The sequence below is a fragment of the Pleurodeles waltl genome, chromosome 4_2 (genome assembly GCF_031143425.1).
Source record: "Pleurodeles waltl isolate 20211129_DDA chromosome 4_2, aPleWal1.hap1.20221129, whole genome shotgun sequence".
Taxonomy (NCBI): Eukaryota; Metazoa; Chordata; class Amphibia; order Caudata; family Salamandridae; genus Pleurodeles; species Pleurodeles waltl.
Window position 1 is genome coordinate 780,378,344 of NC_090443.1, and position 144,179 is coordinate 780,522,522.

The following is a 144,179-nucleotide window of genomic DNA, read 5'->3' on the forward strand; positions in this document are numbered from 1 at the left end:
CCACAAAGAAATCTCCTGTGGGTCGACGGAATCTTCCCCCTGCTCCCGAAAGGACCAAATTTCAGCTTTGCTGGTACTCTGGGACCCCTCTCATCCTGATGAGCGTAGCCCCTGGAACACAGGTGGTGGACCCAAGTGACCCAGTCTGTCCAGTGGTCCAACTGTCCATATTTGGAGGAGGTAGGTCCTTGCTTCCCCTCCCCAGACAGTAATCCTGTGCACCTCGTGATCGGCAGCTACAAGGGATTCTGTGCACATTTTCAAGAAATCCTGCATGCACAGCTGAGCCTAGGTGCCCAACACTCTGTCCTGTGATGCTCAGCTCCATGAGTTGATCTCCGGTGTCATGGGACCTCCTTTTGCAGTGTTGAGATGACCACCATGTTTAATCTTCTTGATCCCATGTTCAAGGACTTCTGTGGGTGCTTCCTTCTTGTGCATGGGCTCCCTACATTGCTGAGGGCCCCCTCTGTCTCCTCTCCCAAGTGGCAACATCCCGGTCCTTTCTGGGCCGGGACAGCACCCTTTTTCTCCATCCATGACTCTTGCAGCTAGCAAGGCTTGTTTGTGGTATTTTGCCAAGGAAAAAACTTTGCATCCTCCAGAATGCTGTGTCACATCTTCTGCATGAAGAAGAACTTCCTACCTCCTTTAGTTGTTGCAAATCTTGCAGCTTCTTCCAACCTGAGGCAGCCATTTTGCACCTTCATCCGGGGTTTAGTGGGCTCCTGCCCCCCTGGACACTTTAACGACTCTTGGACTTGGTCCCCTTCCTTTGCAGGTCTTCAGGTCCAGGAATCCATCTTCAGTGCTTTGCAGTCTGTTGTGGTCCTTGCAAAATCCTTTATCACAAGTTTAGTGTGTTTCTGGGGAAATAGTAGTACTTTGCTGCTACTTTCCAGAGTGTTAGGGTGGGGTATCCTTTACACCCTTAGTTTTTTCATAAACTCCCAGTGACCCTCTACACACTACACTAGCCTAGGGGTCCATTCGTGGTTCGCATTCCACTTTCTTAGTATATGGTTTGTGTTGCCCCTAGGCCTATTGCATCCTATTGTGTTTTACAGTGTTTGCACTACCTTCTGACTGTTTTACTTAGCTGATTTAGTTAGTTGTGTATATTTTGTGTATGTTACTTACATCCTAAGGGAGTATATCCTCTGAGATATTTTTGGCTCATTTTCACTAAAATAAAGTACCTTTATCTTTAGTAACTATGAGTAATGTCTTTCTTATGATATAGTACCTGTATGATATAAGTGTTATTGCATGAGCGTTGAATGCCTCCTAGTTCAGTCATGGCTGCTCTGCTATAGCTACCTCTATCAGCCTAAGCTGCTAGAACACTACTACACTTTACTAATAAGGGATAACTGGACCTGGCACAAGGTGTAAGTACTACTGGTACCCACTACAAGCCAGGCCAACCTCCTACAACTGTGACAAGTGGGTTTCTTGTAATACGCTTCTGAGACTAGAGACTGTGTTCTCCCTTTTAAAAACAATGGGAAAAGTGTGTGAAATGGCCTAGAAACCTTACCCATTTGCCCCTACCCATATACCTCAGTGATATGCAACATCTTCCTCCCTTTTCCAGGATGGACAGCTTACTAAAAGGCCCTCCGAGCACATTCCCCTCTGTCTTTGGAGATGTGTTCTTGATGCAGAGGAATATGATCACATCTGCATCAAACAAAGAAGCACTTACTTCTAAGTACAAGTGTGTTTCCAACTTGAGTTATTTGATGAAGCCGCTTGAGGAACAATCACATTAGCAAAGTTACAGACACACAAAGTTACCAGAGATATTACCTCAGTGATCTTACGCAGCTGTAGTGTAGGAGATGAACTATACATTTAACCAATGAGGCAGAACTTAGTAATTAGCCAGTAGAAAGTATTCTTGTTGAGTAGACATTCTGCAGAAAACAGGGGCCTCTTGTTGGTTAAATATGCAGGACAGGGTTCATTTTGGTACAATGCTTATTTCACACAAACTAATCCTCAACGGGAAGCATTTACAGATATAACCAAAGCAGGTGCCCATATTGACACTTCTCTTCTGTAAAGTACTAATCATCCTAATTTCTTGTGCATGGTTAAGGCAAACCAAGTTTTTCTACTCTGCATTTCCACCTTACAAAGTTATATGTAAACCTTGATGGAGATGTTTGCATCCGTGCTTTTTTGAGCTCAATATCTTGTGTAGTGACTGTGAAAAGTGAGTTCTCTCATCATCTGCTGCTGAGACCAGAGATTGTGTTCTCATTTTTAAAGCCACAAGTATGTAAAATGGCATAGAAGCCATGCTCTTTTGGCCCTCCAAATACAGATTAGTGGTATGAAATGTCTACCCGCCGTTTTCCAAGGATGAAGGACAGCTAACTAAAAGGACCCCCAAGTACATTTCCCCCGAATTTGGAGACGCGTTCTTGATGATCATATGTGGAACTTCATGAGTGGTAAGATGTTGAGTGGTTATAGGGGGTCAGCTGCAGGGCCAGGACTATGGCTGGGTCCTGTCGTTAACCCCCACTGTGCATGGCCAAAAGCCATGCATGGCATGGGGTTGGGTAGTTATAGGGGATAAGCAGCAGAGTCTGGCCATAGGCCACACCCTGCAGTCAATCCCTGCCACATAGGGCCAAAGACCGTGTGTGGTAGGGGGTTGGGTTGTTTTAGTGGATTAGCTGCAGGGTCTGGCTGCAGGCCTTTGCCCATGCGCAACAGAAATTGGATTAATGTAAAATTAAAAAAACATTGACATTCACTGAAAGAATCAATGGTTACATGGACATTATAGTTAGGAAATAGAATTAAGAAAAAACATAGAAATTAACTTAAAAAAACACAGATTACAGTGGCTTTATAGTTAGGTTCACATTTCAAACTTACAAAACCATTGAAATTCAGCAGTTATAATTGCAGGTATTTCAAGTAACTATAACTTGTGCCCTAAGTTAACTATAACCCTCTCCCTCACCATGTACTGCTAACTACCCAATAGGTTACACCACTCATACCATCAGCTATGACATCATTGATAATATCTCTGCAATATTTATAGTAAATGTATTGATGAGAAAACAGTGCATGGCAAAGGCGTGATACCAGCCGGGTCAATTAGGTCTGCTTATGGATAAATCTGAATTTGGTTTTTATATTTGAAAATATCAAATGATAATGCTCCATGTTGGTCACAGAGTGATCCTACATAAATGTCTTCTTATTTTTCAATGTCACAACACTAAATTAAAAGAATCAATTTATAGTTATTGTATGTATTTAAGGTTCTTCTTACACGTTTTATTATACACACAATTAAAACTGGTGTAATGTATTGATTATATTAATGTTTAAAGCTCCTTCTCTGTAATCAGATCTAAAGTAACTGTCTGTAAAATGTCTATTCAACGTGTCTTTTGTTGTTGTGACATACTTTCAAAGTTGACCCCTTATCTATTGTTCTTAATATTTTAGATACCAATGGAGGCAACGTACTTCAGACAGCGTCTGAGTATCCATTCCTAAAGCGATTTACTGTTGGTTATCTGGGATGTTGTGTTTTTAATGAACATGCAAGTCCTTTATGTCTCTCTTTAAGTGGTGTTTTAGTGGATCCAATAATTATTAGATTTTTCATATAAATGTAATTTGAAATGTATTTCTCTTCAAGGGTTCAATAGTCATTTTGCTTTCATGTGTAAACGTTGAAACATTTGGGTAACAATAACTACAAATATTTACAGCATCTTGAAAAAGCAGGAACATAGTATGGAGAGCTACCTAAAAACGAGTTATTATTTTTGCTAATTCACATATAATTAATTTACACCATAAATCAGAGATATTGTTCAAGGAGGAGGAGCATGGAAATTAAATTGTTATAGGACGTTTAAAAGTAACAATTGTTATAGGAAATTAAGTAACAGTAACATTTTTGGGGACATTAAGTAACGTTTGAATATTTTTCCTCTAGCGTCTCACCTTGCAATTCCAAAGACAATTTGACATTCAAAATAGGCTTAGACCCTCATTGTGAGTTTGCCAGAATATGGCGGGGTATTTGCCACAGATCGTAAATACTATTACCCCAGGATCAAGTATTTTCTACACATGGTAAATACCTCATTTTGTGAGTTTGTAAAAGAAATATGGGACATAATATGAGGAATCGTTTAGTGTCCTCCAAATTGCGTATGATTTATTTTAGTTTTAGGGTCCTTTCACCCCATCAAATGGCGGCAGGTTGCTTTGAAACTGCTTAAAGAGCTAAAGGCAAAGCTGGAAGACACAAACAATAAAGACAAACATTGTTGCACTTGACCTTGCCTCATTGACACTGTCAGCTCCTAAACCTAAGTACACAAGCATCTCGCAATATTCACGGTAATAAACAGCGACTGAACCACATCACCCAACTAAAGAGCTAAAAAAAAACGATTGATGACTATACTTTATGAAATGAAATCTTGCAATGTCCATATTCAATTACCGTTCAACTGTTCAAAACCTACTGGGCTTTTGCTCAGACAGTGTTTTTTTTAGAACAATACGTTATTGCCTTAGCGAGATTCGATATTGGAATTTCTAGGGTAATGTTGAATTATCTGCCATGTGAAATGTCTGTTGTTTTTGTAAAATACTTTATTTTCTATATATTAACAACAGAACCAACTATCTAGTTAATTATGTCGCATTAATCTGCAGATCAATAGTCAATGTTTTGACTTGCTGAATTGTACAAAGAATGCAATTTCACACAAATCTTTAGAAGTCATCGAAACATTATTTGGAGAAAAAATATTTTTTGTTCTGCTATAGCCACTGCTCCTCTGCTCAGAGTGCAGAGAACACCACGCTAGCCAGACACAAAGTACAGCATGTTTCCGTAAAAGACAAAGGAACCACATGTGCTCTTGCTTGGATGATACCTATTTCAGGCTGACACTTTTTTGGCTGCTAGATTCTTGTCCACCTACGGCTCGTCCTCTGAAACAGCACAGCTCTAGGCCAGACAGTAGATAAACACACTATTTTGATTGACCCTTGAGATCGGATGCTTCGCTTTCAAGCAGATAGATGTGATGTGGGAATTGTCTGTGCTGTAGGACTGCATGGAGCGCTGCCACTTTACGAATCGAACGCAGCTGCAGCTTGATGTTTGAAACCTGATTCTTGATCAGGCTGAGCGACATGCAATTGAAAATTGCAAATTACCTATCTCACTATTTTATACCATACAGTAAAGGTGTAAACTTTGACTAATTTAGTCGTTCGACTTGCAGTCAAACCCTATGTGAGATGTTTGGAAAGTATATCAATTTTATAACAAGTTTTAACATACACCAAATACACCACTGTATTTTAAGGAGTGTGTGGTGTGCGGGGGGGGGGGGGGCGTAAAACACTTTCTGCAAAGGTAGAGGTGTACCATTGGTTCGAGATATATATTTTTTAAATGCAGCTTTTATGCATCACGAGTTTGCCTAAAGGCCATTACAGTGCTATGATGAGTACCAGATGACATTACATATTTAGGGACAGATTAAACAAAAGTGGCGCCGCATCCAGTGCAGCGCCTCTTTTCTTGCACCCCCTAACGCTGTAGATCCATGATACGCACACACATGGCGGTAGTTAGGGAACTCACGTCAACATTTTTGACACTAGTTCAGAGCATTGCAGGATTAGTGTCAAAATGGTGAAGCCCATTCAGGCCCATTGTAAACTATGTTGTGCCTCCTTTTAACGCCTGCTTTGAGCAGACATTAAAAGTGCCAAAAAAATTGCACAAAGAAATCTCTTAGATTTTTTTGAGCCATTATTTTGGCCCCCCTAATGGGGAACCGCCCCTTTGAATACATTATTCCTGGCACAGGATTAATGTAGCGCAAAGGGTTGCTAAGGGTTACAAAGTGGTGGAATGCATGCATTGTGCCATTTTGTAAATTTGGCATGGACATTTTGGCCTCATTGGGCCACATTAGAGTAAAAAAACAATTACGCTAATGTGGTGCAGGGAGGCGCTAGGGGCTCGTAAATCTGCCCCACATTCTGTTCTAACACATGGAAATTAAACAACTTTGCCAGAATCACACGATGCTGAGGCGAGGCCCATGGTTGCAACATACCAATAACTGCATCTAGGGTTGCCAGGGTTAGGCCACATTTGCTCCAATTTTGAATTATGCGAAAGCAAATTATTGGGATCCGAACTCCTCCTGCTATGCATAAATACTTGCTGAAAGTTGATCATTTACCACTTGGTGGACATTTATACTCAGGGGTAGGTGGATATCTATTAATGTGAAGATTTCAGCCTTGTAAACAGTGATATTTTAGAAATAGGCAGATATACGTAATAATTTTAAAAACAGTATTTACAAAAATATGCAATATGTACATAAGACGGTACATTGTCCATTCAAAATGTCTGTGGGCCACTGGGCCAAAAATCATGGGCCAAGCCCACACTTGAATCCTGCCTCAATACGGAGAGAACACTGCAGGGGCATAAGGTTGAAAACAAACAGGCATCTCAGGGATTTGGGGAAGGGGGGGGCACCTCAGACGGAAGATGGAATAACGCCACTCCTCGAGGGGGCTCCATGCCCACTGCTTGGTCCTGGGGAGTGCAAAGCCACAGCCTCACAAGTCTCTCAAGTGGGTGGTTTGCCCACTTCTTGGTCCTGGGGAGTGCAAAGCCACAGTCTCACAAGTCTCTAAAGTGGGTGGTTTGCCCACTGCTTGGTCCTGGGGAATACAAAGCCACAGTCTCACAAGTCTCTCAAGTGGTTGGTTTGCCCATCGCTTGGTCCTGGGGAGTGTAAAGCCACAGCTTTCCAAGTGGATGCCTTCTTCCACTGGTCCTGCAGTGGGTTTTGTGCCCAGTGTGCTTCATCCTGCCAAGGACTGGGGGTGAGTGGATGCCTATCTCCACTAGTTCTGGAGGGGGCTTTGTGCCCAGTGTGCTTCATCCTGCCAAGGATAGGGTGAGTGGATGCATATCTCCACTGGTTCTGGAGGGGGCGTTGTGCCCAGTGTACTTCTTCCTGCCAAGGAAAGGGTGAGTGGATGCCTTCTTCCACTGGTTCTGAAGGGGGCGTTGTGCCCAGTGTACTTCTTCCTGCCAAGGATAGGGTGAGTTGATGCATATCGCCACTGGTTCTGGAGGGGGCTTTGTGCCCAGTCTGCTTCATCCTGCCAAGGATAGGGTGAGTGGATGCATATCTCCACTGGTTCTGGAAGGGGCTTTGTGCCCAGTCTGCTTCATCCTGCCAAGGAGGGGGTGAGTGGATGCCTTCTTCCACTGGTTCTGGAGGGGGCTTTGTGCCAAGTCTGCTTCATCCTGGATGGTGCAAGGTCACAGTCTCTCACCTGGGTGTCTGAGGCACGAGATTTGCAGGGAACAGGTTGCATGATAGTCCATGGAGGCAGGACTAGACTCCATCCTGCGGTGGCTAAGGCTGCAAACTGGTGGTAGTGCCGGTGCTGGTGGGGGTGCTCCCAGTGGTGGTGGGAGGCTCCAGCCCATCTCCTGCAGCCTCTGACGTCTGCTCACTGGGGCTGCTGCTGCCGCCAGTGGTCCTACCGTCAGCGGTACAGGTAGCGGTGCTTGCGGCGGGGCCTGCGGCAATGCTAGCGGCAGTGCAGGTGGTGGTGCTGGCCGTCGTGCAGGTGCTGGTGCTGCCAGTGGTGGAGGGAGGGTCCAGCTCTTCTCCTGCAGCCTCGGACGGCTGCCCACTGGGGCTCAGGCCAGTAGTGGTGCTAGTGGCAGTGCAGGTGATGGTGCTAGCGGCATGGCTGCTCGCGGTGCAGGTGGCGGGGCTGGCAGTTGTGCTGGTAGCCACCAGTCTTTCACCTGCAGCCTCCGACCGCTGAAGTGCCTTGCCTGGTGTTTTCTGCCCCTTCCTCACCTTGGCAGCTGGTGATGTGACCTTGGGTCTGGCAGCTGGAATTTTTGAGGAGACCTTGCTGGGTGGTTCGTGCTCCTTGCCCTTGCTGCATGCTGTGCCCCTCTTCACCTTGGCAGGTGGCGGAGTAGTTTTGTCCTTTGCAGGGGTTGGTGGCACACTGGCTGGGCTGACGGCTGCTCCCTTTGAGCCTCTGTGAGTTACAGGTACCACAGCGGAAGTCGACTTGGTGGCTGAGGTGCTGGCCTGGGTTCTGGACACCCTGGCCTGAGGGGAAGGATGGGGGTTAGGGAAGAGGTCAATGTTTGCCAGGATAAGTTTCTTGGAGACACTTTGGCGGGTAGAGGGAGAGGGTTTGGGAGTGGAGGAAGAGGGAGTGGTTGTAGGAAGTGTCTGTCTGCTGGGTTTGGGTGCAGGTGCATGGGCTGGATGCTGTTGTGAGGGGAATGGCTGTTGGGTGGGTGGGTGCTTGCGTTTCTGTACTTTGGGAGGAGGGGTCACAGACACACTGGGAGAGGACACCGGGGACATGTGCATGGATGTGGGGGTAGTGACCACCGTGAGGGGTGTGTTGTGATGGGCGTGCTGGTGATGGAGGTAGTGGATGATGATGTAGTGCATGCAGGTGTGAGTGGAGACGATACTGGGAGGGAGGTGGACGATGAGGAGGAGGGGGACACAGTGGAGGCAGTGGATGTTGGCGTGTCTGCATGGGGATGGTGCTTGCGTGAGTGCCTGTGAGATGAAGTGTGGTGCTTGTGTTTGCCTGAGCAACTGCTGGGTGTTGATTTGGGCGAATGCTGGTCTGAAGGTGTGCTTGGGATAGGCTGGAGTTGAGGTGATTGGGTCTGGGTAGAGAAAGTTGGAGGGGGGAGGCTAGAGACAGGTACAAGGCTGAGGCAAGAGCCTGAAATGCTCTCTGTTGGGCCGCCACGCCAGAGTGAATGCCCTCCAGGTATGCATTTGTTTGTTGCAAATGCCTCTCGACACCCTGGATGGCATTCAGTATGGTTGACTGCCCAACAGTAAGGGATCTCAGAAGGTCAATAACCTCCTCATTGAGGGCAGCAGGGCTGACTGGGGCAGGGCCTGAGGTTTCCTGGGGCAAAGGAGATGACCACCCTCCTGAGTGAGCGGGCACGGGAAATACGCTGAGGTGATGCTGGGAGGGCGGTGCTGGAAGGGGAGGTGGTTGTTGGGGTGGGCACAGAGGTGTCCGCCACAGCCAGGGAGCTTCCATCGGAGGAGGAGTCGCTGTCTGTGGTCTCCCCTCCTGTCCCCGTCATGGTGCTCCCCTCGCCCTCCGTCCCACTGGTGCCCTCACCCTCGGTGGATTCGGCCTCCAGGCCCATGTGGGAAGCAGCTCCCTCCGTCACGGGGCCTCTGCTCCTCCGCAAGATGATGCTAATGCACACAAGGACAGGGTGACAAAATTAAAAGGGAGGGAGACACAGAGGATACTCTTGGTCAATGCCAGCAACACCACTACCGTTGGCGCACACAACACACAGGTAGCAGTCCTATGCACTAGGCCATGCACTACCAGTTACTAAGATAGTCACCAGCCGATGGGGTACAATGCCTACCGCCATAAGCTGCACACCTGAAACCCACGGGACCCTGCCCAGTAGTAGATGCCCACTAACACTATTGGGGTAGGAGTGCTTCATAGCCTGCCCAACAAAAGAGCTACCCTGCCATCTTTGCCCTGGCCTAGGGGCACGCACAGCCCGCACCCAGGTAACTCTTAACGCGTGCAAAGTCATGATTCAGAATCTGTACTCACCCCCTTGTGGCTGCTGTGATGCCTTCAAGTGCCCATCCAAATCCGGATAGGCCACCGCCAAGATGCAGTACATCAGGGGGTTCACACCTTCCTTCCTCATTGGAAGGCCAGCCACAGCTGGGCCACTGCAGTCTTCTTTTCCCAGCGGCGCAGGTCCTCCCACCTTTTGCGGCAGTGGGTGCTCCGCCTGTCAAAGACCCCGAGGGTCCGCACCTCACTGGCGATGGCACACCAAATACCCTTTTTCTGATGGGCACTGACCTGCAGGGAAAAGACCATAAATATAAGTGGTACAATATTAGCGATAAATTGACAAATTAAGTTACTCACAATGAACTTCTAAATTGATCATTGGTAATGTATTTTAATTACGGCAAAATTGTTCAAATGACGTTTCTGGGCATAAAACCCCAAATTGCGCACATACAACATATGCAAAAAAACTTACCTTATACTTATTTACAAACAATATATACAAACATGTACAAACACAGTCTTCATCAATCTCCACAACTAATTAGAGAGAAGTAGTTGTCAAGATATATTGAGACTTTCATCCACATGACAGAGATGGTTGCAGCAGCTGTCAAATCTTATATACCCACTTTCCTCAGACTTTGATTCAAGAAATGATGTGAGCCAAAATCATAGTCTATCAGCTAACTATTTTTTGCAACCTCCTTAACAAAAAGGTCGATGCGTTTCGGCCCCTATACCTAAGGGCCTCTTCAGGACTACTGGAGCGATAAAAACCTATAAACAATATACAAGAAAAGGTTCACTTTCTCTGTAAATATTTAAATATTTAAAAGTTGTTCAAGGAGTACCTTCACCGTGACAGATAATCACACACCCTAAATGTGATATGCTAAAATCCTATGCCAACATTGTGTATTCGTTTTGTTTGAGTAATCTAGAGTCACCATGGCTGATGTGATTAAACATGCCTGAAAATTGAGAATTCTATTTGTGCCAATACCATCCACAAGAGATAATCTGGCCATTATTACGAAGAAATGCAAAAGAAAGTATATGTGAGGGTTCAAATGCCCAACTACCCCACATGCTAAGTGAAGAGTAGTAGCCATCTTACATTGTAAGTCTGAAGCAATGCAAACTACCAGCCTCACTATGTCTAGAACTGAATGAAAATGGAAAAAGTGAAATGTGGAAACACTATTCAAAATTACAATGTAAAATAAAGAAGACACAGGAACAACTGATCTCATTAGTCACTTACTAGTGATTTGAACAATGTACGCACTCAGCCTGGTGCACCGGTCATTCTATTGCGTTCCAGACGATGGAAAAACGTGAAACAGCCTCCGCCATCTTTAAATAGGGATGACACTCTGTGGCGGCCATCTTAACTTCTAGCGCCAATCTCGAAAAATCCCCAGTGTACTTTATCTACGGCGGACAAAACCACCCGCCTGGATCTCTACTCATCTGTTTGCACTCCCATCAAAATTATAATCCAAAGGTGAAAGGAGGTCAGCATACCTCTCGAAAACGATGGCGCATATGACGGCGGCCATCTTGAAACAGGGGGGTACCTTGTTTTATGCTCCACAAAGGCCATCTTGTATGATGGTACTATATAAATATCTATTGCACCCTGCTGGATACAAAGGGGTGCTGTGTTCTATGGCTGCATACTCCCAGAGGTCATATTGACTACAGAGGAACGAACTGTGAAAATCGGTGGCCCTACAAAGATATAGAAATATAAAGGCAGCTTGGTGCCAGCTATTTTCTAATATTCTTTTGACTTCGATAATCAGAAAACAATAATCGAGGATTCAAAGATACTAAACAGCTATACTTGTCCTCTAAGAATTCATTCCGTTCATTTTCTAAGAGAGCTAAATTCTCTGAATTATCTAATATGAAGCAATATATGTGTTGCAAATCACAAAGTATCAATATGAAATGTACCTATAACAAATCTCTGGATTTCTAACCCTTACTATACACATAAACTTAACATCTTATGTCTTTATAGATACAACGGGCATGGATGGCAAACATCACAGAAATCCACAGTAAATGTTAATGTGTACAAATGTCCAAGTCAAATATACATCCGTATCTGTCATAAACAACAGTTAACTTAAAGACCATAGTTCATCCTGGTCATTCAGGCCATATCTTGCCTTGCCAAATTTTTCAATCAGCCTTGCCTCCGTCATGCTCAAATCTCCGTGGAGTCCAAAGCCATCCTTTTCCGGGAGTATCACTTGTAAGACTGACCACCAGATTTCGTCAGGTTTAAGTTTAAATTCTTCTTAATGTCCCACCAACGATGCACCTCGAATGCCGCACTTGATTCTAGACCTGTGTTGAAGAATTCTCATCTTGACTGGTTGCGATGTTTGTCCTGTTAACACTAATTCACATGGGCACTTGATGCAATATATCACATTTTTGGTATTACAATTGGAGAAACCTCTCTGTCGATGAACCTGACCATTTATTTTTACTTCATTGGTGTCATTCGTGAACTGACAGGCTACACAGTTCTGACATCTATAATGTCCCTTTACCGGGGGCAATTGTAACATCATTCTCAAATCCTTATTATTTTTCTCTTAGGAAAATAATGCTGTTACCAACAGATTTTGAGCTTTTTTAAAAAGCAACCAGCGTTCTCTCAATTCCTAATCTATTCAGTATTCGCCAGTTTCTCTCAATGATTGATCTTATTTTGTTTGCTCTAGGACTGTAAGTCATCATACAGGTTAGCGGGGTGTCTTCTTTCTTTTGTTTAGGTGTTAGCAGCGATTCTCTTGGTGTATACATGGAAAAGAGAGCAGAAAAAGAATCAGTCATACCATCCGGAATGTCATCCTTATGGCCCACCATATCCCTCCCATCCCCTTACGCACATACATTGACCACAATACATGCATCACTCTGTCCAGGACCCCTCAGCCCCCACCACATGTGGCTTACACACACAGCACTCCATCCATTCATGGCCCACGCATCATGCTCACAGTGTACTCACCTGTTTGTCTGGAGGACCGTAGAGTAATGTGTACTGGGGTAGGACCCCATCCACCAGTTTCTCCAACTCCTCCGCAGTGAAGGCAGGGGCCCTTTCCCCAGACACATGAGCCATTGTCGCTTCCAGACACAGGTCACAGCAGCACTTGCAGTGTAGGTCCTCTCCTGTTGAAAGTCAGGTAGCAAGTGAGTGAACAGATAGAAAACGGCGGTGACGTCCGCGGCGGTGCATACAGTCACCACCGGCGTACATCGCCATTGGCTCCTGGAACCTATAGGGCCCAATGATAACCAATGCGAAGTTGCGCAGCGGTCTTTGACCGCCTACCATGACGGCGCACAACGGCAGCGGAATGACCTCATTTCCACTTGTCCATCTTCACAGGTCAGGCAGCAGCCATTTCAGGGGGCACAAGGCATGGCACCTAACTGCGTCACAGCAGACACTGGAACAGCAACTGACTGTCGGATTCACATACTGGTTCTGTAAAGGAAAAAAAACATCATTAGTGCAATAGATGTGTGAATATGATCCTCTGCTCACCGTTTTCTTCCATAAGCTTCAACCGCTCAGGCTGAATATGAGATGGCTAAATCCTCTGGTGTACAGACCCCTGGTGGACCTTGCGACAATGGAGGACAGACAATGGATGACCTTAACATGCATACTTGATCGGGCCACAACCCAAGAACTGTGTGCCCAATTGGGGCCAGACCTGATGTCAGTTATCTGCCAGCCCACAGGTATCCCCCCTCTAGTGCAGGTCCTGTCAGTGCTCCATTTCCTGGCAAATGGTTCCTTCCAAACAACAGTGGCCATGGCATCAGGGATGTCTCAGTCAATGTTCTCCAACGTGTTGACCAGAGTGTTGTCAGCCCTGCTGAAACACATGCGCAGCTACATCCTATTCCCCCAGGTGGATGGTTTGGCCACAGTGAAAGCTGACTTTTATGCCCTGGGACATATCCCCAACATCATTGATGCCATTGATGGTACACATGTGGCATTTGTTACCCCCCAGAGAAATGAACACGTTTATAGGAATAGAAAAAACTATCACTCCATAAATGTGCAGATGGTTGTGTTTGGCGGACCAGTACGTCTCCTATGTGAATGCCAAATATCCTGGCTCTGTGCATGACATCTTTATCTTGAGGAATAGCAGCATCCCATATGTGATGGCCAACTCCAGGGGCACCGGTTGTGGCTTATAGGTGAGCCCAAGGTCCCCACACAATATAAGTAGGTGTCTGGGTTTGTCCCTAAGGGTTATTGTGTGTCCAACAGGTATCCCTCGATATTTGCAGGGGACTCTAGTTACCCCAACCTCTCATGGCTACTGACCCCAGTGAGGAATGCCAGGACAAGGGCAGAGGAACATTACAATGAGGCACATGGGTGTACAAGGAGGATTATTGAAAGGACCTTCGCCCTTCTGAAGGTCAGGTTCCGGTGCCTCCAGCTGACAGGTGAATCCCTGTACTACTCACCCAAGAAGGTGTGCCAGATCATCGTTGCATGTTGCACAACCTGGCCTTGAGATGCCAGGTGACTTTTCTGCAGGAAGGTGAGCCTGGAGATGGTCTTGTGGCAGCGGTGGAGCCTGTGGACAGTGAGGAAGAGGAGGCCGAGGAAGAAAATGTTGACAACAGAAGTAATATTATACAGCAGTACTTCCAGTGACACACAGGTAAGACACTGTAACTTCACTTAACTTTTCAGTTTTCTGTTGGACAGTGTACTTGGCAGCCTGATTTCCCTATGTCTATGGCCACTTACTGTACCCTTTGGAATCTCTATTTTCAAATCTCTGTGTCCCACTCTGGCTCCTGCTATGTATATTGCTGCCCACCAAAGGTCATTCCAAAGTATATTTAACTGTACATATGACTTGCAGTGCTTTGATAATGTTGAACTAATACATATTTCAATCATTTGACAGACTCAAGATTTGTATTTGTTCCAAGGGTGTTTATTTAAGTGCTCATAAGTAGAGGAGGATGTGCAATGGGCTGTGGTGATGCTGGAGGAAAGTCCAGGTCAGAGTCCAGTCTCTTGGTATCCTAGGTGCATTGTCCAGTGGGGCTTAGGAAGGGGAGTAATGGCAGTTCAAGGTGGACAGGGTGACAGTGTGGGGCAGAAGGGTGACAATCAGGAGAGTCTTATTTCCTGGTGGGGGTCTTGGCAATGCTCTCTGGCTTCTGCCTGGATCACAGGGGCCATTTGCGGGGTGGTTCTCCTTCTGCAGGGGGAGGGGTGCTGGTGGGCTGTTGTTCCTGTGGCGGGGCCTCCTGTCCACTAGCACTGGGGGAGGTGGAGGGCTGTTCTTCGGTGCGGCTAGTCTCAGGGGCCCGTTGGTGTGCCACTGCCTCCCTCATGGTCTTGCCCATGTCTGCCAACATCCCTGCAATGGTGACCAGGATGGTGTAGATGTTTTTAAGGTCCTCCCTGATCCCTTGGTACTGTCCCTCCTGCAGCCGCTGGGTCTCCTGCATCTTGTACAGTATCTGGGCAATGGTCTCCTGGGAATGGTGGTACGCTCCCAGGATCTTGGAGAGTGCCTCCTAGAGAGTGGGTTCCCTGGGCCTGTCCTCCCCCTGTCGCACAGCAGTCCTCCCAGCTTCCCTGTTGTCCTGTGCCTCTGTCCCCTGAACCGTGTGCCCACTGCCACTGACCCCAGGTCCCTGATCATCCTGGGTTTGCGGGGTTGCCTGGAGTCCCTATAGTGGTGGACACACTGCTGATTGACGTGTCCTGGGGACAGTGGCATGGGCCCGCTGGGTGGGTGCTGCGGTGGTGTTTCCAGAGGGGGAAGGCTCTGTGGTGGTTTGGGACTGAGGCAGGGTAACCGACTGTCCAGGGGTCCCCGATGGGTCAGGTTGGTCATCCTGACCCAGGCGTGCAGGGCTATTGTCGTCACTGTGGGCCTCTTCTGGGGGGGGGCTGGATGTGGCTGGCACCTCCTCCCCAGTGACATTGAGTAGGGGTCCTGTGGGGATGCAAAAGCGGTGTTATTGTATCTGCGTGTGCCATCTTGTGCATGGGTATGTTTCCCTGTATGTTTGTGATTTCCCTGTCAGCTTTGTCCTGTGTGCGTGGTGATTTTGTGGGCTGGATGAGTCTCTCTACTGGGCATGCTGTGGGGATGGGTGTCCATGCAGGTCTGTGATGGAGGTCCATGAATTGATGTTACATACAGGGCTTGGGATTGGGATGGGTGGGTTGTAATAGTGGGGTATGTGTGAGGTGGTGGAGTGATGGGGTGAGGGTGGGGGTAGGAGTTTGTGATGGCATGCAGGTAGGGTGGGGAGGATAAAGTAGTAAAAGTTTGACTTACCAGAGCCCAGTCCTCCTACTACTCCTGCGAGGCCCTCAGGATGCATTATTGCTAAGACTTGCTCCTCCCATGTTGTTAGTTGTGGGGGAGGAGGTGGGGTCCACCGCCAGTCCTCTGTACGGCTACCTGGTGTCTTGCAACCACAGAACGTACCTTCCCCGTAGGTTGTTCCACCTCTTCCTGATGTCATCCCTAGTTCTAGGGTGCTGTCCCACGGCGTTGACCCTGTCCACGATCCTCCGCCATAGCTCCACCTTTCTTGCAAAGGACGTCTGCTGCACCTGTGATCCGAATAACTGTGGCTCTACCTGGATGATTTCCTCCACCATGACCCTTAGCTCCTCCTCTGAAAAACTGTGTTGTCTTTGGGGTGCCATGGATGTCGTGTGAGTGGTATGTATGAGGATGTGTTGGGTGTTGTGTTGTGAGGTGTGTGGATGGTGTATGGGTGATGTGCCTCTGATTGAGTGGGTGCTCCTGGCTTGTCTCTCTCTGCTTGCTGGCTTTTTTTTTGCTGTTAGGAGTTGTGGGTAATGTGGGTGTGTGTTTTATAGTGGTGTGGGTGTGTGGGTGTGGTGTGTGTATGGGTGTCAGGTGTGTGTATTTTGAAATGTCCAATGTGGTGTAGTTTTGTTAGTGTGTGTGTATTTTGAGTGTGGCGGTGTGTACCGCCAATTGTTTACCGCGGGTGAAAGACTGCCGCAGTGATTCATGGGTCGTGACACTGTCGGTGTATTCCTGTTGGCGTAACAGCGTGGGTTTAGATACCACCAGTTTATCACTGACCTTTGGTCTGGCGGACTTGTGTGGGTGTCTGTGTAGTGGCAGATTTCTTAGTGTGGGTCATAATACCCGCAGCAGATTACTGCCGCGGTCACGGTATGTTGGCGGCCGTCAGCACGGCGGTAGGCAGCATTTACCGCCAAGGTTGTATGAGGACCTTTGTGTCTTCAAACAAACTGAAGTTTTAGTACACTCAATATAAAGTGCTTTCAATGTTATGAGTGATGGGTTACCTAGGCTAGAAATGGGGTCTCTGGCTGGCGGTGAGTTTGCACTCTGTCCAAGCAGGGACCCTTGCAATGGAGATGCACACTTAGGTAACCCCTGGTCAACCCCTTGGAAGCTTTCCACAAAAGGTCAGGCTTATCTCAAAGGCAATGTGTAAAGTATTTATACCAATACACACAGTACTACAGTGAAAAAACAACAAAATGGACACCCCAACAGTTTAGAAAAATAGGCAATATTTATCTAACTCAAACGAAACAACTAAAATTCAACATACACAAGTAAATTTATAAATTTTCAAAGTAAAAACAATCTTACTCCATAGAAAACAATGGGAATGTTGTTTTGAAACAAAGCACCTGGTTTGCCTAAAAAAAAATACCGTACAGGCGAGCGTGCGTTGGAAAAGTCAACAATGAGTCAATTCCTTAATTGCAAGTGAGGCTATACATCATTTCTTCTCCGGTCGAATAGGTAATGCGTAATTTTTCCCTCCCGCAAGAGAGCGATGCGTCGATTTCTGGATGGGGCACCTCAGATCCACGTAAGTTCACGATGACTTTGACACCCAGCGATGATGCATGTGAAATCCAGCCGCACAGTGATGGAAAACTGCACTGCGAGGGGTGTGCATCATTTTCAGCAGCTGCAAGCAGGTGTTGCGTTGTTTCTCCAGCTGCAATGAAGGTGATTTATCGATTTCCCAGCCGTGATGCAGGTGTTTCGCCAATTTCAACCACAAGGTGGGTGATGTGTCATGTTTACAGCATTGTTGCAGGTGGTGGGACAAACATTTCCCCGCATGGCTTCCTGTGCGTGGATATCAGTCCTTATTCGACCAGCTTCACCTTTCAAGGGCCCAGGGACTGGATAGGGCACCACCTGGCAGGGCAGGAGTCCCAGCAGAGAGTCTAAGTGCTGGCAGAGGAAGTCTTTGATGGCCCTGAGACTTCAAAACATGAGGCAAGCTCCGTCCAAGCACTTGGAGATTCTTCACAAGCACGAATGTACCACAAAGTCCAGTCTTTGTCCTCTTTCAGGCAGAAGCAGCAACTGCAGGCCAACCCAGTAAAGCACAGTCACAGGCAAAGGGACAGTACCCCTCCTTCTGCTCTTCAGCTATTCTCCTTGACAGATGTTCCTCTTGTTCCCAGAAGTAATCTGAAAATCTGGGGTTTTGGATCCACTACTTATACCCCTTTCTGCCTTTGAAGTAGGCAAACATCAAAGGAAAGTCTCTTGTTCACAAGATCCTGCTTTGCTCAATGTTGGCACCATGAGGTTGGAGACTGCATTGTGTGAGGTTAGGCACAGCCCATTCAGATGTAAATGACCACTCCCCCCTTTACTCTAGCCCAGATGGCCAATCAGAATATGCAGACTACACCCCAGCTTCCTTTGGGTTACTGTCTAGAGGGAATTCACAAACAGCCCAACTGTCAGTCTGACTCAGACAGGGAATGCACAAGCAGGTAGAGTCACAGAATGGTTAAAGCAAGACAATACCTAATTTCTAAAAGTACAAAGAACAGATGATAGACGGAATGCTGAACAATGCAGACATTCACCCTCAGTCACAAATATTTGGGTTTAATCCATCATTTTTTTTGCTCATTATGCCACCCCAGTTTGGACCCAGCCACATGCAAACCATTCTTGATCCTGTTCCCCATGGTAATGGTCCAGCCCGAACTGCCAAACCAGGTCCTCCCTCGACCAAAAACAAGCATCCTAGGACCGGTTTCAGGGTATCACCCTTTATCAGCCAGGCTAGCGTGAATCCAGTGGCACAGTGAGCATGGGACCCATGTTTGGCATACCGTTCCCACTTGGGGCAACAAATGTAAAAAGAGCAGATGATGGCCGGAATGCTAAACAATGCAGACATTCATCCCCAGTCACAAAGATCTGGTTTTAATCCATTGTTTCTTTGCTCACCACGCAATCCCAGTTTGGACCCAGCCATATGCAAATCAGTCTTGACGCTGTTCACCATGGGAATAGCCCAGCTTGAACTGCCAAGCCAGGTCTTCCCTGGACCGAAAACAAGCATCCTAGGATTGGCTTCAGGGTATCACCCTTCATCAGACAGGCTAGCTTGAATCTGTTGGCATGGCAAGCACAGGAACCAGGTCTGGGAATACCCAGGTCAAGTTGGCAGCTTAAATCTGCACACACAGATACTTCAGTGGCAGCTCTGAGCAATGTTTAAGGGGCTACTCATGTGGGTGGCACAATCTGTGCCACAGGCCCACTAGTAGCATTTGATTTACAGTCCCTGGGCAGTGTAGGGGCCTTTACTAGGGACTTACTAGTAAATCAAATATGCCAATCAGGGATAAACCAATCACCAATACAATTTAAACAAATCAATTGCTGAAGGTGCACCACCCTGTACATTACTCAAAAAGCCCCATTCATTAGTATCAGTCTATTTCAAATCTTCTCTTTATTCTTCTTATCTTTTTACAATAGGCCAAACATCACAAGAAAAACAGCCAACGCGGTTCATCCATACAACAGGACTTCTTCAGGGCTGTAATTCAATACTTACTTACAAACATAAATATATATATAACAACATAAATATATGTACATAAACACTTAGAACAACACACACAAAAATATATGCACAATCCCTATTAAGAGTTCGATAAAAACAGAGGAGAAGACAAAGAGAAAGAACCCAAGTGTAGAAATATACATAAAAACAATATACACAGAGCCAATCTTCAACATAGACAAAAATATTAATATTAAATACATCTACATAAATTATTTTAGTTACCCACACCAAATAGTGAGGTATACTAACATGAAAAATATACCTAAAAGATGTGCACACAAACATATTACCACATTAGGTGCAAAATAAAACATATCCATAAATTCATCTCGTATTAATCAATCATATTCATATTCGTATTGCGAGTATCCAATACACTCATTATCAAAACCTAATTGGGGATAGAAGATTATTTCATGTCTCAAAACAACCTATGTTAACAATAATGATAATATAATTTGAAACAAGAGTAACAGTTATCAACAATGCTTTCAATTATCTGAAATATTTATTCCATTTCACAGTATTTGTATTTACCTCAACCCACTAGAGACATAGCTGGTCCAATGCTGTCAACAAAAAAGATAAACATCCCTAAACTGATGCGGTGGTCATCTTGAACAAGAGTCCTACAGGTATAAGATATATATCACTCCTCAAAGAGGACTGCAAGACTTTATTATACTGGTAACTAAGCCCTAATAACCACACCATAGCATTTCCTTACACTTATATGAACCTATGAGCTGTACCAAAATTGCGCACTTCCACACAGCTCTAAAACAAAACTATTCACGACCAACCAAACTTCAGGGAAATGGAATCTCATGCCACAAAACCTAACAAGAGGGAAGGTAAAGATATGCCATTGACTGGCCTTTAGATAAGTGGCCATATCCGTTTAGACCCTCATAAAAAGAACGTATTATTCAGTTTGCAGACAATTTCTTAACCCGAAATATTCATGGTGACCGTCTTAAAAGGGACTCTATTAAATAAATACTTCATTGCTTCAGCATTAGATACTAAAAATATCTCATACACCACTATCGCAAAGAGAATTAAACAATGGCTCGTATTGTGTCAAATCATAATTACGGCCATTTGTGCTTCTAAGCAGTCGATTTTTTACTACCTTATGTCATGCCGACCGCAGCATCGCAGCCGATCTGCGCTGCGCTCATGCGTGAGAAATGAAAAAAAACAGAATTCATGATCAGACCTGAATTTAACGCTCCTGCCTCACCAATTAAGCACAATCCACAGAGCGAGCGGGTGACGTCTGTCACGCACAACGTGGCATTGCAAAAGTGGCAGTCATCTTTCAATAAACTAATATGTTTGGTGACAACTGTTCGAGAGTAGTAAACCAACCCATCACCCCTACTAATAATACTGAAGACCACACTGCTATCTCACGCTGGACCAAATTCAATATCAATAGAACTACAGAGGTCATATTTGACTGTAAAAGGAACCAATCAATGGAAAATATTTTATATCAACTTGTTATTATTACTCAGCAGCCATCTTGAAATGGCTCCTTGCAGAGGCAAACCAACTATATTACAGCCTGGTAAGACACTGAGTTGTATATTAGTTGCTCAAAGTAATAACGACCATCATTAAATAAGCAACTACAAATAATTTTTTCAAATCCTCTTAACAGTCAAAACAATATATTACCAAATAATAGAACACAAAGAACACTACAAAAGCTTCCACATCCATATATGATACATAACCCACTATTAGTAGTATCATACATCAATTCAGTGATCCATGGAACTTTAATATGGTCCTTATTAAAATTATCTAGCAAACATCTAAGAGTGATCTGTTCCCTTTTACCTAACAACCTATAGTGGGACAATATATTGCCACATAATGAGAAACACAAACAACACTACAAGGGCATCCACATATATATAGGATTTATAAGCCACCAACAATAACATCATCCATGAATTTAGTAATCCAAGGAATTTTAATATCGCCCTCATTGAAATTATCTGGCAACCATTTAAGAGTGATCTATTTCACCTACCTAACAACTTATAATAAATAATCATTGCAGTTTCAATATTGTACACTCTATCAATGCCCACAACCTACAAAGAATAATAAAATTCCTATCAGTATTGTGCCCATTTCCACGGACTGTGAACTAATGCCTCCAAGAAATAATGAAATTCCTCATCAGTGTTATCCCCTATTTCCACAGACTGTAAACAGCATATCCATGCAGGTTCCTTACGACGTAGAGACAATTCTCTATTTCCTCCCCTTGGATCAAGCGGCACATGGTCAATTCCATGGAACCATATGTCACCACTAGAGGAATGATGTTCCAACATGTGAAATGTCATTGGGTACTTCATATCCCCATTTCTTATTGCTCGGACATGTTCTTGTATCTGAGATTTCAAAGATCTTATTGTACTGCCCACATAACTCTTTTTACATGATCAACCCATCACATAGACCACATATGTGGTCTTGCAATGTATAACATGCCTAATTTCATATTTTCTTGTAGTATTGTAAGAGAAGCTACGCATTTTATCTAATCCTAATCTACAAATAATACATTCATGACAGATAAAAAATCCCTTCAATTCTGTCAACAACCATGTTTGCTTTTTAGTGATGGTAATATAACTGAGACATAAGCTGTACCTCAAGGTCCTGCCCCTATGGTAAGTAACCTTGGGTACATTAGACACTTCATGCTTGATCCCAGGCACCTCCATAAGCAAATGCCAATGCCGTTTGAGGATTTTATAGACATCATTCCTCAACACCGAATACTGAGTCACAAAGGTCAAATGGGCAGGACTTTTTTCTTTTCTAACAGATCTTTTTTCTTTACTAGCAGATTTTGGATGCTGTGTTTCACTTCTTAACATTTGTTCAATCCGTTTTTCTGATCTCATCAAGACATCTTCCGTGTAACCACGATTCCTAAATCGATGCTTAGCATTATTAATATGGGTGACAAATGCATCCCTAGTGCTACAATTCCTCCCTATACGTACCATTTCACTAAATAAATATTGTCAATAACCATCTTGGGGTGAGCACTAGTTGCATGTAGAATGCCATTACATGCTATCGTTTTTCTAAACATCGTGCTTTGTATTTTGTTGTTTTCTACATAAAACAGTATGTTCAAAAAATCTGCCTCTTGTTAGATGAAATCACCAATACAATTTACACAGGGAGCATATGCACTTTTGCACTGGTTTAGCAGTGGTAGAGTGCCCAGAGTCCTAAAGCCAACACAAACAGTTCAGAAGAAACAGGAGGAAGTAGGCAAAACGTTTAGGGGTGACCCTGAAAAAGGGCCAGGTCCAACATCGGCAAAGAAGCTATGGGCTTGATATAGGGTCACATTTACAATGAAGTGGTGCAGCGCAGTGCCAAAATTGGCAGCGCTGCACCACTTTAGAAATGCAGGGATGTGCTGTATTAACAAGAATATGCCACATCCCTGTGTTTCCCCATGCAACGACGCTAAACATGTTGCCGAGCACCAATGCATCCACCCTTGTGCCATGGTGCAAGGATGGCTCAGTTGCGAGGGAGATTGTTTTTTTTTGCGGGTAAGGTCACTTTCCTGCACAAAAACAACCTTCAATGGCAATTTGCTCTTTCTATTTGTGCTGCAGAATGTAGCATCAATAGAAAGAGCCACAAATTAGGAGAAATAAAAGCATTTCTCCTGGTTGCACCATGCTATCGCCACCTCTGGGGTGGTGTTAGATTCTGTTGCTTGCTAAGGTTTATGAAAACTCGTAAATCTGAGGCAGCTTCAAAATGCAATGGGTGTTGCTGTGGCACAGCAAAACCTATTGCATGCCCCTTTCATGCAAAGTGGTGTGTGTAAAGGGACCTGAAAGAAAAGATGACGTAATACGGCCTTGTAAATAGGGCGCATTGCACAGCACCACCAGAGGTTCACAGAAAGTGATGCTCCGGTGGTGCTAGAGACTTGTATATATGCCCCTTAGTGGTTGGTGGCGGGGTTACTCTGTTACAAATGTAACGGATATCCTGACCCCCAAATTACAAGTTCCATTGGCTATATTGGAATTGTAATACAGCGGACTGGAAACTCTAAATCAGGCTCTATGTCAAGATCTGCTCCCATTCTTCTCTGTGTTATGCCACAGTCAATTACATGACTCGTAAGACAGTCAGAATGAGGACTGGGTTTCTGATCCACCATCCCTCTCCCTCATTATGGCCCTCATTATGACTTTGGCAGGTGGCGAAGTCTGCCCACTAAAGTTCTACGTCGGGATGACTGCATATACGGCTGTTCCTCCATGGTACCTACTGTGAGTTTCCTTGTGAGTCATTGCCACACTTGAGATTGCAGATTGTAGGAAAAGATTACATTCAGAAAGTTTGGAAAAGGTTTAAGCAGCTACTCTGATATTTTGTTTAAGTGAGAGTTTGGTATGGGGGATGAGAGCATGAAAGGCATACTCATTAAGTACAATGTGCTTCAACCGAGTTGATAATTTTTTTAAGACTTCATACTTCTTAACATCACCACAGTGGAAAAAGGGCAGATAGTTTATTCTCCACTGTTGATTTTGTGATCCATCAATAAAGTAGGAGAGATGTTTAATAGTATCATACTCACCAATGTGAGAATGTATTTAAAAGATCTACACCTTCAACAGGATGGATTACTTAGTGTTCCCCTTTTAACCCACTCCCCCAATATGTTGTTTACCTTTTGATTTTATCTAAGGATGCTACAGCAAGGTATTTATGGTGACTAGTTGTATTCTTCTCCCGCATGATTATGCACAGGCTCTGACATGCTATGACAGAGTGGGTTGGATTGGCTATTTTCATTGTCACATGCTTAATTGAACTGTTATAAAGCAAAGATACTCAAATAATTACTTTCTGTTAGAAATCAGGTCTCCAGTTGACAGAGGTATGCACCCTGTCCAAGTAGGGACCACAATTCTAGTGAGGGCAAGTCACAACACCACCTAAATTATCTTTTGCTTATCCTAATGTAGCTTGGCACAGTGTAGGCAGGCTTAACTTAAAAGGCAATGTGTAAAATATTTGTGCAATAACTCATACAGTAACACAGTCAAAACACCACAAAAAGTACTCTGCACCAGTTTAGAAAAATAGATAATATATATCTGAATAAAATACATCCAAAACGACCAAAATCTAATATCTATTCAGATGTCACTTTTTAGAGGTTTAAGTAAGTCTAAATCCATAGGGCTCAATGGATGTATCTCTTGAGCACGAAGTACCTGGGATGCGTCAAAACAAAAGAAGCTGTGGGCCACAGAGGAGATAAGGCACTGTAAAGCAAAGCGATAAATCGATCTTTCCAACGCGGTGGAGCTGATGTGTCGATTCTTTCCTTGCAGAAAAGGTGATGCATCTATTTCCAGGCACTCAGTCTTGGTTCTTTCTGTGGTGCAGGGTTTGATGACAATAGACGCCTAGGGACAATGATTGTAAAACCTAAACGTGCTGTGAAAATGAAACAGGCACTGCATTGATTCTGCAGGCACTGTGTCGGCTTGTCAGCCGCGAAATAGGCGCTGCATAGATTCTGCAAGCATTGCATTGCTTTTTCCAGCATGATGTAGTTTCTCTCTTAGGTGAGATCTTTTATGGCCCTGAGACTTATTAACAGGGGGCCGGCTGACAAGCCTTGGAGATCACTTGTGGGAGGAAGGCAAGTCCTTCCAGCAGGGTCAGGGAGCAGCAGGCAGCAGGGCAACAAGCAAGAGAGCAGCCCTTCCTGAAAGCACTCCAGATGAGTCCTTTGGGCAGCACTACAGTCCTTCTGACAAAGTCCAGTTGTAGGTCTAGAAGAGTCTGATTTTCGGGGGTCACAGAACCAGTATATATACCTAAAAGTGTCTTTGAAGTGGAGGGAACTTCAAGGAGTGATTTTGAACTGCACCAGTTCCCTTTCCAACCCAGTCCTGTCTGCCAGGAGATCTGGGGGGGTTATCAGTCATTTGTGTGGAGTCAGGCCAGTAGCCTTCAAAGTTAAGTTAGAGTTCCTCTACCTTTTCTGCCAAGGAAGACCCATCAGTATGCCGATGAATGCAGATGCAGCATAGTGTCCTGTGTTTATGGCTGTCTAGAAGGAATGCACAAGGGGAGTTGTTAGCCAGCACAGGTCAGACATAGATTGGAGACAGGCTGTAAGACACAGAGAGCAGTAAATGCAGAGAAATGCCTACTTTCTAAAAGAGGTATTCCTAAAAAAGGAATGTTAAATCCAACTTTACCAGTAAGCAGGATTTTCACTTCCGTTCTATCCATACCAAAGATGGCAATGCTACTCCTTCCAGGTCAGACATTACCACTTAAAGTACATGAGGGAATTTTCAATGCTGGCTTATTAGAGGAACATACTTCACAATAAAAAACTTTGGAAGTTTTTCACTACCAGAACATGTAGAACTCACCAGTACATGTTCTGCCTTTTACTTACGTTGCAGCTTGTCCTTATGGGATGCCTAGGGCCTACTTTAGGGGTGACTTATCTGTAATAAAAGGGGAGTTTAAGGCTTGGCAAGTAATTTTAAATGCCAAGTTGAAGTGGTAGTGATACTGCACAGACAGAACAAAATGTACTAGCGGAGCACAACAATTCTTTCTTACTTTCTTATTTCTAAAGTATTGATAATCTAAAAGTCAAAGAGTCAAATATGACTATGGGGGTCATTACAACATTGGCGGTAAAAGCCGCTTACCGCCGTGCAAAAGACCGCCAATACACTGCGTCGGCGGCGGGAGACCGCCACAGCTATTATGACACACATCACGGAATCCGCCGAAATTCAGACACCCACACAAGTCCGCCACACCAAAGGTCAGCGATAAATATGCGGAAACAAATCCTCCACCTCCACGCCAACAGAAACACGCCCATGTTATTACGACCCACGAATCCACGCGGCGGTCTTTCAACCGCGGTATTCCATTGGCGGTACACACCGCCGCACTCAAAATACACACACCTCTCCAAAACACCGCCACATAGGACAATTCAAAATTCACACACCTGATACACATACAAACACCACTCCCACACATCCAATACAATATAAAACACACACTCACATCACCCACAAACCCCTATGACCACAAATTAGAGACGAAGGCCAGAGAGAGACAGCACAGAATAGATAACACCATCACACAGAGGCACACTACACCATCACCCACACAACATCCACGCACAAAACACCACATACCACTACACCCACCACACTCATCAACACATACACCACCCCACACATCACACACACCACCCCATGTCACGCCAAAGACACCCCCGCTTCTCCGAGGAGGAGCTCAGGGTCATGGTGGAGGAAATCATCAGGGTAGAGCCACAGCTATTTGGCGCACAGGTACAGTACACATCCATAGCAAGGAAGATGGAGCTATGGCAAAGAATAGTCGACAGGGTCAACACTGTGGGACAGCACCCAAGAAATAGGGAGGACATCAGGAAGAGGTGGAACGACCTACAGGGGAAGGTGCGTTCAACGGTATCCAGGCACCACATCGTGGTACAGCGGACTGCGGCGGACCCCCACCACCTCCCCCACAACTAACAACATGGGAGGAGCAAGTCTTGTCCATCTTGCATCCTGAGGGCCTCGGAGGAGTCGTCGGAGGAACGGACACTGGTAAGTCTAATCTTCACTATCATATCCCCCACCCTACCTGCATGCTATCACACACCCCCACCCTCACACCCTCCCCTATCACCCTAACTCCTCACTAATCTACCCATAACACCAACCACCCATCCCAACCCCAAGACCTGCATGACACAACTAAGCATGGACACCCATCACTAAAGCATGCCCACTGGACAGACCCACAACACCCCCCAACCATCACCACACAAGCCCCCACACAGGAATGCCTGCACGGGGGTTCACGCACACCCATCCATTGCACACCATGAAACACACACATGCAATAATCATGTTCTCATACCCCTGCAGGAACCCGAAGGACCGTCACCACACCAGAGGGTCCAGACAACACCACTCCACCCACAGAAGAGGCCCACAGTGATGACAGCAGCTCTACCCTACTGGATCTTGATGACCAGCCCGGACCATCGTGGGCCTCAGGACAGTCGGTTCCCCTTGCCCAGCCACAGCCCAACACCGAACTGCCACCCTCTGGGAACACCAGCACAGCACCCACCCAGCGGACCCATACCTCCCTACCCAGGACAGGTCAATCAGCGGTGTGTCCACCACTACAGGGCCCCCAGGCTAACCCACCACCCCAAAAACAACAGGGACCTGGGGGCAGTGGTAGTGGGCACACGGTCCAGGGGACAGAGGCACAGGAACACAGGGGAAGTGGGAGGGCTGCTGTGAGACAGGGGGAGGACAGGCCAAGGGAACCCACTCTCCACGAGGCCCTATCCTCCATCATGGGAGCATACCACCACTCCCAAGAGACGATGGCAACGGTCCAGGACAAGTTGCAGGAGACCCTGCGCCTGCAGGAGGAGCAGTATTTGGGGTTCAGGGAGGAGCTCAGGACCATCGGCTCCACCCTGGGCACCATCGTAGGGGTGCTGACGGACATTCAAAAGACCTTGAGGGACACTGTGGCACTCCAAGGGGCCCCTGACACTAGCCAGGAGGACAAACTGCCCACCACCTCCGCCGGCGCTAGTGGACAGGACACCCCGCCACAGGACCACCACACCAGCACCCCACCCCCTGCAGACAGACAACCACCACGCAAGCGGGCCCTGAGATCCAGGAACAGGACATAGCAAGATGGCAAGACCCCCACCAGGAAATAAGACTACCTTGATTGTGCCCCCACTGTCCCACTTTGTTACCCTGTCCAGATTGGAACTGCCCCAGCTCCACTTCCAATGGCCAGATGTGCAATGTACCTGTGAGACTAATAGACTGGACTCTGCCATGGAAATTATTCCACCATGACCTCTCCCCATTTCACAACCCCTCTACATTTTTATGCACTTCAATAAACACCCTTGAAACCTCAATAATATTGGAGTCAGTCAATGATTGTGAACTTTGTATTGTCAATTACAGTGTTAAAAAAGGTTAGCAATTGTAAGGTCAACCTACCAATGTCACACATCACAAGCCTTTCAAGGGTGCAAGCTGTTGACACGTAGGTCAACACATTAGTGAAACCGAAATGGAAGGGGACAACTCAGTTAACAAATAGGGAGAGAAAAGTAGGTACAGGATAGAGGTAGACGTGTGAAATGTAATATATTGTGAAACATGAAATTGTACTCACCTGTGTCTCATTGAAAATATAGCTGTATGACTGACTCCCTGTTGTCGTTTTCATCTTCATCAGCTTCCTCCTCTCACTGTCCACAGGCTCCCCAGGCTCCCCCGCTGCAACAACACCGTCATCTGGATCATCCTCCTGCAGAAAAGGCACCTGGCGTCGCAATGCCAAGTTATGGAGCATGGAGCAGGCGATGATGATGTCGCACACCTTCTTCGGTGAGTAGAATAGGGACCCACCTGTCATATGGAGGCACCTGAACCTGGCCTTCAGGAGGCCGAAGGTCCGCTCGATTACCCTCCTAGTCCGCCCATGGGCCTCATTGTAGCGTTCCTCTGCCCTGGTCCTGGGATTCCTCACTGGGGTCAGTAGCCAGGACAGGTTGGGGTAACCAGAGTCCCCCAATAGCCATACACGGTGCCTCTGGAGTTCACCCATCATATCAGGGATGCTGCTATTCTGCAGGATGTAGGCGTCATGCACTGAGCCAGGGAACATTGCATTTACCTTCAAGATGTACTGGTCTGCCAAACAGACCATCTGGACATTCATTGAATGATAACTCTTCTGGTTCCTGTACACCTGTTCATTCCTGCGGGGGGGACCAGAGCTACATGGGTGCCATCAATGGCACCTATGACGTTGGGGATATGTCCGAGGGCATAGAAGTCACCTTTCACTGTAAGCAAATCCGCCACCTCCGGGAAAATGAGGTATCTCCTTACGTGTTTCAGCAGGGCAGCCAACACTCTGGACAAGACGTTGGAAAACATAGGCTGGGACATCCCTGATGCCATGGCCACTGTTGTCTGAAAAGACCCACTTGCTAAGAAATGGAGCACTGACAGCACCTGCACGTCAGGGGGTATTCCAGTCGGATGGCGGATTGGTGACATCAGGTCAGGCTCCAACTGGGTACATAGTTCCCGGATTGTGGCACGGTCAATCCGGTAGGTCACGATGACATGTCGCTCTTCCATTGTCAACAGGTCCACCAGCGGTCGGTACACCAGCGGATTCCGCCATCTTCCAATATGTCCCAACTGACGGTTCCTAAGAAGGACAACAGCGAAAAAACTGTCAGCATTCCTCCAGGTATGTACCCACAGTCATACACAAGACTACACCAGACAATTAACCCATCCGGGAAAGGTTTTGAGTGTAGGCCTCGGTATGTGTGACGCAGTAGTAAATGAAGCCATGTGGGCCCCTGAAATGGCGGCTGCCTGACCTCTAAAATGGGACAATGGAATTGTGGGGTAACTGCGCTGGCGTTGCACACCGTCGCGGTAGGCGGTCGTAGAGCGCGGCGCAATGCTGCATTGGTTAACATTGGACCCTATGGGTCCCAGGAGCCAATGAACAGGTGCGCTGGCAGTGATGATGCGCACCACCGCAGACGTCACCGCCACGGACGTCACCACCATTTTCTATCTGTTCAATCACTAGATACCTGACCTTCGACAGGAGAGGACCTACACTGCTAGTGCTGCTGTGACCTCGGTCTGGAAGCGACGATGGCTGCTGCGTCATGAAAAAGGGCCCCTGCCTTCACTGCACAGGAGTTGGAGAAACTTGTGGATGGGGTCCTCCCCCAGTATAAGCTACTCTACGGTCCTCCAGAATAACAGGTTAGTACACAGGGAGCACGTTGGATGGGCTAGGCCTGGGTGGAGAGGGCTGGGTGGATGAGGGAAGGGGGCAGAGTACATAGAACAGTCATGCATGGGGATGAATGGGCCATAGGGATAGAGTTGGGAGGGGGCCAATTACAACGACGGTGCAGTAGGTAATGACTGTTCTTCTTTCCTTGTGCATGTCATGTAGGTCAGCGCCCACCAGAAGAGGGACATTTGACGTGCCATCGCCAAGGAGGTCCAGACCCTGGGGGCCCACCATAGACGGGGCACCCACTGCCGGAAGAGATGGGAGGACATTCTCTGCTGCAGCAAGAAGACGGCGGAGGCTCAGCTGGGGATGGCCTCCCAACGTGGGAGGGGTGCCCGTCGCACCATGACCCCCCTGATGTTCCGGATCCTGGCGGAGGCCTACCCGGAGTTGGATGGGCGCTTAAGGACATCACAGCAGACACAAGGGGGTGAGTTCAACCTCATGCAATGGACTTTGCGTGCTGTGGAGCTGTCTGGGTGGGTGTGGTGGGCTGTGGGTGTCCCTAGGCCAGGGCGAGTTAGGTAGGCAAGGCACCTCCGTTATGAGGCCATGTGGCACTCTACCCCAGCTAAAAAAAAAGGCAAATTGATGTATAGTTTCCCCTTTGCCATCCATGTGGGCAGATGTCTACCATTGCCATGTAGGCCATTTCCCAGGAATTGCATGTGCAGAGGGCAGGAGCACGGCGTAATGCAGGGGGCTGCTGCGTTTGTCTTGTCCGCCAACGATAGCGGTATGCCATGCACTAAAACTCTCTTTCTTCTGTCTCCACCCTTTTTCTGCTCTCCCTGTCCTTCTGTACATCAGCATCATCAGGCGGAGGTACAGTGGCACCGGAGCACGAGGGAGCTGCATCCCACATGGCCATGGAGGGTCACACCACAGACTCTGATTTCACCAGTGGGACGGAGGGCGAGGGGAGCTTCACGTCGGCCACAGGATCACTAAACAGCGACACAGACTCGTCCGCCGATGGGAGCTCCCCTGTGGTGGTGGCACCATCTGTGCGCCCCACTTCTACAGGTACAGCCGCCACCTCCCCTACCAGCACCGCCCTCCCAGCAGCCCCTCAGCGTTCGCCCGTGCCCGCTCACCCAGGAGGGTGGGCATCACCTTCGCCCCAGGCACCTCAGGCCCTGCCCCTGTCACCCCTGCTGCCCTCAGTGAGGAGGCCATTGACCTCCTCAGGTCACTCACTGTTGGGCAGTCTACCATTGTGAATGCCATCCAGGGTGTAGAACGAGAGTTGAAACACAGTAATGCATTCCTGGAAGGCATCATTCTGGTCAGGCTGTCCTTCAGCAAACCCTGCAATCTCTCACCTCAGCACTGATGGCAGCCATTGTCCCTGTGTCCAGCCTCCCCCCTCCAACTTCCTCTACCCAGACCCAATCCCCTGTACCCCAGCCCATCCCAAGCACACCTACAGACCAGCATGCACACAAGTCAACATCCAAAAGTAGCTCAAGCAAACATAGGCACCACACTCACCACAAGCACTCACACAAGCATCAGACCCATACAGACACAGCAACATCCACTGTCTCCACTGTGTCCCCCTCCTCCTCTTCTCCCTTCTCCCTCCCAGTCTCGTCTACACACACACCTGCATGCACCACATCTACAGGCACTAGGACTCGCACCAGGACACCCAGCACCACAAGCCGCTCAACTGCACTCACCACCTCCACTGCCATATACACGTCCCCTGTGTCCTCTCCCAGTGTGTCTGTGACACCCCCTCCCAAAGTACACAAACGCCGGCAATCACTCACCCAACATCCATCCACCTCACGACAGCCTCCAGTACCTGCACCTGCACCCAAAACACCTAAAGTGACACCTCCTACAACCACCTCCCCTTCCTCCACTCCCAGAGCCCCTCCAACTACCCATCCCAGTGTACGTCAGAAACTGTCCCTATGTCAAATTGACCTTTTTGCTCCCACCCCCCCCTCCAATTCATCAGTCCCGTCGTAGCGCCTCAGCCAAAATGCCTCCAGTACCAGTGGTGCGTGTTCCAGGTTTTTGGAGTGCCCCGTCCACCAGGGCAGGCAGTAGGACCCGGAGCCAAGGCACAGTCAGCCCACCCCCTGTGAAGGCTCCGAAATTAGAGATTGGACGACGGGACCGTGTCAAGACTCCTGGTGGTACAAAAAGTGAAATGGGATCCAAGGCGATTGGTGAGTCATCTGTAACTCAAAAGAAGGTGGGGAAGGTCCTGAGGAAGTCTCCCCAACCTGTTGTGAGTGTCACAGCGGAGAAGTGCGCCATCATTTCCGGCGGTCCAGACACAACCGCCAGCACCCTCGTTACTGGTTAGGAGACCACCGCCAGAGTCATAGCGCAGGAGGGCTCAAGTATCGTTACTGGTCAGGAGACCACCGCCAGAGTCATAGCCCAGGAGGGCTCAAGTATCATGACTGGTCCGGAGACCACCGCCAGAGTCATAGCCCAGGAGGGCTCAAGTATCGTTACTGGTCCGGAGACCACCGCCAGAGTCATAGCCCAGGAGGGCTCAAGTATCGTTACTGGTCCGGAGACCACCGCCAGAGTCATAGCCCAGGAGGGCTCAAGTACCGTTACTGGTCAGGGGACCACCGCAACCGCCGGAGTCATAGCCCAGGAGGGCTCAAATATCGTTACTGGTCAGGAGACCACCGCAACCGCCGGAGTCACAGCCCAGGAGGGTCCAGAATCTCACAGCCCCGCTGGGCAATGATGGAATGTCATGCCACACACCAATGTCCAGTGTAGAGATCGTCATGCCACACACCAATGTCAGTATCTGAACCGCCATCTTAGGCTACCGCTGAACAGTCCATAGGCAGCCATGGCAAAGCACCACTGAACAAGGCCAAGACCGCCATGGTGAAGACCGCTGAACAGGGCAAAGACCGCCATGGCAAAGCACCGCTGAACAGTCCATAGGCAGCAATGGCAAAGCACAGCTGAACAAGGCCAAGACCGCCATGGTGAAGACCGCTGAACAGGGCAAAGACCGCCATGGCAAAACACCGCTGAACAGTCCATAGGCAGCCATGGCAAAGCACCACTGAACAAGGCCAAGACCGCCATGGTGAAGACCGCTGAACAGGGCAAAGACCGCCATGGCAAAGCACCGCTGAACAGTCCATAGGCAGCCATGGCAAAGCACCGCTGAACAAGGCCAAGACCGCCATGTTGAAGACCGCTGAACAGTGCAAAGACTGTGTGGGTATGAATAGTCCAGCACATCAGGCATCTTTCTCCCATGTGCAGCTGGGACAGTGACAGGACGGGTACTTTCATGGGGAGACTCATCCAGTCTGGGCACCAGTCCCCCTCCAGAACCAGTGGAGACCTGCATCTACCTGAGAGACTGTGGCTTTGCACTCCCCAGGATATGGCAGTGGGCAATCCACCCACTGTAGAGACTTGAGAGACTGTGGCTTTGCACTCCCCAGGATATGGCAGTGGGCAATCCACCCACTGTAGAGACTTGAGAGACTGTGGCTTTGCACTCCCCAGGATTGCACAGTGGGCAACCCTCCCACTGTAGAGACTTGAGAGACTGTGGCTTTGCACTCCCCAGGATGGCACAGTGGGCAAACCACCCACTGTAGTGACTTGAGAGACTGTGGCTTTGCATTCCCCAGAATACATCAATGGGCATGGAGCCCCGTCGTGGATCTGGCTTCGTATTCATGTGGCTGAGGTGCCCCCCCTTCCCTTCCCCCTGAGGTGCCTGTAGTGTTTCTATCTGATGCCCCAGCAGTGTTCTCTCGGATTTTGGTCAGGTATCTATTGTGGGCGTCGCCCATGCATTTTTGGACTGTTGGTGCACGGACATTGTTGTGTACATATCTGCACTACTTTTCATTTTGTACATTTATTTTTGACAGATTTCGTGATATATATCCCTATATTTTTTAATGAGTAGTATATTGGCAAAATACAAAGTTTGGCCGCTATTCGCTTTGTCATTGCATTCTTCCGGGGGGGTTGTGGGTTGTTACTGTGATTTTTGTGACTGCATTGGTGTGTATGTTGTAATATGCGAGGGTGGGGGTGTTTGGTGGGTGTCCCCGTAACTTTTGCCTCCCTCCTCCCCCGTGTCGTAGGTGCAGTACTCACCGGTATGTTCTGCGCCTACGTCGCTGTTGGTCGTAGATGAGCAGGAATGCAAGGGCAGGTAAGATTTGTAGTTCCGGGTCCATGGAGTCCTTGTTCCTCGTGGGATGTGTTGAGGTGAGCGTTTTCCCATAGCAAAAGCTGTTTCCGCCGTGTTTTTATCCACGGGGAATCCGCCCCGGAAAAGGTGGCGGATTGGTGTGTTGTGATAGTGTGGGCGGTACATTGTCTTTCGCCTGTCTGTTGGCGGTGACCGCCGCGCTGTTTGTCGGTACCGCCCTTTTCCATTTTTTTGTCCGCCGGCCTGTTTGTGGTATTACCGCAGCTTTAACACCGTCCGCCAGGGTTGTAATGACCACCTATATAATTAATAAATTGTGATAAACTGTCAGCAATCCATATACATTCATATATTATTGACCTCAAGCAATGTAGGTTCTCATAATTTTATATAATTAAAATATTTATTTCAAAAGTTGGTGACAATGATAAATAACATACAACACTAGACCCCTACAGTAGACAACCAATCAACATAAAGGACATAATGTAAATAGATACAATAAAAGTCCATAATCTAACACAGAAATAAACTATGAGTCAAGGACCGGATGATATTTTGTTGAATCCACATGTAACATCAGCCGACACGTGTTTCGTCCACACATTGGACTTCTTCAAGGCTGATAAATCATAATTCAAAAATATTACATTAATAATTTAAAAATACAAAATCTGAAAAACAATTCCAGAGACTAAAGAAAGGATCACAGTTAGTCAACCTGCACCAAAAGTGTGTTGGAAATAGAAAAAGTGCCATGGAGAACCTACATCCTAAATTAGTCCTTGAGATCAATAAAAAGATTTTAGTAAGTATGAGTGATAGGGATGAGATTTGATATGAATGTGAAGGTGAGTCATTATTTTTAAGTATGAATGTGAAGGTAAGTCACTATTTTTAAGTATGAAAGAGAGACCTATGTAACCCCCAAAAAAAGAGTTTTGAAGGGAAAGTACCTTAATCTTTCCATTTACCACTTGTATCTCCAAATGATATTCAAATCTCTAAATGACAGAGAGACAGGGGAAGAGATTCAATCATCAACTGTCAAAATGTAGACCATATGTGTTACCCATATTCCAAATCTGGTACCCCACTAACCTTGGTATTGTCCGCACTAAGCTTGTTCAATGTACAAAAAAAACGCAACTGATTTTTATTTTTTTGATAATATAATTTTAGTTCATCAGCTTGAAGTTGGTCCTACAAGTAAATGAAAAGAACATGTATGCGCATATTAGTAGCTGATAAAGGCCATGTTATGGCCTTAATTTATCATATCCTTTTTATCAAAGGAACCGTAATCCAATCTAAGCAAAATATCTAAACCGTCACAATAACATAAAACCTAGTTCCCTACAAAGTGCAATTAAACTCCACATAGATACATCACGTCACAAATGAAACTAACCTCTATATGTTGTTCAGAGTGCTTGGCCATAGCAATGTCAGGCCACAAATAGAAAGTCACATAAGAAAATATATCGCCGATATTAAATAAAGTCATGATGTGAGAGAGAATATTCAAACCTGAATCAATATCAAAGGTATAATAAAGTCAGAAAACATATCCAAAAGAATATGTCTTGTCCATGGTAGTATAAAACAGGAATGTCCCACATAACTCTGTGACCAATGAATAATAAAAATCAATGGGGCACCCCCAAGACAAGCTAGCAGTAACACCTTCAAAACTAACCTGTATCCTCATAACGTCGACATAATAGCAATCCGCGTCCCGTGTTACTTCGTTGCAATATCAACGAAGGTGTGTGCATTGAAGAGAGCACGGATGTCTTCTTAAATCTGGTTGGTGTCGGCAATTTAGCCAATGCCGACCCTGAGTTTCAAACCCACAATTAGAATATTGTTATAGTAGAAAGAGAAAAGGGCCCACTACAAACATTGCAAACATGGCGGCCATCTTAGAATAGTTTGTTTTCATATTACTCAGACCTGTTGTCCTATTGTTAGAGAACCTAATTGATACATACTAATCATCATGGTGTGTTTGGCAGACCAGTACATCTCCCATGTTAATGCCAAGTTCCCTGGCTCAGTGCATGACGCGGACATCATGCAGAATAGCAGCATCCCTTACGTGATGGGTCAACTCCAGAGGCACCGTGTGTGGCTAATTGGTGACTCTGGTTACCCCAACCTGTCATGGCTACTGACCCCAGTGAGGAATCCCAGGACAAGGGCAGAGGAACGGTACAATGAGGCCCATGGGCGAACTAGGAGGGTGATCGAGCGGACCTTCGGCCTCCTGAAGGCCAGGTTCAGGTGCCTCCATATGACAGGGGGATCCCTATTCTACTCACCAAAGAAGGTGTGCCAGATCATCGTGGCCTGCTGTATGCTTCACAACCTGGCTTTGCGACGACAGGTGCCTTTTCTGCAGGAGGATGGTCCAGATAGTGGTGTTGTAGCAGCTGTGGAGCCTGTGGAGCCTGTGGAGAGTGAAGACGAGGAAGCCGAAGAAGACGACATAGACAACAGGAACACAGTAATACAGCAGTATTTTTAATGACACACAGGTAAGAATACACACCGGCATATTACATATACTTAAACACTACTACCTCTCTACTGTCTGTCCTTTTCCCCCAGTGTATGGTAACTGAGTTGTGACTTTCCCTTCCGATTTCAGAGATGTGGGCCCCACTGCGTGACATCTGCTTTGTTTCCCCATGGACTACAGCTGTGTGGCATCACAATGTAAATAAGCATTTTGGCACGGTAATGTCTAATGCATTTGTACAAAATCACAGCCAGACTCCTGATTGTTTTGTGCAATAACTGTGTTTATTACAGTGCTCTTTATTGGTGGGTGGTTGCAAATCGGTGAGGGGTGATGGTGGAGGATTGTCCATGGCAGAGTCCAGAATATTTGTATCACAGTTGCATTGTCCAAATGGCTGTGGGAAGTGGAGCAGGGGCAGTTTAAGGATGGACAGGGTGACAATGTGGGACAGTGGGATGACAATCAGGGAGGTATCCTTTCCTGGCGGGGGTCTTGGCATCTTACTCTGTCTTCTTCCTGGATCTCAGGGCCCGCTTGCTGGGTGGTTCTCCTTCTGCAGGGGGTGGGGTGCTGGTGGCCTGTTGGTCCTGTGGCGGGGCCTCCTGTCCACTAGCGCCGGCAGAGGTGGTAGGCAGTTCTTGGTCCATGCTAGTGTCAGGGGCCCTTTGTGGTGCCACAGTGTCCCGCAATGTGGTGACTACCTGATTCAGAGCCCCTACAATGGTGCCCAGGGCGGAACTGATGGTTCGTAGTTCCTCCCTGAACCCCAAATTCTGTTCCTCCTGCAGGAGCTGGATCTCCTGAAACCTGTCCAGGACCGTCGCCATCGTCTCCTGGGAATGATGGTAGGCTCCCATGATGGAGGAGAGGGCCTCGTGGAGAGTGGGTTCCCTTGGCCTGTCCCCCCACCTGTCGCACTGCAGCCCTCCCAGTTCCCCTGTTTCCCTGGGCCTCTGTCCCCTGGACCGTGTGCCCACTACCACTGCCCCCAGGTCCCTGTTGTTGTTGGGGTGGTGGGTTAACCTGGGTGCCCTGTAGTGGTGGACACACCGCTGATTGACGTGTCCTGGGGACAGAGGGATGGGTCCGCTGGGTGGGTGCTGTGCTGGTGTTCCCAGAGGGGGGAAGGTCTGCTGTGGCATGTGGCTGTCCGAGGGGAACCGACTGTCCCGAGGTCCCCGATGGGCCGGGCTGGTCATCTAAATCCAGGTCGACAGAGGTGCTGTCATCACTGTGGGCCTCTTCTGGGGGTGGAGTGGACATTTGTGGATCCTCCTGCGCGGTGACGTGGCGTTCGGGTCCTGCAGGGGTATAAATGGATGGTTATTGCATCTGTGTGTGCCATAGCGTGCAATGGGTGGGTGCCCGTGTACCCCAGTGCTGGCATTCCTGTGTGGGGGCTTTTGTGACAGTGGTTTGGAGGGGATGGGGATGTGCAGTGGGCATGCTTTGGTGATGGGTGTCCATGCTTTGTGGTCGCATGCAGGGCTTGGGGTTGGGATGGGTGGGTTGTGATGGTGAGACATTTACAAGGAGTAAGTGTGATGGGGTGAGGGTGAGGGTATGAGTTGGCATGCTGGTGGGGTGGGGGGATGAAGTAGTGAAGATGAGACTTACCAGAGTCCATTCCTCCAGATACTCCTGGGAGGCCCTCAGGATGCAGGATCGCCAAGACCTGCTCCTCCAATGTTGTAAATTCTGGGGGAGGAGGTGGGGGTCCGCCGCCAGTCCGCTGCACCACGATGTTGTGCCTGGATACCATTGAACGCACCTTCCCCTGTAGGTCGTTCCACTGCTTCCTGATGTCGTCCCTATTTCTTGGGTGCTGTCCCACAGCGTTGACCCTGTCGACTATTCTGCTCCATAGCTCCATCTTCCAGCAATGGTGGTGTGCTGCACCTGTGTCCCGAAGAGCTGTGGCTCTACCCGTACAATTTCCTCCACCATGACCCTGAGTTCATCCTCAGAAAACCTGGGGTGTCTTTGCGGTGCCATGGGGTGGTGTGGGTGATGTGTGGGGTGGATTGTGTGGTGCTAAGTGTGGTGATGTGTATTGGTGTGTTGTGTGAAGTGCGTGGTAATATTGCTGGGTGTATGTAATATGCGCGTCTGGGTGCTCGGTTCTCTATTTCTCTGTGAGTGGTCCCGATTCTCTAGGAGTGGAGGTTTGTGGGTGATGTGGGTGGGTGTTTTATATTTAATTGGGTGTGTGGGAGTGGTGTGTGTATGTGTATCAGGTGTGTGTGTTTCGAATTGTCCAATGTGGGTGTGTTTTGTAAGTGTGTGTGTATTATGAGCGCGTCGGTGTGTACCGCCAATAGAATACCGCGGTTGAAAGACCGCCGCTGGATTCGTGTGTCATGATAGTGTGGGCGTATTTCTGTTGGCGTGGCGGTGGAGGTTTGGTCATCGCCAGTTTCTCGCTGGCCTTTGGTGTGGCGGACTTTTGTGGATGTCTGTATTTTGCCAGATTGCCTGTTGTGGGTCAGAATGACCGTGGCGGTTTACCGCGGCTGCGGAGGTATGTTGGCGGTCTTCTGACAGCGGTAAGCGGCTTTTAACGCCAGGGTTGGAATGACCCCCTATGTCTTTTATGTTGATTGGTTGCCTACTGTAGGGGTCTAGTGTTGTATGTTATTTATCATTGTCACCAACTTTTGAAATAAATATTTTCATTATATAAAATTATGAGAACCTACATTGCTTGAGGTCAATAATATATGAATGTATATGGATTGTGGACAGTTTATCACAATTTATTAATTGTATAGTCATATTTGACTCTTTGACTTTTAGATTATCAATATTTTAGAAATAAGATAGTAAGAAAAAATTGTTGTGCTCCACTAGTACATTTTGTTTGGTTCTATTATTATGGTCTTTTCTATGAAAAACCGGAAAGCACATCAGGGCAATGATGTGCATTAGTGTATGAGCACTACCTAACAGCATTTACATTTGGGTAAATTAGGAAATGTGCATTGATACTGTTGCTTAGTGTTGCCAAATTTGTTTTTCTCTTAATACTGCACAGACAGGCCTGGGACATGATTAAGGGGCTACTTATGTGGGTGGCACAATCAGTGCTGTAGGACCACTTGTAGCATTTAATTTACAGGCCCTGGGCACACTTATGGCACTTTACTAGGGCCTTATACGTAAATTAAATATGTCAATTTGGTTGGAGCAAGTGTTACCATGTTTAGGGGAGAGAGCACAAGCACTTTAGTCCTAAAATTAGCAAATAGAAGATCGGAAAAATTGAGAGAGGCAGGCAAAAAGTTGGGGACACCCTTTGGCTGTCAGAACTAACAAGTGTCCCCCAGGGGAAAGTGGGGAGGGATACCAAACCCCTTGGGAGCTCTCTTCACTAAGGAAGAAGAACCTAGAGAGAACATCAGCATTAGTGTGGTCAGTCCCTGAGTGATGGTACACCGTAAAGTCCATTCCCAGTAGGGAGAAGGACCATCTCAAAAGTCCATAATTTTCACCCCTCATTTGCATGAGTCATCTGAGGGGCCTGTGGTCTGTCTAAACCCAGAAGTGAGGCCCAAACAGGTTTGGTCTCAGCATTTTTAGTGCCCAGACCACAGCAAATGCTTCTTATTCAATGGCACTCCACCTCTGTTCCCATGGAATTAACCTCCTGCTTATGAAGGCTTTGGTTGGTCTAGACACTCCTCATTCAGCTGTGCTAAGACTGTCCCTATGCCATGCTCTGAAGCATTGTCTGCACAATGAATTTCATTAGAGAAATAAGGGGCCCTGAGCATAGGTGCTGTGCACATGGCTTCCTTTTGAAAATCAAAGGCTTTCTGACAAGCCTCTGTCCAAATCACCAACCTGGGCTGCATCTTAGAATTCAGATCAGTTATTGGAGTAGAAATGGTGCCATAGCCCTTAATGAATGTTCTGTAGTAGCCCGTGAGGCCTAGGAAGGCTCTCACTTCATTTTGGGTTTTAGGTGGTTTTAGGTGGTTGCCAGTCCATGATGGTTTCAATCTTGGCCTGGAGGGGCTGCACCTTACCACCACTTACGAGGTATCCTAAATACATCACTGAACGCTGCCCAATTTAGCACTTGCTGGCCTTGTCAGGCCTGACGCACCTCTTTAGGAAGAAGCATGGGTTCCTACCACCTGGCACTATAGATGGCAATGCCATCTAAGTAGCCAGCACAGAACGCCTCCTTTCCAACACCAACAACCCTGTTACTCAACCGTTGGAGGGTAGCAGGGGAATTCTTCAAGCCAAAGTTCAGCACCCTGAATTGGTAATCTTCCTCAGGGGTTGACAATGCTGACCTCTCTTTTGCTTCTTCAGTCAAGGTGATATGCCAGTACGTATCAAATGTACTAAGAAATTTGGCACCGCCAAGCCTGTCAATGAGCTCATTAGCTCTTAGGATGGGGTGTGCATCTGTCCATACAGAACCAAAGTTCTGACTTGGTGCCCAGTGGAGAAGCCTTTGGTACCAGGGACTGGTAGAGAGTTCCATCATCCTTAAAGCTAGCATCTTGGAGACTTCCACCTAGATGCAGGCTCTCACCGTGTCTCATAACTTGTACATTTTGTTCTTTACAGGGGGACTCTCTCCCCTGTCAATGTCATGGATGGACAGATGTATGAGTCCAAGTGAGATTGAAAACAGTGAGGCAAACTTTCTCAGCAACTGATAAAAGATACCTTGCTGCTCTGTGGTCAGGGTGGCAGGCAGGTTGAAATCCTTCACATCCCCATCATGTTCATGTGCAGAGAGGAGGTCAGGGAGAAGTTCACTCTCCTCTTCCACACCCTTATCTTTCACTAGGAGCATACTCACATCTGACCTCTTGAAGAGGCTTGAGTCTGCTGACATGGAACACCCTTAGGGGGGTCCTAGGGGTCCGGAGATGCACTAAGTAAGTGGCCTCTTCCTTACTCTCCTTGATTTGTCAGGGCCAGTCCAGTGATCCTGGAGATCTCTGGGCTCTACTGGCTCTCTTAACCATACTTTCAGGCTAGGCTGAAACTCTACCAGAAGGATCTTCTGGTTATACCAGCACTTCATTACCTCCTTGCCGGCCTCAAAGTTGCTCTTGGCCTTTTTCCAGAAGCGCTGCGTTTGGTTCCAGAGGGCCAACATGCAATTGACCACATCCTGGGGGGGTTTCCTTGGAGCTTTCTCCCATCCCTCCTTGACAATGCTCAGAGGTCCTGAGACAGGGTCACCATACAGGGGTTTGAAGGGAGTTTCCCTATAGGCAAACAGAAGGGATGTCAAGAGGGTGTCCCACTTATGCCTCATGAGCTCTAGTAGGCCTGCAATCATATCCTTCTAGGTATTGTTGAACATCTCAACTAGACCATTGGTTTGGGGGTGATAGGATGTGATGAACTTCAGCTACATCACATATGGACACGTGTGCATCCAAAACAGACTTCATGTATGAAGACATGAAGTTAGTGCCTAAGTCAGACACTATCTTTTTGGGTAACCCCACACAGAAAAAAAAGATCCCCCTCAGAGTTCTGGTCACCACAGGTTCAGTCACTGTCCTCAAATGGATTGCCTCTAGGTAGTGTGTGGCATGGTCCACTAAAACCAGAATGAATATGTTGCCGAGGGCTGTCTTTCAAATGGACCAATTACGTTGATGCACACCCTTTCAAAGGAGGTGCCAACAATGGGGAGTTGGATCAGGGGAACTTTCACCTTTTTGCCTTACTTCCTATTGGCCTGGCATGTGAGACAGGACCTGCAGAATGTATCTGAGGCTGTCTTCATTCTGGACTAATCAAAGTGGGTGGGAAGCCTGGTGAAGGTCTTTTCTTGCCTCAAATGTCCTGCTTGGGGTATGTCATGAGCCAAACCCAGTAGGAAGGCCTGGTAACACTCGGAGACCACCAGCACATGGTCTGCCCCAGTACCCGGAGCCTTACGCTCGATGTAGAGGAGATCATTTTACCAGAAGATCAGGTGATCCCCAGAGGCTTCACATGCTGCCTGGGCGGAAGCCTGCTGCCTTAAGCCCTCAAGAGTGGGACACTCTCAATACACTTTTCAGATTTCCTCTCTTGTGGGTCCACCCTCAACTTGCCAGCCAGCAAGCTCAAGTAGATCACCTAGGGCGGCAATGTCTGCCTAGTTGGCTCAAGGGGCATTCTCCTCAGGGACCCTGTCAATCTCCACTGTGGAACCATCAGAGAGTGACCTCCTGTGCCCTTTGCCCCTCTCTTTGGCAGATGTCTGGGCCTTCGTTCCAGACTCCAGATGCACTTGACTACCCTCCCAGGCAGCATTGGACCGTGTGGTCATGCAGACTCCAAGTGAGATCTGAGCTCTACCTCCCTCCAGGTAGTTTGCTCCAGGTCATTGCCCAACAAACAACCTACAGGCATGGCATGGCTCACAGCAACTTTAAGAGTACCAGAGACCCCCCCAATCAAAGGGAACCAAAGCCACCAGAAGATGGCTCTCATGATTGTCACAACTATGATTTGGGGGAATGTGATCTGCTGACACCAGCTGATACTTGACAGTTGTCATGTTGGTTCTGTGTCACACAGAACCTCCATGCTTTGCCCATTAATGGTAACCCACTGTCTATACTTGGAAGTATCGGCAGGTATGTGGTCTTTTGGTACCATATCTTTATCCCACAGGGACACTAGGGTTACCTGTGTCTGTTTTCCAAAAGTAGATGGGACTATATTTCCCTTAGCGCTGCACTGGCAAACCCTGGTGTCTGTCCACCATTGGTGGGCTGTGCTCTCTCAGAACATTTGGAGTCGCCCTTTAAGTGATCATATTTGGAGCAGTCTGTACATTGGGGTACAAACCTCCCTGTCTTCTGGTCAAAGAACCTTTTCTTTTTAGGATCAGACTGGGATTGGTTATCACTACTCGTTTGGAAATCATTTTGGGTGCCTTTTGAGAAATTCGTATTTTTACGTTTTTCTTCCCCTTTTTCTTCTGGTGGAACCCTGAACACCCTTGTGGGTGAATCCTAAATGACTTTTTTAACACTCTGGTGCTAGCCCGGAGGTCCACCTCCTCAGCAAGTTTCCTGGGATCAGTCAGTTTACTGTCCACTAGATGCTGGTGCAACTCTGTATAACAGATACAGAGCATGTGCTCTATCAAGATTAAATTGTACAACCCAACATAATCATTGACTTTGTTGTTCTTCACCCAGCCATTCAGTGCCATACTGGAGTAGTCAAGAAATCTACCCAGGAGTGGTTGGGGAATTTCGGACTGTCACTGAATCTTTGGCAATACTTCTCATGCGTCAGTTCAAATTCGACAATCAAAATGGGACTCACAGGAGTGTACTTGGTATGGTCCCAAACCTCTAATGTTAGAAGTGTGTCCCTCCCACGTGTTGGCATGTGTGTCCACAAACCCACCCCCTCAGTGCGCTTCAGGAATCCTGTGTACCCTCATTACAACTTCATAAGCAGAAAACCGCTTATCAATGTGATCTCTCACCACATAACTGGGTACCAAATCCTTGGGTATATCTTGACTCTATTAGGCACTGTATGTATGCTGCCACCATCACTGCTGGACTTGAGTGGCTAGCCTTGAGACCCAGCTCTTTTAGTCCAGTTCATGAGCCAGAAGTAGTGTCTTTTCTGCTGAGGGGTTTTCAGCTACAGCGTGCTTGGCTTCCATTTCAGCTTTCCTGTCCTCTGACTCCATTTTCAATTATGCCAAGTGCGGGTGAAATTCTCTCTCCTCTCTCCTTTCCTCTGCAATCAGGCCATGACCAGAGAGACTACTTCCTGCCCTCACAGGTAGCACAAATCCAGGGATATCCCCCTCAACTGCTGCAAGTAGCTCAATGGAAGAGCCATTCACATGCTACCCCAACCCATTATCCTCTTGGGAATGAGACTTTGCATAGGCCCATTTGAAACTCCACCTTTTTGGTGGCTCCTTGGGCATATACCCCATCTCCTTGCAGAGGCTTTTCAACTGGTTAAGTGTGTACACCTCCAGCTTATTCAGATCAGCATTCATGGCACCACTTGTAGAACTAACCAGAGGCATGATGTATAGGATGGATTAAAAATGCAAAGCAGGGAAACTTGCAGAAGAAGATAACAATTTAGATGGTCTTTAAATGTGGGTAAATAGTATACACATACCTGTTGTATGGCACTGCACAAACACAAGTCCTATTCTCACTTCTGTTCAACAATGTTAGTATTTGGGCCTCTAATTGTCAGAGGTATGCACCCTGTACATGAAGGGACCACAATCCTAGTTAGGGCAAGTCAAACCACAACCTAAATTATCCCATGCTCAGCCTCTGGTAGCTTGATGCAAAGCAGGCAGACTTGACTTAGAAGACAATGGGCCTGATTCTAACTTTGGAGGACGGTGTTAACCCGTCCCAAAAGTGGCGGATATACCACCTACCGTATTACGAGTTCCATAGGATATAATGGACTCGTAATACGGTAGGTGGTATATCCGCCACTTTTGGGACGGTTTAACACCGTCCTCCAAAGTTAGAATCAGGCCCAATGTGTAGAGTATTTGTGCAATAACTCATACAGTAACACAGTGAAAACACCACAAAAAGTACTCCACACCAGTTAAGAAAAATAGATAATATTTATCTGAATAAAACAGGACCAAAATGTCAAAATTCCAATATGCACAAGTGTTCAGCTTAGCTTCAAACCAGGAGGAAACAAAGCTAAAAATGCAAAGAATGCAGCACCCTTAATCTGAGTAATTAATTTATTTAGGCACTTCCCAGATCTCAAACAAGGACATACAAAAGTATTAACATGAGCATTTAAGTTGAATGCAGCAAAACATGTTCAGATACTAAAATATTCACAGCAGTTGAACAATAATAATAGACAGATAAAGGACAATACATCAATAATGAATATTTATGCAGTGACTATATATATATATAATTATATATATATATATATATATATATATTTATATATATATATATATATATATATATATATATATATATATATATATATATATATATATATATATATATATTTATAATTATGCATGCACACAGCAAAGCTAGATAGTGAAGAATTAAAATGCATCACCATGGGGATCAAATCAGACATCACCTTGTTCTCGCCAATGTCAAGCTGTGGAACCCTGGACAGCTGAGACATGAGAAACATTCTCCAATGGAACTTTTGTTTTTTGAGCAGTGCATCCCCCCTCAAAAATGAATTCCTTCTGCCTCAATGCTAAGCTTCCCCAGATTATATACCTTAAAGAAACCCAAGAGGAATGTTCTGGTAACCTTCCCCCTCGGTCTGAGTAGGTTGTGAAATTCAAGTGCTGGCTGTGCCTGGTCTGTGTTGAAAACACACAAAAGAACTAGCCAGATCCCAATGTGTAGTCCCAAGACAGAGCAGTACCTTTCTCGGCTATAAACATTCTAATCCTGGTACAATCTTATCATCTTTGCATCCCCCACAATATGTTCCCTGCTCTGTTGAGAAGAGCGAAAATGCGTTCAGTGTAGAAAACATGCTGTGTATGGAAAAATACCTGCACCACAGATGTGACAGCATTTGAAGCTAAGCTAAGCACAAAATGGAGTCAGTGGCAAAGATTGAGTCAGTGGTTAAATACAGATGACATTACAACAAGTCAAGATATCACTTTTTAAACGTTCAAGTTAATCCACAGGACTCAGTGACTGTGGCCCTCATTCTGACCTTGGCGGGCGGCGGAGGCCGACCGCCAAAGTCCCGCCGTCAGGTTACCGTTCCGCGGTCGAAAGACCGCGGCGGTAATTCTGACTTTCCCGCTGGGCTGGCGGGCGGTCGCCTTCAGACCGCCAGCCAGCCCAGCGGGAAAGAGGCTTCCACGATGAAGCTGGCTCGGAATCGAGCCGGCGGAGTGGAAGCTGTGCGACGGGTGCAGTTGCACCCGTCGCGTATTTCACTGTCTGCGCAGCAGACAGTGAAATACATTTAGGGGCCCTCTTACGGGGGCCCCTGCAATGCCCATGCCAGTGGCATGAGCACTGCAGGGGCCCCCAGGGGCCCCGCGACCCCCCCTACCGCCATCCGGATCTCGGCGGTCCGACCGCCGGGATCTGGATGGCGGTAGGGGGGTCGGAATCCCCGCGGCGGTGCAGCAAGCTGCGCCGCCGCGGAGGATTCAATGGGGCCGCGGTACACTGGCGGGACCCCGCCAGTGGTGCCGGTCCGACCGCGGCTTTACCGCCGCGGTCGGAATCCCCATTGGAGCACCGCCGGCCTGTTGGCGGTGCTCCCGCGGTCCTCCGCCCTGGCGGTCAAAGACCGCCAGGGTCAGAATGACCACCTGTATGTTTTAGCACAAAGTATCTGGAATGCATCAAATATAAAGATGCTATGGGCAGCAGAGGAGATGAGGTATCAGAAAGTAAAGCGATGTGTCTGGCATGGCAGAGGTGAGGCATCAATTATTTCCTTGCAGGCAAAGTGATGTGGTGTTTTCCAGGCAATCAGCCTTGGCTCCTCACTGTGGTTCGTGGTATAATGTTAAATCAATGCCAGGGACGATGAGTGGAAAATCCAAACGCTGTGATGATGAAAAATGCATTGCATTGATTCTGTAGCTGCTGCATCGTTTTTTCAGCTGCTAGACAGGCACTGCATCGATTCTGCAGGCACTGCATTTATTTTTTCCAGTGTTGTGGATTTTCTCTCTTATATAAAGTTTTTGATGGTCCTGGGACTTCTTAACCGGAGACAAGCTTACAAGCCCTTAGTGATCACTTGTTGGAGGAAGGCAAGGCCTTCCAGCAGGGTCAGGGAGCAGAAGGTAGCAAGGCAACAAACAGGAGAGCACTCCCTCCAGAAAAGCATTCAAGATGAGTCCTTTGGGCAGCATTGCAGTCCTTCTGACAGAGTGGAGTTGTAGGACAGAAGAGTCTGATTTTAGGGGGTAACAGACCCCGTATATATACACCCAAATGTGTCTTTGAAGGGAAGGGGACTTCAAAGAGTGGTTTTGAAGTGTGCCAGTTCCCCTTTCCAACCAGTCCTATTTGCCAGGAGATTTGTGGAGGGTTATTAGTCCTTTGTGTTGGGGTCAGGCGACTAGCTTTTAAAGTGTAAGTGAGAGCCATTCCACTCTTCCTGCCCTAGAAGATCAATCAATATGCAGATTAATTCAGATGCAGCTGAGTGTCCTGTGTTTATTGCTGACTGGGTGGAAAGCATAAGGGGAGCTGTCAATCAGCACAGACCAGACGTGGATTGGAGACAGGCTGTAAGGCACAGAGATCAATATGTGCAGAGAAATGCTTACTTTCTAAAAGTGACATTTCTAAAATAATGATGTTAAATCCAGCACCACCAGTAAGCCAGATTTCTCTGTCCCAATCCGATATACCAACCATGGCAATGCCACTTCTTTCAGATAATATACCACTTGAAAGTACACACAGGAATTTCCAATTCTGGTTTATGAGAGGTGCAGACGGCTTCACATTATTAAAAAATGACTTTGTGCATTTTTCACTACCAGGACATGCAGAACTCACTAGTACATGTTCTGCCTTTTACTTACAAAGCACCCTGCACTGTGGGCTGCGTAGGGCCTACCTTAGGGCTGACCCATCTATGGTAAAATGGGAGTGTAATGTTTGGCAAGTAGTTTTGAATGTCAAGTCAAAGTGGCGGTGAAACTGCATACACAGGATCTGCAAATGGAAGGCTTGGGACATGGTTACGGGGCTACTTATGTAGGTGGCACAGTTGGTGCTGCAGACCCACTAGTAACATTTAATTTATAGGCTTTGGGCACATATAGGCCCTCATTCTGACCCTGGCGGTTCCCTACCGCCAGGGCCAACGGGGGCGGGAGCACCGCCGACAGGCCGGCGGTGCTCCCTTGGTCATTCTGACCGCGGCGCTTTGGCCGCGGTCAGAACGGGAAAACCGGCGGTCTCCCGCCGGTTTTCCACTGACCCTTAGAATCCTCCAAGGCGGCGCAGCTCACTGCGCCGCCGAGGGGATTCTGACCCCCCCTACCGCCATCCTGTTCATGGCGGGAAAGCCGCCATGAACAGGATGGCGGTAGGGGGGGTCGCGGGGCCCCTGCCGTGCCCATGCCCATGGCATGGGCACGGCAGGGGCCCCCTAACAGGGCCCAACTAGGCTTTTCAGTGTCTGCGATGCAGACACTGAAAAGCGCGACGGGTGCTGCTGCACCCGTCGCACGCCTTCCACTCCGCCGGCTCGATTCCGAGCCGGCTTCCTTGTGGAAGGCGCTTTCCCGCTGGGCCGGCGGGCGATCTGAATCAGATCGCCCGCCGGCCCAGCGGGAAAGTCAGAATACCCCTCGCGGTCAATTGACCGCGGGGCGGTATTCAGGCGGATTCCGACGGGCGGGCGGCAACCGCCGCCCGCCTAGGTCGGAATGACCACCATAGTGCTCTTTACAAGGGACCTATAGGAAAATTAAATATGCCAATTAGGTAAGAGTCCCAGAACCAGCAAAAACAAAATCAGAAAAATGGAGGGAGTCAGGCAAAATGTTAGGGGAAGACCAGCTTAAGGCTGTGAGGTCCAACACTTTCATTTAAATTGTGGTATGTAGTACAGCAGTTAGTGTTGATGGCAGTAGTACGTGTTCTCAAAGCAGTAAATTAGTGGCTCACAATGATGGTTAAAATAAAGATATTAATAAAGACTTTCCAATGTTTTTAAGGAATTTCTCAGGGGATCCCGTAATACCTACAGTGGGAAATTAGAGAGAAATTGGGAGTAGAAGACATGACTTACATGTGGAGGATACATATCTGTGCTTGCAGAAGTAGCAAAATGGTCAATGTTTTAGAACGTTATTTGTAAAAAATTGGGAAGTTGTGAGTCCTTCTAATGTGATAAGTCCCAAACCAAGTCAAGTCCAACTCACAGGTTCAACAAACTAAACCTGGGCCCAACATCTAGTATCTATGGTACAGAACAAAAGAGATCAACTTAAGGTAAAGGGTGTGCAAGAAATTGGGTTGTTGGTTGACTGGGGTGTGAGCCCTGGTCAAGCAATAGCCCAATTTCTCACACACGTACTGGGGATTAGATCCTGTTAGTCAAGCAACAGTCACAATCCCTTGCAGGGTGAACCACAGAAAGTTATTAAATTTACCTATGTTTAGCTCTGGGCAACCTGGCACAGAAAGCCGTCAGAACTAACTGTGGCTATGTGTATTGCATTTATGCAGCACACAAACAGCAATAATGACAATTCATAATGCAAGAAAAATCCAACACTAATTTAGAAAAATAGAGTTCATTTAAAAAAATGTAGTTGACGCCAAAATTAGCAAAAAACAATCAGTTCTCTCAGAGTTATTATTTTTAAAACTTCTTAGTAAACGTTATCGCCTAAAAGCTCAAAGCGCCAACTGTGACATCTAGTCATGTGAAAACGGGTCAAAGTTGAAAAATATGGCAAGCCGCAATGAACCACATTCCGGATACATGAATTCGATTCAGCACTTACCTTCTTATTTAGAAGAAATTTTGGGAAAAAGTTTTCTGAGAAGGTAAAGTTCAGAGGGGCAAGACTGCAGGAAGTGTCCAAGAAGGGAGTGTCTTCATCAGATAGTCTTGGGTCAGAACCTCCGTGATGATTTCTACATTCACAATTAGGGCCTGATTCAGACCCTGGCGGCCGGTGACCGCCAGGGTCACCGGCCACGGGAGCACCGCCGACAGACCGGCGGTGCTCCAAAGGGCATTCTGACTGCGGCGGTTCTGCCGCGGCCAGAAAGGGTAAACCGGCGGTCTCCCGCCGGTTTACCGCTGCCCTTGTAATCCCCCATGGCGGCGCAGCTTGCTGCGCCGCCATGGGGGATTCTGACACCCCCTACCGCCATCCTGTTCCTGGCGGTTCGCCCACCAGGAACAGGATGGCGGTAGGGGGTGCCGCGGGGCCCCTGGGGGCCCCTGCCGTGCCCATGCCAATGGCATGGGCACGGCAGGGGCCCCCGTAAGAGGGCCCCACTGTGTATTTCAGTGTCTGCCTAGCAGACACTGAAATACGCGACGGGTGCAAACTGCACCCGTCGCACATGCCCACTCCGCCGGCTCCATTCGGAGCCAGCTTCCTCGTGGGGAGGGGTTTCCCGCTGGGCTGGCGGGCGGCCTTCTGGCGGTCGCCCGCCAGCCCAGCGGGAAAGCCAGAATGGCCTCCGCGGTCTTTCGACCGCGGAGCGGCCATATGGCGGTTCCCTCCAGGCGGGCGGCGACCGCCGCCCGCCGGGGTCAAAATGACCCCTTTAGTCTCTAAAATGGAGGATAAAAATCTCCAGCGGGACGAGGCAGAGAGCTACAGCTGAATACAGTTTCACAAGATCGATACCAATTTGGTGAAGGACCACTAAACAGGATTTCCTACAGAGAAGATCATAGCAGGAGAAGTAGCAAAGTTAATCAGACCAGTCATGCACCTCAGGAGGATAGGCAAGCAGGTTGGTCCCGATCTCTTCCTGGTGCTTGGAGCAGTTTTTAGCCAAATGTTTTCTAAGCCCTGCATTTGGATTTTGGCTATAACGGAACCTTCAGCACCGCTTTCAAGGGTGCAGTACAGGTGGGGCACCACCTTGAGTGTCAGGGCTCAGTCAGTGTGGGTTCCGGTGTGGATCCAAGATGGAGGAAGCCTTTTGTGTCTCTGAGGCTCAGATCCAGAGGACAGCAAACTAGCCCTTTGGAGTCACTCGAGTAGTCCTGGGTTTGAGTTGCAAATCCAGTCTTTCTTCCCTAAGCAAGAGGGCTGCAATGGAGAAAGATGGCAGTTCAGAAAGGCAGTAGCAGGTCAGCATTCCAGCAGAGTGACAGTTCCTTCAGCAGTACAACAGTCCTTCCTGGCAAAGAATCCACAGGTCAAGAAGTGTACTGAAGAGTTGCTGTCTGAGGTCCTAGTTATATACACTTGTTCTTGACAGTGGCTCTGAAGTGCAAGGATTTTCCTGAGTATCCTTCCCTGACTCTAAGCTGGCTGTTGTGATAGGTCTTTTGTGCTAAGGCAGAGCACTCCCACTTCAGTTGCAAGTGGGGCTGTGCTCTCCTCTACCCCTCCCATTGTGCTAGCAGTTGACTCATTCAAGTAGATCTAGTCCATCTATTGTGTGACTGAAAGCAATTCACAAAGTTGAATTGTTAGTTACAGACAGTCATGTGACCCAAGACTGACAACAGACACAAAAGGGTTAAGGGCAGAAAAATGCTAAATTTCTAAAAGTTCCATATTCAAAATTGTAAATAAAAACCTAAATTTGCCATTAAATAAGGCTTTTCATTCCAAGTCCAAAGATATCAAACATTAAATAGACACCTGCTCGCAACTGGAAATTACAGCTTATTAAATGTAATAAGGAATCCCCAGTGTTACCTACAGGAGGGTAGGCCTCACAGTAGCTGAAAAACGAATGTAGGAGTTTTTTACTACCAGAATGTGGGAAAACCTAAAAGTAGATGTCCACCTTTTAATTACAACACTCCCTGCCCTATGGGCTACCTACATCCTACCTCAGGGGTGACCTACAGGTAATAAAATGGGAGTTTAAGTCTTGGCAACGGGATTTTATTGCCAAGTTGACATGACAGGTTGAAACTTCATTCAGATTGCAATGCATGTCTCAGACAAGTTTTAAGGTGCTACTTACGTGGGTGTCACAATGGGGTCAGCAGGCCAACTGGTAGTGGTAAAATTACAGGCCCTGGGTATATGGTATACCACTCTACAAGGGACTTATAAGTAAACTAAATATGCAAACTGGGTATAAGCCAATTTATTCATGTGGTACGAAAGTGGTCACAACCACTTTGGCACTGGTTAGCAGCGGTAAAGTACACTGAGTCCTAAGGTCAACAAAAATTAGTCAAGCAAAATGAAACAGAAGAGGCAAACTTATTGGTGGAAGCCTACCCTAAGGCTGACAGGTCTAACGTGTGTTACTCCCAGCTGAAAGTGAGGGGAACTACCCAACCTCTTTGAAGCTTTCTTTACTAAGGTGGAGAAAGCTGGATAGACCATCAGCAATGAAGTGGTCTGACCTGGGACAGTGTTCCACCTTTAAGCCCGTACACTGTAGGGAGACGGACCACCCACAAGAATTTTGGATTCCCACTCGTCATTTGCATAAGCTACCTGAGGGGTCAGTGGTCTGCTTGATTTCTGAAGTGAGTGCCAAACAAGTGTGGTCTCCACTTATTCAGTGCCCAGACAACAGTTAAGGCTCTTCTCTAAGTCCCTTTTTATTTAGCCCTGATAAGACTGCCTCTTTACCATGCTCTGAGGCATCTGTTTGGACAATGAACTCCTTGGAAAAGTGAGGGGCCTTAAACACGGGGCTGTGCAAAGGGGCTATTTTACGGAGTCAAAGGCTTTCTGACAGGCCTTTGTCCAGAACACCTTATTGGAGTGTTTCTTGGATGTTAGGTCAGGTAATGAGGCATCAATGCCACCATATCCTTTGACAAACCTCCTGTAATATCCAGTGAGAAACAGGAAGGCCATCACCTCTGTTTTAGTTTTTAGGGGCTCCCGGGACAAAATAGTCTCTGTGTTGTCCTGGAGGGGTTACCCATGATCCCTGCCCACAAAGTGCCCACAGACCCCAGCCCTATCTGTCACTTACTGGCCTTGAAAATCAGGCCTGCTTGTTACAGAGCCTGAAATATTTTAGGCACACAACCAAAACCTGTGGATATCTAGGGACCAAGTGTAACTATTGTTTTAAGGAATGGTGGTCTCTAAACATACCATATATCAATAAATACCATTCAGAATGAAACGATGTCCACATAACTTGCTCAAACGACTGGTTAAAACCACGTAGTTTTTGTTAATACAAAAATACTAAAATATACCATCACAAATACACAAAGATTGACACATCTGGGCATATAGTCAATGACACATAATAAATAGGGTCAATGTGTCGAAGTCAACAATATTTCAATCCTTCGGTAATTATAGGATCATCAGCAGGACATTATAATGCATGCCTGGACTGTAGCACACAATGCTAACAAAAGATCTGCTAGAACAAGGGGAGGGGGAAAGGGAAAACAATGAGAGAAAAAAGAAAGAAAAAACATAAAAGGCTAATAGGATCTTTTTAATGTGGCAAAATAACCATGCACAAAGAGTCTATACGTGAAGTGTCAATTGATCTCCAGGTGCAGAAGTGGGAGCCAGTTCATGACACTATTGATTAGAAGGCAGTATAAAATTGCCTAGGGCCTTTCCATCTATCATGCACTGGTGCAAGCCAACCAACACAAAAATCACAAGGGTTTTACACCTACCCGAGAAAGCAAAATTGCACCAATACCACAAACAGGTAGAACAATATTAACAAAGGGCTAGAAGCTAATCATGGATCTACAGTGAAAATTATAAAAACGGATCAATCACAATGATAAGCAAGTAACTACTGAAAAATAGCCAAACTATGGGCCAGGTAGTTTACCTCAGGGTAACAGCCTCTAAACAACATCAAGGGTGGGGAAGAATTGTACAATAGTGCCACGTTGCAGTGAAAACATAGAATATTAAAAAAAAGGGCAACATAAATTTAACTACTATTCGTGTAGGTACAAGGCCATAGTACAGGAAGACAGGGAGGCCCTATCCCATATGTACAACTTGAATCTCCCAGCTGGGAGTGGTGGCACAATCAAGGGAATTGAGCCTGTTCTGGACCTACATACAAAATGCAATACAATTTAAAATACAATCACTGAGTGCCAAATAAGGACTACTTATACCAAGGAAGTCTGAGAGGGGAAAAGAAATGATAAGATCTTACCATGGTGCCTGAGGAGAAGAATTAATACCACATCAAGCTGAAAGTTGATTAATTAAATGCACAGGTTGGGCCTTCCAGGGTGGAGAAGACAGACCTTTCTTCAGCCTCCTCAGTCACGGCAATCGCCCAGTACACACTGAAGTTAAATCAAAAGTGCTCAGGAAAACTGGTAGCCTTTAGCCTATCAACAAACTTATCAGCTCACGTGATAGAGAATGTGTCTGTCTTGGTGACTGAGCTGAGTCCCCTGTAGTTAATACAGGAGAGGTGCCTAGTGGGGCCAGCTTTGATACGAGTACCACTGGGCTCGACCAGACACTTTTGGAGAGCTCAAAAACCCCTTTTTCTAGCTTCTTAGAGACTTCTGCGTTGATGCTGGCCCTCACCTTATCAGATAGTATGTACATCTTATTTTTGACATGTAGGCTGTCCCCAGTGTCAATGTCATGGTTTCACAGGTGTACAAGGCAAGGGGGGGGGGGGGAAATAGGGAGGCAAACTGTTCCAGTAACTGGTGACAGACTCTCTGCTGCTCTAGGTCAGGGAATGGGAAAAGTTGATATCCTCCACTGACCCATCCTTCTCCTCCAATTCTAGGAGGTCAGGAAGAAGTTCACTCTCCTCCTTCTTATCATCTCTCACCAGCAGTGTTTAAGCAGTTGAGAAGGAGTAGCCTTAAGGGGTTTCTGGGGTTCTTGAGGTCCACCAGGTAGGAGACTTCCCCTTCCTCTCTACCTCCTCAGAGGGCCCAGTCCAGTGATTCTGTGGTGCCATGGGCTCCACTGACTCCTTCACTCACACATTCTTTCCAGGCTGGAATAACACCAAGGTTGTTGCTTGGTCATACCATTGCTTCATTACACCTTGCTAAGCCTCCAAGTTCTAAGAAGCCTTCTTCCAGAACTTAGCCATCTGGTCTCTGAGGGATAGCATGTAGCTTGCCACATCCTGGGCAGGTCCTCTAGGACCCAGAAGTATATTCAAGTAGGGGGCACGTGACCCATCCAGGGTACCAATACGCTGTTGTTGATTGTCACAGGGGAAGCCCCAAGGTCTCCACGGCCCCAACCAGCTTTCCGCATCCAGTGGGAGTCAGCATTGCTCCTGCCCACGTGAAGCAGCTAATAATACTGTTCAATGTGGGTGAAGGCAATATTTAGATCAATTTCTTGCCCACATCACTGCGGGCAGGGAAACAGATTTAAAGTCCACTCCCAGCACATGGGAATATTTTGCACCTCCCGCGCCTAGAACAGATTTGGTACTTCCTCTTGCTTTGTGGGAGATTTAAAAACGCTTCTACCAAGAGAGAGCAAACACAGGTTTTCCTGCCCACACCGCTATGGGCAGGGAAACAACTTTGTCCCAGGGATAGGAAGCCTTGGACATAGATGATGAGCTGGTCCCGATGTGGGTCCCTAGGATGATTAATGGCTCAGGGACAGTGTGACCCCCTCCCCATTTTGTGAATTTTCAGGCCCAGGTGTAGGCTCTCCGGGGACTTAGAGACTCAGGGAGGGGGGCCTCCTGTCTCATAAAAATCAATGTTTGGGGGTGTGCTACCTGGGACTTCATGAGGCATAAGAACGGGGCCATATTGCCCCCTCCATGTGAATAAAAAGAGCGGCCTCAAGGTGGGCTATTGAAACCTTTAATGGCTCAGGGAGAGGCACTGTGTGAGCCCACCCTTCAAAATTATTTAAGGTCCTGGGGGTGGCCTCACCGGTGCCTTTGGAGTCTCAAGGAGGGAGATCACACAGCCCTTCCAATTATAAACAGCCTCAGCGGTAGGTTCCCTGGGGCTTTTAATAAGTAAATATGCCCCTGGCACCCTTTTATTTTGATCTTTTTTTCTTTTTTTTTCTTTTTTGGCCTGGTAGGGTCCCTCTGCTCCCCCCATTGGGCCTAGGGGGTCAGGGCATTCCTACCATGGCCTCATATATCTTTTTTATTTAGAACTTCAAGACAGGGGACTAAATACTTGAGTCCTGTAATGGCTGCCAGCAAAATGTTTCTCATGGCTAATCAGAGTGCTGTCTCTTACTGTTGTCTGCCTCCTGCAGGAGCTTAATGGGCAAAGGGAGTTAAAGGTCCTTCGGCCAATCAGAACACTCTATTTTTAAATTGACACTCCTGCAAGAGTCTTGAAGACTCTTGTGAGCTCAACTGCCAAAATATACAATTATTTTTTACCCTTAATTGCTCAAAACAATATAGTGTATTTACACCAAATAAGAACATTTACAATCTGCAGACCAAGATCTAGATCCCTGATGAATTTGCTGTCATTTCGTTCAGCAGTTTTTTTATGTAGTCCATCTTAAAGAAGTCTATTGAAAATGCATGAGGATTTTGCTTCTTGGGGGATTCCCCTTTGTTCTCTTCCAATAAGCTGAGGTGGGCAAATTTGTTTTTTTTCAAATTTTTGTGAAGTTTTGTCAGACAAGACCAAAGTTATTAGCAAACCTGCCTAGGGAGGGCCAGTATCCCATATATATATATATATAGTCGCCACTGGGTATATTTAGAGCCTAGTTTCCATGGGAAGAGTGCTTTTTGGTTTGCCTATAATTTTGGCACTGCTTCATGTAGCTTCCCGAAATTTTCAAAAGTTATACTTTGCTAAAAGTGGACCACCACCTCCCCGAGGCTATACTGATTCATGAGCGGGGGCCTCGCAGCCCCCCTGCTTCCCCGAGGACCACCACTTCTGGGACAAATATTTAAAAAAACAAAAGGGGGACCATTTAGAACTCCCTGCACCCCGGTGACCACTGATTAGGGGTTGGCCAGCTCGGCCCTATGGCTAACTGCCACAGTGCGCAGCAGTGGTTGGATTAGCATACAGTAATAAAAAACACTATACATTGAAAAAACATAGAAATTCAAGGAAAAAAGCAAAGGTTACAGGGACATTATAGCCAGGAAATTTAATTTGAAAAAAAACATAAAAATTCCTTAAAAAATCAGAGGTTACAAGGACGTTATAGTTAGGCTCACATTGTAAAAATTCAAAACCTTGGAAATTTGCCAGTTATAGTTATCGTTATCTCAACTAACTTTGACAGCAGCTCCGTGCTTGATGAAGCATTTTATCTCTGTCCCCTGCACCAATTCAGTGGACAGAGATTGAAGCTCTGCTGTTTGAGAACAGGACCTGCTTTACAGGTCAAACTGAGGAGTGTTTGCTGTGGCTTGGCTGCAGTGCTACAGCCAAGCCACAGCAAAAAGCTGTGTCCTGGGGTGAGCATGGTGGGACATAGCCGGAGCCGGCCTTGGGGGGGGGTGGCAGTCCCCAGGGCCATCAGTGGTTCTTCTCCAACAAGGACTTAGCCCCGGGAAGGTGATGGTCCCGGGGGCACGGGTGTCCCATAGGTACCCCCTTTTTTTTTTTAGACATTTGTGCCAGAGGTGGTGGTCTCTGGGGCAATGGGGGGCTATGGGTCCCTGCAAATAAATAGTTTTTTGTCCCGGGGATGGTTGTCTTGGGGTGCGAGGGCATCATGCGGACCCCCACTATAAATAACATGAAGCCCCCCCCAGGGTAGTGCCCCCTGCATTTATAAAATTGAAAGCCCTGGGGAGGTAATGGTCCCCAGGCCTCACCACTTACTTAAAAACTTTTTTGCCCCGGGGGTGGTGGTCTCTGAGGCAAGGGGAGTGGCTGTACCCTTGCTCTTAGTTGGACATACACCCCGGAGAGGTGGCTGACTTAGAGGCTAATTAAAGCACATGGAGGGGGGCCTCGTGTGCCCCTCCCCTCTATGATGCCCCCGGGACCTGCCCCTACTGGGGTCAATTTTTTTAAAAACATGGGAAACTGTGTTTTTTTAATACATTGGAAAACTTTATGGATCTGCAGATTTTTTCAATATTAAAAAAAATAATGCTTTTTAGCCCTGGCAGAGTCCCTCAGGGACCCCAGCACAATGGCTAAGGGGTCAGAGTGACTCTACTCTGGTCCCTTTTCTTTTTTATTGTCTTTATTTTTGGGACTCGGCTTCCTTGTTGAAGTGTTGTAAGCCAATCAGATATCAGCATGGGGACAGTTGGATCCATGGGGAAACAGCCTTTACCGTGAGGGCCGAACCATGCACTGCACTTACAACACTGTCATTGCATTGATTGCGTCTTTACCATGCATTCTTTTACCATACATGTTTTTATAAAAACATGGCTTAGGGAAAGCTGCATTGGACTTTAAAGTTCAAACCTTTCCCTACTGTGGCATAGACTGGACTTGGAATAGTAAATTATTCTGCTCCAAAGTCCAGTGCTTTCACTAAGGCATGTCGCTGTAATGAAATGCATGGTAAAGGACTGTGTGTTAAAGACGCATGCATTGTAATCACTGCTGAGTAAAGGCATGCGTTCTTCGGACATACAACCATCCCTGGATGATTTCTCCAAAACTCCTGAACGGATTCACACCAAATCACAGAACGTAGCTTTGTGCCAAATTTGGTGTAATTCCGTTCAGTGGTTCCAGATGTAGGCTTGTCTAAAGATCCTATGGAAAAATGAATGGGGGAAACGCATTTTGGGAACCCCCTTTTTCTTGCCCCCCACTTGACAGATCACCCCAAAACTTTCAAGACAGAAGCTCAATTTAGCAAAGTCAAATTTTTGAAAATGTTGTGAAGATTCGGCAAGCGGCACCAACGTTATAGGCAAAACAAGATGCTCTTTCTAAAGAAACTTTGTCCTACTATAACTACCTAGTAGGGACTGCCACTAGGTAATATATGTATGTATATATATATATATATATATATATATATATATATATATATATATATATATATATATATATGTATATATATATATTTATACTGTTGTCATTAGAAGCGCTAAATGAGTGCTATTCATTTTAATCTTTGTTAGTTCCTCCACATTCTGAGGTGAGATACTGGACTCCTGAGTTAGATAACTGCATGATGTTTACTGAACACATGCTCTGAGGACACACTGGCCACTGGATATGCTAGACACTTCATGGCCACTCTGCTAAGCTCCTTCCTTGAATTCCAAATTTTTTATGGGTCTTAATCCAGGTACACCTCAGTTGAGTCATCCATTTAGATATAGACCATCCTCTAAATTCTCATTGTTGGTGTCATTTGATGTCATTACCGTTGCTGTACCTGTGCACTTGATCTTGACTCTGTAATATGAAACCAACCCATTGCAGAAGTTAGCAGTGAACATTAATATGTTATTGTTTTGGGTTTAGTAGCTGTCAATGGTGTTGGTTGTTGCTCCAAAGACTGCGAGCTAACAGCACCACCCTCTTTGGAGATGGAATGCTGCATTCAGAAGTTCTACCCTACCCTCAAAATAGCAGGCATTCTTCTTTCTTCTTGATTGGACACTTTTACTGTCAATTGAAGTTTTGTGAGAAAGACATCCACTCCTGGTCAAGGAATGAAATTGCCAGAGCACTGGGATTGGCTCATTGTACTCTCCTTCTTGTTGAATTCACGTCATAATTTCAACAAGAAGTAGAATTTATATCTGGTACTCAATTATCCCCCAGTTTCCATCTTCATTGTCATGGCTTTGGCAGTTGCCTTCTCTCGCCTTAGGATTTCAGAATCATTGATAGACTTGTACTGCTCAAACAAGCTTGCAGCATGTATTAGGTTGAGTTCCAAAGTGTTTGCATCCTTTGTGGCTGCTTTAACAGGTAGGTGATTAACATGCTAAATGATTCTCAACTGCTTCCAGGTCTTGAATGCATGACTAAAATGAGTGCATATTCTGTGATAGGTGACCAGTATGTTGCTGACTATGTTTTCTTTTTTTAGGAACGTCCTGTGCAATTAGATTGATGAAGTGTGCTAGACACAGGATTCTGAAACATACACTTTCAACAATACCTTTGACTATATTATTCCACTGTCAGTGGCAACTAATCCAATAATTAGAACTCTGGTTTACGTCATTTCTTCTTAGCGAGTATCTAAACTGTTGCATCAAGCTGCAAGTTCCAAAAAATACCATCAGCAGTGATACCAGCTGCTAGTTTTTAGTTAATTCCTTGGATAGCAATCCAGTGTGCAGTGATGCACATGAAATCTGTTTGTTGACAACTGGTCCACATGTCTTTTGTTAGGTGGATGCACTAAACAGTGCTGTGCTTCATTGCATTGCAAACCAATTGCAGCACTTCATGACGCAACACTGGCACAGCAAGTCTAGCTGGGAACCTTCCATTTAGGGCAAAGGGCCTCCACAGATTCTAGAAATGCCACACAACAAAAAGGGAGGCAGTCAAGTGCTAATATTTTAGCCAGCTTTCTGTTGTACAACACAGATTTTTCCATGGTAAACATTGCCTGAACAGTAAGCTGCATTTTTTTTGTTTATACTATCAGAAGTGGCCTACAGATCCTCCCACCAGGAAGGCTGCCTGCTTGCTTTGGGATGACAGTTTCTGGATCCCACTGTCTTTTGAGCTATGCAGAGACTGCTGCAGGTGATTATTGCTTACTATGGGGCAGAGTCACAGGGCTGCTTTGAATAGTGCTGCTGCTGGCATCCTGGTCTTCCTCATCACCACCTTCTTCTATCACTTCAGCAGCTTCTTTTTTCTCACCACCAGAAGCCTTGTTTTTAAGGTGCTCTTCCCACATAAATGTATGTTGTATTTTCAGATTGCGCAGTTGGTCTCTAGTGTTCATAATACTCACCAGGTATACCAAGATGAACTTTCTTGTGGCAAATGGTAGTATTCTGCAATGTGCTTTGTATGAGGGCTATGTATAAGGAAGTCCCAAACTGGGGAAGATTGCTTTTTGCCAGTGTTGAAAAGTGGATTCTTGGTAAGGGCAACACTTAGCAATAGGCCACAAACCATCAGTATGTCCAGTCAAGGTTTCAATACATTAATACTGGCTTAACCATTGGTACTTTGGCAATGAGCAGCTGGGCTTAACTTAGGAGACAGGTGTGTAAAACATTTAGGGGGTCATTACAACATTGGTGGTAAAAGCCGCTTTCCGCCGTGCAGAAGACCGCCAACACACCGTCATTATGTCACTGGAAGTATTGCAGGATCACCGTGTTCCTGTTGTCTATGTCCTCTTCTTCTGCTTCCTCGTCTTCACTGTCCACAGCCTCCACAGCTGCCACAACACCTCCATCTGGACCATCCTCCTGCAGAAAAGGCACCCTGTCGTCGCAAAGCCAAGTTGTGAGGCATACAGCAGGCCACGATGATCTGGCACACCTTCTTTGGTGAGTAGAATAGAGAACCACCTGTCATATGGAGGCACCGGAACCTGGCCTTCAGGAGGCCAAAGGTCCGCTCTATAATCCTCCTAGTTCGCCCATGGGCCACATTGTAGCGTTCCTCTGCCCTTGTCCTGGGATTCCTCACTGGGGTCAGTAGCCATGACAGGTTGGAGTAACCAGAGTCACCTGCAAATGGCGAGGGACAACTGTTAGACACACACTAACTCATAGGGACATCCTCAGACCCAGACACCTATTCACACTGTATTGGGTCCATGTCCTCACCTAATAGCCACACACGGTGCCTCTGGAGTTGCCCATCACATAAGGGATACTGCTATTCCTCAAAATGTAAGCATCATGCACTGAGCCAGGGAATTTGTCATTCACATGGGAGATGTACTGGTCGGCCAAACACACCATCTGCACATTCATTGAATGGTAACTCTTCCGGTTTCTGTACACCTGTTCACTCCTGCGGGGGGGGGACCAAGGCCACATGTGTCCCATCAATGGCACCTATGATGTTGGGGATATGTCCCAGGGCATAGAAATCACCTTTCACTGTAGACAAATCCTCCACCTGAGGGAAAACGATGTAGCTCTGCATGTGTTTCAGCAGGGCAGACAACACTCTGGACAACACTTTGGAAAACATAGGCTGGGACATCCCTGATGCTATGGCCACTGTAGTTTGAAAAGACCTACTTGATAGGAAATGAGGTACTGACAGCACCTGCACTTGAGGGGGGATTCCTGTGGGAATGCGGATAGATGACATCAGGTCTGACTCCAAGTGGGCACACAGTTCCTGGATTGTGGCACAATCAAGTCTATAGGTGATGATCACATGTCACTCCTCCATTGTCGACAGGTCCACCAGCGGTCTGTACACCGGAGGATGCCGCCATCTCCTCACAGGCCCCAGCGGACGGTGCCTATGGAGGAGAACAGCGATCAGAGAGTCAACCAACTCTGAGGTACGTAAGCACAGCTTACTCTGAAAATATTAGCAAATCGACATATGCCTGAATGAGTGTTTAGGCAAGGCCTAGATATGTGTGTCCAAAATAATGCCATGTGGCCCCCTGAAATGGCGGCTGCTTGACCTGTAATGTGGGACAAGGGGATATGAGGTAACTGCGCTGGCATTGTACACCGTCGCAGTAGGCGGTTCAAGACCGCGGCACAATCCTGCATTGGTTGACATTGGACGCTATGGGTCCCAGGAGCCAATGACGATGTACACGCGGATGTGACCACCATTTTCTGTCCGTTCAATCACTTGATACCTGATCTTCGACAGGAGAGGACCTACACTGCAAGTGCTGCTGTGACCTCAGTCTGTAAGAGACAATGGCTCGTGTGTCTGGGGAAAGGGCCCCTGCCTTCAGCACGGAGGAGTTGGAGAAACTTGTGGATGGGGTCCTCCCCCAGTACACGCTACTCTACGGTCCTCCAGACAAACAGGTAAGTACACTGTGAGCATGCTGTATGGGCAATGCCTGTGTGGAGTGGTGTGGATGAAAGATAGGGTGGGGTGAGAATGAGGCATGCATGAAACGACGGTGACTGCATGTGCGTCATGGCAATGGTAGGGATGCGGGCCAATGACTGTGACGGTGCGGACGGTAATAACTCCTCTTTTTCCCTTGTACTATTCCTGTAGGTCAGCGCCCACCAGAAGAAGGACATTTGGCATGCCATCGCCAAGGAAGTCCGGACTCTAGGGGTCTACCACAGACGGAGCACCCACTGCCGGAAAAGATGGGAGGACATTCGCCGCTGGAGCAAGAAGACAGCGGAGAACCGCTGCCCAGGACACCGCCGCCACCAGCCCCGCTGGCCAGGACAGCGCCGCCAGCAGAACCGCTGCCCAGGACACCGCCGCCACCAGCCCTGCTGGCCAGGACACCGCCGCCAGCAGAACCGCTGGCCAGGACACTGCTACCAGCAGTACTGCTACCCAGGACACCGCCGCCACCAGCCCCGCTGACCAGGACACCGCCGCCAGCAGAACCGCTGCCCAGGACACCGCCGCCACCAGCCCCGCTGGCCAGGACACCGCCGCCAGCAGAACCGCTGCCCAGGACACCGCCCCCACCAGCCCCGCTGGCCAGGACACCGCCGCCAACAGAACCGCTGCCCAGGACACCACCGCCACCAGCCCTGCTGTCCAGGACACCGCCGCCAGCAGAACCGCTGCCCAGGACACCGCCGCCACCAGAACCGCTGCCCAGGACACCGCCCCCACCAGCCCTGCTGCCCAAGACTCCGCCGCCAGCAGAACCGCTGCCCAGGACACCGCCGACACCAGCCCCGCTGGCCAGGACACCGCCGCCAGCAGCACCACAGGCCAGTGAGCGCCAATGATTCCGACGCTACTGAGGCCGCCACGGGCAGGATGAAGCACTCTGGGCACAGAGCCCCCTACATAACCAGTGGAGTATCACATCCACTGCCTCTGTCCTTGGCAGGATGAAGCACTCTGGGCACAAAGCCCCCTCCAGAACCAGTGGAGAAAGACATCCACTACCTCAGTCCTTGGCAGGATGAAACACTCTGGGCACAAAGCCCCCTCCAGAACCAGTGGAGAAAGACATCCACTACCTCTGTCCTTTGCAGGATGATGCTCTCTGGGCACAAAGCCCCCTCCAGAAACCAGTGGAGACTGTTATCCACTTGAGAGACTGTGGCTTTGCACTCCCCAGGATTGAAGAATGGGCAAACCACCCACTGTAGAGACTTGAGAGACTGTGGCTTTGCACTCCCCAGGATTGAACAGAGGGCAAACCACCCACTGGAGAGACTTGAGAGACTGTGGCTTTGCACTCCCCTGGATTGAACGGTGGGGAAACCCCCCACTGTAGAGACTTGAGAGACTGTGGCTTTGCACTCCCAAAGATTGAACAGTGGGCATGGAGCCCCCTCGTGGATCTGGTGTCGTGCACTCATCCGGCTGAGGTGCCCCCCCTCCCTTCCCCCTGAGGTGCCTGTTTTATTTCTGTCTGATGCCCAGTAGTGCTCTCTCCGTCTTGTTCGGGTATTGAGTGTGGGCCTCGCCCATGCCTTTTGGGCCCAGTAGTCCACGGACTATGATAGTGGAATCCCTTGGACTTGTATTCTTGGTGTATATATTTGTTTCTAGTGTCAATATCTTTATTTATGTACATATATTTTTGCTTCATGTCTTTGAATATATTACAATCATTTGACTCATTTCCTTTTGTCCTTGCATTCTTCCAGGGGGGTTGGGGGGTGTAACTGTAATGTATCATGATGTATTAGTGTGCGTGTTGTCGTGGGTGAGGGTGGGGGGGGGGTGTTGCATATTGCGTGTGTGTGTCACTGTTTTTCCCTCCCCCCCCCCTGTGTCGTAGGTGCAGTACTCACTGTGGTCTTCGCCACCGGCGTTCGTGCCCTGGTAGAGGAGCAGGAAGATAAAGGCTGGAAGAATCTGAAGTTCCGGTTCCATGGCGTCCTGGTTCCTCGTGGGATGTGTAGAGGTGAGCGTTTCCCCTTCGAAGTCCTGTTTCCACCGTGTTTTTGTTCGCAGTGAATCTGCCCCGGAAAAGGTGGCGGTTTGGACTGTTGTAATTCTGTGGGCAGTACATTGTCCTCCGCCTGTCTGTTGGTGGCTACCGCCGCGGTGTTTGTTTGTACCGCCTTGGCGGTCGGAGTGTTAAAGTGGCTGTCTATGTTGGCGGTTTCCACCACAGTCGTAATTCAATTTTTTTCCGCCGGCCTGTTGGCGGTTTTACCACCGCTTTAACACCGACCACCAGGTTTGTAATGACCACCTTAATATCAACAAAACAGTAAGTAGGTAAAACACAAAGCACAATTAAAATCCAACACCAATGTTTAAAAATAGATTATATTTTTATCTTTAAATTGACACTAAAATGACAAGAATCTAATAAAGGGAAATGGAGATAAGAAACTGTTAAGATAAAGGCCCTCATTATGACATTGCCGGCAAATCCTGCTAACCGCCACGCTGACGGCCTCCAACATGCCACCACATTGGCGAATATCCGTTCGCCATATTATGACACACACTCACCAATCCGACAAAATACAGCCACATACACAAATCCGCCAGCCCAAAGATCAGTCATAAAGTGACAGTCCCAACACCCATACCATTACTCCAACAGGGACGACATCAGGAAGAGGTGGAATGACCTATGGGGGAAGGCACGTTCCATTGCAGCAAGGCATCTGCTCGCACACAGAGGACTGGTAGTGGACCCCACCTCCTCCCCCACAGCTCACAGCATGGGAGGAGCAAGTCTTGGCATTACTGCATCCTGAGGGACTCACTGGAGTAGCCGGAGGACTGGACACTGGTAAGTCAATATTTACTACTTATCACCCACAATACATGCATGCCATCACACCCCCTCACTCCCATCACTCCACTCCATCCCACACACTGCACCAACACATATGACTAACCCCAATGACAAACCCTGCATGCCATACCAATGCATGGACATCCCTCCCAGCCCTGCATGGACATCCATCACAAAAGCATGCACAGCATAGGGGAACTAACAGTCTCACAATACATCACCATACACAAGCAAAAGGTGGCAGGGCAGCCCCAACAATAGAGGGGAAGCCAGGGATGTGCAATATGTCACACCCATGAAGCATAATACATCACAGGTACCCCAGCCAATGTCAGCGGAGAGGAGGTGCCACGACTATCCAGTCCCCCAACAGAAGATGCCCCCGGTGATAACAGTAACTCTGGACTTCAGGATCTGGATGACATACCTGGCCCATCAGGGACCTCTGGACAGCCGGTCACCCAAGCACAATCACAGTCCACAACAGAACCTCCCCCATCAGGATCCAACACAACAGCACCACACCACCCACTCCGCGTCCCCATACCTTGGTCCCCAGGACACCTCAATCAGCAGTGTGCCCACCTGTACAGGGACCCCAGTCAACACCTCACCCCAAGACAATCAGGGACCTGGGGTCAGTGGCAGTGGGCACACCGTTCAGGAGACATAGGCACAGGCCAACAGGGACACTGGAAGGACTGCTGTGCGCCAGGGGAAGGACAGGACCGGGGAAGCACTCTCTGAGATCCTAGGAGCCTACCAACATTCCCAGGACATGATGGGCCAGATCCTTGACAACGAGCAGAAGGACATGCGGCTGCAGGAGGGACAGTATCAGGGGACCAGGGAGAACACCACCCTGATCTCCATAGCAGGGGTGCTGGCAGACATGGCCAACATCATGAGGGAGGCAACAGCACACCAGTGGGTCCCTTCCACTAGCTAGTCCATTGACCAGCCCTCCACTTCTGCTGCAGCTGTGATTGTGGCCCTGTCCAGTCAATAGGTGAGGATAATGTGCCTGTCCTCCAGTGTAGCCAAGTCCGCAAGAGGTCTATAAATGGGGGTATGTCTCCACCTCCTAATCATCCACAGCAGTAGGTATCTAAGGGACACAAGAGTGAGTAGGCTGTCACAATTCGAACAATAGAACCACAACTTCAGTATGCTGGTGCACTTATGTAATGGGACAGTGTTAATGTCGAGGTATGTGCCAATCTAATCTGTGATGCAGTTAATGTCAATATGACTGTTCCCCCCTCTGAAATGGCGACTGCCTGTCCTGTATGTAGGGACAGGTGGAAGTGAGGTAACTCTGCCAATGTTGGGCGTCATGGCAGAAGGCCGTCCTGCACTGCCGTACAATTCCTCATTGGATAATATGGGGCTCGCGGACGTGACTCCCATTTTCTATCTGATTCCTCATTTGTTTCCTGACCTTCAACAGGAGAACACCTACACAGCGTGTGCTGCTGTGACCTGTGTCTGGAACCCACCATGGCCCATGTTACCAGGGAAAGGGCCCTTGCCTTCAATTCAGAGAAGTTGGAGCGACTGGTGGATGGGTTCCTACCCCAGTACGGACTGCTATATGGGCCTCCAGACCAACATGTGAGTACGCATTGGGCAAAATGCATGTGGGAAGGATGCATGGGGATGTGTGTGCAAGCATCGTGTCATCCTGGAGGACAGGGGGAATGTCTTGTGGTGGTGTACATAGTGTACGCCGGGCGATGTGTGTGCCAATGGTGATGGAAACGGGTATGGTGGGCCATTTGTGTGACAGGCTGGACTGTTTGTTTAATGGTGTTCTCCTGTTTGTATTGCCTCTAAAGGTTAGTGCCCATCAAAAGAAGGGATTATGGCATGCCATCACCAAGGACGTGAGGACCCTGGGGTTCTATGGCAGGCAGAGCACCCACTGTCACAAACGTTGGGAGGACCTGAGACGCCAGGCATGGAAGACAGCGGAGGCCCAGCTGGGGATGGCCTCCCAACGAGGAAGGGGTGCCCGTCAGAACCTGACTCCCCAGAAGGCCCACATACTGGCGGTAGCCTACCCTGAGCTGGATGGGCACTTGAGGGCATCACAGCAGCCACAAGGGGGTGAGTACAGTCGATACCATTATATATTTTGGCAGGTGGGGTGGGATCCGGGTGGTGGATATGAGCTAGTGGGCACCCCGAAGGTCAGGCCAGACATTGCAGCATGGGTCAACTCTAGGGTAATGGGTGTATATCAAATACAGGTAACCTAGCTTGTCAGCAGTCCATTTCAGGCAGGGCATCGTGGGTCCCGGGAGGGGTGCAGGTGGCAGTGTGTGGCCCTCATCTTGCCTTAGCATCTAGCCATATCACTATGCAGTGCAATGCGTAGTGCTTAAGCCTGTTCCCTGTGTGTGTGTTGGTGCTGTGCATGCCAACAGTGGTGTTGGTGCAGTCATTGACCCAGTGTTTCCTTTGTTTCTCTCCCCCCTTTTTTGTTCTGTCAACCTTTCATTTTGTACATTAGCATCATCTGGCGGAGGAGCAGGGGCACGGGTGACAGAGGGATCTGCATCCCAAAGGACCCAGGAGGTAGAGTCCATTGACGCTGAGGGAATCAGTGGGACATAGGGCGAGGGGAGCACCATGGCGGAGACAGGAGGTGACAACACAGACTCAGATACCTCCTCCGATGAGATCTTCCTAGTGGTGGCAGACACCTCTGTGACCACCTCAGCTGCAGGTACAGCCACCACCCCCGTACCAGCACCGCCCTCCCAGTAGCCCCTCAGCAAGTTGCCCGTGCCTGAACACCAAGGAGGGTGGGCATCTCCTTCGCCCCAGGCACCTCAGGCCCTGCCCCAGTGAGCCCAGCTGCCCTGAGTGAGGAGGCTATTGACTTCCTGAGATCCATCTCTGTTGGGAAATCAACCATTGTGAATGCCATCCAGGGTCTGGCATCCCAGATGCAGCAATGCAATGCATTCCTGGAGGGCATTCATGGTGGATTGGCGGCCAAACAGAGAACGATTCAGGCTCTGGCCTCCTCTCTGATGGAAGCCATCATCCTTGTTTCTACCGTCCCCCCTCCAACTACCAGTTCCCAGTCCCATTCTCCTCAACCCAACCCATCCAAGGCACACATACTGACGAGCACGCACACAAGACAACACCCAAGAGTGGCACAGGCAAACACAAGCACCACACTTCATCCCACAAGCACTCATGCAAACACCAGACAGTTTCAGACACAACAACATCCACTGCCTCCACTGTCTCCCCCTCCTCCTCCACCTCCCTCCCAGTCACATCCACACTCACACCAGCATGCACTGCACCAACATCCACCACTAGCATCACCACACCAAGCAGCACACACACCTCAATAGCAGACACATCACAACATCCATGCGCGCCTTCCCTGTGTCCTCTCCCACCCTCTCTGCCCCCTCTAAAGGACACAAACGCAAGCACTCACACACCCAACAGCCATCCACCTCACATTAGCATACTGCCCAAGCACCTGCACCCAAAATCAGCATACATACACCTCCTACAACCACTCCCTCAACCTCCACTCCCATTACTCCTCCCTCCAACCTCCCCACCGTCCCTAAGAAGGTTTTCCTTGCCCAACTTGACCTCTTTCCTCCCCCCCGCCCTGCCCGTAAGAGCAGGGTCCCAAAGATCCAGCCCAGCACCTCAGCCAAACAGTCCATGGGGACAGTGGTGGCACCACTTTGTCATGGTGGGAAGGAGCCTGCACCTCCAGGCAAGAAGGGGAAGGAGCCTGCACCTCCAGGCAAGAACGGAAGGGAGCCTGCACCTCCAGGCAAAAAGGGGAAGGAGCCTGCCGCTCCAGCCAAGAAGGGGAAGAAGCCATCGACCCCTGCCAGGAAGGGTAAGGAATCCATGCCCCATGTCATGGAGGGGACAAAACCCATTACTCCAGCGGAGGCTGTCAGGGTGACACCTCCACCACCACCAGCGGTCACAGGGCCCCCATCACCAGCTGAGGAAGTGCAACCATAACCACCTGCAAAGGCTGCCCAGGAGGCACCTCCATCTGCCACCACACTGCAGCCATCACCAACTGCAGAGGCTGCCCAGGAGGCACATCCATCTGCCACCACATTGGAGCCATCACCAACTGCAGAGGCTGCCCAGGAGACACCTACATCTGCCACCACTACCAGCAGATATTATGAAGCCCACCCTCCAAGGGCTGCTGTACGAGGGGCCCCCACCAGAACCAGTGGGCAAGTCACCCACTCTAGAGACTGTGGCCTTGCACTCCCCAGAACAGAGCAATGGGCATGGAGCCCCCTCCAGAACCAGTGGGCAAGTCACCCACCTGAGAGACTGTGGACTTGCACTCCCCAGGACAGAGCAATGGGCATGGAGCCCCCTCCAGAACCAGTGGGCTTGTACCCGACTCCCACTGAGGTGTCCCTCCATCCCCCTGAGGTGCGTGCCACTTGTGAACTGATGCCCCTGCAGAGTTCTATCCGGATGAACTCAGGCTTCGAGTTGGGCCTTAAACTGTGCCCTGTGGCCAAGTGGGCCCTTTGAACATTGGACTGGGCAGTGTCCCTTCGTGTACATGTGTACATACCTGTTTCACTGACAATTTGATAATTTATTAGCTGTTGATATTAATACATTCACTTTCATGCATTCCTGTTGTCTTTGCATTATTCTGCTGTGTATCGGGTGCAATCGTTTTTCATGTGCAGCTGGACATGTTTATGGTGTATGTGTGTCGGGTGTGTGTTTTACCTGTGTGTGTCACTCCTGTCTTCCTCCCTCCCTCCCTTGTGTGCTAGGTGGCTGAACTCGCCGTCATCATCTTCGTCGGCGTCGGTGTTCCAGGTGGAGCATAACGTAGAAGATCATCAGGAAAACTTGCAGTTCGGGTTCCATGACGGCGTTGTTCTTCCCTGTGTCTCCGATGGTGAGTCTTTTCTCTTCAGTGATGTGTTTCCACCAGGCTTTTGATGGAGTTGGTACCACCCGGGAAAAGGTCTCAGTTTCCTGTGTCATAATATGGTGGGTGGTACTTTGTCTCCCGCCTGGCTGTTGGCGGCTACCGCCATGGTGAGGGTTGTTTCTGCCCTGGCGGTTGGTGTGGTACATTGGCTGTCTATGGGAGATATCACCACCATGGTCATAATTTGGCTGTAGTTACCGATAACCTGTTGGTGGTATTACCGCCACTTTATCATTTACCGCCAGGGTCATAATGAGAGTCTAAATGTTTTCTAGTGCTTAGAAATCTTCTGCACATCTGGACACACTTGACCGGGGCAAAGTTAAAAGTTGACACTGACCCCGATGGAGCCCTTCTCGGTTACAATGAGCGGGAAGCATCGGTTAAAGTTTTACCATGACACTTTGTTGTTTTCTTGAAGATTTTTCCTCTATAGGACAAAATCACAAGTTGAGTCCGACCTTGTTGGAATCCTCTTCAGATACAGGTCATGGTTCCAATGTTCGGACTTAGAACGTTTTTCAGGATGGAAATCTTCATCTGGGACAAAGTTGAAAACTGAAGCTGGCCTCGATGGAGCCTTCCTTGGATACATAGCTAGGGAAGACTCTGTCAAACTTTTAGCTTTGGACTTAGAAACTTTTTCTAAGCTTTTCTTCAAAGAAGTGAGAAAACCATCCTCAAGAAGCCGATTTTGATGCAACGTCGTTGGATTGCATTTCCACAAGCCTCGGGTCAAATCCTGGAATCGTGGGGATCTGGAGCTTTTCAGCAGGACGGACCTGCAAGTCATGCCAGGTCAAAGTGGACGTTGGCTGGCTTGCCTCACGATGTTGGATCGGTCCATTCATGGAGCTTTTTTATAAAGTTGCTCCAAAGTTCCCCAAACTTTTAAATCTTCTTTCAGAAGTGCCTTTGAGGTCATTAGGTTGCCACAACTCACCCTAAGGTTCCAGAAGCTCTGAGTTTCTCCTTGGGCGATAGGACTCCATCTCCCAGAATGCACCTGGTTCAAATTCTTCAATGACCAATAGTCAGCTGGTCTATTTTTGCAGGGCTTGTTGCAGGGGACTATAGTCAGCTCTTTTCTACCTGTAGCTTACAGGAAGTCCCTTCTTCGAGCAGTAGAAGCCAGGTAAAGTCCTTTTCTTGGTGAAGCCCGAAGTGTGCAGCTGGTGCAGCCCTTCTGATTGCAGCCTCCAGGTGCAGGTCAGGGGTCCAGTAGGGCAGTTCCTCTTCTTCTTGTCTTGTTCCAGTGGGGATCTTAAGTGTGGGACAGCTCTGCCAATCTTATCCTTTTTCCTGGGGTAGAAAGCAGTGGGGTGCTCCTGTTCAATCACATGCAGGCCACCACCCATTTGAGTGACCACTTCTTGGGAAGTGTGGCAGAAATCAATCCCAGGGAGCAACATTTCTTCAAACATAGAGTTTAGATCTGGCTGGGCCCATCCATTTCTTTATGCCCAGCGGAGGATGCAACAGACATGCCATGTTTCCTGAAAAAGAACGACATTTGATCCAGTGATGGCAACAAGCAGTTAGAAGAGGAGGATTCAAGGCTCACTGACAAGTAATTTGAATATTTCTCTCCTGCTTAGTACTGTGTGTGATGTTTTGTGCACCTGAACCTGCATGCAATCAAAAGGAAAAACAAGAAGTTACTAAGCATAGTTATTCAGAATTTAGACAATTAAATATGTCACCATCAGCATAATCAGAATAAGTCTTAACAATAGTGTAGCAACACAAAAGGATGATGGACGGAGTGCTGAAACTTTTCAACTACTCACCCCCAGTCACAGATCTGGGTTTAATCCATTGTTCTTTTGCTCACCATGCCACTCCAGTTTGGACCCAGCTATATGCAAATCAGTGTTGACCCTGTTCCCCAAGGGAACCGTCCAGCCCAAACTGCCAGGCCAGGTCCTCCCTGGACCGGAACAAGCATCCTGGGACCGGTTTCAGGGTATCACCCTTTATCAGCCAAGCTAGCTGTAATCAAATCCAGTGGCACAGTGAGCAAGGGACCCATGTCTGGGCATTCCCTCCCACTTAGGACAACTTTAGCAACACAAAAGTATGATGGACAGAGTACTGAAACTTTTCAACTACTCACCTCAAGTCACAGATCTGAGCCTAATCCATCGTTTTTTTTGCTCACCATGCCACCATAGCAAATCAGTCTTGACCCTGTTCCCCAAGGGAACAGTCTAGCCCGAACTGCCAGACCAGGTCCTCCCTGGACTGGAAACAAGCATCCTGGGACTGGTGTCAGGGTATCACTGTTCACCAGCCGGGTTTGTTTGAATCCAGTGGCACGGTGAGCACGGGACCCACGTCTGGGCAAACCCTTCGCACTAAGGGCAACTTTAGCAACACAAAAGGATGTTGGACGGAGTGCTGAAACTTTTCAACTACTCACCCCCAGTCACAGGTTTGGGTTTAATCCATTGTTCTTTTGCTCACCAAGCCACCCCAGTTTGGACCCAGCCATATGCAAATCAGTCTTGACCATACAACAATAGTGTACTCAACCCATTGCTAAACCAATTATTTTTATCATGACATTACACAGGAAAAGGTTTGTGTCCCAGTGAGCCCTATGGAGGCAAGGGGTGCAGGGAAAAATCAGATAAAGCTCTCTTTGGGTGCTAGTGAGGAGATCTTGCACAGGCTCCACTGCATGCAGCAAGCAAACACTCTCCCCGTTGCCCTTGCCTAGCCCAGAGACTTGTGGCTTCATGGTGGGCCACCAGAAGCCAGGGCCAGCCCACCAAAGTCTCCATAGGAGCCAGGGTCGACAAGCAGGTTGATTCCACTAACTGTTCAGTTTCACTGGCCCTGGAGAAACTGTTCCTTGTACTTGGAGTCAGCAGAAGTTAAAGTTCTTCAGTCCATCCTTGCAGGACATTAGGTGGATCCTCCTTCCAACTGGGCATCCTTTTGCCAGTGTCACTTCCAGGTTCAATGTCATCTCAACTGTCTCTCCCTCATGCAGTGTTTTTTAAGTGGGGCCACAACATCCTTCTACCTCTGTGTTAATCTTCCTGTGCAGCATCTGGAACAAACTGGTAAGTTGTGTGTTGAAAAAGCTCCCCTGAAAGACTCAGCTCTGACCCTTGCTGACACAGCTGCCTGATCCAGCGCACCTGGGCGGATAATTAGCTTGTCACATTTCACACTAATTATCACACAGAGACAGATTTCCTCCCCACCCTTCCTTACTGGGTCAAGCACTGTTAATTGCTATATTGTGTTGGGAGGAATTTGATTAGTCCACTGAGGAGCTCATTAATTAACTTGACCCAGTTGAGGGAACAAGTGCTTGGAATATGATTGTGAAATAGCCATGGAAATATCAAATCTCTTAAAGTGCTATAAGATGTATGTGTTTTATGTTTGGGGCTCTAGATTCACACTCTGAGTCCATGTTGAATCCTCATATTGTTATCTTGTTGGACTCTTTAATAGGCCTGGGTGGAGTTCATGGAGTTCTGCTATGCTATGCTGAATTCTGCAAAGTGGCCAAAAAACTCAGAAAACTCTGCCTAACTCTGCAAGCAGGTGAGACTAGTAGTGTTGGCCCACCTGCTTGCACTAATTGGTGTGCCTAATATGTTCCATGTTGCCAAGCGAGTGCAAATGGCACCACACGGTCGCCAACATGGTCATCTTGTTTTTCCTATTCTGTGACTGGTGCTGGCCCTACTTCTCAATCTAAACTGTATCTTTGCAATCCTTACTTTATCCTACTTATCCCCCCTGCTTTACTTTTATTTCATTAGTGTATGTATTTGTGTGTACCTATTTTATGTGTTTGCTTCTTTTTTGTTTTCTGCGACTTTTTGTCCCTTTGTTATTTTTATTTTCCCCTAACATCCTAATTTCTTCCCCTCTATTATTTCTCTTTCCTGTTTTTTGGTATTCCCATCCAGCATCATGGCAGACAGAGTGTGGGAGAGGCAGTGCCATTGCATTGGTATGGCCTGTGGGAGTGTCGGCTGCTGTGTGGGAGGGTGAGACATTGCGTTCAAAGGCACACAAGTGTTTTGGCACACCCAGCAGCATCTGGCACACAGCTGGGCCAACATCTTTGACAGGAAGCAGGGCCTGCTTACCCTGCTGGGTGTCCAGGTTGGAGGGCTTGGTGAGTACTAGTAATTATTACTCATTTTGTAGCGTCCTACAATGCTAATTTTCTTTTTATATAGCATGCTTCTCACACTTAGAGGTAAGTTAAGTTCACATAATGACAGAAATATAGGGGCATATTTATACTCCGTTTGCGCCGAATTTGCGTCGTTTTTTTCGACGCAAATTCGGCGCAAAACTAACGCCATATTTATACTTTGGCGTTAGACGCGTCTAGCGCCAAAGTATGAGGAAAGAGCGTCATTTTTTTGCGTGAACGCCTTCCTTGCGTTAATGAGATGCAAGGTAGGCGTTCCCGTCTAAAAAAATGACTGCGCCGCAAATGTGTTGTATTTATACTCCTGGGCAAAAATGACGCCCGGGAGTGGGCGGGGCAAAAAACCCTGCATTTGCGCCGGATTTTAGCGCCAGGGTCAGGGCAGGCGTTAAGGGACCTGTGGGCTCAAAATGAGCCCACAGCTGCCCTCCCATGCCCCCAGGGACCCCCCCTGCCACCCTTGCCCACCCCAGGAGGACACCCAAGGCTGGAGGGACCCACCCCAGGGACCTTCAGGTAAGTTCAGGTAAGTATAATTTTTTTTTTTATATATATTTTTTTGGCATAGGGGGGCCTGATTTGTGCCCCCCTACATGCCTCAATGCCCAATGACCATGCCAAGGGGACATAAGTCCCCTGGGCATGGCCATTGGGCAAGGGGGCATGACTCCTGTCTTTACTAAGACAGGAGTCATGTAAATGGCGTCTGGGCGTCGTTAAAAATGGCGCAAATCGGGTGGAGGCGATTTTTTGCGTCAACCTGACTTGCACCATTTGTAAGACGCCCTAGCGCCATTTTTCCCAACGCCGGCGCTGCCTGGTGTACGTGGTTTTTTTCCACGCACACCAGGCAGCGCCGGTCTGCTTGCGCCGGCTAACGCCATTCAATAAATACGGTGCCCGCATGGCGCTTCAGAATGGCGTTAGCCGGCACAAACTTTTTTGACGCTAAACTGCGTTAGCGCAGTTTAGCGTCAAAAAGTATAAATACGGGCCATAATGTGATCCAATTTGAGTGAGACAGGTGCTCGGTTCTACCAAGTTTTGCACATTGCAGTAGGCTCTTGCTTGGGCTAATTATTTATGAAGTCATGCTAACTCTTCTGTCTTCCTGTCACTAAGACAGTGGTACTGTAGTAATAGTAATATAATATCAGTGAGTTAGTGTTTTCTGTGTCTTTCTTTCTATGTAGCTCATACAGTCCCAAACAATCTCCCAGTAAAATATAGCATGCATCTACACATTGAAAAGTGAAACTGACTGATTTGGCCAACCAAATGGGTGCGATTCGTGAAGCAAAGATAATTTGTTGCAATGAATCATAATTTCCAAATGCTTAGAAAACATTGAAAAAGGGCCCAGGTAAAGTATTGGAAATTAGGAATAGGTCAACTCAATAATATAGGAAATCTGATTTAGAACAGTACAATGTCAATATGTTACTGCGTTTGATTTTGCCTGTCAAAACATTTTCTAGGAGATTAACTGTACCACTAATCTAATTTTGTAATCCTTTTTATTTCCTACATCAGCATCCAAGGGCAAGAAGAGGGCATCAGAGGGTCGACCGAGGAGAGTGAGATCACCAGTGTTGTGGCTTGTAGAAGTTCCACCGCCAGCGCCGTAGCAGACAGTTCTGCTACTCCCAGTTAGGTATTGTTATCATTATTTATTTCTCTAAATTTAACTTCTCCCATTAGAAAATTTTTTTTCCTCCTTTCTCCTAAATGGTGACTTTTTTCTAATGCTCTTCATTCTTTTTCATGTTTATTCTTGTAATACCTCCCTGAATTATCATTTTTTTCTATATTTTATTTTCTGTAGCTGACTGCCTCATGTCTTACTAATACATAAATTAAGCATTCTTCTACTTGGTTATTCTTTCCTTCTACCCTAACTTTTATACCTTGTGGACCGGTACTGTAGGACTAAGACACTAGGGAGATCATTACAACATTGGCGGTAAAAGCTGCTTACCACCGTGCAGAAGACCGCCAACACACAGCCGCTACGGTCATTATGACCCACAGCTCGGATTCCGCCAAAATTGGGACACCCACACGAGTCCACCACACCAAAGGTCAGTGATGAACTGGCGATAACAAAACCTCCACCGTCACGCCAACAGAAATACGCCCACACTATCACGACCCATGAATCCACGCGGTGGTCTTTCAACCGCAGTATTCCATTGGCGGTACACACCGCCGCGCTCAAAATACACACACTATTACAAAACACTACCACATTCGACAATTCAAAATACACACACCTGATACACATACACACACCACTCCCACACACCCAATACAATATAAAACACACACCCACATCACCCACAAACCCCTACGACCACAATTGCGACAGAAGGCCAGAGAGAGACACTACAATCTACAACCAAGCATCCACAGGCACACAATGCCATCACCCACATAACATCCACACACCTCACACAACACACCACTAAATATCACCCCACATATCAACACACACCACCCCGCACATCACCCACACCACCCCATGGCACGGCAAAGACACCCCAGGTTCTCTGAGGAGGAGCTCAGGGTCATGGTGGAGGAAATCATCCGGGTAGAGCCACAGCTATTCGGATCACAGGTGCAGCACACCTCCAGAGCTAGGAAGATGGAGCTATGGCAAAGAATAGTGGACAGGGTCAACGCAGTGGGACAGCACCCAAGAAATAGGGATGACATCAGGAAGAGGTGGAACGACCTACGGGGAAGGTGCGTACCGTGGTCTCAAGACACCACCTTGCGATTCAGAGGACTGGCAGCAGACCCCCACCTCCTCCCCCACAACTAACAACATGGGAGGAGCAAGTCTTGGCTGTTCTGCATCCTGAGGGCCTCGCAGGAGTAGCTGGAGGAATGGACTCTGGTAAGGCAAATCTTTAATACTATATCCCCCACCCTACCTGCATGCCAACACATACCCCAACCTTCGCCCTCACCCCCATCACTCCAACTCCTCACAAATGTCCCAATATCACAAACCACACATCCCAACACCAAGCCCTGCATGCAACAACAAAGCATGGACACCCATCACCAAAGCATGGCCACTGCACATACCCATACACCCCATAAACCATCATCACACAAGGTTCCACACAGGAATGCAAGCACTGGGGTACACAGTCACCCACCCATTGCACACCATGGCACACACAGATGCAATAATCATGCTTTTACACCCCTGCAGGACCCCTACCCAACGTCACCGGACAGGAGGATCCATACATGTCCACACCACCAACAGAAGAGGCCCACAGTGATGACAGCAGCTCTGTCCAACTGGATCTAGGTGACCAGCCCAGGCCATCTGGGACCTCGGGACAGTCGGTTCCCCTGACACAGTCACAGGCCACCACAGAGCTTCCCCTCTCTGGAAACACCAGCACAACACCCACCCAGCGGGCCCATACCTCTGTCCCCAGGACACGTCAAGCAGCAGTGTGTCCACCACTACAGGGAACCCAGGCTAACCCACCACCCCAACAACAACAGGGACGTGGGGGCAGTGGGCACACCGTTCAGGGGCCAGAGGCCCAGGGAAACAGGAGAACTAGGAGGGCTGCTGTGCGACAGGTGGAGGACAGGCCCAGGGAACCCACTCTCCGCGAGGCCCTCTCCAACATCATGGGAGCATACCATCATTCCCAGGAGACGATGGCAACAGTACTGGCCAAGTTTCAGGAGACCCAGCGGCTGCAGGAGGAACAGTATTTGGGCTTCAGGGAGGAACTCAGATTCATCAATTCCACCCTGGGCACCATCGTAGGGGTGCTGAAGGAAGTACTCAACACCAGGAGGGACACTGTGGCACAACAAGGGGCCCCTTACACTAGCCTGGACGATGAACTGCCCACCACCTCTGCCGGCACTAGTGGACAGGAGGCACCGCTACAGGACCACCACACCAACACCCCACCCCCTGCAGAGGGAGAACCACCCCGTAAACGGTCCCTGAGATCCAGGACAAAGACAGAGAATGATGCCAAGACCCCCGCCAAGAAATAAGACCGCCCTGAGTGTCATCCTTTTATCCCACCTTGTCACCCTGTCCATCCTCTAACTGCCCCAGCTCCACTTCCTATGCCCCTTTGGACAATGCACCTGTGAGACTAATAGACTGGACTCTGACATGGACATTCCTCCACCATCACCCCTCACCATTTTACAATCCCCTCCAATATTGAGCACTTAAATAAACACCCTTACAGCACAAAACAATCTGGAGTCTGTCTGTGATTTCGAAATAGTGTATTAGCAGGTACAGTGACAAAATGCTCTTTCAATTGTAATGTCAACATACCTATGTCACACAGCTCTAGTCCATGAGGAAACAAAGCAGATGTCACACAGTGGGACCCACATCTGTGAAATCATAAGGGAAAGTTACAACTCAGTGACCATACACTGGGTGAAAAGGACAGACAGTAGAGAGGTAGTAGTGTTAAAGTACATGTAGTAGGTAGGTTTGTATTCTTACCTGTGTTTCACTGGAAGTATTGCAGGATCACAGAGTTCCTGTTGTCGATGTCCTCTTCTTCTGCTTCCTCATCTTCGCTGTCCACAGGCTCCACAGCTGCCACAACACCTCCATCTGGACCATCCTCCTGCAGAAAAGACACCTGTCATCGCAAAGCTAAGTTGTGAAGCACAGCAGGCCGCAATGATCTGGCACACCTTCTTTGGTGAGTAGAATAGGGAACCACCTGTCATTTGGAGGCACCGGAACCTGGCCTTCAGGAGGCCGAAGGTCCGCTCTATAATCCTCCTAGTTCGCCCATGGGCCTCACTGTAGCGTTCCTCTGCCCTTGTCCTGGGATTCCTTACTGGGGTCAGTAGCTATGACAGGTTGGAGTAGCCAGAGTCACCTGCAAATGGCGAGGGACAACTGTTAGACACACACTAACCTGTAGGGATATCCCCAGACCCAGACAACTATTCCCACTGATTTGGTTCCAGGCGCTCACCTAATACCCACACACGGTGCCACTGGAGTTGCCCCATCACATAAGGGATGCTGCTATTCCACAGGATGTAAGTGTCATGCACTGAGCCAGGGAATTTGGCATGAACATGGGAGATGTACTGGTCGGCCAAACACACCATCTGCACATTCATCAAATGGTAACTCTTCCGGTTTCTGTACACCTGTTCACTCCTGCGGGGGGACCAAGGCCACATGTGTCCCATCAATGGCACCTATGATGTTGGGGATATGTCCAAGGGCATAGAAGTCACCTTTCACTGTAGGCAAATCCTCCACCTGGGGGAACACGATGTAGCTCCGCATGTGTTTCAGCAGGGCAGACAACACTCTGGACAACACGTTGGAAAATATAGGCTGGGACATCCCTGATGCTATGGCAACTGTAGTTTGAAAAGACCCAATTGCAAGGAAATGGAGTACTGACAGCACCTGCACTTGAAGGGGGATTCCTGTGGGATGGTGGATAGCTGACATCAGGTCTGGCTCCAACTCTGCACACAGGTCCAGGATTGTGGCACGATCAAGCCTGTAGGTGATGATTACATGTCTTTCCTCCATTGTCGACAGGTCCACCAGTGGTCTGTACACCGGAGGATGCCGCCATCTCCTCACATGTCCCAGGGGAGGTGCCTATGAAGGGCAACAGCGAGCACAGAGTCAACCAACTCAGAGGTACGTAAGCACAGCTTACTCAGAAAACCATTCATAACCCAAATTTTGCCTGTATGAGTGTTGAACCAAGGCCTAGGTATGTGTGATGCAGTTAAAAATAAAGCCATGTGGGCCCCTGAAATGGTGGCTGCGTGACCTGTAAAGTGGGACAATGGGATGTGAGGTAACTTCGCTGGCGTTGTACACCGCGCGGTAGGCGGTCGAAGACAGCAGCGCAATTCTGCAATGACGATGTACGCCGGCGGTGACGGTACGCACCACCGTGGACGTGACCGCCATTTTTTATCTGTTCAATCACTCGATACCTGATCTTCGACAGGAGAGGACCTACACTGCAAGTGCTGCTGTGACCTCAGTCTGGAAGAGACAATGGCTCGTGCGTCTGGGGAAAGGGCCCCTGCCTTCAGCACGGAGGAGTTGGAGAAACTCGTGGATGGGGTCCTCCCCCAGTACACGCTACTCTACGGTCCTCCAGACAAACAGGTAAGTACACTGTGAGCATGCTGTATGGGCAATGCCTGTGTGGACTGGTGTGGATGAAAGATGGGGGGGAGAATGATGCGTGCATGAAACGACGGTGAGTGCATGTGCCACATGGCAAGGATAGGGATGCAGGCCAATGACTGTGACGGTGCAGTTGGTAATAACTTCTCTTTTACCCCTGTACAATTCATGTAGGTCAGTGCCCACCAGAAGAAGGATATTTGGCATGCCATCGCCAAGGACGTCCGGACCCTGGGGGTCTATCACAGACAGAGCACCCACTGCCGGAAAGATGGGAGGACATTCGCCGCTGGAGCAAGAAGACGGCGGAGGCCCAGCTGGGGATGGCCTCCCAGCGTGGGAGGGGTGCCCGTCGCACCATGACCCCCCTGATGTTCAGGATCCTGGCGGTGGCGTACTCGGAGTTGGATGGGCGCTTCAGGGCATCACAGCAGCAACAAGGGGGTGAGTACACTCTCATTCTGCTGATTCAGCGTGCAGTGGAGGTGTCTGGGTGGGGGAGGTGGGCTGTGGGTTTCCCTAAGCCAGGATGAGTGTGCTAGTTAAGTCCCCTTTTTCAGGCAGACCCTGTGGCACCCCTCCCTACCTGGGTACAGTGCCAACTACACCGAGTCAGGCTCCTGTGACATCCATGTGCGCAGATATCGGCCATAGCCTTGTAGGCCATGTCCCAGGGATTGAATAGTGGACCCCAAGTGTATGGCGTAGTGCAGGGGGCTTCTGTGTGTGTCGTGTCCGCCAACGGTACGGTGATGCATGCACTCAACATGTCTTTCTTCTGTCTCCCCCCTGTTTTGTGGTCTCCCTGTACATGTGTGCATTAGCATCATCAGGCAGAGGTGCAGTGGCACCGGAGCAGGAGGGAGCTGCATCCCACATGGCCCTGGAGGGCGACACTATGGAGTCTGATTTCACCAGTGGGACGGAGGGCGAGGGGAGCTCCACGGCGGGGACAGGAGCTGACACCAGCGATACGGACTCCTCCTCTGATGGGAGCTCCCTTGTGGTGGTGGCCCCATCTGTGCCCCCGCATCTACAGGTACAGCCGCCACCCCCCCTCCAGCACCGCCCTCCCAGCAGCGCCTCAGCCTTCACCCAGGAGGGTGGGCATCTCCCTCGCCCCAGGCACCTCAGCCCCTGCCCCAGTCACCCCGGCTGCCCTCAGTGATGAGGCCATTGACCTCCTCAGGTCCCTCACTGTTGGGCAGTCTACCATTTTGAATGCCATCCAGGGTGAAGAGAGACAGTTGCAACAAACCAATGCATTCCTGGAGGGCATTCATTCTGGTCAGGCAGCCCTTCAGCAAGCTTTTCAGACTCTGGCCTCAGCACTGATGGCAGCCATTGTCCCTGTCTCTAGCCTCCCCCTCCAACTTCCTCCACCCAGACCCAATTCCCTGTACCTCAGCCTACCCCAAGCACACCATCAGACCAGCATGCACACACCTCAACACACAAAGGAAGCTCAGGCAAACATAAGCACCACACATCCCACAGGCACTCACGCAAGCATCACACACATGCAGACATAGCAACATTCACTGCCTCCACTGTGTCCCCTCCTCCTCGTCTCCCTCCACCCTCCCAGTCTCATCTCCACTCACACCTGCATGCACTACATCTACAGCCACTACTTCCATCACCAACACACCTACCACCACACCCCGCTCGCGTGCAGTCACCACCCCCACTACCATTCACACATCCCCTGTGTCCTCTCCCAGTGTGTCTGTGACGCCACCTCCCAAGGTACACAAACGCAGGGACACACCCACCCAACAGCCATCCACCTCACAACAGCCTCCAGCGCATGCACCTTCACCCAAAGTCACCAAACGTACACCTCCTACAACCACAACCTCTTCCTCTACTCCCAAACCCCCTCCACCTACCCGCCCCAGTGTTCCTAAGAAACTTGACCTCTTTCCCTCACCTCCCCCACCCCGTCAATCTCCTAGCGCCCAACTCTCCAGGTCCCAACCTAGCACCTCAGCCGCAACATCGGCGGGACCAGTGGTACCAGTAGTCACCGGATTCTGGAGTGCACCAGGCAGCAGGGCAGCCAGTGTGGCAAGGAGCCACAGCACGGACAGTCCCCCACCTGTCAAGCATCAAAAGTTGGCCAGTGCCCGGCGGGAGAGGTGGAAGACAACAGACAGCAAAGCTGCTCCCAGGGGTACAGGTGGGAGTGTGGAGTCAGCAGCGACACCTTCCAAGGTGGGGAAGGGGCATGTCTGGGAAGATCAGCACGGCAGAGAAGACCGCCATCGGCCCCGCTGCCCAGGAGGCGACCGCCAGCAGCCCTGCTGGCCCAGACAGGACCGCCAGCATCAGCCCAGTCCCGCTGCCCAGGAGGCAACCACCAGCAGCCCGCTGGCCCAGACAGGACCACCAGCTGCAGCCCCGCTGCCCAGGAGGCGACTGCCAGCAGCCCGCTGGCCCAGACATGACTGCCAGCATCAGCCCCGCTGCCCAGCAGGTGACCGCCAGCAGCCCCGCTGGCCCAGACAGGACTGCCAGCTGCAGACCCGCTGCCCAGGAGGCGACCGCTAGCAACCCCGCTGGCCCAGACAAGACCGCCAGCATCAGCCCCGCTGCCCAGGAGGCGACCGCCAGCAGCCCCGCTGGCCCAGACAGGACAGCCAGCAGCAGCCCCGCTGCCCAGGAGGCAACCACTAGCTGCCCCGCTGGCCCAGGCAGGACCGCCAGCAGCAGCCCCGCTGCTCAAGACAGGACCGCCACAAGCACCGCTACCAAAGACAGGACCGCCAGCAGCTGAAGCGCTGCCCAAGACAGGACCGCCACAAGCACGGCTGCCAAAGACAGGACTGCCAGCAGCAGCCCCGCTGCCCAAGACAGGACCGCCACAAGCACCGTTGCCAAAGACAGGACTGCCAGCAGCTGAAGTGCTGCCCAAGACAGGACCGTCACAAGCACCGCTGCCAAAGACAGGACCGCCAGCAGCTGAAGCGCTGCCCAAGACAGGACCGCCACAAGCACTGCTGCCAAAGACACCGCCACCACAAGCACTGCTGCCAAGGACACCACCGCCACAAGCACCGCAGGCCCATGAGCGCCAAATGCACTGACGCTACTGAGGCTGCCACGAGCAGGATAAAGCACTCTGGGCACCAAGCCCCCTCCAGAACCAGTGGAGACTTACATCCACTACCTCTGTCCTTGGCAGAATGAAGCGCTCTGGGCACCAAGCTCCCTCCAGAACCAGTGGACACTTACATCCACTACCTCTGTCCTTAGCAGGATGAAGCGCTCTGGGCACCAAGCCCCCTCCAGAACCAGTGGAGACTTACATCCACTACCTCTGTCCTTGGCAGGATGAAGCGCTCTGGGCACCAAGCCCCCTCCAGAACCAGTGGAGACTTACATCCACTACCTCTGTCCTTGGCAGGATGAAGCGCTCTGGGCACCAAGGCCCTTCCAGAACCAGTGGAGACTGTTATCCACTTGAGAGACTGTGGCTTCGCACTCCCCAGGATTGAACAGTGGGCAAACCACCCACTGTGGAGACTTGTGAGACTGTGGCTTTGCACTCCCCAGGATTGAACAGTGGGCAAACCGCCCACTGTGGAGACTTGAGAGACTGTGGCTTTGCACTCCCCAGGATTGAACAGTGGGCAAACCACCCACTGTGGAGACTTGAGAGACTGTGGCTTTGCACTCCCCATGATTGAACAGTGGGCAAACCACCCACTGTAGAGACTTGAGAGACTGTGGCTTTGCACTCCCCAGGATTGAACAGTGGGCATGGGGCCCCCTCATGGATTTGGCGTCGTGCACTCAACCGGCTGAGGTGCCCACCCTTTCCCTTCCCCCTGAGGTGCCTGTTTTATTTCTGTCTGATGCCCCTGCAGTGTTCTCTCCGTCATGTTCGGGTATCTTTTGTGGGCCTCGCCCATGCAGTGTGGGCCCAGTGGTCCACGGACTTTATGGGTGGAATACCCTGGACTAATATTCTTGGTGTATATATTTGTAAATAGTGTATGTATATTATTTGACTACTGAATTTTAATATATTACTATCATTTACCTCATTTCCTTTTGTCTTTACATTCTTCCAGGGGTTTGGGGGGTGTAACTGGAATGTATCATGCTGTATTAGTGTGTGTGTTGTCGTGGGTGAGGGTGGGGGTGTTGCGTGTTGCGTGTGTGTGTCACTGTTTTTTCCCTCCCCTGTGTCGTAGGTGCAGTACTCACTGTGGTCTTCGCCGCCGGCGTTCGTGCTTCTGGTAGAGGAGCAAGAAGATAAAGGCTGGTAAAATGTGGAGCTCTGGTTCCATGGCGTCCTGGTTCCTCGTGGGGTGTGCAGAGGTGAGCATTTTCCCTTCGAAGTCCTGTTTCCGCCGTGTTTTTGTTCGCGGTGAATCCACCCCGGAAAAGGTGGCGGATTGGTAGGTTGTGATACTGTGGGTGGTACATTGTCTCCCGCCTGTCTGTTGGCGGTGACCGCCGCGCTGTTTGTTTGTACTGCCATGGCGGTCGGAGTGTTAAAGTGGCTGTCTTTGTTGGCGGTTTCCGCCACAGTCGTAATTCCTTTTTTTTTTTACGCCGGCCTGTTGGCGGTCTTACTGCTGCTTTAACACCGACCGCCAGGGTTGTAATGACCTCCTAGATGAGGTAGTCTACAAAAATGTAAATGGATTGCAAATGAAAACAAGCCTATCAAAAAAATTGAAAAAGTGGGCAAGTGGTTCACATGGCTTCAATAATGGGTTTACACCTGTTCAAATTTGACATTCATCAACTTTTAGTTTCAACTGCAGTGATTGACTAAGTCTAAGTTATTAGTCACATGTCAGTGAACCTCCCCCCTGCTATTCTATAGCAAAACCACTACTGTGCCTACATGGACTTTTAACTGTAGCTTACCTTACTGCAGCAGTCTAAGGGGGTGATTACAACCTTGGCGAACAGGATTACTCTGTCCCAAATGTGACAGATATCCAGCTCGCCATATTACAAGTTCCATTATATCCTATGGAAATTGTGGATGGGATATCTGTCAAATTTGGGATGGAGTAATCCCCTCTGCCAAGGTTGTAATCAGGCCCTAAGTCAAGTTTCCTACCCTTACTTCCAAGCGAATGTGTTTTATTGAAATAATTTGTGTTTGAGGGTGAGGCCATGAGTGAAGTGGGAAAAAATATCTTTGATTTTGTGTTTTGCAGATGGGATACTCTGTGACAAATGTGTCCAATAAAATCTATTTATCCTGTTCTTTTTAACCTGTACTGCAGTGCATCGTTTTTTTCCACCGACTTCTTACAGAAGATAGGCTATCTATCATCCACATGTAATACATAACATGTATGACATTAATCATCTGCCTCTTTGTAATCAGGGTAAAATTGAAAGACATTTGGAGAAGAGCAGGGCCTTTGGAATCAAAGATAATTTTTTTCTCCTGTGCAGCCCTCGCAGGAGCAAACCAGATGCTCTAGCTAGCATACCTCCAGTCATTCAACAGAAAAATATAATTTTTGTACTCCATAGTAGATTATGCCTGACTCATTAATCTATTATATTTTTCCACCCAAAGTGTCTATGTGGTTTATTTTTTTAAGAAATACTTCACAAGAAGAAAAAAAATCTTAATCAGTGCTTTAATCAGTGCTTTTATATGAGGCACATGTTTGAAAAATCATGTCTCTGTGACTTTTCTAATCACATCACAAGTTCAAATGGCCCTAAGGGGCAATCAATGTACTTATACTGTGTCAGTTGAGGCGTGTGCGGTGCTATCTGCCTGGTCACATTAAGGGATGGAGCGAATAGTCTTTTTAGGGAGTGCACTGCACACTGAGCAACTGCTTGTCTTTCCGGAAATCCTAGTCGCAATTCCGCCTACTTGTTATTTCACATCCCATGTCTTCTGTTTTCTGTTTCTGTTGACTACTCTCTGGCATGTTCACATCATGCTACACTTTGGCATTCTCATCCTGGCAAGGCTCTGTGCTTGCTGTTTTGACATTGTGCAACGGGCCTGCTGATTCTTCATTCGCATCCGTCACGTTCTGAAAAAGAGAAAAGGCAAAACAACATTAAAAAGCCAGCATACTCTTCAAGGCGGTAATATGCTTATCGCACTAACACATTATTATTGATACTTATCTGATGTAATCCTGTTGACACAGCATTGTGAAATTTAAGCCCTGGCTCCTAAAAAGCAAAAAAATTGAACTGTTACTGTGGTCATGAACAAGACAATCATGGCTATATATGTACTGACCCTTACTCTTTCCTTTATAGAACCTAGGTATTAAGGTTCTTACTAAATATGTTTTCTGTTAAAACTTGTATAATATAACTGCATGGGCATTGAACAAGAAGCATTGTTTATTTATCATGGAAGCAGTTTTTCTCTCCACTTGCACCAACACATTGGGGTATCTGTTAGAGAGATTAGAACCATATTTACTTGAAGGTGTAAACCTACATGTTACCTAGATGTATTAATTTGTAAGGTCTTGTGATTCTAGATGCAGTTATCAGCAGCTGGGGTGTGTCTCAGCAAACTGCCAAAAGAAAGAAAGGGCCATTAGGTAAATCCATGAATACATTGCATTGTGATAGCTGTTCACATTATAGTTAATTAAGCACCAAGGGCCTGATTACGACCTTGACAGATGGGAACCTCCATCGCAAATGTGAAGGGTATTGTGCCCTCTGTTTTACAAATTCCATATGGTATAATGGAACTTGTAATACAGTGAACGGGATATCCGTCATGTTTGTGACAGAGTATTCCATCTGGCAAGGTCATAATCAGGCCCTAAATCTTGTTACTTACCTTATAGAGGCTGAGAGAAGACAAAGCGGCCCAGAAGTCGTCAAGTGGCAGTTTGGTGTCCATCAGCTATTGTCCCTTCATTCCAGTAGGTCAGGCCAGATCAGCATTTCTTTGCTTGGCCTGCAGGGAAACAGGGAATTTACTGCTTGTCTATTTCACTCCTACAAAAGGTAAGAGCCTGACATAATGACGAGCCAATGTTCACATTTTGCCAGAGTGAAATGGAGGCACATGATATCACCCTGACTGATCTGGCCCACATGATTAGTAATCTACAAAAGGAGACTTGGTCATTAGCACAGAGGGTGAACGCCTTACAGGGTATAATGAACACAAAACCGAGTGCACTAGATGTAAATCAAGGGGGAAATCAGCAGAGGGAGGTCTACACAGCTGGAACCAGTCAGAGAGTTGGAACCCACTTAATACATGTCAGTACCCCGTCCACAATTCTCCTGGTCTCTCCTGAGTGTTTTTTTGGAGATTCCACAAAATTTGCAACATTTTTTAAATCAGTGCCACTTGTATTTTTTGTGCAAACCCCCTTGTTTTCTCAGTGACCAAGCCAAGGTTGCTTTTGTTTTATAATACTTGAGGGACACTGCTGCAACATAGTCAATACCTTTAAGGCAGAATTAAAAAAGTTGCTGGACCACCATACGTTCCTTAAATCTGTTATATTTATACTTTTTAGTGCCACATTTGCGCCACTTTGTGACGCAAAAGCGGTGCAAATTTACAAAATACAACTGTATTTTGTGAGTTTGCACCACTTTTGCTTAAATAAATGATGCAAATGCAGCACTAAAAAAGTATAAATATGGGCCGAAATTGCTTAATCTGAAACAAGGGAATAAGGACTTATTAACCTTTATAACCATGTTCAATAGATTGGTAGTGGAATCTGGTTGGCCTGAGAGCAAAAGGAGTTACTGATTCTATAAGGGACTACAAGATGAATTAAAGGTTCTCCTACCAAGTGGTTGATCCCCCGAAAAATTGTGCTGAACTGATAGATTTGGTGGTTAAATTAGATTATCAATTAGTAGAACATGGCAGAGATAAAGTGAGACCAGAAACTAAGATAGTGATTTAAGAGGGAAAGAAGCCTGAATCAGAAAAAAGCTGATGTGTCCAAACCTATGCAGATAAGGTGTCTTAGAGGATTGATAAGCGACAATGAATAACAAAGACGCAGGGTTAAACCTCTGCCTATTTTGTGGTAATAAAGGGCTTTTCTTATGAGATTGTCCTGTAAAACTCAAGAAAGCTGGAGAATTCAGAAGCTAGGGTACCCTAAACCCAGGGAGGCAAGTGTTTTGGGTATTCAACACAATTTTGCCTCAAAGACCTTAACACAGACATTTGGTATACAACATAATCAGCAAATTTTTGTGACAGCCCACTTGTTTTGGGAAAGGGTCTCAGTTTGTCTCCAACTATTGGTTGACTCTGGGACTGCTGGGAATTTTATGGACCACTCACTTGCTTCATTTTATCAGATTCCTAGTTAACCAAAAGACCAGATAGACAATGCGAAAATTATTGATTGTAGCGCTTTGAAGTCAGGCCCTATTACCCGTTCCATAGTTTCCATGCAGATTAACATACTGGACACTCACAGAGAAAATATTAAGTTTGACTTAATTCAGTCTCCACAGTTTCCGGCTATTCTGGGGATACCATGGTTGGAAACTCACAACCCTAACATTGATTGGAATGATTGTACTATATTCTTTCCCTCCACATATTACAAAACAAACTGTCTCTATATATCTCCCAATCCTAGTCCTGACAATATTGTGGCACTGTCACCAGTGGTTGACTGCTCCGATATTCCTTCCTGCTACCATGATATGTTCTTTCCATTATAGAACCTGGGTATTATGGTTCTTATTAAATATGTTCTCTGTTAAAACCTGCCTGTGTATTGAACAAAAAACATTGTTTATTTGTGATGGAAGCAGTCTTTCTCTCACTTGCATCAATATATTTGGGATATGTGTTAGTTATTTTGATTCTAGATGGAATTTTCAGGAGCTGGGTTGTATCACAGCAATCTGTCAAAAGGGAGGAAGGGACATTAGGTAAATCCATAAATACATTACATTACAATAGCTGTTCACATTATAGTTAATTAAGCACTAAATCTTGTTACTTATCTTATAGAGGCTGAGAGAAGGTGAGGCAGCTGGGAAGATAAGAGCCTGAAAAACTGTGCCACTATATAATTTAAAAAGATCAAGTGCTTGCAAAAAGCATTCATTACAATTTGTCTTTTTCTATCTTTCCTGAGATAGCTACTTCTGCTGGTCCGCCACCCACAGGAGATGAGATAGCGGCCTAGCTCCGGTGGCAGAGGCTGGAGGCCACTAGGGCCCAGTACCTGCAGTTGGTTGACAAGGAGGCCCAGGCACTTGTACCTGCTCCGGGGCCCAGTTCCACCAGCCAACCTCCTGCGCCTCTAGCCTCCAGGCCAAGCCAGTTGAAGCTGCCTGTCCCCAACTCCATACCATGATTGTTGCCCTCTTTTTGGACCAGCTACATCATCTCCGAGTACTGCGCGGGCCACTTGAGCCATAGGATGGCACATCTAGAGGTCCAGATCTAACACTTGTGGATCCTCATTGAGAATGCCTCTTATAGCCATTTTTTATATTTTTTGCTTTGGTGGGAGGGATTTCTGTTGTGGGTGGAAAGGGTGAGAATTTGGGCAGAGCATTTTTTCTTTTTGTTCATTTGGGCATTTCTATCTATTTTGGACATTGGTTGGTGATGGAGAAGAATGTTGGGCCTGCTATGAGTGGAGATGGTGGGATTAATTTTAATTGTTAGTGTGATAGGATGGTTCTGACCATCTAATCTGCTGGGATTATTTTGCTTTTTGATCACCTGGTTTGAGCTGTCACTTTTGGGAGCCTCAGAAACTGTGATTCACCCACAATAAACTCATGGTGAAATAGACTGCGCATGTTTGCTGCCAGTGTCTGCCTTTTTAAGAAAAGGCTGCTGCGATGCAGCAACAGTAAGAGGCTCTAGACTCGTTACACATGAAAACGTGTTTACACATGTGTGCCCATGTGTGGGGGCTGCATGTGGGAGACTCCTGTTGTACGCTACCCAAGAACTGCACACAGGTAGCCTGGCACAGAAGAGACTGTGCAGAGTTGGGCGGTGAAGTGAAATTGGAATTATAATGTGGGTGTTAACAGTTATAGAGAAAGTCAGTGGACTTTACTGTTTTGACTGGGGCGACACTCCATTTTACTACTATGGGCATGGCAGCCTTAGGGTGCAGCTCCAGTTCCCTGGGGTCCTCAGACTCCAGAGTCACACCAATGTACACTGTAATCTGTTTGAAAAGAACAATTCTGTAAAGATCAAAAGCATATCTGCAAAGCTTATGGGTCATCCAGCAATGTTGCATTTCTCTGATTGAGCTCAGAATCAGAGTACAGGCCTTTTCTGGCCCTGCTGAGCTGGGTTAATTACTTCTCTCTCGAGCTGCAGGAACAAAAGCCTAACCCATCAAGGGGAGCAATTAGTGTAGGGGAGAGAGCTCTCTTTTGGAGGTCATTTTCTGCAGAACACTGCAACTGGAGGCTGGCGCCATGAACAATTAGAAGGAAGAACCCCCTGACAACCACCTTGATTAAGCGCTCTGTCTCTGATTGACCCCAGCATCAGGGGGATTGCCCCAGGACCAGGGAAGCTTCTACCCCCTGAGGACCAGTTGGGGGAAAGACTGGGCTATGTGCAAGAAGGAGAGGCCCGAGCAGCACAAGGTAAAAGCCTGGCTCCGGGAGCCAGTAAAATCTGCTAATGACCAAGTCGTTGTATTGGAGGACAGGAGGGCTGAGCAACGTGCTTCCAATAGCTAGGGATCTCCACCAGGAACTAAAGGAGAACAAATCAAATCAGGTTTTATAAAGCACAACTACTCACCAGTAAGGGTCTCAAATCGCAAGATCATTAAAATTGGCCCAATGGGGCCCAAGTTATGGCTGTTTCAAGATATGGTGAGCTTTACCAGCCTGGCGACGAAGCACATGGGGCTCCGCTGTTGGTTTTCAACTTGTGTCCTGCGGGGCAAGGCCTGGAGGCTGTCCCCAGAGCAGGAAGAATGTGGGAAGCTCTGTTGCACTTTTTCCATGGAGAAAGAAATCACCAAGGCATTGCTGAACATGGAGCAGGGCTGTTGTGCTACTCTGCCATTCTTCGAAGGGGGCTCAGGACCCCATCCCTGGGTCTTGAGAAGATCTGGACTGGGGGAGCATTGTTGTGCCCCCAAGAAAGAGGGAGGGGGGCCCGACATCACCAGATGAATGAGGGAGTGTCTCTGCACTCCCCATAATGCAGGCCTTCTTTGCTCCCCAAACCGGTGTCCAGCAGAAGCAAGAAAGCCAGGGAAAGTAGACAGGGTCACCCGCAAGAGTGGGCAGACCCAAATGGAAATTCCATTTGCTGTGGCTGCACTCCAGGGTGTAGGCCATGGTGAGTGCCAGCTTGGGGCAGTCCAGAGTGGGCTCCTAAGGCTGTACCACAATGTGGGGCACACTGAACAAGAGGAAATATGAGCAAGATGCTGCATAACACACCCGAAGGAAAGTGACCTGGCTCTCCCTGAAGTAGCAGGAGAGCCGCTGCTATTCAGGAAGTGTGCAAGGAGCACCCAATAATGCACTGCAGGGCTTTGCCACATTCCTGAGTAAAAATTGCTTGTTCCCTGTCTGTGGTGGCCACCAAAGGAAAGCAAATGTGTCCAAAGGGAGCTGCAAGAGAAGTACAGATTCCCCAACAAGAAGTTCAGTGTCTCCAGCCTAATTTGGATGTGATTTTCTAACTAAAACTCTCTAAGGTTTTTTTTTTATATTTCTAAGCTCTCCATAGGCTGGAGGTTTTGCCCTACAGATGGAAGTGCTGTTCCCTCTAGAGGGAAAAGAAAATGGCTACAGTGCTTGTGGCCAAAAGGGGTAAAATGTAAGTTTTTATGTTGGCAGATACCATCTAGGGGTGAAAGGAGATAATTGCACTTTTGTGTTTTCACAAGAGTAATGTTCTTTAAAGACAATGATAAAAGTGCAGTATTGTACGTTGAAAGCAATTCAAAATATATGCTGCAAACACCCCCATGATTAGATATCTATAATTGCATATTGTTGTAATTATAAAGGTGCTGCTCATCATGGGCTGTATTGGAATTTCATTATTTATGTTTAATACACAAATCAGTAAGAAATGCCTATACCATTTTCTTGTAAATACTTTATTCAAGTAATGAGACTGAAAGCCTCTCATGAACACGGAACTTATGCTTCATTGGCAGTATTAAGTGCTTTCGCCCTAAAGCATACTCATGTCTTACATTTCAACACAAGGTAATGTTTTTGGACATGTCACTTGTTGGTCTCGATCTCCTCTGGGGAGGGACGGGCTTGATTATGCAATATCATCCAGAAGTATTTACACCACATTGTGTATGTTTGTAAATTGTTGCATAGTATTGAGTAGTACTTGTGTACTAAATGTACTGTTTCCTTTTTCAAAAGAAAAAGCACATACTGAACAATCATTTATTGAGTATTATTATTGTGTATCTGTGAATGGGGATTGCTTGCCCACACCACCTCCAATGAGTAGGCCTTGGATAGCTCTGCTTCACTACCTTGTGAGTCAAGTGCTACAAGGGGGTGTTTGGTTACCAGCGGAGGACAAATATGTACCCATTACTTGTGTAGGCCACTAAAATAATGACCCATTTTCTAACATTGGTGTTCAGCAGTGGGAAACATAGTTTCCCATTCTGTTGCACATTCACAGCAGTCTGGTTTTGACACATAGGCGTTCATTACAACATTGGCGGTAAAAGCTGCTTACCGCCGTGCAGAAGACCGCCAACACACCGCCGCGGCTGCGGAATTCCGCCACAGCTATTATGACCCACAGCACGGAATCTGCCAATATTCAGACACCCACACAAGTCCGCCACACCAAAGGTCAGTGATAAACTGGCGAAAACAAAACCTCCACCGTCACACCAACAGAAATACGCCCACACAATCATGACCCACGAATCCACGCAGCAGTCTTTCAACTGCGGTATTCCATTGGCGGTACACAGCCACATTGGACAATTCAAAATACACACACCTGATACACATACACACACCACTCCCACACACCCAATACAATATAAAACACACACCCACATCACCCACAAACCCCTATGACCACAATTGAGAAAGAAGAACAGAGAGAGACACCACCATCAACAATACTAGCATCCACAGGCACACAACACCATCACCCACATAACTTCCACGCACCTCACACAACACCCCACTACATATCAGCACACTTATCACCCCACACACCACCCCACACATCACCCACACCACCCCATGGCACGGCAAAGACACCCCAGGTTCTCAAGGAGGAGCTCAGGGTCATGGTGGAGGAAATCGTCCGGGTAGAGCCGCAGCTATTCGGATCACAGGTGCAGCACACCTCCATTGCAAGGAAGATGGAGCTATGGCGAAGAATAGTGGACAGGGTCAACGCAGTGGGACAGCACCCAAGAAATCGGGATGACATCAGGAAGAGGTGGAACGACCTACGGGGGAAGGTGTGTTCTGTGGTCTCAAGACACCACCTTGCGGTTCAGTGGTCTGGCTGCGGACCTCCACCTCCTCCTCCACAACTAACAACATGGGAGGAGCAGGTCTTGGCGATTCTGCATCCTGAGGGCCTCGCAGGAGTAGGTGGAGGAATGGACTCTGGTAAGTCAAATCTTAACTATTACATCCCCCAGCCTACCTGCATGCCATCACATACCCCCACCCTCACCCTAACCCCATCACTCTAACCCCTCACAAATGTCCCAACATCACAAACCACACATCCTAACACCAAGCCCTGCATGCAACAACAAAGCATCAACACCCATCACTAAAGCATGTCCACTGCACACACCCATACACCCACCTAAACCATCATCACACAAAGTCCCACACAGGAATGCAAGCACTGGGGTACACGGTCAACCACCCATTGCACACCATGGCACACACAGATGTAATAAACATCCTTTTATACCTCTGCAGGACCCCTACCCAACGTCACCGGACAGGAGGATCCACACATGTCCACACCACCAACAGAAGAGGCCCACAGTGATGACAGCACCTCTGTCCAACTGGATCTAGATGACCAGCCTGGCCCATCGGGGACTCGGGACAGTCGGTTCCCATCACACAGTCACAGGCCACTACAGATCTTCCCTCCTCTGGAAACACCAGCACAGCACCCACCCAGGGGCCCCATACCTCCGTCCCCAGGACCCATCAATCAGCGGTGTGTCCACCACTACAGGGAACCCAGGCTAACCTACCACCCCAACAACAACAGGGACCTGGGGGCAGTGGTAGTGGGCACACGGTCCAGGGGACAGAGGCCCAGGAACACAGGGGAACTGGGAGGGCTGCTGTGCGACGGGGGAGGACAGGCCAAGGGAACCCACTCTCCACGAGGCCCTCTCCAACATCATGGGAGCCTACCACCACTCCCAGGAGACGATGGCAACGGTACTGGCCAAGTTTCAAGAGAGCCAGCGCCTGCAGGAGGAACAGTATTTGGGCTTCAGGGAGGAACTCAGAGCCATCAGTTCCACCCTGGGCACCATCGTAGGGGTACTCAACACCAGGATGGACACTGTGGCACTACAAGGGGCCCCTGACACTAGCCTGGACGATGAACTGCCCACCACCTCCGCCGGCGCTAGTGGACAGGAGGCACCGCTACAGGACCACCACACCGGCACCCCACCCCCTGCAGAGGGAGAACCACCTCGCAAACGGTCCCTGAGATCCAGGACAAAGACAGAGAACGATGCTAAGACCCCCGCCAAGAAATGAGACCACCCTGAATGTCATCCTTCTGTCCCACTTTGTCACCCTGTCCATCCTTAAACTGCCCCAGCTCCACCTCCTATTCCCATTTGGGCAATGCACCTGTGAGACTAATAGACTGGACTCTGCCATGGACATTCCTCCATCATCACCACTCACCATTTTGCTACCCCCTCCAATATTGAGCACTAAAATAAACACCCTTAAAGCACAAAACAATCTGGAGTCAGTCTGTGATTTCGGAATAGTGTATTAGCAATTACAGTGTCAAAAAGCTCTTTCATTTGTAATGTCAACGAACCTATGTCACACAGCTGTAGTCCATGAGGAATCAAAGCAGATGTCACACTGTGGGACCCCCATCTGTGAAATCGTAAGGGAAAGTGACAACTCAGTGACCATACACTGGGTGAAAACGACAGACAGTAGAGAGGTAGTAGTGTTAAAGTACATGTAGTAGGCAGGTTTGTATGCTTACCTGTGTTTCACTGGAAATATTGCTGGATCACTGAGTCCCTGTTGTCCATGTTTTCTTCTTCTGCTTACTCGTCTTCACTGTCCACAGGCTCCACAGCTGCAACAACACCGCCATCTGGACCATCCTCCTTCAGAAAAGGCACCTGTCGTCGCAAAGCTAAGTTGTGAAGCATACAGCAGGCCACGACGATCTGGCACACCTTCTTTGGTGAATAGATTAGGGATCCACCTGTCACATGGAGGCACCAGAACCTAGCCTTCAGGAGGCCGAAGGTCCGCTCGATTACCCGCCGTGTACGCCCATGGGCCACATTGTGGCATTCCTCTGCCCTTGTCCTGGGATTCCTCACTGGGGTCAGTAGCCATGATAGGTTGGTGTAACCAGAGTCACCTGCAAATGGTGAGGGACAACAGTTAGACACACACTAACTCATAGGGACATCCACAGACCCAGACAACCATTCCCACTGTCTTGCTTCCAGGTGCTCACCTAATAGCCACACACAGTGCCTCTGGAGTTGACACATCACATAAGGGATGCTGCTATTCCGCAGGATGTAGGCGTCATGCACTGAGCCAGGGAACTTGGCATTAACATGGGAGATGTACTGGTCTGCCAAACATACCATCTGTACATTCATGGAATGGTAACTCTTCCGTTTCTTGTACACCTGTTCACTCCTGCGGGGGGAACCAAAGGCATTTGGCTCCCATCAATGGCACCTATGATGTTGGGGATATGTCCCAGGGCATAGAAATCACCTTTCACTGTAGGCAAATCCTCCACCTGAGGGAAAACGATGTAGCTCTGCATGTGTTTCAGCAGGGCAGACAACACTCTGGACAACACGTTGGAAAACATAGGCTGGGACATCCCTGATGCTATGGCCACAGTTGTTTGAAAAGACCCAGTTGTAAGGAAATGGAGCACTGACAGCACCTGCACTTGAGGGGGGATTCCTGTGGGATGGCGGATAGCTGACATCAGGTCTGGCTTCAGCTGGGTACACAGTTCCTGGATTGTGGCACGGTCAAGCCTGTAGGTGATGATCACATGTCTTTCCTCCATTGTCGACAGGTCCACCAACGGCCGGTACACGGGATGATGCCGCCATCTCCTCACATGTCCCAGCGGACGGTGCCTATGAAGGACAACAGCGAGCACAGAGTCAACCAACTCAGAGGTACGTACCCACAGCTTACACAGAACACGAATCATAATCCAAAAAGTGGCCTGTATGTGTGTTGAGTCTAGGCCTGGGTATGTGTGACGCAGTTAAAAATGAAGCCATGTGGGCCCCTGAAATGGCGGCTGCCTGACCTCTAAAGTGGGACAATGGGATGTGAGGTAACTGTGCTGGCGTTGTACACCGTCGCGGTCGAAGGGTCTAATGTTAACCAATGCTGCATTGGTTAACATTAGACCCTATGGGTCCCATGAGCCAAAGACGATCTACGCCGGCGGTGACGGTACGCACCGCTGCGGACGTGACCGTCATTTTCTATCACTCGATACCTGATCTTCGACAGGAGAGGACCTACACTGCAAGTGCTGCTGTGACCTCGGTCTGGAAGAGACAATGGCTCGAGTGTGTGGGGAAAGGGCCCCTGCCTTCACATCGGAGGAGTTGGAGAAACTCGTGGACGGGGTCCTCCCTCAGTACACGCTACTCTACGGTCCTCCAGACAAACAGGTAAGTACACTGGGAGCATGCTGTATGGGCTATGCCTGTATGGAGTGGGGTGGATGTAAGAAGGGGGGGGAGATTGCGGCGTGCATGAAACGACGGTGAATGCATGTGCCGCAAAGGTAGGGATGGAGGCCAATGACTGTGATGGTGCAGTTGGTAATAAGTTTCTCTTCCCCCTGTACAATTCATGTAGGTCAGCGCCCACCAGAAAAAATATATTTGGCGTGCCATCACCAAGGACGTCCGGACCCTGGGGGTCTACCCCAGACAGAGCACCCACTGCTGGAAAAGATGGGAGGACATTCGCCGCTGGAGCAAGAAGACGGCGGAGGCTCAGTTGGGGATGGCCTCCCAACGTGGGAGGGGTGCCCGTCGCACCATGACCCCCCAGATGTTCAGGATCCTGGCGGTGGCGTACCCGGAGTTGGATGTGCACTTGAGGGCATCACAGCAGCCACAAGGGGGTGAGTACACTCTCATCCTGCTGATTTTGCGTGCAGTGGAGGTGTCTGGGTGGGGGAGGTGGGGTGTGGGTTTCCCTAGGTCAGGGCAAGTTTCGTAGGCAAGGTCCCTCCGTAAGGCAGGCCATGTGGCACCCCACCCCACCTCTGTAGAGTGCCAAGTACACCTAGTCATGCCCCTGTGTCATCCATGTGTGCAGATGTCGTCCATAGCCTAGTAGGCCATTTCCCAGGGATTGAACAGTGGAGCCCAAGAGCGCGGCGTAGTGCAGGGGGCTTCTGTGTTTGTCGTGTCCGCCAACGGTAGCGGTAATGCATGCACTCAACATGTCTTTCTTCTGTCGTCCCCCCCTTTTTGTGGTCTCCCTGTTCTTGTGTGCATTAGCATCATCAGGTGGAGGAGCAGTGGCACCGGAGCACAAGGAGGCTGCATCCCACATGGCCATGGAGGGCCACACTACGGACTCGGACTTCACCAGTGGGACGAAGGGCGAGGGGAGCTCCACGGCGGGGACAGGAGCTGAGACCAGCGACACGGACTTGTCCTCTGATGGAGGCTCCCTTGTGGTGGCGGCAACATCTGTGCCCCCCCATCTACAGGTACAGCCGCCACCCCCCCTACCAGCACCGCCCTCCTAGCAGCCCCTCAGCCTTTGCCCCGTGCCCGCTCACCCGGGAGGGTGGGCATCACATTCGCCCCAGGCACCTCAGCCCCTGCCCCAGTCACCCCTGCTGCCCTCAGTGAGGAGGCCATTGACCTCCTCAGGTCCCTCACTGTTAGGCAGTCTACCATTTTGAATGCCATCCAGGGTGTAGAAAGGCAGTTGCAACACACAAACGCATTCCTGGAGGGCATTCATTTTGGTCAGGCGGCCCTTCAGCGAGCTTTTCAGACTCTGGCCTCAGCACTGATTGCAGCCATTGTCCCTGTCTCTAGCCTCCCCCCTCCAACTTCCTCCACCCAGACCCAATCCCCTGTACCCCAGCCTATCACAAGCACACCTACAGACCAGAATGGAACACATCGTCAACACACAAGGGAAGCTCTGGCAAACATAAACACCACACATCCCACAGGCACTCACGCAAGCATCAGACACACCAACATCCACTGCCTCCACTGTGTCACCCTCCTCCTCGTCTCCCTCCTCCCTCCCAGTCTAGTCTACACTCACACGTGCATGCACTACATCTACAGCCACTACTGCCATCACCAGCACACCCACCACCACACCCCACTCACGTGCAGTCACCACCCCACTACCATTCACACGTCCCCTGTGTCCTCTCCCAGTGTGTCTGTGACGCCACCTCCCAAGATACACAAACGCAGGCACACACCCTCCCAACAGCCATCCACCTCACGACAGCCTCCAGCCCATGCACCTTCACCCAAAGTCAGCAAACGAACACCTCCTACAACCACAACCTCTTCCTCCACTCCCAAGCCCCCTCCAGCTACCCGTCCCAGTGTCTCCCAAAAACTTTTCCTGTCCAACCTTGACCTCTTTCCCACACCGCCCCCACCCTGTCCGTCTCCTAGGTCCCGAACTAGCACCTCAGCCACAACATCTCCGGGACCAGTGGTGCCTGTAGTCACTGGAATCTGGAGTGCACCGGCCACCAGTGCAGCCAGTGTGGCACGGAGCCACAGCACGGACAGTCCCCCACCTGTGAAGCATCAAAAGTTGGCCAGTGCCCGGCGGGAGAGGGGGAAGACTCCAGCCACCAAAGCCGCTCCCAGGGGTCCCGGTGGGAGTGTGGAGTCAGCTGCGACACCTTCCAAGGTGGGGAAGTGCCACAAGAAACCAGGAAAGTCTGGGAAGAGCAGCACGGCGGAGGAGACCGCCATCATCCCCGCTGCCCAGGAGGCCACAGCCATCATCCCCGCTGCCCAGGAGGCCACCGCCATAATCCCCGCTGGCCAGGAGGCCACCGCCATCATCCCAGCTGGGATAGAGAGAACTGCCAGCACAAGCCCCGCTGAGCTAGAGAGGACCGCCAGCACAAGCCCCGCTGGGACAGAGAGGACCACCAGCACAAGCCCCGCTGGGACATAGAGGACCGCCAGCACAAGCCCCGCTGGGACATAGAGGACCGCCAGCACAAGCCCCGCTGGGCTGGAGAGGACCGCTAGCACAAGCCCCGCTGGGACAGAGAGGACCGCCAGCAGCTGAGTCACTGCAAAGGAGCCCGCCGCCTCAAGCACCACTGAACAGGGCACCGCCACCTCAAGCACTGCTGGCCCATGAGCGCCAAGGGCACTGACGCTACTGAGTCTGCCACGAGCAGGATGAAGCACTCTGGGCACCATGCCCCCTCCAGAACCAGTGGAGAGATACATCCACTACCTCTGTCCTAAGCAGGATGAAGCACTCTGGGCACCATGCCCCCTCCAGAACCAGTGGAGAGATACATCCACTACCTCTGTCCTTAGCAGGATGAAGCACTCTGGGCACAGAGCCCCCTCCAGAACCAGTGGAGACTGTCATCCACTTGAGACACTGTGGCTTTGCACTCCCCAGGATGGAACAGTGGGCAAACCCACCCACTGTATAGACTTGAGAGACTGTGGTTTTGCACTCCCCAGGATGGAACAGTGGGCAACCCACCCACTGTAGAGACTTGAGAGACTGTGGCTTTGCACTCCCCAGGATGTAACAGTGGGCATCCCACCCACTGTATAGACTTGAGAGACTGTGGCTTTGCACTCACCAGGATTGAACAGTGGGCAACCCACCCACTGTAGAGACTTGAGAGACTGTGGCTTTGCACTCCCCAGGATGTAACAGTGAGCATGTGGCCCTATTGTGGATTTGGCGTCGTGCACTCAACCGGCTGAGGTGCCCCCCGTTTCCCTCCCGCTCAGGTGCCTGTTTTCTTGCTCTCTGATGCCCCTGCAGTGTTCTCTCCGTCATGGTCGGGGATCTTGTGTGGGCCTCGCCCATACCGTGTGGGCCCAGTGTTCCACGGACTTCATTGGAGCACTACTTGGACTACTAAGCTTGGTGTATATTTTGTTTATGGTGTATATATATATTTTTTTTTTTGCCTACTTGATTTTAATGTATTACAATGGTTACACTCATTTTCTTTTGTCTTTGCATTTTTCCGGGGGGTTTGGGGGGGTGTAACTATCATGTATAAATATGTATTAGTGTATGTGTTGTAGTGGGTGAGGGTGGGGGTGGGGGTGCTGTGTATGTGTGTCCCTGTTTTTTCCCTTCCCCCTCCCCTGTGTTGTAGGTGCAGCACTCACTGTGGTCTTCGCCGCTGGCGTTTGTGCTCCTGGTAGACTATCGCAGGGAGAATTTGGAGTTCCGGCTCCATGGTGTCCTGGTTCCTCGTGGGGTGTGTAGAGGTGAGCGTTTTCCCTTCGAAATCCTGTTTCCACCGTGTTTTTATCCGCGGTGAATCCGCCCCTGAAAAGGTGGTGGATTGGTAGGTTGTGATACTGTGGGTGTTACTTTGTCTACCGCCTGTCTGTTGGCAGTGACCGCCAAGCTGTTTATCTGTACCGCCGTGGCAGTCAGAGTTTTAAAGTGGCTGTCTTTGTTGGCGGTTTCCGCCACGGTCATAATTGCTATTTTTTTACCACCGGCCTGTTGGCTGTCCTACCGCCGCTTTATCACCGACCGCCAGGGTTGTAATGACCACCATATTTCCCATGCAGTAATGAGCAAATATTACAGTGCACGGCTCTGAGAAGGGTTCAAACGTTTGGTCATATGAAATAAAGGTATGAGAGGGGAAAGCCCTCATAGGCTCAAACTGTAGGGTCAATGTTTATACTGTGTTGTTATGACTGGTTCACATTCACAAAGGATGTGATGCAAAGGGGGAGCTTTCAAAGAAATGTTTACATAAAGTTCTTCCAGGCCCTAGTCTAACCTTTAAACCTTAACACTGCACAATAGGCGTGCAGAAATAGGGTTTCTTCTCTAGAGGTTTAGGGACAGCAACTGATATCCATACCACAGATTGGGGTAGATGGGTAGGCCTTACTTGTAAGGTGTGGGGGTGATTGGGGGACTGGGAAATTCCTGCACTTGGCAAAGGCAGAGGCAAGAGGGAGGGACCCTGCTAGTCCTTCTTCCCCACAGAGATTTTCCTGCCACTGGTGCAGGACAAATCCACCGGAAGGGTGGGGTGGGAGTATTTCATTTTTTTCCCAAGGGTAGCAACACCCCAATGGTTTCCGAGGTGAGGGACCCCAAGAAATGTTCCCATTGTGGTGGGAGGGTATGAGAATGCTCTGGTTCCAACAGGACACATAGATTACCTGGTGGGTAGGGTGAGCAATGCAGGGGTGCCCATGGTGGTGGGCAGCTCCAAAGAAGAGTAGTTCCTGAGATAGGGGGTGTAGCGATAGCCCGTATGTTCTCTAAGTGGGCTACGGAATTGACTTGAGGGTACTTTGTGGAGTAATCTCCAGAAGGGGAACCAACCAGTCACTCAGGTGGTAGGTTCTAGACCTATCCAGTGTGGAGGCCACAGTGCTGAGGCACTGCACCCTTTTCCAAAAGAGTGGCGGATGAAATGTTGTGTGACCCAGGGCATCCGTAGGTCTAGTTATGCTCAGACCATGTAGACAAATAGTAACCTCGATGCAGTCAACTTAGAACCAGGAGGGTTCATAGTGCAGTTTGGGCTCCCTGTAGGGAAAGGTTGTCTTATGGCTGGGTGAGGTAGGTGGTCTTAGCTGCCAATAGCCAGTTTAAGGTATCTGGGGTAGAAGACAAATGGTGAGTGGGATGTCTGGTTAGAACCCCTCATTACTTGTTATTGCTGACTACGTAAAGAATACCCATGATTAGTGGCAATTTCTTCTGATAGGAATCAGCTGGCCAGAGAATGTCTTAGAAGATGGCTCTTACCATCTAATCCACCCAGATTGTTTTTTTTTTGATCATCTGGTTTTTGACATTTCACTGTGGGTGAGCCTCATAACATGTGACTCACTCACGGTAATCTCATGGTAAAATAAACTGCGCTTGTTACCACCAGTGTCTGCCTTTTAAGATGAGGCCACAGCAACACAGCAAGAAGAAGAGGCACTTGGCTGGTTACACATGAACACGTATGCACACCCATGTGCATTCATGTAAGGGCTGCATGTGGGAGACTCCTGTCATGCACAGCTCAAGAAATGCACACAGATAGCCTGGTGCAGAAGGAACTATGCAGAGCTAGGTGATTTCCTGGAATAGGCCTTGTAATGTGTGTGTACATAGGTAAGGAAAGTCAATCTGCGTTACTGTCTTGACAGTAGTGACACACCATTGTATGCCCATAGGAAAGGCTGCTTTTGGGTGCAGCTTCAGTTCTCTGGGCCCTGTGCAAAAGAGGAGAGTGAGGCAGCGCTGTTGCACCCCCTTACTACTATGAAGGGGGCCCAGGACCCCATCGCCAGGCCTGAGAAGATACATGACTGGGGAGAGCCGTTGCACCCCCTGAGAAGGTGGGGGGGGCAAGGACCCCATCCCTGGACCTGATATCACCTGATAAGTGGGAGAGTGCCATTGCACCTCCTTGTACTGCAGGCCTTCCCGCTTACTTTGCCTGGGTCCAGCATGAAGGATAAGGAAAGGAGATGCAGTCACCTGCAGGAGCGGGCAAACCCAAATTGAACTTCCAGCTCCTGCAGCCAAATTCCAAGGTGCTAGCCAGGTGGGGAGCTGGCAGGGGCAGCCCGGGGAGGGCTCCCGAGAATGTCCATGAACAGGGACATCCTGAACAAGAAAAAATGCTTGACTAGATGCCCTGTAACAATAATATAGGAAGATAAAGAAACTGAAGGAAAGTAAAGGAAAGTAAAGGAAAGTAATGTGGCTTTCCCCAGTGCAGTAGGAGAGCTGCTCCTAGGATATTCAGGAAGCATGCGAGGAGTTCACTATAGACACCAGTCACAAGTTGTAGAACATTATATTCACATGAAAGGGAGATTGTGATTGGTTTAGTGAATGAGTGACCTTGAAGCAAATTTGAAGAGGATGCCATTTCTGGTTGCCTGACATGAGAGTGTACTTCCATTCTTGTGGTTGTTTTTCTTAACATTTTCCAGTGAGAAGAAATTCTAACTAATATGCAAAGAGAAATATAGTACAACAAAAAGAATCATCAGGTATGTGTAGTGAAATGTACTTTATTTGACTAAGTATTAGTAAATGAGTAAATTAATTTTAGGTGAAAGAAAGTGTAGAGTGTTTACAAAATGCTCTAAAAGATATAAATACTAGGGGGCACATTTATACTCTGTTTGTGCTGAATTAGCGTCTTTTTTTAATGCTAATTCAGCGCAAACTTAACGCCTTATTTATATTTTGACTCTAGACCCGTCTAGCGTCAAAATATTGGAGTTAACGACATTTTTTGGATGCGTGAAACCACCTTGTGTTAATGAGATGCCAGGTAGGTGTTCCTGTCCAAAAAATGACTCTAAGACCGTAGCGCCATATTTATCCACCCGGGCAAAAATGACATACGGCTGGGAGGAGGAGCCAAAAAATGACCTTAACTCCAATTAGCGTCAAATTTGAATGCCTGGGTCAGACCAGGTGTTAAAATGACAAGGTGTTAAAACACAATGAAGCAACATTATCAACCAACAGGAGAAGATGGAGGTGAAACTGGTCCAGCCTGCGAGATGACTCAGAGGAAAGCAACAACTACATCAATCACCACCACTACAACGCAGCCCACAAAGGCAATGCAGAAGGCAGGAGAGGGTCTTCAGAAACAGAACAACCCTCCTTGCCCTCAGGGACCAGGACATCATAAGGACCTACAGACTGAACCGGCAAGCCATACGCCACCTATCATAACCTGGCTGCACACCTACACAACATACCACCTGTGACAAAGCTGCTAGCTGTCCTGCACATGCTGACAAGTGGCTCATTCCAAACAATGGGTGCCCTGGTTGCTGGTGTCTCACAGCCTTCATTCTCTGTGTTCCTGCCAAAGGTGTTAGATGCTAAAAAAGCTGTAGGAAACAAAATATATACGTTGCAATGCTTTGAGAATGTTGTACTAATACATTTGTGATGCATTACACTGACTCTAGATTGGTATTTGTTTCAAGGGTGTTTATTTAGGTGCTAATAAGTATAGGGGTTTGTGCAAGGGGCTGGGGTGATGGTGGAGGAAAGTCCATGGTAGAGTCCAGTCTCTTGGTATCACAGGGGCATTGTCCAAGGGGGCATAGGAAGGGGAGAAATGGCAGTTCAAGTTGGACAGGGGGAACAGAGTGGGACAGAAGGGTGACTATCAGGAGAGTCCTATTTCCTGGCGGGGTCTTGGCAATGTTCTCTGTCTTCTGCCTGGATCGCAGGGACCGTTAGCAGGGTGGTTCTACTTCTGCAGAAGGTGGGGTGCTGGTGGCCTGTTGGTCCTGCGGCGGGGCCTCCTATCCACTAGCGCCAGCAGAGATGGAAAGCTGTTCCTCGATTTGGCTAGCATTAGGCGCCCTTTGTTGTGCCACTGCCTCCCTCATGGTCTTGCCCATGTCAGCTAGCACCCCTGCAATGGTGACCAGGATGGTGTAGATTTTGGTCAAGTCCTCCTGATCCCCAGGTACTGTCCCTCCTGCAGCCGCTGGGTCTCCTGCAACTTGGCCAGTATCTGGCCCATGGTCTCCTGGGAATGGTGGTATGCTCCCAGGATGTTTGAAAGTGCCTTGTGGAGAGTGGGTTCCCTGGGCCTGTTCTCCCCCTGTCGCACAGCACTCCTTTCAGCTTCCCTGTTGTCCTCTGCCTCTGTCCCCTGAACTGTGTGCCCACTGCCACTGACCCCAGGTCCCTGATCATCCTGTGTTTGTGGGGTTGCCTGGGGTCCCTGTAGTAGTGGACACACTGCTGATTGACGTGTCCCGGAGACGGTGACATGGGCCCGCTGGGTTGGTGCTGTGGATGTGTTTCCGGAGGGAGGAGGCTCTGTGGTGGTTTGGGACTGTCATAGGATAACCGACTGTCCAGAGGTCCCTGATGGGCCAGGTTGTTCATACTGATTCAGGCGTGCAGAGCTGCTGTCATCACTGTGGGCCTCTTCTTGGGGGGGACTGGATGTAGCTGGCACCTCCTCTCTGGTGATGCAATGCATTGTTAATGTTCCTGTGTGCGACATCTTGTGCATGGGTCTGTTTCCCTGTATAATTGTGATTTCCCTGTTGGCTTGGACTTGTGTGGGTGGTGATTTTGTGGGCTGGGTGAGTCTCTCTATTGGGCATGCTTGGTGATGGCTGTCCATGCAGGTCTGCGAGTGATGTCCATGCATGATTCCATCTATTTTAAGACTGGAGTCAATCTCCAAAATCTTTCTGCAAGAGATTTTGTGGACAGGATAAAAAAAACAGAAAATAATCTAGAGTACAACTTCATCAATATATAGGATATCAACAGGAGAACTTTGCTCTTTGAATCGTGCAAACGTTTATAGATATTTTATTCAAAAGTTTCGAGCTATGCTGGCTTTCATATGCAATAAAACAAACCCTCCTCTTAGAGAAAATACCGATTTGTTTTGGAGAAAAGAATGCCCAGCAAAAGGAGCTTATCATATGCGCCTGCTATTATAGATAAAGGGTGCCCCAAAATTTGGAACTGGCACTGATTACTGTGTTCTGTCTTTTATAGAGCAGTATGTTAAATGTGCCATTCCACATGACAATAATAACACACATCTAAGACAGTAAATTCTACATTTCCAAGCCATAAGTGTAGCAAATATTGTTGACAAAGATATAGATGGAAAGGAAAGTTTTGTACTACATGTAGTTTTTGGTTTCCAGGGCCTATCCTCTCTAAGGGAAGAGCAAACAGCTTTTTGTCTGCAGTAAGGTACACACTGACAAGAAAATCACCCAAAAATAAATGTAATCTGAAAAGAGCAGATGCTTCCAAATATATTAACGATTATAATCCTGTCATCCGGAAATTATGGAATGCAAATATGGACATAAAGTTTGTTCCTGACAATTCTATTGCTGTTGCTTCCTATGTCACTTTATACATTACTAAGTCAGAGAAAACAGAGATGAAGTTAACATGGAAGGACATTTTTGCAGAAATGTCTCTATAAAGAAATTATACAGTTTCAGCTTGAAAGTGCTGTCATACAGAGACATCAGCTCATATGAGTGCTATGATAGGTTGAGTTCTGCCATCTTGTTCTCAAAGTCTAGAGGAATTGTTTGGGTTAGCCTAGCCCTTGCCAACATGCAAAACAGAATTTTGAAATGTTATCCAGAAATTCAGTATTTAGCAGAATTGTATCTAGAGACTACAGATATTGTAAAACTAAATATGTTAGATACATCCAATCCAAAAAGAAGAGTTCACCTTGAAAATATGTGTATTTATGAATTCAGTAACACTATAGGTACAGAAGTAATGTTTCAGAAAATATTGATTAAGTCAAATATACTGTCGCTGATTGTGGTGGTTGTTTAGTTTGAAATGCAAAGGGTAACTTTGTGAGCCATAGAAAACTTACTTGTCAAACTGCTAAAAGAAGACAATGTTTCTACTTGGCACTTCTCCAGCTATTCAAACCTTGCGATATAAAACAAAGTCACTTGGACAATTTAATTGCTATGAAAATTCTTTGAATGCTGTGAAAGCCACTATTCAGTGTCCAATCCTTCCGAGCTACATGAAAATGTTAAATGAAGAAATTAAACAAGAAGAAACAATGACTACTGAGATTGCAAAGGAAAGTTCACAAAGCAGCCACAGATTTGCACCTCTTAGTCAAGATCCTCTTGGACAGCCAGTAGTAGAAAATGAAGCTGCCATAGCAATGAATGAAGTGGGTACATCAATGCAACAAGTAAGAGAAGAAAATGTTACGTTGGAAGAGTTAGTAGACTAGATCAATAATGAGCAGAAAGAAATATATGTGGAAGTCAAAGAAAAAATAGACCATGGATTACTGCATTAAACGAATCAATGCAACTGTTCAAGTTTTAAACCAATTCTTTTGTATCAGTGGACAAGTAGGCACTGGAAAAAACGTTCTAATACAAGTTCTAACTTCTAATAACATATCTACAAAAGACTATAGACTTCATTGTGTCATGTGTAGCAACAGCTCCTATTGGATTAGCTGCCCCAATTTCAAATGAATTACCTTGCGTCATCTACTAATGCTCCATGGTGAACACAACAATTAAGCTGAATACCAAATGTTATCTGATGAAGCTTGCCATGAAGTTTCCAGAGTTTTGAAGAAATTAAAGGGCATATTTAAGAACCCCTAGCACCTCTGGAGTGTTACTTTTAGTGACGATATGGTGGCTCCATGCCCTGTACTGTATTTACAAGGTTGGGTTAAGCAACTTCTTGTGGTTTAATGCCTCCTTGGAAATACAGCTCCTTCACACTCAGCCCTTTGCATGGACGGAAGGGGAGATTTAGGAGATTTTATAAACCTGAAGCAGCGCCAAAATCTAACCCATGAGGAGGAATAATTTTATTTCTCTTCGTTTTTTGCTTTTTCTATGTGTGCTGCATTCTGCAGCATGCATAGAAAGAGCTAAATGCCAGACATGATTGCTTATGTGCGGGAAGGTGTCCCTTCCTGCACATAAACAATCATTTCAAAATGAAGCTTTGGCACTTCTGTGTGTGCTGCGTCCTGCACACACAGAAGTGCCAAATCACCTTTAGTCATTGTTTATGATCAGGAAGGGACAGCTTCCCACACATAAACAATGAAACCCCTCAATGCAGACATCCTTGCATGATGGTGCAAGGAAGCCTGTGTTAGTTCAGACAGCTTAATTTAGCACCAGCGCAGGGGACAACACAGAGGTGCGCTGTATTCAATTAAATACGACGCATCCCTGCAATGTGAAAATGACGGAGTGTGGCGCTGCTAATTTCGGCACAGCATTGTGCTCTGTTATTTTCTTTTAAATATGGTCCTAAAGCTTTTATTTATTGATGAGATGAGCATGGTCTCTAAAGTAATGCTTGCCTTTGTGCATTTGAGAATAAAACAGATATTAAAGACTGACTATGATGTTTCTTTGGAGGAAAGCATGTGAGTGGTTGTATGGGTGACTGGGTGGGTGTGTAATTGCTGATATGGGTGAGTGAATGATTTTCCCTGTATTGGTGAGTGAGTTGGTAAGATAGTGACTGCATACATGAGTGAGTTGTATATAAGTGCTATTTGTATTAGTAAGTGTCTATGTTAATGACTCTATACGACAGCAACTGAATGTCTGACTAGGTTTTTCAGTGAGTGAGTTGGTGTGTGAGTGGCTGCATGGATGGGTGAGTGGGTGGGTGAGTCCTGTATAGGGGAGTGACTAACTGTGTTAGTCCTTGTGTGTGTAGGTGAGTAATTGTGTAAGTAAATATATTGGTGACTGAGTGGGTGTGTTAGAAACTATATGGCTGAGTGTGTGGGTATGTGAGTAAGAGTTATTTGTGAAGGAGTGGGTATGTGAGTAGCTCTATGGTTCTGTTAGTGGGTATGTGTGTTGTTGCATGGGTGTATGACTGGATGTACCAGTGACTGTATGAGTGTGTGAGTGGGTGTTTGACTAGCTAAATGAGTGTGTGAATAGCTGAGTGAGTGCTGTGTGGATGGGTGACTAGTTGTATCAGTTGCTGTTTTAATGAATCAGTGGGAGGGTGTCACTAGTTTTAGGATTCTCCAAATGAGAATGTGAGTAGTTGTGTGTGTGGAATTGTGAGAGTTTCTATGGGGGATGAGTGGGTGTGTGACTGGTTGTGTGGATGAAGTCATCAGTCATGTCAATTGAGATGTCTTCAGTGATGTCATCAATGATGTCACTGTCCATGTCATAAGTGATGTAATATGTGAGGTCATTAGCAGTGTATTATGGGAGCACGTTATAGTTAGCTCAGGTAACTCTAAGTGCTGAATTTCTTTGGTTTTGTACGAGTAAATTCTGAACCTAACTATAATGTCCCTGTAACCTTTGATTTCTTGCACTAAAAAAAAAAATATATATATATATATATATATATATATATATATATATATATAATTACCTTACGGCGTGAGGGAAAGGTACTTGAAGTAACTCTAACTATAACTGCTGAATATCAATGATTTTGTACAAGTAAATTCAGAACCTAACTATGGCCCTCATTCTGACCCTGGCGGTTCTCTACCGCCAGGGCCAACGGGGGCGGGAGCACCGCCGACAGGCCGGCGGTGCTCCCTTGGTCATTCTGACCGCGGCGCTTTGGCCGCGGTCAGAACGGGAAAACCAGCGGTCTCCCGCCGGTTTTCCACTGACCTTAGAATCCTCCAAGGCGGCGCAGCTCGCTGCGCCGCCGAGGGGATTCTGACCCCCCCTACCGCCATCCTGTTCATGGAGGGAAAGCCGCCATGAACAGGATGGCGGTAGGGGGGGTCGCGGGGCCCATGGGGGCCCCTGCCGTGCCCATGCCAATGGCATGGGCACGGCAGGGGCCCCCGTAAGAGGGCCCCGCAAAGTATTTCAGTGTCTGCCTTGCAGACACTGAAATACGCGACGGGTGCCACTGCACCCGTCGCACCTTCCCACTCCGCCGGCTCGATTACGAGCCGGCATCCTCGTGGGAAGGGAGTTTTTCCCTGGGCTGGCGGGCGGTCTTTTGGAGACCGCCCGCCAGCCCAGGGAAAAACTCATAATACCCTCCGCGGTCTTCAGACCGCGGAGCGGTATAATGGAGGGCGGGATCCTGGCGGGCGGCCTCCGCCGCCCGCCAGGGTCATAATGAGGCCCTATGTCCGTACAACCTTTGTTTTTATGAGTGAATATATATGTATATGTATATATATATATATATATATATATATATATCTATATATATATATATATATATATATATATATTGATATTTCTATCCATCTATCTATCTATCGATATATATATATATATATATATATATATATATATATATATATCGATAGATAGATAGATATATGTGTCTGTTTTTGAGAGGAAATGTGTAAGAGCTAAGGGGGTTATTCTAACTTTGGAGGAGGTGTTAATCCGTCCCAAAAGTGACGGAAAAGTGACGGATTTACCACCAGCCGTATTACGAGTCCATTATATCCTATGGAACTCGTAATACGGCTGGTGGTATATCCGTCACTTTACCGTCACTTTTGGGACGGATTAACACTCCTCCAAAGTTAGAATAACCCCCAAAGTCCTAAGTATCGGGATGAGTAGATTGTTAACTCCTATTTTGCAAAAAGTTATGAAGGCTCTTGCAGAATCAATTAGTGAACAGTAGAAAACAGTAGATGACCTTTGAATACACAGTAGGACGCACACTTTGAAAGAGTTCTGAGTACAGTATATTCTCTTCCCACACCCTACTATGCACATCCATTACCTGAAAGTTGGGACAGAGCATGTCACTCAAGAGAGAGGTCTCAGGGAAGAGGCCAGTCTCTCTCCACACACCTTACTACGTACACCCATCATCTGACAGATTTGTGATGGAAGAGGCCAGTTCATGTACATATCCTAATAAGCAAACCTGTCATCTGAGAGGCAGGTTAGACAGAAGAGGCTAGTCCATGAAAATGCCCTACTATGTATAACCATCATCTTAGACAGAGGCCTGACGGAGAGGCTAGTCCATCTTTACTCCCTACATCTGAGATAGAGGTCTCACCTGAGAGGCCAATCTTTCTCCTAACACACTACTATACACACCAGTCACCTGGGAGAGAGGTCTTGAAGAAGAGGGTAGTCCATGTACACACCGTAGTATGCACAGTAGTCATCTGAGACAACGGTTTCACAAAAGAGAACAGTCCATGTTCATATCCTAACATGTATCCCAGTCATCTGAGGGAGATGACTTAGTGGAGAGGCAGTTACTCTTCATACAACCTACTACGCAAACCCATCATTTGAGAAGGAAGTCTGGAAAGAGAGGGCAGTCCATGTACACAACTTACGACAAACTCCCATTGTCTGAGAAAGAGATGTGGAAAGGAAGAGCAGCCCATACAGACATCCTACCATGCACACATTTCATATAAGTGAGAGGTTTAAGGGAAAAGTCAATTTTCTCCTCATGCCCTATTACACACACCCATCATCCAAGAAAGGGGTTTCACCGGAGAGGCCAGTCCCTACATACCCACTATGACGTACACCTGCAGTTTGAAAGAGAGGTCTGTGTAGAGAGGCCAGTCATGTAATACATAGGTCTCAGTGGAGAGGATACTCTGTCCACATGCTACTATTTCCTTACAGTTTAGTTGTGATTCCATGAGACTCTCACAAAAGTAGCTCATAAGCTTCAGAGAGTGAAACCTGAGGGGAAATTATTGAGCCTGCCATTATGTGTTTACAATCCCACAAGCCTTTCGTGAGATCCACATGGAAAATTACTGGGCCTGTGCTCAAGTATTTTACAATCCTGCAGTGTCTGATGGGATTATATGGAGGAAGTAAAGGAAAAGACCAAATGATCAACCTATAGTTACCATTCTTAATGCATGATTGAAGACACATTCATCTGCATTATATGACTAGGTCTTTGGAAAGTGAGTAATCCAGCTGTGTTCTGGGATGTGAACCTCAATTCCCTTAGTTGAATCTATGTTAAATAGACGAGTGTTTATTACTTTCCAAAATTGTGCCCCATCATTCTCAACTGAAGAGTCCACTATTTCTTCCATGCCTTTTCTCTAATCATCTTCTTCCTTAGTGAGATTGTATTCTTCAACTTAACTCTACACTTTGTGATTTCTGAGCGATTCATTGGGATGGCATTTAGGGCCTGGATAAGTTTGGTATGGGTGCATGCACATGATTTATCAAACTATTTAACTGGTTTGTTTCGGCCAGATTGAGTTGATATTGTTAAGTGGACCTTAACAGCTACAGAAATATCTGTGAATGCTCCCAAAACCTGAGCTAGTGGAGATTCGGTATTTAGACACTATTCAAATTTTACCATGTTGTTACTGACTACAGAGGGTCGGAGAGCCTTTGGGTCCACATTTTGCCATTTACATTACACACCTTCATTACTATTGCATTCAATGGGACATCATGATCCTTACCCACCCACTCTTCTCTATCTAGGCTCCACCCTCTAAGTCAAATGCGCGTCCCCTCTATCTCTTCTTCTTTCTGTCTTTTTCCATCTTGCATTCCTTCCCTTTTACCATCCCTTTCCATTTTTGCCTTTTCATCCACTCATCCTTTTTTCACCCTAACTCAATTTGTATACAACTCTAACTTACTTTGTATCCATCCCACCTTCTCTCATCCCTGATCTCTTTCCTCCTTCCTTTCTTATCTGTCATTCATTGTTCCTTGACACTGTCCACCCATCGATCCATCTTACCTTCCTTCTTTCCATACACCCATTCATATTTCTCTCCATTCATCCTTTCTCCATCCATCATCCAGCCTTCATTCCATTTGTTCCCCAATCCATCTTTCCAACCATTGTCTATCCTCCTGAGCATTTATTCCTCTCTCTCCATAATCCACCCATCCTTCTCCTTTCTTCTGTCCATAATCCCTGTGTCCTCCTCTCCGTTCATCCATCTATTCATTTTCATCCTCTTTACACCCTCCACTTAATCTATCTTCTTTTCTACACTCCTCCTTGTACTCATTCCTTGGAATACAAGAGGCAATTTTTTAACCAGAGTCTCCATTCAATTATAAAAGGCTACAAATCCTAACTCAAATATTTTAATTTGCACAGAATTGCCCATTAACATACACCTCCACTGAAGAAGCTATAGTAGAAGTTAAAGGATGTCACTGTTGAAAGGTAGGGCCAAAAGACCAGCGAAAAGAGTCGAGATGTGATTGACAAGGTCATTGGACAAGGGCTGGTCTAAAAAGTGCAGAGGCTTTAAAGGGATGGACCCACAGCCCAAAGTGTATTGTAGACAAAAGGTCTGTTGGGAATTACAGTGTTAACAACATTTTGATTGAAAGGGAAGCAGAGATGTTTTTATAACTGGAGATGACACTAATGTGCATAACAAAGTTTGTAAATTGGGTTAACAATACTTTTCAGTAGTGAGAAGGTGAAATGTAATCGTTCTGTTATGATCATATATAAGGAAATTCTGAAACAGATCTTTGTTTGCGTGTTGAAGATAAAAAGACTGGCATGTATTCATAAATGTATGATTTTTAGGTCTCACCTCAGACAGTCCATGAGCTGTTGATTTAAAATATTTTGTTACCTGACAGTGGGCTTCAATCCTGTCCATTTCTTACTTTTTGCTGGCTTTATCGTCATTCTTGTTTGTTTGTTTCTACTGTCCCTCTCCAAGAGCATAGGCCAATTGCTTATGACCTTCCACTTGTCCGTTTGCAGGTGTTACTTTTCAGTTTTCGATTAAGCACGCTACATGAGTGCATATGTTTTCCTGCTGTCTACCTCCTGAGCATCTCCCCCTTTGCTGCTTGTGTGCTGCCACCCTGGGTGCTCAGTGCTTAAGACCCTGACCTCATGCTTTCCCCACCCGACATTACTTTTTCATCTATGTGCTTCTCTCTAGGGGTGAGCAAAGAATTCTACTCTAACAGCGGAGTTTTCAGAGTTTTCCCCCTCAGTGGGGTTTTTACTCTTGCATGGCTCGTCAACATTAAGTTGCCAAGCAGGAGCAAGAGAAATTGTTAAGTTGCCAAGCATGAGTGACATTTCTAAATGCGGGCTGTCGTGGCAGGTCGCTACCGCTCGTGTTGAGAAAGCTGCTGCTCCCATTGAGAAAGCTGCCACTTGAGTAGAAAAATATACTTAAGCGGCAGAAAGAGGTTAGCATCCTCTGGGGCTCTGTGTGATATTACAGTATGGGAGTAACTCCTGGCACTGAAAAACAGCATGAACAGAGTGACTTACCCAAACTCTGCCACTCGCAGAACTCCGCATAGTGTGGCAGAGGTTTTTCAGCACTTCACGGAGTTCCGTGTTACAGAACTCTGCAAACTCTGCCCAGGCCTACTTCTCTCCCAGCCTCTGTGTTGCACTCTCTTGTTCCTTTGCTCTCCAGACCTTCCACTCTTTCTCTGTTTGCACCCTCATGTTCCTTCCTGTCACCCTTCTTTTTGCTTCCACTCCACATGCTTACCCCAGCTTCTCTTCCGAGTTTTGAGAAAAAATGAAGATTTTCCTAGTCTATGACGGAAAGTCTTAATTTTATTAAAGACATGGAGGCGAGTATTATGCATTTCTTTTCTTACTTTAATCAACAGCAGCAGTCAAGAAACGTACTACAAATTCGAAGAGGTGAACAACCAAGAACCAATGGGATTAAAAACGTAGTCCTAACAAATGAACCAATGAGGATGTACACATAGCATTATGACATCACTTTACTGTGAACAGCCCTCTTTTCTTGCAAAACAAATCAAGCAGTATTAAATAGAGGAAAAATGGGAAAAATAATAAAAATAGCCAAAATAAATGCAAATAAGTCAGAGCAAAAGTCCCAAAATCCGTTGAGTTGAGGAAGATCCGGCAAGACAGGAACTGTAGACCATTGAACTGTAGAGGAAGACGATGCACCATGAAGTCTGGCATTCCAGGCGAAGGATGATGGATTAGGAGGAAGTCTGCTTGGTGGATGATGGTGCTAAAAGAAGGAGGGAGAAAAAGATTAAATAAGAGGTGAGATAATACTCGTCTCCGTGTCTTTAATAAAATTAAGACTTCCCGACTAGGAAAATCTACATTTTATGTCAAGACCGGAGGCTCCTATTATGCGCGTTTAAAGCATATTAATTACATTCAATGAAACATTATCAACAGGTTTACAATAAAAAACCTTAAATACATTATCATTTGACCAGTCTGCAGATTTAAGAATATCCTCTGGATGGGAACCAGCCCAGAAAGCTTTGCAAGCCATAGCTCCTCTAGAAGAATGAGCCCCAAACATGGAAGTGTCAATGCCCGCCAAAGACATAATCCATTTGACCTAACGAGCCAAAGTGGCGGCGGAAACAGGGTTGTAGGGTTTTCAGAAAGAGATAAGACGTTGGGATACATAGGGTGTTCTGAAATCTGCAGTCTTTTGTTCATATATTTTTAAGCATTGTCCAACACATAACTTTGGGTGCTTTGGAAAATAAGGGTAGAAAACTGAAGTTAGATTAGTCTTGGTACGTCGAACCATTGTAAATAACACTGGAATGGAGTGAATGGCAATTAGAAATGTCTAAACCTTTGACATCAGAAAGACGTTTAATAGAAATAAGACATGACAACATTGTCAGCTTAGCGGATAACATTTTCAAGGAAAGCATTAAATTATCAGGCAATGAAAAAAGGAATTTTAAAACTACATTGACATCCCACAATTGACTGTGTTTGGGCATAGGAGGATTAGAAAACTTTACTCCCTTCAAAAGTCGGCAGACAAGAGAATGTTCTCCCGCTAGTTTTCCATTCACATAGGCATGGTTGGAAGATATAGCTGATCTGTAAAGGTTAATGGTGCGAAAAGCTTTGCCTTTGCTGGCTTCTGCAGCAAGGAGGTTGATGACAAAAATCACATCTGTTGAAAAGGAATAAATGTGTTTTCCCAAACACCAGCTGTGCCATAAAGACCAGGCTGATTTATAAGCTTTCTTGGTGCCTGGGGCTCAGGATTTTGAGATGTATTGTGGAGCTTCTGACAAAATGAGAGGGAGAGTCTGGGGATTCCTGAGATTTTCCATGCTGATAAGGTCAGGAGATTGTCTAAAATGAGGGTGTGGGGACGGTGAAGCGGGTCCAACAAGATACTCGGGAAAGAAGGAAGAAGGAAAGGGAAGTCCACAGAAAGCTCCAAAAGGGTAGGAAACCAGATTTGGGATTGCCAAAGTGGGGCTATGAGAACCAAGGCAGCTTGCTGATGTCTGAGTTGTGCAAGCACCCTGCTGATCATGCGAAAAGGAGGGAAAGCGTAATTGAGGGAGAGAGACCAATGTTGTAAAAAGGCATCGGATGCCAAGGCCAACGGATCTGGGCGCCAACAGTAAAATTGAGGAAGCTGAGTGTTTAAGTGGGATGCAAACAGATCTATTATAAAAGGGCCCCATTTGTTCTGAATTTTTGGGAAAATTGAGGAATGAAGCTTCCAATCGCTGGAGTCTCGAAGATGGCTTGAATGCCAGTCTGCTACTGAGTTGAGAGAACCTGGAAGATACTCTGCATGAACCGAAAGATGGTTTGAAAGGCAAAATTCCCAAAAGCTCTTGGCTAGTTCTGCCAAGGGTTCAGACCGCTGAAATATTGTCCATCCTGAGAAGGATAGCACAGTGAACCTTGTTCTTTGCTAGGCTTCTGATTGCAAAGGAGCCGGCAGGCATCTCTAAACAATTGATATGCAATTTGGACTTCTCTGAAGACCAAGTACCTCCAGTCGAGACTGGTCCACATCGGGCCCCCCAGCCTAAGCGGCTTGCATCTGATTCTAACACAAGATCTGGGGCTGATGCAAAGATACTTCTTCGGTTCCAAGCGTATAAATGGTCTATACACCATTGAAGCTAAGAACGCGAGTCGAGATCTAGCGGGATAGTGTCTGAATGAGACAAGTCTTTTCTCAAATGTTGAATCTTTAGTCTTTGGAGAGCGAGATAATGCAGGGGGCCTGGGAATATTGCCTGAATGGAGGAAGAAAGAAGGCCCACTATTCGAGCCAGAGATCTGAGGGAGATGAGTGAGCTGCGTAAAATCTGAAGGATCTCTGATTTAATGGATTTTATTTTTGCAGTTGGGAGAAGGAGGGTTGGCGAAAGTGAATTTATTTTGAAGCCTAAAAATTCTATAAGTTGAGTCAGAATGAGAATGACTTTCTCTCTGTTGATGATAAAGCCTAAGTCAGCTAATAGAGAACAGGTCGGAGTTAAGTGAGATAGAAGAAATTGGGGAGACTGGCTCAATATGAGAATGTTGTCTAAATAAATGATGAGTCTCACACCTTGAGCTCTCAGAAAAGCTACCACTGGTTTCATGAGCTTGGTGAAGCACCATGGAGCTGACGATAGACCGAAGGGTAGAGAGGTAAATTGAAATAGTTTGTCTAGCCACTGGAATTGGGGAAATTTCCTGAAGTCTGGATGAATTGGAACCACTAGGTATGCATCTTGAAGGTCTAGACGAACCATCAAATCTTTTTGGAGGAGCGTATCTCTGAGGTGAAGGATGGTTTCCATTTTGAAGTGTTGATAGACCACAAACTGATTAAAATGTTTGAGATTGATTACGGCCTCATCTTCTTGTTCTTCTTTTGAACTAAGAAAATGGGGCTGGTAAATCCTGAAGGATGGGGATGGGCAAGAGAGATGGTTTGTTTTTGCATAAGAGAATGGACTTCTAGAGAAATGAGATTGGACATTTCTGTGGAAAAACGAGGAGGGGGCTTGGAAGAGTCAAAGTAGGATATCCTAGGTTTCTTTGAAGGGGGGGAAGGTAAGGAACTGTCGTCGTCCCTGTCAGATAAATAGGTATCTAAACCAATGTCAGGCATGTCATCATCCGTATTAGGGATGGAAGAAACTAGAATAGGAGGTATAATATTTTTTTATTTTGATTTACGTTTTAAAGACGTTTTGACATTATCCAAATTTTGACTCTCCTTGGAAGGAGCCTTGTGAGGAACCGCGTCCTCTGCCATGTGTGAGGAAACATCACTCTGCTTTTGCGCCATTTTTTAAATTTTTTTGGGTTGTTTAGAGGATGAAAGGCGCTGACTGCATTCCCCCGCAGTTTGGGCCGAAGCCTTTTTTGAAATTATGTTAGAAAAAGAAGAATCCACATTTTTAGATAATTTTTGGATGGAACAAAAAACAGCCTGTTGAACAGAGCTTTTGATAAAGGAGTTAAGCTCCTGTCTAATTTGATTAAAATCATGAGGGACATCCTGTCCCAAAGGAGAACTATCTGTCTCCATACTGTGTATTAAAATAAATGAAGCTGTATTGAAGCTTCAAGGGAAACCAGCAAAAAAGGGGTTAAATTAGTGGAGGGAGGGCTGAAAACGAAAGCTCCACCTGTGGTGGGTATTGAGGAAGAATTTGTATGACATGCTGACGCTGCCTTGGACGAAAGAAGGCAGGCAGGAGAGCAGTCGCGGTAAGGGGAGCAGAAAAACAGTAAGTTTGAAGAAAATTGTATTTTTGGGAAAGTACAGGAGGGAGAAGGCTGTCGACGCTGCTCTCGTTTCCTCAGACACGGTGAAAATGGTGACTGCTGTCTGAGGCGATGAGAGGAACGTTGAAAACAAGGAGCGCGAGGAGGAGCACTCCGATATTGAGTGTGGCAACTTGCCGACTAGAAAATAAAGCGAAACGCGCTACGGAGCGGCATAAAACACAGTACCAAGAAATATTTCAATAAATACACAAATATAGTAATAATGAAGTAATAATACATGGGAAAAAATGTGTAAATGTACTTAAATTGACTGCGAGCAGCAAGAAAAGAGGACTGTTCGCAGTCAAGTGATGTCTTAATGCTATGTGTACATCCTTATTGGTTCATTTGCTAGTACTACGTTTTTAATCCCATTGGCTCTTGGTTGTTCGCCTCTTGGGATTTGTAGTACGTTTCTTGACTGCTACTGTGATTAAACTAAGAAAAGAAACGCATAATAGGAGCCTCCGGTCTTGACATAAAATTTGGCCTAAGCACTTTAACATGCAAAAGAGAATGGAAAATAAACACTAGCAATGCCAAATCTTAGTAACTGTATGACCATGGGCATTCATGCGCTGTGAGTGAGCATGCTCTAGGATTGTACATAGCCCACAGTCTGTGTGAGAAAACAGGGCTGATTGCAGAGGCCCCCTAACTTTTTGCCCCCATTTTTCACTTTTTGCTGGTGTTTTCCTGACTCTGATGGTGCCCTGGATACTGCTAACCAGTCCCAGGGCCTGTGCTCTGTGTAAAATCAGTATGCAAATTAGGCTAATTATAATTGTCTAAGTCAACCTATCTATAAGTCCCTAGTATATGGTAGGGCATGTAGGTTTAGGGACCTTAGTATAGGTAGTGCACCCATAGGTGCACTGCTGAGATGCCCAGTGTCATTTTAAAGGCAGGGCTGCCTTGCTGGCTGCTTTTAAATGAACGTTCCATGCAAATTCGACTTTGGAATTAAAAGTAGTTTCAAAGTCTTAAACTAACTTATTTTTACATATAGGTCACCCCCTAAGGTGTGCCCTATGTGCCCCTAGGGCTTGGTGCCATGTAACTATAAGCAGGGACCTTATAAAAATAGTTTTATAAGCCCTGGTGAGGTAAAACAGCCAAATTCGTTTTTCCCTCATTGTAGTGAATGACCTCCATAGGCTAGAATGGGGAGACTTTATTTTAATTTTAAAAATCCCCGTAAGTAATAGATACTACACGTTTGGTATTAAATTAATTGTTATAATAAATCCCACAACTTCCAATTGTGGGATTTAATATAACTTGTTCAGGTAAAGAGTTTTAAACTTTACCTGAAAAGTTGCCAGCTTCAGCCCTGCAGTGTTTTTGCTGCTTTGCTCCGATTGGCCAGCCTCTGGCAGCCTGGCTCCACACAAAGAGATGTGCCTTGGGGAGGAGATCTCCCCTCAGCAGATGGGGAAGCAGGAAGTAGGAGGGCTGCCAAACTGGTCTTCAAAGTCAGAGAGAGACATTTGGAGCAACCCAGGAACACCCTCACATCCTGCAAACCAAGACAATTAGGTGCCCCATTGTTTGGATTAGGTGAGGGCAAGAGAGGGGTGTGTTTAGGATATTTAGCCACACCAGTGGGTGGGCTCAGCCAGATGTAACCTCAAAAAATCACTTTCAGCCATGATGGATTTTTGAGGAGTGTTGCTCACTGGGATTGATTTTTGCCAAACTTCCCAGGAAGTGGTCATCACAGGGGGAAGGACCCTGCCCCTGATTGGAGAACCAGGACACCCCTGTTTTTCACCCAGGGGCAAGGATAAAACTGGCAGAACTGCACCCACACCTCAGATCCCATCAGATTCCAACAAGGATGAACTACAGGAGAAGAAGGACTGCCATGCTGGACCCCTGACCTGCACCTGGACACTGCACTCTGGAGGACTGCACCAGCTGCACACTTGGGCTTCACCACTAAAAGGACTTTACCTGTCTTCTACTGCTTCAGGAAGGGACTCCCTGTTTGCTACAGGTACAAAGGAGCTGCCCAGAGTTCCCTGCATCAAGTCCTGCAAGCAGAGCCCAGCTGACCAGCGTCCAGTGGCCATTTGAGGATTCTGACCAGGTGCATTCTGGGAATTGTATTCCTAACTCCCAGGGAGCAACTCAGAGCTGCTGGAACCTTGGATCAAGTTGTGGATACTTCAAGGACCCAAAAAGGACCTCTGGAAGAAGATCCAGAAGTTTGGAGACGTTTGGAGCAACTCCATAAGTTGAAGAGGTGCACTGTGGGAGTTGTAGTCCCAGCCTCCAAGAGGCAAACCAGATCCTCTGAACCCTTGGCTGGTGCTGTGGACCACTTTCCTGAATCAAGAAACACTTTTGAAAGTAAGTGTGACAGCGTTACCTCATGGGTGGCTTGAACTCTGGACTTTGTTCCTTTCCAGTGTGACTTTTATTTTTTTAACCCTTTGAGCGCCAGTTGCTTCTATGCGCTAGAAAGCATTAATTCTTTAAAAATTCATATCTCCGGTTCCCTTATCCGATTTTCTTTGTTTTGGTGTCATGTTAAAGACAAAAATATAATCTATTTTTATAAATTGATTTTGTTTTTTTAAACTGTTTCCTGTGTTTTATTTAATTACTGGTTTTGGATATTTGAATGCTTTACGCTTTGTCTCCTAAGTTTAGCCTTGTCGCTCATTGCCAAGCTACCAAGGGTTGAGCTGGGTTTAATTTACTGAGACCTAACTGGACCTAAGTGGAGGTTAGTGGCCTATTGTTAAGTGTAGGTACTTACCTGCCCTTACCAATAACCAATTTTCCAACAGTCCGACATGGGTATGACCGGTAGCTGCACCTGTGCTGTGATTGGCCATGAAAACCTGGGTTTCCTACCAGGCAGTTTTTTTTAAGCTACCCAATACCAACTCCTCCAACTTCTATTCCATCATTATATGATATTTACCACACTGTGCTCCTATGTCTTCCATTGGTAGTAGCAAGCCCCGCTCTGTAACGCAATGGGAAGAACAGTATGATGAAGCATGCTACAAAGGGGAAACCCTTTAGGGTGAGAGTTATATAACAAAAAGCAAATTGTTTTTCTTATTTGTAGGAGTTTGAGTACATGGAGTAGGGCTCTCTTGTTCGCAAAATATGTTGTGATGCGACTACAACGTACATTCCTGGGGAGCCCTAAGCACATGCTTTGACCATGGGATCTCCACATGAAACTGTGGTTGCCACTGGCAAAGAGCCCAGTTCATTTGAGGAGATAGACTAAGTTGATTTCCTGTTTCATAATTTAGGGCAAGGTGTACAATAAATATTTGTTTTCAAAAGTGGGCGGATTTGCAATGCCCTATATCCAATTCTGTAACCTGAATCACAAATTGGGTTTCAGATTCCGTATTAAGAAGGGGATTGTTTAGGGCATCCCTTTCTGATACCGGCTCACAGTGGCATGTGCGAATGTTTTGCAACCGAAATGCGATTGCAAAACATTCACATTTTATCACCTACTTCAAGTACATGGTAACTCATTAACAAATGGGAAGGGTTCTCACGGAAAACTGCCTACTTTTGAAAAATGACAAGAAAACTTTTCATTTTTTTCATTTTCTTTTCCTTTAAAGGAAAATTGCCTGCAATAAAAAAAGATTGCTTTATTTAAAAGCATTCACATTCATGGTGATCTGCCAACCCCAGCTGACCTTCATTGCTGTGTTTTTAGTAATTCCCAATGGGTCGCAAACTATACCTACCTCATTACTATTCCTGAGGTAGGTCTATATGCGATCCACTGGGAATCACAAAATGTGTAAGGCGCACATTTGCACATGGGTGTTTGTGATTACCTAATAGTGAATCACAAAAAATAGCTATTTGGTAATTGCAAATGATTACCTATGTATATTTGGCCCTCAACGTCTTGTTAAAGAACCGACCAGAACTGTTTTAGAAGGTTAGTAGAGGTTGGCCATCTACCTAAAGGCTGACACTGGACATAAACATGAAAACCACAGACCTTTCTACTGCATCTGAACCTGTGAAGATCAGGAGAAGGACTGCCCTGCTGTCTAAGGCTTTAATAATGACTGGGCCTGTATTTTATGATTCCAGGACCGCAGAAGTGACTCCAACAGTCAGTTGGCTGACCTTTTGTCTGAGCTAGAGGGACACAACAAGCTTCCAGGGACCCTTACCCTGCAACTATGGAGCTGAGCAGTATCAACTGACCTGCCCTCGACCCCACAATTGGACTTTGTTGGAGTGAGTCCTAGCCACAAGTGATGTTCCACAGGTTCTAGTCCCTAGATCGCTGTTAGAGTGTATTCTTCCTGCCCACAGTGCAAAAGGAGGGGCTTCGAAGCTTTTTGACAAATTTCTGCCCACACAATCAGAGATCTGACTTCCAGAAAAGTTTTAAAGTCTAAACATAGAGGGCTTCTTTGGGACAGATGCTGAGCAGCAACCTGTCAATGTCAAGGCCTTCCTGGGCACAACCTGCAGCCCTTTCCCACTGAAGGAATCTGACTTCCAATAAAGAGACCAAGTCAAAAGTTTGAAATCTCCATCAGATCTGATGCTCAGTAGCATCCAGTTGACATCAACAGCTTACTTGGCACAAATTCTTGACTTGCTTGGAGCTTTCCCACCTTCGTCGATAAATGCACCACGACTCCGTTGTTCAGCAACCCACCACTATCAAGTCCTGCTTCAGATCTAACTTGTAGCTATCACTGTCAACAACTCATCAATGACCACTTTTGCTCCAAAAAAGTTTCTACGTTTACCACTGGGACAAACCTGGTCCCTGTATCACACTTGCACTCCATCACTGTCAGCCTTAACTTTAGACTTTGACCCAGTCTACTTTGACCAAATAACTGTGGTTTGCACATTGTGCTTTTGGTAATATTTTTCATTCAAAAATTGAAAATTCTTATCTCCTTTTTTACTTATTGGATTTTTGTTGTTTTAGTGTAATTTATTTCATAAAAATGCAATTTACTCCATTTGTCTGAATTGTTTCTGTGTTTTTCTTGTGTTGTGTTGCAACTTATTTCTGTTTGAGTTCTGTATTACTGCTTTACACTTAGATTCTTAGCCTGAATGTTGTGTTCCAAGATACTGGAGGGTTAAACAAAGGTTTAGTTAGTGACTTTTACTTTAAAGGTTCACCCTGACAAAGATTGTGACTATTATTTGAGGTGGGCTCAAATCTCCTCAGCTAATACTGCAATTAATTGCAGTGAAAATGAAAAGATACCTTGCAAAATATTTGTTTATATTCATCTCCGAACCTTCATGCCACTCCTATTGCTGTCACAGCAGTACATAAGCTTAGGCATAGTCCTCACCAGTGGCACTCCTTGAGAAACGGTCAGTTTGTTGGCACTGTGTCAGTAAAGGTCAGTCCGGTTGCGAAGACTTATGGTCAGTTTTATACTCCATTTGTGCCAAATTTGCTTCATTTTTTCATCTTCTTATTTATATTTTGACGTTAGACCCACTGATTGTCAAAATATTGTAATTTGCAGCATTTTTTTAGATGCATGACCCTACCTTGCGTCAATGAGATGCAAAGGAAGGTATTCCCATCTAAAAAATGGTGCTAACTCCAGAGCCCCATAGTTATCCCCGTGCTAAAATGACGCAGGGGTGGGAGGAGGGGCTAAATAATTGTGCAAAGGTCGCTTTGCACCATTATTTAACGCCTTGGTCAGACCAGCCGTTAGGGGACCTGTGGATCCATTTCCTTGGATGAACACCATGGAATGGGTCCACAGGTGCCCTCCTAAAGCCCCAGCAACACACCTCTACCCATACCGGAGGTACACCAGAGGATGGGGGACCCCATCCCAGGTAAGTAAGGTAAGTATAGGTAAGTATATATATTTTTAATTAAAGTGCCATCGGGTCACAAAGGGCAGTGGCCATGTTCAGGGGACACTGGTCCCCTGTGCTGGCCATTGGGGTGGTGGGCATGACTCAGTGCTTATTTACTAGGCAAATTGTCTGATGTTGGGGACAGAAGGGGGTTGCAATTAACTATATACGTGCTTGACAGAGGAGTCTGTTTAACATCGCGTTCTTATTCCCAGTTAAAACACAGAATTAACTCCAATAATGCAAAACTATAAATACAAACCGCTCTACATAAGGCGTAGCATATTTGTTTAGAACACTCGCCTGAAAGCACATAAATGACAGATCACTTAAAAACGTTACTTGGTGTATATCCAAAGTTCAGAGGCAATAATTTATGATCGACAGAGCTAAAAGCTCAAAATAAATCAAGAGGGTTTCAGCAAGAAAGCTGTTGCCTCTGCTTGACTTCGTTTCAGTGACTTAATTATAAGTTGACAAAGTTTTGACATTTACTGTGTTCAGTGAATATTAGTGAATTTCAAGAACAGTTTCGACATTAAAATTATTTCAAAATTAGTGGTTTAGAATATGTTGAAAACATACTGTAGAACAGACAGGGTGCCATCCATTTTAATGAGATGTCAATGGTCAATGTCAGTCAAACACTAATTGTTTTATGCTTATTGCTTGCAATGAAATCCATTTTCTTGCAAATATAATCAGGACGTTTTATAAATAGATGGATAAACTGTTTATATCAGTTGGCATTTTGTAACCAAGTCACTAGACAGTATTTTACAGTAAAGGTGCTAGTAATTGCCCTGATCCCTTAAATGCACCCTTATATTCACTCCCAGGTCAAGCACTCAGGCTCAATTTTCAAAGCCGACTGTTAAGACCACAAACTTCGTGTAATGACAATTCATAAAGAGGCATTCAAAACTAGGTTGAATATTATGGCCCTCATTATGAACACGGCGGTCGCAACCGCCGTGTTCATGCTGGCGGTCAAACTACTGACCGCCAGCGCCCCCCAGATCCCCGCCGTCCGTATAAAGAACATTCCTGTGGGCCGGCGGGCGGAAACATTGTTTCCGCCCGCCAGCCCACAGGAATGCCTGGCCGGGACATTGTCGGCAGAGCCACATGGAGCCACTGCCAATGTCTCTGTGCAACGGGTGCAGCTGCATTCATCGCGCAAATCACTGCCCGAAAATCGGGCCGTGACCTGTGCGATGGGGCACTCTACAGGGGCCCCTGCACTGCCCATGCCAAGTGCCCCCAGAAGTGCCCCGGTGCACCCCCGGAAACCTGCCAGGGGAAGGCTGGAGGCTTAGGGATCATTATCTGAGGAGCAGCACCGCTGCCCTGTCGGATAATGATTCCGACCGCTGCCAGGCTGCCTGACGGAGGAAGCTTGCCGGTGAGTAGGTGGCCCTCATAGGGTTCATTATGTGGCGGTGTGGCCCGCCATGCCAGCTGGCGGGTTTTCCCACCACCGCCGGCATGGTGGGCAAGACCACCATGGTCATAATGACCACCTATATTCTACTCACTCCCAAGGTGTAAATGTAGAAATAGACAGGCGAGTGGATTCTAAGATTGGGAACAGCTCTTCCTACATAGGTATGACAAGGGGAAACTCAAGGAGGGACAACAGAGGGCCAATCACATTCATACCAACATGCAATCAGAGATTTATTATAGACTCATCTCACAAACGTAGACCTAGTACTACTCAAACAGATGAAAAACATGCCATGCGTAGCATGACTTCAAAATGAAGGTCGGACCTCAAAAGACTTTTACAAAGCCCCCCTTTCTTAATTCCTAAATTTACGCATGAATAGTATGTGAAGAAATTATTAGTGACTGCAATTCATTATTTCATGCCTTTACTGCATGTCATGCTGTGGGTGCTCTATGATTTCTCTCAAACAAGATTTTTGCTCGCAAAAGTTAGCGCCATGCTAGTGACTTCCGGCACATCTTTTTTGAGGTAGGTGAGCATGAGTGAGCGCAACCTGGTGAAGCTGAAGCAACTGAAATCTACAACTTCAAGTGAAAAATCTTCTCCAATTGACTGTTCGTGTTCATATTGTTGTGGGAGGAGTACAATTTATAATTTTTTTATTTTCCCAACAACAGGAAGTGCCACAGAGACTCAAACTTCCTGTTCATGTCCAGCAGGCTCCTTCCACTGCTTTGTCCATCTCCTGGACACTTTTTACTTAGATTGCGAGCTGGAAGGATCACTTTTTTGTCTCCTGGATATATCATTGGATTTGAAGACATTTGTATTTGAGTTTTCACAAGTAAGTTCAAAAAGAGTGTTGTACAACTTGTTTGTTTGTTAGGGGAAATGCCCCAGGATTAATCTGTACTTTTATTTGTTTTTTTATGTTGGTGGGTGGCCTGCATTTGTGGGCTAGTTATTTATTTACTTGTAATTTTTGTTTTATTAAGGCGAAACGTTTAACAGTGCACTGCATTTTCTCCATGTTCTGTTTTGTAAATTTGCAGTATCCATTATATGGAATGTTAATGTAAAGTGGTGTATCCTGCTAATGTAATAGACGTTCTAGCTGTAGGCCCAGTGTTAGTCATGGATGCATGATGAAAAGCAACTGTTTGTGGTGTCTGTGGAAGTGAAACACTATGGATAGCATTGGATTAAAGATAACATATGTTGTTTGGCGGTATTTCATATTTTCTTTCTGCAAACAGTGTATGACCAGCGAGTGAGAGTGTTTGTCATAGGCCACCATGTTTTCTATTCATCCTGCTTGTTGTTTGATGTGGTTAGTGGCCATTTTATTTAGGCAGCCAGTAGTCCTGCATGTGTTCTTCTTTGTGGTGGTGGCCATGCCTCCTTGCTGGCTATTGTTTGACCATGTGGCTGCTGGCCATTTTGTGTAGGCAGCCAGTGTGCTTTAGGCCTGCATGTGTTCTTCTTTGTTGTGGTAGCCATGCCTCCTTGCTGGTTGTTTTTGACTATGTGGCTGGCGACCATTTTGTGAGTTGGTTATTCAGGCCTAGTAGGTCATTGATGCTAATTACTAAATGTAGTGTATGAGCATTTTTTTTTATATTTACATACTTTTTTTGCATTTTTCACCTCCACCACTCCTTGCCTCGCAAATCCCTGTGGTGTTTCATGCTAGTCCCCTGCCCCTAATACATCAGCAATTGCAATCTATTTTAAAAAATGTTTATCTTTGTCTTCTATTTTTTCACAGCATTTATTTTATTTTATTGTGTAATATCAGTTTAATAATAATATTTTATTTTTTCTATACTTTTTTCCTTGCTTTTTGATTTTTTTAACATGAATTAATGTAACATTTTTTTCCAATTTTTCCCATTAACCCCACATCTGCCATAGGCGTACAGTTGCACTACATTTTATAACATTACATTATTCAAGGATGATTATTATTCCATTTGTCACCAGCACCTCCCTGAGTGCCACATGCCAACTTGATACAGACAAAGATAACAGTTACATTCTGTATGTTGTAGTTGTTGCTCTTTCTTATCATTCACGACTTACATGCTAATGAAAGTAAATGTTGGTGTGCTGTTTTTACGAATGGATACACTGTATTTTACAATTATTCATACGTTTATTTGATGAACCATTTTATTATATTATTTGCTTCTACTACTTATACAACTGCAACAACAATGTCACATTTCACTGATCTTTCTTGCATGTTTGCTTTTAGATGCACTAAGAGAAAGAGCCATCACCCACAGTACTGCCAGACTGAAGACCTGTGCTCGACGTGATACTTCATCACACTCATGACCACACGGACATCTCTTCAGCTACTGAAGGTAAGTGCTACTGCCATCTGACAGCTTCAAGATGGACCCAAAGAAAGCTTTTACCATGAAGGCGGCCAGTGATAAGAAGGAGCTTCCCACCACTGGTATGTCACCCCAGACCTTTTTGGGCAAAAAGCATGTGTGCCTGCCGCACCAGCCTCTAGGTAGCAAGCTGGGAGCACCACTCCCGCATCAGCAGTCCCATTCCAAAGTAGGTCCAAGCCCAAGTAGGGCATAGAGGCAGACTCTCTAATCACAGGAACGCCGACAAGCAGTGATGTTGAATTGGACTTTTCTCTTTCTTAAAGTAGTACCCATTCGTTGCTACCCATTCGTTGCTGGAAACTCAGGCCAGTGAACAACACCATCCACAGGCAGCAATAGCAGTCCCTCCCAAAGTAGGAGAACATCAGGATGTTGAGCTTCATGCAGAGGAAGCCAAAGAAGCCCCCCTTTCAAAAGATCCACTGTCTTCCAGATCTCCACCATCTTCTTCCTCAAGCCCCCTTTCTGATGATCAAGACTCCACTTGGATGCCACCTCATTCTGAAACATGCGAGGAGAGGCAAGGAGTGAAAAGAAAGGTTCCTGGAAGCCTTATAGTTATGAATGAAGAAGAGGAGGATGACGAGTTGACTATGAGCCAGTCTTCATGGATGTTAGCCCAGCTCCAGTGAAGTCAAACAATACCCCGTATTCTTAACCTGCTCCGAGAGATGTGGCAGAGATACCACCACCTTCACCAACTTCCATATTTACAAGGTCCTGGATGTGACCTCCATCCACCTCCACCTCAGGAGAAGAAGGCACTGCAGAGAGGCAAACATCATCAAAATAACTTCCACCCACTGCCACTCATTCAGACATTGGCAGTGGCACTATTGTTAGAAAGTTGACCTCCCCGGTTTGGGACTTCTTTACAGTTAGTGAAAGGAGACGAATATTGCTATATGCTCCATTTGCAGAGGAAGCGTTAGTCTGGGTAAGCTTGGTACAAACTATTGAACCAGAGGTTAAACAACCCATTTCAGAAAACACCACACAATCCGCTGGGAGGCACACATTAGCGGCCAAAAGGAAAAGCCTGCAAGTGGTGTTAGTGAAGGTGCTGAAAGCAGGGAATCCGATCTGATCATGGTGGAAGGTGGAGAAGAGGATGGCCCTTTTTTACAGAAATCAGCTGTCTCCAGCAGTGCAGTAGTATCGTCACCAACATCAGCAAAATCTCAATGGCATAGGAAGACTCAGAGTCAGGTCTAAACACCAAGGCAAGAATCTAAAATGGACGCACATCAAGCCTACCACTACCTTCTAAGTCACCTGCATAAGTGGCACCAGCAAAAAAAAAAAAAAAAAGCTACTATCACTGCTATGTTTAGGCAGGAGGAGCAGTATGAACGCAATGACCCAGCTGCACGTTTATAGTACGGAAAGCTGGCTAAACTGTTAGCTTTCAACCTCCTCCCTTTTTCTTTTGTGGAAGGAGTGGGTTTTCTGGAATTTGTGGTGGTTTTCTACCTGAAATGAAAGGTTCCAAGCCAGACCTATTTTGCTAGAGTTGCTGTTCCAGCGCTACATCACGATGTGCTGTAATTGGTTGTACAAGCTTTGCGGCAGAGTGCTGTCCAGACAATATACCTGATGACATACACGTGGACCACTTGCCAAGCCACTGATTACATGTGCATCACTGCACACTGGATCTCTTTTGTGGGGGTAAGAGACATGGGGGCATATTTATACTCTGTTTGCGCCGGAATTGCGTCGTTTATTTGACGCAATTCCGATGCAAAACTAACTCCATATTTATACTTTGGCGTTAGACGCGTCTAGCGCCAAAGTCCATGGAGTTTGCGTCATTTTTTAGCGTGGACACCTACTTTTCGTTAATGAGATGCAAGGTAGGCGTTCCCATCTAAAAAAGTGACTCCGAGGCATGTGCGCCGTATTTACACTCCTGGGCAAAATTCACGCCCGGGAGTGGGCGGGTCAAAAAAAATGACGTACGGCCGCTTTTGCGCCGTTTTTTAGCGCCTGGACAAGGCAGGCGTTAAGCGACCTGTGGGCTCAGAAGGAGCCCAGAGGTGCCCTCCCATGCCCCCAGGGACACCCCCTGTCACCCTTGCCCACCCCAAGAGGACACCCAAGGCTGGAGGGACCCATCCTAGGGACATTAAGGTAAGTTCCGGTTAGTTTTTTTAAAAACTTTTTTTTGTGGAATAGGGGGGCCTGATTTGTGCCCCCCTACATACCACTATGCCCAATGACCATGCCCAGGGGACAGAAGTCCCCTGGGCATGGCCATTGGACAAGGGGGCATGACTCCTGTCTTTGCTAAGACAGGAGTCATTACTATGGGGTTTGGGAGTCGAAAAAAATGGCGCAAATCGGGTTGAGGCGAAAAATTTGCTTCAGCCTGACTTGCCCCATTTTTTGGCGCCCAAGCTCCATATCCCCCTACGCTGGCGCTGCCTGGTGTACGTCGTTTTTTTCCACGCACACCAGGCAGCGCCGGCGGCTAACGCCGGCTAACGTCATTGATTAAATACGGCGCCCGCATGGCGCTTCAGAATGGCGTTAGCCAGCGCTAATTTTTTTGACGCAAAACTGCGTTAGCGCAGTTTTGCGTCAAAAAGTATAAATATGGCCCATGATATCTGCAGGTGTTGACACAGCTGAAATTTTTAACGGTGCTCAGAGCATGCAACAGTGGCTATGTTTGCCATGGAGAAATCTAATAAAGCAGCAAACATTGTGTATGACTTTAACAACAAGGTTTTTGTGTGGCTGTGCCTCAGATGGCTTAACATTGGATATGTTGCCAAAGACATTGGCAGTAATGTAGTTAAGGCCATTTCAGATGGTGGCTATTTCAGGGTCCTGATTTTAGTGCACTGCATAAACATCATTGTACATTACTTCCTCAAAGTCAAAAAAGAACCTTGAGTCACTAACTTACTGTCCACATGCAGAAGAATATGCACTCATTTTAAACCATTCATTTAAAGCCCACAAGCTGTTGAGGATAATCTAGCATGATAACAGAATGCCAGTTAAATCCCTCATACAGGAGGTGCCAACAAGTTGGAATTCTACTTATTACGTCTTACAACATCTGTTTTAGCAGTACAGACCGATCAATGTATATATCAACCAAAAAGGGGATGCAACTGTGAAAGGCATGATCATTGAGATGGACCAATGGTGCCAGGTCAAATGCCTGGCAGAAATACTGCTTCCCTTTGAAATCTTTACACAGGAAGTCAGCAAGGAGGACAGTACCATGGGTCAAGCTATCCCATTGGTGCATATGCTGCAGAAACAGCGAAAGGAGGTGTCTGAAACGTACACAGGTGTGGTTGAAAAAACAGATACGCAGGAGTTGATGGATAGCTTAAACCTTTGCTTATCCATTACTACAAGGCTTCAAAGAGATATTGGGGGTCATTATGACCCTGGCGGTCAAAAAACGACGGGAGCACCGCCAACAGGCTGGCGGTGCCTCCCGGCGTATTTGGACCGCAGCGGTAGCGCCGCGGTCGCACCGCCGGGGCCGGCGGTATACCACCATTTTAGCCCCGCCGGTGATAATCCCCTTTATGTCATCCGAACATTACATCTGTTCCACATTTCTTGACCCACAGTGCAAACAATTTTTGCCCACTTTCATTCCTTTTTCTGATGGGGATGTTTCAACCTATAAAACATTGATTGCTAAGCATGCAGAGACCTAGAAAAAGAACGGCTGGAAATTAGAGGCCCACTCATGGGTAGAAGTTCTGTGGTGCAGCCTACAACTTCCATTGAGCCTGCGGAGAGCGCTGTTGGCTCACAGCAGCCAAAATCAACACCAGCAAAAACAACAGGAACATGAGTAGCAGCCCCAAAATATGCATTTGACTGGTTTGTAAAGGCAGGGCTTAAGTCCATTGTAGAGGAGAAGGCAACAGAGCTCAAGCAATGTGGAGCACCAATGACTATTGACCGGATGGTTCAGACCTACCTTGATGACCCAACGGAGGTCTACCTGGATCAAAACTCACTGATGTATTTGAATGGAATGAGGCTTGAATGGACAGTGCTCAGCAGGCTGGCAATAAAGTATCTGGCTTGCCCTGTAGCCAGTGTGTCTGCTGAGCGCATTATCAGAGCAGCTGGTGCAATTGTGACAATGAGAAGGAACAGTCTCTCACGCCAAAATGTCGAGAGATTGACCATGATCAAAATGAATCTGCACTTTATGCTACCAAATTAGATCATACCTGAAGTACAGCATGAGGTGGATGAGGGTAATGATTGGTCGGACTCAAGTCCTTGTAGTGTGTTAGCTAACCAACTTCTGGGTGAAAAAACACCTGAGTTTAAAGACAAACTCTACTTCCCTGACTCGACCTAGAGCACCATAGAACTTCCTATTTCTATTCTGAACAGCTTTGAGAAAAAAATAGCTAGTGGTTGGAACCTTATTAGTGTATGTTGTTTGCTCCTGTCTAAATGACTAATGAACCACAACAGTTTTAGGCATGTGTATGGCTGAATTGTAGTTGGACAAGTGTGTACTGTGGAAGCCCCAAACCCACCAAAATCACATGAAGGAGATTTGAGAGACAATGCCTGCCTCTAATATGTGCCTCCTCGCGGAACTTGCCCAGATATTTGATTTACAACCTACAGTATAATGTGTGTTTCGAAGAGGATCAGCAATGTGCCACTTTGCTTGATTGGAACAGGTAAGTAATGCTATATATGTCTCAATGATTGAAATTTGGGATTCTTGTTCCAATTATGAAAATTGCGATGGTTGGTGTGACCCATTACGTCTAGTGTTGACAGGTAGTGAGAGTGGGTGTTAATAAGGTTTAATTATATTACGCTGGCTTGTGTTTGTGTTGTGATCTATTTACAATGTTGGTAGCATAAAAATAATAATTTGTGAATTTTTTTTCCTGAAGATGATTATTTTTTCCTCTTCCACTTTCACACTTACCGAAATTGTTTTGCCAGCATTTTTACACTGCTTTGTTTTCTGGTGCTCTACTTTCTGGTTCACATTTGGCAAAGAAGACCTGACTAGTCGATTTAGCTAACAAACACAATTCTGGTCCTGAATATAAAATATACTTAATGTTTCTCCTGTTAAACAGTTACCAGTTGCTCTATCTCAATTGGGTAGGGACTGAAATTGGACATAAAATAATCCTTAAGCAGAGTCTGGACTTGTGTATGATGGAAGAAATCAGAGTGTGATTTGACAACTTAAACAACTGTCAGAGGAAGGAAGTGATCAACTTTATGGAAATCCACAGGAGTGATGTGAGGGGAGTCTAAGAGGCCTACTCCAATCTGTGGAATAGTGGTGAGAGGTGTGTCAATTACTTGATTTGGGAAATGCAATGCTGCTGTGTGTGTCTGCTGACTGGCTCAAACCTGAAACTATAGAGTTGTGTGGGGGGCTTGTTGTAGGACATGAGGAGGTAGACATGTGATGGATGATACTAATGTCGCAGGATGCAGTGCTGTAGGCTAAATGTTATGATTATCATTACAGTTGCAAGTTAGATCATCCCGATACATGCTGCTGACACCAGTCTGTGATTATTGCTGGATGATTGCAAAGGTCTCTTCTCTTGATCTGCCACCTCTAAGTCTTCTTGGTACACTACTCCTTATGGCATTTACCTTCCATTCCATACTTCTTTATTTTACAATATCATAGGTGGGGTGGGACCTTGCTTCTGATGCTTTCACTGTTAGTGCACTAGCATGGTACACCACCATGGTACCTTGAGAAACCATGCAGTCCTCGCTTCATCCATTCAGGTAAGATAATTATAGAGCATTGTTGTATCTTTAGTTTAGGCAATATAATTGGCAATTGGCAATGGAAAATCTCTCCACCCCAATACTATAGATCACATTTTGAAGAATGCACTGCAGAGAGTATTGGGAAAAGTTTACCTAACTGCATAAATTATTATTATAAACTTTTTCAAATGATTTGTAAATCATGCTACGCTAAAAGGAATACACTATCAGTAGTTTTAGAAAAAACACTGAATAAAGGAAGCAGTGCCAAGTAAAATACCCCCAAAAAGATTTTAGGCATAAAGAACTGTACATAACTAGTTATTTTACACCTTGTTCCTAAGAAAAATAATAATAAATAAATACCCACTCCTTCCTCCCACCCCATCACCAAACCGATTCCCACTCTCCCCACCCACAACAAGTCCCATCCATGAAAATAAAAGATTAAAAAAGGGGCAGAGGAGGGCACTACTGGCGGGCCAAGATTATCCTGAGGAGCCCCTCGATACATGCCTGATGGGCATAAAGCTGTGTCAGCCTCTGCAGGGCGCAGTGTTGGAAGGCGGTTCCTGTGGGGGTGGCAGGGATGATGTGATGGTGGGCGGCTACCCTGGCACTGCGGCATAGGTGTTGCTAGGATGGAGATACTGGGGTCTGGCTGCGGCCCTGACTTCCAACAGTGTCTGCTGCTGCCTCCTCCTCCTCCTCCTTCAGAACCACCAGCCGCTGGTACTCAGCCCGCATGGCCTCATGCTTCACCAACTCAGCCGAGCTGCTATTTCCTACTGTGATGGTGGACCATCAGGAATAGCTCTATCAAGAAAGAAACAAGAGAATTTGTAAACAATGCTCTGAGCAAGCACTTGTTTAAAATCATGTTGTCAATTTTAAGGTGATGACTGTCACAGCCATAAGATGCACTACTCTCTACTGTTGTGCTAAATTAATTGTGGCATTGCTATCTCAGCTGGTGCCATAGTTGTACTCTTTACTATCTGCAGCTAGGGCAGCTGTACTAAAAAATAATGTTATTATAATGGCCCTGTTCTTCTTGGTACCTGGACTGCAAGGTCGAGGAATACTAATAATGAAACACACCACATATTATAATCAATCATGCAGATATCCTGTCTGCCATAAGGAGTCAGTGGGGGGAGCAATGCACTGCAGTAGAGGGAAAGGATTAAGGCATGGGATTTAGATTGTATGTGGCACATTTACATAGTCACAGACTATCGCATTCAGGAAATTCAAGGCACTTACTTAAGGACCACTTTACTCACTGTCCTAAGGCCCCTCCTCCACCACACATTGTAATAAGTATTTTTTTGCAAAAATATATGTGTTTGCTTTGCATTAAGGAACGGAATATTTTTAAAGTTCTCAACTGAAGGGTAAGGTAGAGTTGATTAGGATGGGTAGGTAGAGTGCACACTTTACAGATCAATCTATTCCTCCTCATCATCATGTGCATAAGGTTTGGCTAGCAGTGTGACTCACTGTGGTTAACAAATGTTGAAAGGCAAAAATTAGAACAGAAGTAAATCCATTATGGAAGCCATAATGATTCATATATATCACTCCACTTGAAAAATGTGGCACAACCAAAGATTGTTTTTCATAAATTAATCTGAAGTCTGGGACAGAACTTAAGATAGATTAACCAAATTAAATACTAGGAAGTGACTGACACAGTGGTCAATGGGAGGAAACTGGGAAACACACCTTTTTCAGAATTTCCATGCATTGAAAAGTATTTGACACTTTAACTTAAGCTGACAGACGCACATTGCACCGCCAACATTGCAATGCCGATTCTGCCTAACTGAACCTTGCAGCTGTTAGTTTATCATGGGTGACAATGGTGAAAATCCATAGCGAGGGAGGGAGACAGTGGTTAATGAATGCAGTAATACATATTAATACCTGTGTCACTTGAAACATGCTGTGAGTGAAGGGAATGTTCTGAAATACCATCCAAACCTTTGCATAAAATCTTTGATAAAAAACATTCCATGCAAGTAAAGTGGATGAGCAGAATGCCCCTATCTAGAAGAGCGCCCATGTTTCTTCTTTCCAAGCATTTGCCAATTCATCATCATTGCAATTGTCTTATTCTAGTACTCTTATTCTTCATCACCCTTTTCTTTGATACATACCATTTACTAAGCTTTACATTCTCTCATCTAGTTCTTCGCCATTCAGGCCAGGGCCGTAGGCAGTGAAAGAAAGGTGCTGTTTCAGGCCTCTTGTGCACCGGTCTGCCCATTGTGCACTGCACACGGGATAGACCAGTACACAAGATGCCTGAAACTGCAGCTTTCACTGCCTATGGCCATCCTGAATGCACCCACCGTGGAAGCGCTAAACAGGGTCGGGCCTTGGTGACCAGACCCAGCAATGCTTAGCACTTCCAAAATGGGTGCATTCAGGAGATATCCGCGGAATCACACATAGATTTTTTTTTTCGAACTCTGCGGAATTCCGCTAAGCTGGACTCCAATCACTATGCCCAGGCCTACGTTCTCACGAAACATGTGCAGAATACCTTACATGGGCACACAATCTTCAGCTAATGGTTCTTTGAGCCTTACCATCACTCCACAAGATAAGATACTCAGAGAAGTGAGCCGAAGAAGGAAGCTACAGACAGACTATCATAGCCAGACAGTTAGAAGTAAAGAAACTCAAAGTAAAGAAAATAAGTAAGTAGGATAATGCAGAGATAAGAAGATTTTACAAAACAGATAAATCGAACTGGAGTTGGAAAAAAATAGGAGACAGACACACTAAAAAGGTAGAAAATGATTCTAATTGTGGAGCGGAAAAAGTTAATTTGTATTAATATTAACAACAACAGGAGGACTTACTGGGGCCAGCAGACCCATCTGCCCCTTGTGGAGAGGCACTTGTGGAGAGGCCATCAGCTGCCTTGCCTGCCTTAACAGCCCTCCTCCTGCCACTGGATGCTGAATGATGTAAGAATTTTATTTAGAAAAGCTTAGTGGCACTGTTAATAACAAATCTCTCCAAGAATATTACTTTTTTTAAAGAAAAAGGCAAAAGCAGTAACATTTCTACATCAGCGGTTCAGGGGGCCTGGATAGTATAACAATATAAGTGTTATGGACCATACTCCTATTTCAAATCTCTTAACCCTATTCCTAATTTCCTAAACTACATTTTTGAATTGCTAATAACTTGCAATGAATGATTCTACAGTTCTCATCTCATTATCAATCTCAATGCATTAGACTGGATGCATGTAAAACTACTAAACATCACAGGGAAATTGCTTGCCAATTGGCACTGTGTGACTACAAAAAAGAAAGGCACAGAGAAGTGAGAAAACATGCACAATCACTAATATATTAACAATGACTATCTTTGACAGCACACAGGACTCAGGAGGACTCTGTGCATTACTTCCTAATCAACTGCCAAAAAGAAGTACAATTAGGTAGCACTGAGCATCTGTCTAGATGGCAATCACACAATTTTATATGTGTACATAAAGTTAACTTACCTGTGTGTTACTGAGCAGCATGGTTGCTATTTGGGAAGAAACCTATTAGCATAGAGCACAACTAATAATAATTGATTTTTACTCACTGAGCCCCGCAACCTCGACACCTAGTAGGTCGAGCAGGTCCATCTCCCAATCCAGAATGTTGGCCCACCAGTGCATCAGCTATTGCTGGGTGCGCCAGACCGCAGAGCTGCAGAGCACAGCCCAGTGCACTCTCTCTCAGTACTGCTGGCACTCCCAGAGGCCGTACCCAGAACTGTACATGCCGTCTGCTGCCAAGGTGGAGGGGAGGTGGCGCTGGTCATAGAAGACCAAGGCAGCCACCTTCACTTCTGAAAATATGGTGGGGGCTGCACCCCTTGCTGTCACCGCCTTCTGCAAGGAAGGTGGCTAGCAGATAGGGGCCTGATGCTCCCATGCTGTGCCATGGTGCTGGGGACTTGGGGGAGTGGGGAAGAGATAAGGAAGAAGAGAAAAACACACACGAATAGGAGAAAAGTTAGAATATAGAAAGAGAAAAGGTAATATACTAAAGAGAAACTAGGCAAAAAAAATTTTTTAAGTGAGGGATGGAAGAGATATAGAGAGGATCATAAAAGTAGGTCCTTGTACCATAAACAAGCAGAAAGCAAGATGTCCACGTTTAGGAAAGTCCTCCTTTTTGCCCTGGTCATCCCCAAACTTTCTGGACAGATACTTGTGGTTACTGACTCTTGGCTGTACCCTGGGTACTGCTTACCAGTCCCAGGTCCATTGCTCTGTGAAAAGTGGATATGCAAATTAGGCTAATTATAATTGGCAAACTTAAACTACTGATAAGTCCTTAGTTTATGGTAGGGCATGTAGGTTTGGGTACCCTAGCATAGCACTGCTAAGGCGCCCTGTGTCATTTTAAAGGCAAGCCTGCCTTGCTGGCTGCTTTCAAATTAAAGTTACATGCAAATTCCACTTTGGAATTAAAAGTACTTCCAAAGTCTTAAACTACCTTATTTTTACATATGACACCCATAAGGTGTGCTCTATGTTCCCCTAGGATTGGGTGTCATATAACTATAAGCAGGGACCTTCTAAATATAGTTTTATAAGCCCTGGTGAGGTAAAACAGCCAAATGTGTTTGTCCCTCATTGTGGTAAATGGCCTCCATTGGCTATAATGGGGAGACTTTATTTTAATTTATAAAGTCCCCTTAAGTGACAGATACCATAAGTTTGGTATCAAATTAATTGTTATAATAAATCTCACAACTTACAATTGTTGGATTTAATATAACTTGTTCAGGTAAAGAATTTGAAACTTTACCTAAAAAGTTGCCAACTTTAGCCCTGCAATGTTTTTGCTGCTTTGCTCTGATTAGCCAGCCTCTGGCAGGCTGGCCAGGCTGCCTTGATGAGGTGTGAAGTGGCCTGGCTCAACCCAAAGAGATGTACCTGGGGGAGGCGATCTTCCCTCAGCAGACGGGGAAGCAGGAAGGGGGAGGGCTGCCAAACTGGTTTTCAACGGCAGGGAAGGACATTTGGAGGACTCCAGCACCTCCCTCACATCCTGCAAACCCAGACAATTAGGTGCCACCTAGATTAGATTAGGAGAGGGCAGGAGAGGGGTGTGTTTAGGTCTTTTAGCCACACAAGTGGGTGGGCTCAGCCAGATGTAACCTCAAAAATCAGACCTGCACCAAACCTTAGATACCTACCAGGAAGAACTACAGGAGAAGAAGGACTGCCCTGCTGGAACCCTGACCCGCAGCTGGTCACTGCACTCTGGAGGACTGCACACTTGGGCTTCACCACAAGAAGGACTTTGCCTGGCTTCAACTGGTTAAAGAAGGGACTCCTTGTTTGTTACAGGTGAAAACTTGCTAACCAGAGTCCCCTGCACCAGTTCCTGAAGAAACTGACAGCTGACCACTGTCGAGTGGCACAAAAAGGAGTTTGTGCCAGGTGCATTATAGGAGTTGTAGTCCGTACCCTCAAGGAGCATCTCAGAGCTTCTGGAACCTTGGGGTGAGCTGTGGACCTCAAAAGAACCTCAAAGGGACATCTGGAAGAAGATTCAGAAGTTTGGAGAAGTTTGGATAACTTTTGGAAAACTGCTCCATAAAGGTACCGACCCACTGCAACAACTCTAGCCGGCTTGCCTCAACCGTCACCTGCCCTGACTTGCAGGTTCGTGCCGGTGAAGAAAATTTCTGAAAAAGTGACTAAGTCCGAACGTAGAAATTTGAACGGGACCTCCCAGGCAGTGCATCCAAAGAGGGCTTCAGGGACGTTGGATCAAGATTCAGGTTTGCCCCAGTGGAAACATTTTCATCTAAAAAAAACAACTACATCTGAAGATAAAAATCTCCACCGAGATCTACCCCGATGCGCATCAGAGAAAGAGTTCCAGAAGGTCAAATTGGACTGGAGGCTTGGTCCCGCTGAAGAAAATCTTCAAGAAAATGACTAAGTCCGAAGGTAAACTTTTGACCGAGGCCTCCCTTGAGCTGTAGCCGAGCAGGGCTCCATCGCAGTCCGGCTCAAACTTTGACTTTGCCCTGGTCGGGGTGCGACAAGATGACCAGATTGGCAACATTAATTTCTAAACGCTAAAAAGCATTAAGTCTTTAGAAATGTATATCTTCGGTTCCCTTTATCCGAGTTTATTCATTTTGATGTCATTTTAAAGCTAAGAATATTTTCTATTATTATAAATTGGTTTTGGATTTTTTAACTGTTTCCTGTGTTTTATTTAATTACTGTTTGGTGATCCTGGGGAGTGCAAGGCCATAGTCTCTCAAGTGGGTGGTTTGCCCACTGCTGGGTCCTGGGGAGTGCAAAGCTATAGTCTCTCAAGTCTCTCCAGTGGGTGGTTTGCCCACTGCTTGGTCCTGGGGAGTGCAAGGCCACAGTCTCTCAAGCGTGTGGTTTGCCCACTGCCTGGGCCTGGGAGTGCAAAGCCAAAGTCTCTCAAGTCTCTCAAGTGGGTGGTTTGCCCACTTCTTGGTCCTGGGGAGTGAAAAGCCACAGTCTCTCAAGTGTCTCAAGTGGGTGGTTTGCCCACTGCTTGGTCCTGGGGAGTGCAAGGCCACAGTCTTTCAAGTGAGTGGTTTGCCCACTGCCTGGTCCTGGGGAGTGCAAAGCCACAGTCTCTCAAGTGGGTGGTTTGCCCACTGCTTGGGCCTGGGGAGTGCAAAGCTGCAGTCTCTCAAGTCTCTTAAGTGGGTCGTTTGCCCACTGCTTGGTCCTGGGGAGTGCAAAGCCACAGTCTCTCAAGTGGGTGGTTTGCCCACTGCTTGGTCCTGGGGAGTGCAAAGCCACAGTCTCTCAAGTCTCTCAAGTGGTTTGCCCATTGCTTGGTCCTGGGGAGTGCAAAGCCACAATTCCTCAAGTGGATGCCTTTCTCCACTGTTTCTGGAGGGGGCCTTGTGCCCAGTCTGCTTCATCCTGCCAAGGATTGGGTGAGTGGATGCCTTTCTCCACTGGTTCTGGAGGGGGCCTTGTGCACAGTCTGCTTCATCCTGCCAAGGATTGGGTGAGTGGATGCCTTGCTCCACTGGTTCTGGAGGGGGTCTTGTGCAGAGTGATGCAGCACTTGGGTTGTGGCACTTCACATTCCCTCACCTGGGAGTCTGAGGCACGAGATTTCCAGGGACCAGGTTGCATGATAGTCAATGGAGGCAGGGCTAGACTCCATGCTGTGGCGCCTAAGGCAGCAAACTGATGGTGTTGCCGGTGTTGGTGGGGGTGCTGCCAGTGGTGGTGGGAAGCTCCAGCCTGTCTCCTGCAGCCTCTGACAGCTGCCCACTGGGGCTGCTGCTGCTGGTAGTGGTCCTACTGTCAGCGGTGCAGGTGGCAGCACTTACAGTGGTGCTTGTGGTGGTGCTTGCGGCGGGGCTGCTGGCGGTGCTGGCCATGGTGCAGGTGCTGCCCGCGGTACAGGTGTCAGGTCTGGCGGATCTGCTGGTGGGCACCAGGACTTCACCTGCAGCCTCCGATGGCTAAAGTGCCTTGCCTTGGGTTTTCTGCCCCTTCCTCATTTGGCAGATGCTGGCTCTGTCAGCTGGAGATTTGGAGGAGGCCTTGCTGGGTGGATCGTGCTCCTTGCCCTTGCTGCATGTCTTCCCCTTCTTCACCTTGGCAGGTGGCGGAATGGTTTGGTCCTTTGCAGGGGTTGGTGGCACACTGGCTGACCTGACGGGTGCCCCCTTTTAGCCTCTGGGAGTTGGAGGTACCACAGCGGACGCCGACTTGGTGGCTGAGGTGCTGGCCTGGGTTCTGGACACCCTGGCCCGAAGGGAAGGATGGGGGAGGGGTAGAGAACAGGTCAATGTTTCCCAGGAAAAGCTTTTTAGACACACTGGGGCGGTAAGAGGGAGAGTGTTTGGGAGTGGAGGAAGAGGGAGTGGTGGTAGGAGGTGTTTGTCTGCTGAGTTTGGGTGAAGGTGCATGGGCTGGATGCTGTTGTGAGGTGGATGGCTGTTGGGTGGGTGGGTGCTTGAGTTTGTGTACTTTGGGAGGAGGGGTCACAGACATAGTGGGAGAGGGCACAAGGGACATGTGAATGGATGTGGGGGTGGTGACTGCTTGTGAGGGGTAAGTAGTGATGGGCATGCTG